Source organism: Scomber scombrus, chromosome 13 (assembly GCF_963691925.1).
Source record: "Scomber scombrus chromosome 13, fScoSco1.1, whole genome shotgun sequence".
NCBI lineage: Eukaryota > Metazoa > Chordata > Actinopteri > Scombriformes > Scombridae > Scomber > Scomber scombrus.
The window spans coordinates 7095008-7239186 of NC_084982.1; the positions used below are offsets into that span (position 1 = coordinate 7095008).

Consider the following 144179-nt stretch of genomic DNA (forward strand, 5'->3'; position numbering starts at 1 on the left):
ACTAGTCATGCCCTTGGTCAATGGATTAAGATGAATTACTTGTTCGTTTGAGCCATTTACAACTTCCGCTACATAGGCTCTGACCTTATGACCTCCCCATACACATTATGTTTGAGTCCAGAGCAAAACTCATTTTACATAGCAGCAGTAGTGCAGTTTTTGATACTACCACAAATACTGATAGAATACAGAAGCATCCCCACAGAGTAACCAGTTTATTAGGTTACACCCAGTAAGACTAATGCAGATAAATCCTACTTTCATGAAGGTTTAATGTTCAGTTTTTGCTGAACCTGATTTAACTTTGTGGTCATTCTGGAGACTGCTGAACTGTATTGCATTATAAAGAAAGGTTATTTGCATTCATTGATATTAATAGGGTGGACAAAATATTAGAAACACTGCAGTATAACATTAACAGTTCAGTTCTTGTGCAACTTCTCTTACCACCTGATAATGTAGTAACTAGTCAAGAGACCCCTCTGAAATACAGGACAAACTGGCCTTGGATGTTATCTTGTAACATTTCATCATCAGTCAAGGCTGTTCACATCACAGCGTCCTGTTTATTTGTGACCAGATTTTAAAACTTGGACTGAAATTCCCTACATTTCCAAGATGCCTTTTACGTTCTCATCAAAGTATTTTATCAGCAAGGCGACACTTTCGGCCTCTGGGTTAAACAGTCACAATGCAAAAGTGCAGTAACCCCACCTATTCTGGCCTGTCAATAAACTAGGACCTGTCCTTCTCCCCGCCCCTCCTCCAACTCCTACCACCTCTTTCCCAGACAACCTTCAACCAAGGTCACTAGAAACACCGTTATCACACTGTCAGCAGCTGGTGTTTTACATCATATGAAGCTGCTTCATTCATGTGCAGCATGTAACTTCAGACATTACCCAAAACTTTGGCCATACTAATAAGGAAAAGTTGACTTTCATTACACTGTGTAGAGCAATAATTGACTTAACAAAGGCTCTCTCTGTGAGGGAGCGTCTGGTTTATTCTCTGGATGCTGTCTTTACTTAATCTCTGTGTAGTCTTACTACACTCCCCCCTCACCTCCTCGTCATGTGTGCTCTCCTCCCCCTCTCTCTACAGAGCAGTACACATGTTGATTAATCATTCCTGTATTTTAACCAGCAGATTTTTTTAATTTAATGACATTTTAACTAAACTAGCTTGTGCATTTTTAAACTGTTGCTGAACAAGAGAAGAGTTTTATTTGTTTGTACTGTTGTGTTGCACCAAGTTTTAATGAGATTATTTTGTATTAGTTTGTGATTGCATATATTAAAAAAAACAAAAAACAAAAAACTAAAAAAAAACCCAGAGTAAAGGTGGTGGGGGTTGGAGTCCACTCACTTTGCTCTTTGTGTAACATAAGCTCTATCTGTGACTCGACACAGCCCCCTTCTGGGCATACTGGGGGTTGCTCGAGCAAATAGCAATGCTTTATTCAGGTGTGTCTCACAAGTCAAATGTTATTTGATAATGATGTTATTGGCTCATTTTCACTCTTTGTGATCACTCACAGGCCTTCAGAAAATTCCTGCCACTGTTTGACCGGGTGCTGGTGGAGCGCTTCACAGCAGAGACGGTGACGAAGGGGGGCATCATGCTGCCAGAGAAGTCTCAAGGCAAGGTGCTGCATGCCACAGTAGTGGCAGTAGGTCCTGGCTCTGTGAATCAGGTAATAATCCAACTTTAGGCCTGTTACTTGTGCATGTTTGGGGGAGGGAAAAGATAACACAAGAAATGTGGTGTTTTGATAGTTGCACTCTGGCTCTCATGGTCGTTGAGTAACGTTTGCCTGGGTTTTGTTTGTTTTTTCCAGAAAGGAGATGTACAGCCTGTCTGCGTGAAGGTTGGAGAGAAGGTCCTCCTACCAGAGTACGGTGGAACTAAAGTCCTGTTGGAAGACAAGGTGTGGTACAGTGTCCTTTCTTTTTTTAAAGTGAAATTTCTGGGATGTTTGCTGTCGCACTTGCTTCAATTTCATGTTTTCTTATTCTCTCCTTTAGGACTATTTCCTGTTCCGTGATGCTGATATCCTTGGAAAATACATCGAATGAGTTATTGTAGTCATTTGTCATTGTAGAAACTGAAGTACTCGTCATACCCAAGAGAAGAAATTAAGTTGCCTCATTCATGTCTGTTTTTCTTTTTTCTATGTTGTTGCAATTGTAAATAATTCTAATCACATTTTGTTACAATAATAAAGGTGAGATGTCGACTTCTTGTCTCAAGATGTACTGTTCTTGAATAGTCAGCAATGAAATTTTTTTCTGTTTTAAGTATGCTTAACTCAGGGTTCACTTACTACATTGGAATGTACAAGATCCATTACACATAGAATAGATTTAATAAATAGAAATTGAAATTAATTTTCAGGTGTAATCAGGCAATTTAGTTTAAGATAAACCCACAATCTTAGTTCATCTTTTTAAGTTAAGGAAAAGGACTTAAGCTATGTCTTATGACTGATATACAAATAAATGTGTACTATAAGATAATTATTTGGTATTTAGTTAAATGTATGAAAATGTAGTTTTTTTAGAAAGCCTTTTCCATAATGTAGTATTACCAATACATTCATGCTATGTTACAGCTGGTGTAGGAGCTAATTTGAACTATTTACTACAGCCCTGGCTTGAGGCAGGAATGTATTTTTGGGTTCCTACTGACCCACACCCAACTACTAATGTGTATACTATGGTCACCTTCCATCAAGTACAATGCACACTGCAGGTTAAACATGGGAGCTTTATTATTTTCCCAGAGACACAGAAACGAACCGGTATCCCCATGCTCTAATTATGCTAGTTTCACGTCATTTTAATTTAGCACATTATATTTAGCACTAATATAAGCTCAATTATTAAAACTAGATTTTGGCACATTCTACAAGTTAAGGGCTTTTAATTAGCTGATAATACAGGACCTACTTTAGTTATCAAAGGGATCAAATGATCAATAATAAGGTAAGCAGGAGATGGAAATTTCAGTTTGCTGAGGTCTTGAGTTGTGTAAATACAGAATTAGTAGGGTTTATGGATTTATTCCAGTCACCCTCATTCAAATGAAATAAGATAATGAATGCAATATTTTTTTTTTACATCATGGTATACTTTTTGCTTAACTACAGGATGTGCATAGAGCTTTTATATTCCCTCTATTGACATTCTGAACATTCATACATTGAGCTGGTGGACATTTTGTGTAATTCAAGATTCCAATGTGTGAAAAAAGTAGATGTCAATCAAATGAAATATGAAAAGGTAAACAAATTACATTAAATATATATATTTTTAAACTTAATCAAACATTATAACTAAATGTTACCGGTCTGTAATAGTTATCAGTAAAAGTCAGTATAGCTTAATCAGTGACCACAGAAAATAATTCTTTACAATATAACAGTGTGCCTTCACTTTTTAAAATTCTTTATGATTTAATACATAGATGTAAAAACTGAATTCAAGTAGAAACATAATAAGATAAATAAATCAAAAAAGGTATAAATAAGATATAATAATTTTAATAGAAATAAATAAATAAAGATAACTAAATAAATAAAAAGTAAAGGTAAAAGTGACAGACATCTTCAGTTAAAACATTCTGAATAGATTTTGATAATAGATCAAGCTTTTCTTAATTTTATATATTGTAGAGACTCAAAATAATATTTTATTTCAATTAAAAATAGCTTAAGTAATGGGAATGTTTTTGATATTTTGGCTTTGTGGATATGAAATTTACCTAACAAAATAAAAAGGTTTACAATGCTACAAATAATGTTATAAAAAAAGAAATAATACTTTTTTTCAATTCAGACCTTGTGTGAATTCTTGATTTAAAAGAAGAAGAAGCAGAAACATGTTAAGTTTATTAACATGTTAAGTTTAATAAGTTTAAGTTTTGAGAAGACTTCATATCCGACTCTGCTGCTACGTCACAGCTGCTGACGAACATCCGGGCATTCTGTCGCGATGGTCATGGCGGAGGGTACTGCAGTGCTCAGGAGGAATCGGCCTGGTACCAAGGCAAAGGTGCGTTTACACCCGGCAGGAGCACAACGATATTACTGGAAATGAACACTCACGGTGTTTCATTTGAACCGTGTCGTTTTACTGCACGTCTTTTGACGATAACTTGGCCGCAGACAACATATAGGAAGGGCCTGACCTGGAAATAGCCAACTAGCTAAACGTTAGCTGCCGCCCCGTCTAGTTCCTGAAGTAACGTTAACTTAAACGCCCCTGAGTGGTGTTGCTTTACATCTGCAAACACCGTTTGACAATAATTACTACTTAAATAATCTTTTGTACAATATCTGATGAATATGGTTCACACACGGTTCTCAAACAAACAACCGTTGAATGTGTTTGCCTCGCAGGAAGCAGTCGCAGCCCGACTGACGTTATCTAACTAACGATAGCGAGTTAGCTCCGCAGCTCTGAGTAATGTAATGTTAGATAGATATAATATAATATATATAATATATAGTCACCAAATATCAAACCAAACATTAATTAGCAGACTCATATGTAATGTTCCTGCATTCATTCAATGAAACTGCATTCATTTTAGTCATGTGTCATATCTAGGTTTGTTTTTCTTGTAAGTTGACGTCAGATTACAGCAATGCAACATTTGTTAAGTTATGTTACAGTGGCAGCTCTGTGGACTTAATGTGTCCCTCCTCCATGTGTAGGATTTCTACAACTGGCCGGATGAATCGTTTGAGGAGATGGACAGCACCCTCGCTGTCCAACAGGTGTGTGTGTGTGTGTGAATGATCCCCACCCTTTTCAGCTGGTCAGAAGTGGCATGGTGGTGGAAGTTTTTCAAGTCAATCTTATAACAAGAGTTAGGTGCCCAAATGAACATTGAAAAAGGTTTTAAGCTTATGGCACTAAAAATCTGTTTAGATTATTTTCAGATTCAGTGTTTCCTGTTTTAATTTTCTTGGATTCTGTGTTTTATGATTTAAACACATTTAACACATTAATCGTGTCACGGTTGAAAAAATGTCAAGAATTCAAATAATAAAATAACTGGCAAATTGGATATTGCTCTGCTCTAATTTAGCTGTCAGTGTTACCTCAGTTTTTTTGAATGACATGGCCATGTCATTGGGCCTCACTAACATGACTGTGTGTTGCAGCTGGTTTGACATTTTTATATGACAAAGGGTGCCATTTAGAGTCATGTCTGACAAATAATAATTAGAAAATAGAAAGGAAACGGCTCTGTCTTGCATTTTTGCATTGTCTGTGTTCATACGGACACCTGACTGTTCTCCTGACTCAAACACAATTTAGTGTCGTAACACAGATCATAAAATCAAGGTGTGCTGGTAGTGAGGCCTACATGTCATGGTATTTTGAAACCCACACACAGTAGAAACGGTAAACTAGTAATTACAATCATCAGAGGCATTGTGGATAAACAGTTAATTGTTGGCCATGTTAAGCTAAGGGAGACTATTACTGTGGCTGAGTGAGCGTCTACTAAAAGTGCATGTGTGATGCTCTGTTATGTTACAGTACATACAGCAGAACATTCGGTCAGATTGCTCCAACATCGACAAAATCCTGGAGCCTCCAGAGGGTCAGGATGAGGGGGTGTGGAAATATGAGCACCTCAGGTATGTGTTAAAAAAACAAAGATCATCTGGTTGCTTAAGTACAAATTGTGGTTAAATCTGTCAAGATTACTCACTTACTGTTTTTTGTTTGTTTTAATTTTTTGACTGTGCTCATGTTCTGTCTTGTTGTAGGCAATTCTGCCTGGAGCTGAATGGACTAGCAGTCAAACTGCAGGTAAGTGTGCTCTGCTTACAGATGTAAAGGTCAAAAATGTTTCAAAACTTAAGATTTGGTAATGCTTTGATTATCACAGTCTCAATATTTTGTGTGTACCAAATGCAAAAAATCGGGGATACATAAAGTTTTAAAGGTTTAAAGGCAGAGTTTCCCCTGTAATTGAGATCGAGAAACCCCCACCAAAAATATCCATTCATTTTGAAATCAGTAGCATTTGGGGGCCTATGTGCAACATGAGTCAACCTCTGTTGTTAGCGTTGCTCTGTTTAAGGCAGTGTGTAATGTGTGTGCGTAACGACTGTGTGGTTGAGCGAGAGAGAGAGAGAGCGAGAGAGAGAGCGACAGAAAAATGACAGTGAATGTGAGCAGAGGAGTGGAGAAGGTTGGCAGTAAATGTACAGTACAGGCGACAGTGTGTCAGTTAATACATGCTGCAGCTTCTCAAGACAGCCTACACCTAACCTGACCAGGCCTACTAAAGGTGGACCCTTAAGGTGGACCAGCTATTGTCATTTTAGTGTCAATCTCAACCACTCTTACACTAAGAATGGAGAAATGTGACACTTTTCGTGAAATTAGCAACATGGCCAATTTCTAATAATGTAACTTATTCAAGATACAGTGGTCAGTTCTTTATTTCAGAGCCAAATAAACCAGGTATCATTGCTGCAGCTTCAAAGTAATAATAGTTGCTATATTTCCTGATCCTGTAAATTTATTTTCACCTGGATCTTATGGAGCCACACATCAAAAGTTGTTCCTGATATTTCCTCCAGCTGTTTACAACAAACAGCCTCCTCCTGGTAGCACAGATAACACCCCCACTAACTGATAGTGAAGAGATGAAAGCACAGGTGGATCTGACCTTGTAAAGAATGGTTTGAAAGGCCCTGTTTACTTAGTATCAGCAGTATTGATGCTGGTCTTTCTTCCTGCAGAGTGAGTGCCATCCAGACACTTGCACCCAGATGACAGCCACAGAGCAGTGGATCTTTTTATGTGCTGCCCACAAGACACCCAAAGAGGTGAGTCCAGGCCGGCATTCACAGTATTAATTAATGAGCTCAATTGTCTGCGTTCACGTGAGGCTAAACATGATTATATTGTATGTGATTTTGTTGATGTTTTGTTGCTGTTTGGTCTGCAGTGCCCTGCCATTGATTACACCAGGCACACGCTGGACGGAGCTGCCTGTCTTCTCAATAGCAACAAATACTTCCCCAGCAGGTCAGTCATCTGTCTGCAGGCATTTAAACAGGATTCAGTATTCAGTAGGAGTCTTTTCACAGCAGGATCTAACAGTGTCTGATTTCTGTCCCCAAGGGTGAGCATCAAGGAGTCATCAGTGGCCAAACTGGGCTCCGTCTGTCGTCGCATCTATAGGATATTCTCTCATGCCTACTTCCATCACCGCCAGATATTTGATAAGTATGAGGTGGGTTTGCAGGCTCTTAAAAAAAATCAACTTCAAGACTGTAGAGCGGTGAAGAAACAGGACGCAGAATTTGATTGTTTTGGTTTGTGTGTGTACAGAATGAAACGTTCCTGTGTCACCGGTTCACGCGCTTCGTAATGAAGTACAACCTGATGTCCAAGGACAACCTGATCGTGCCCATTCTGGAAGAGGAAGTGCAGAACACCTCATCGGCCGGGGAGAGCGAGGCCTAAGATGCAGCTGCTGCCATAAGGGAGACACGTGTGAACACATAATGTACACATTACAGAGGAGACACATTCACGCACCTGCACATACAATACATTCAAACATATACACACACAAACACACACACACACACTACTGTACAGTGTATTAAGGAACCTGTCCAGTAACACTGTCCATGTCCCTCCTCCCTTGTCACCTGTGTGTATCTGGAAAGGAAGTAAGGGTAAAGATTACCGGGAGCAGAGTTCAGCCATGCCTGCAGGATTAGGATTACATCATCTATCTTATTTACATCCTCTCTGTCTGTTCAGATTCACACAGCCACAGACGTGTGTCTCTGCATACAGCTGTGCTCTCACACTACTCCTTTAAGGAATCTTTTTCTTTAATCTTTCGAGCAGCTGGATTTGCAAACCCCTCCCCCCATATGTACTCCTGGTGACCTGTATTGTTGACAAAGGCACACACTGACAGCCACCCCCCCGCCCCCCTCTCTCTCTGTAAATAACCCCCACTCTCTTCTCTATCTCTTTTAATTCACTATCATGTTTTCTGATGGTGCTTCACTATTTTTTTTGTGTCTGCTTCTGTTCTCTATTTGCTTGTGTTGCCTATCAAGTCTGTTTTGGGGGGGTTGTCCCATGTAATGGATCACTCAATTAGCCTGCTGACTTAATAATGCTATTAAAACACAATGTAGGTGTGGCTTGTGTGGTAGTGAACAAAGAACAAACTTAATCTCTAGCTTTAGTGTACTCGCAGTCAGATATTCTTTCTCTTCGGCCTCTGAAATGACGTTTCGGAGTATTTAGGAAGGCTTGTCGGCTAACTCTGATCCTGCTTTGTGACATGCCCCCATTTTAATACTGTGTAATATGTGTCCAATATTCCGCTTTCCTTGAAATAACTAAAAACCATGACTTAATGTATGGAAACCATGCTACTTACAGCCAGATTTTACCGCTCTAATCATTTGATGAGAAAAGTTGACCAAGAAAGATGGAATATTGGCTACATTAAGCTATCTGAGCACAACCTCCCTCCTTTCCCCTCCCTCTCCCTCATTAAGTTATTGTGGGAGGAGTCTTGTCAATCCAACCCACTTTTTTTTTTTTTTAAATGGACTAAAAAAATTTTGTTACTGTTGACATTTTCATGATGTCTGTTAATAAAAAAGACCTATTATTCAGATGCTTGTGTGGGCATGTTATATCTAAATGTATGAGGGCTTGCGATGAGTCATAGCAGTGATGAAATCTGTAGAAGACATGACTCACACCAATGGGAAATAAGTGTTTAATACGATGAAAAACACCAAACCAAACAGCAAATTGTACAAATCTCCAAAAAGGAAAGACTGGAATATTAATACTGATATTTAGAAAAAAACCCTGATGGGATTTCAAAACATGTAGGACTCAGAAACAATGGAATACCTAAATTATATTTGTACATTCGATCCCCCCTCCAGAAAAAAAAGGAATGTTTACATGCATAAAGAGTTGAAATCCAGGTTTTTACAGTTACAAATACTAACCATCTACGACAAAAACAGCACCGTTTCCCTTTCTCTGCATTATAAAATACTGTCGTCATCTTCAAGATAAAACACTGTTCATTACAGGCGGGTTGCCAGTACCTTATATAAGCAATCAAACACTCAGCAGCAATTTGCAGCTTTGACATGTACACTCAAATATTAAATACTGTCAGACATGTGCATGATAAGCTGTAATCATTTCCAGAATGATCGTGATATGGCGCCAATCAGACTAGACAGGCCTGAACTCAGTTGCGTTCATATGTTTTAAAAAGATAATCGAAACTAAATGTTGCAAATGACATCTTCATTTTACAACAATACTGTATGTGGACAAATGTACTCCTCTGGTCAGTCAGCACCTTCACCGAAAACGATGACAGCCTCCCTGATTGATATTCACATCCTACCTCAGTCTATAGACGAGAGGAAGAGCTGTGAGGACAAAGCACCGACTGAAGGCGAGTTAAAAAGACGTAGAGGAACATGTTAAAAGGATCAAGAAAAGGCTTGAGGAGAAGTGAAGGTGGCTTTTCTCAATCTGTGAGGAAATTAAATTTTAGGGTGGGTGTTTCAAAAAATAATTCTATCAACAGTGCAGAAATGTGTGCTTGTGCTTTATATTGCTGTAACCGTTTCCCATGAGCACCTGTTCTGATGAAAAGTTGGTAATCACCTAAAAATATGCATTTAAATATGTGTAAAATGTCCACTGTGGACTTGTTTCTCTCCCCGATACATCTATATAAAAGTTTGAACACAGATCCGCCTGTAAATAATACCTCATTCTCATAATGGCTTCATTAAAAACATGAAAAAGTGCTGAGTTCTTCTACATTAAAGTCTCTGTTAAAAAAAAAGAAAAGAGGTTGTGAACATGATGGCGAATGACAGAGTCTGCCGTCCCGCTGTGAGGAGGAACACGCAGGGCAGGGTCTTCACTCAGATACTCTCCCCCAGTATTCTAACAATGTCTACATCCTGAACTTCAGTCCCGAGAGAAAGCTTGCATCCGTCCGGTTTTCCCTGCTCACATGCACGTGACCTCGGCCTTCCCCTCTTCCTGCTCAAAGCCGCCTTCCTCAAGGTGGGACAGGGTGCTGGGGTAACCCCCTCCGAACACCGGGAAGCCCCCGATGCCTCCGGCAGAGGGAGAGAGCTCCTCTGGAGGGACGGAGCTGCTGACCGCACGGCTCACGGAGCGGCTGGACACGTCGCTGTGCACGGAGTGAGACTGGAGACGAGGAGGGACAGAAGTGAGATTCAAATCATCACATCATGACAGCAGTAAAGGCTTTTATTTATCTCAAACAGGATAGGACCTTGAAACAGGTTACCATGGTTCCAGTGTTTTTTTGTGTTTACCTTCAAATTGAAGTGCAGTTTTAATTTTGTACACCAGGGTGCAGTGTAGACACGTCAAATACAGTAAATAGATTTTCCCCCCCGACTAAATCTGAGGTGCAACTGTTAGTCTCCTCTCGTCTCACCTTGTTCCTCGGTTGAGCCGCTGCCTGATTTCTGACGGGCCTCTGGAGAAACACAACCTGCTTGGTGGCCAGGTTACCATCACTACTCACACACACAAACACGGAAGAATGGTTAGCTTATAGACCACACAAACTAGTCACATACATGTCCATGTGTCATTTTCATGAATACAGAGTGTTTGGCGCCCACCTGTCGTGTCGGATGATGGGCGTGGGCAGCACACAGGTGAGCAGCCATCCAAACTCAGCCAGAGTGTGAAGGAGGGGTCCGTAGTCTGTTTTTACATTGGATCCCTGGATATACACACATTATATGCAAACAGTCATGTATAGATATATCAGCAACAGAAAAACATAACATCAACAACAGTAAATCAACATGCCTAAATTGGGATTCAAGTTTTGGTTTTTGGCCTTTATTTTAGGAGTTGCACTAAACTATTTCCCCACAGTTACCTCTGCAGGTGTGTAATCATGCAGATAGTGTTGAGTTTGGTGAGATTTTCAGATTAATTCCGTCTGCAGTAAAAGTTGATGTCCTTGCAGGATGGGTCACATCAATTTTAATAAACTAAACGACAGTACTTGCATGACTGCACAGCTATACACTATTAGCGGTAATGAGGATGTTTCTGAGATTTGGGTGAACAGACCCATTACAGAAAGGGTTTATTGTTTTCAGAAAACTGGAGCTGTCAAGTCTTCCAACTATGGAAAAACACATCCTCCATCTCTACTTTCTCTCTATAAAGAAAAAGACTTTCATTTAAAAAACCACCCTTGAGGAACCAAAACATCTGCACCTATGGGTAATTGAGAACATACAGTAATTTGATTGAACTAGCCCTTTAATTTATAACAAGCTATCCTTGCACAAATCCCCCTGCCTTGCTCAATTAGGCGCTTTTATGTGGTCGGAATGAGGTCATGCACAAGCGTTATTAAGGAGAATCTCCAGCCGACCTCGATGACCGTCCACTGCTCTACGACGATGGTGTCGTTGGCGGGAGGAGAGGTGCTTCTCTCTTCATAGACAAACAATCCCTCCAGCGACCTTGGCACCGGCTCGCCTGGAAACACACAAGAGGTTGTCATGATTATATAGTTCACAGAAAGGAACACAGGATAATTACTCAACGTTCGTCACACCGAGGTAGTAACTGAGAAATCTTTATTAGGAGCAAGTGAATGAGATAGTGGCCTAGTTATTAGAAATAGGTTACGCTCTGCATGTGTGTGCATGTGTGTGTGTGTGTGTGTGTGTTCCTTTTATTTCCAGGCCTCAGAGGTCTACAGATGATCTAGCAGAGGAACAGGAAGTTAGGTCTCCAAGGTCAGGAAGACAGCTCCAAATATAGACGCAGTGGAAGAGAGGGCGGAGGGTGGAAGTGGGGTGGGGGGCGACAGACATAACAGGAAGCAACTGACTTTTTTTTTTATGAGTGAATCTTTTTTTTTATTTTTATAATAAAAAGATAAAAATAATGCAAAGAGCAGCAGAGGAAGAACGATGAATACCATCAGTAGATTTCCCACAAACATTGTATATACTTGGCCTGGGCTCAGATTACAAGATACTCCAGATAATTGACCTCTGATGTTCCAGATCTTTCCAGACAGGACTGGAGCCACTTTGATCATTTTAAAAGCTGCTGGATTTTGAGAGAATCTGCACCCAACATCGCAACCGTACAAACTGAGAGGAGTGGATTACCGGGTAAGAAATGATTAATAACAAATCAAGGGAACGAGATGTTAAAACTGGAAGTTTAGCGTAGCCTGTGGGGTCTGAAGGAGAGCTAAAAGGGACAGACAGGTGACCAATGAGAGAGAGAGAGACAAATGCAGGTGGTTGTAAGAAAAACTAGGTGATATGTAGTCTGTAGTGTACTGTTATATTCTAATCTTGTTGTTTGAGAGTGTGTTCAGGGATTTTAAACTGTTGCAATATGAGGGTTAGGGTTGTGCTTTCAAACGGTCAGTCCGATGGTAAACCAACCTCTCGGAGTGTCCCAGTACACAAAGGAGTCCACCAGGGACCAGCCTTTGCGGTAGTAAGCGGCAGTCAACTCCAGCCAGTCGGCCTCCAGGGAACTGACCACCTGGCCCTTCCTGGAGACGCGCATGGAGAGTGCCCCCTGATGGTACTGACAGGCCAACGAGTCCAGAGGAGCGCAGCCCGGAGCCCAGGAGTGGAAGAAAACCAGCAACCTCAGATCTGCATGGAGGGAGAGAATAAAGACGGGAGAAAAGAATAAGGTCAGGTTTGACGGACAGGGTCATTCATTACATTAGTCAGTGATAAAGTGCGAGGTCATGAATTAAATTTATATTTGCCCCAAATTGCGTGTCAAAGCAGAGGGCTTTTAATCTCGGGGTAGAAAATGAAATATTTTGGGTAAAAAATTAATCCTGTGTGAGTAGGTGAAGTGACAGCTGGTTGACTGTGGCCTCAAATCTGAGGTATTAACACTGAACTCAGCATGGAGAACTGTGCAGTTCAAAAGGTCAAAAGACAGATGGTGTCATATGTTATCCAGATTGTACAGTACTTTTAGGTATACACAGGTAAATATAATTGACTTGACTACCACAAAACATGGACTTCAGCTGTAGGTGAGAGCAAATAAGAGGGAAAAAAAGCTTCTTCCTAGATTTTCCTACTGTATGGCATATGATGTAAAATGCAGTGGTTGCCAACCTTGATGGCAAATGTTTATTTAGTGTAATTACACTAACATCGCATCATCAAAATAGAAATGACAATCAATGGAAGAGTTTTTTTTAAAGTACATTTGACATCTTCTGGTTTGCTCAGAGTCCGGATGTCTGAAAGTAAACAAGATGATGTCAACTCAAGTTTTATTTGTCAGGACAATGACAGTGAAATGCCCCTCCTTCATTTGTGTACAGAAACAGCGGAAACTACTGTATCTTCATGAACCTCTGCCATTACACAACACAAAACACTGGAGAGTTCAACGTTTTTCTCACCGGGGCTGTAGGTGTTCTCCTCCAGCTCTCTTTCTCCAGGCGGGGTGCGGGGAGGGGTTTGAGGAGGGGAGCGACAGCCCCTCTTCGGACTGTGCACCCTGCCGTTGCTGATCCCGCTCACCTGCTGGAGGACGGAGCCGACGAATCGAACGCCGCCCCGAGCGCTGCTGTTCACCTGTCAAGACGCACGAAACCCAAAGTCAGCCTCCAATGTGAACCTCTAATGTAGCTCAGCATCACAAAACAGCCACGCTCAGCACTTCATTACTTTTTTAACCTGCAATACTTTTTCATAACTTGTCTGTTATGTACAAGAGACATTTTGGTGCAAGCAGCACTTCTTTACTCCTCCACAACAACAACAAACCACATCTTCAACCACAGTGAATGTGCTGGTTTATGCGTTTTATGATACTCCAACTCACAGGTGACACATATACATGATTTATTAACTAAAAATAACATCCCAGATATCCGTTTTAAAACTATGCGACGGATAGAGTCACCAGTTCAAATAGTTCTGGATCTCAGCTGCATGTCACCCCCCTCCCCCATTTCCTGTCATCTCTCTACAGTCTCGCTCTTATAAAGGCATAAGATGCATCATCCACTCTCCCAAAATACATAAACAAACAAAACATCATCAGGTTTACCAAAAGAATGTTTAAAAATGGATGACAGCTTTCAGTTTTTCATATTAAGTTGCAGAATGCTGCTTGTTCTGTTCCAATATTAAAAACTGCTTATCATCATCTTTATCTTTAATCCACTGGATCAAGCTTTTTCAGTGCTGAGAATCACTTTCCAAGGGCTTTACTGAGTAAAAGTCGTAGAGTGTGGTGACATTTTAGATAACACTTTATTTTATGGGTCAAGGAAGTTTTCTGGAAAGAACTATGTCACTCATTGAAAGAAGTGCTACAACATTCACCAGGTTACAGTTGCAGTTCATTGGAATAATTCAAAAGAGAGAACACAGCCTCCGTAATTAGTGAGAGATGACGTAGTCCTTTCCATGATCCAGCTCCGTAATTCAGAGTTATATCAATTCCTTACTAGGAAACGATGTGATTCATGAAATAAGTATTACCAAACTTTCATTTAATTTGCTTAAATATTATCTATTGTCTGACTGATAGCACTAACACTGTGGACTAGAGACCATTTTCAGGATTCATTTATTCATGTATTTGTGGTGGTGCTGCTGCAGGTTGCAGTAAATGTGTGTGTGTGTGTGTGTGCGTGTGTGTGACTGACCCTGTCGATGAGCGCTCTGACAGTGTCACCAGTCAGTGAATCTCCAGGTAACGGCCACTCCTCCACCCTCAACACCGGCACGCTGTGACACATGGACGCCGTCTGCTTACTGAAAACACACAGACACACACACACACACACACACACAAACATCTATTAAATGTGAGGTCCAGCGAGACCTGTTCAACAGTACCAGGGAGGAATTTCTGGGTGAGTGGCACCAAACCTATTGAACCTGTCCAGCTGCAGGGTTCATGGTTCACTGTTAATTGTCACAGAGCTGCAGACACAAACACATAAATCATTCATAGCCTCAGCAGGAGATGGCGACTGTGACTGTAGACGCAATTAAAACTAAGGGTAAACAGCAATTTAGGCAGATCACATGATGATGCTATCAACCTTTTTAATATAAAAGTATGACAAAAGAAAACGGTCATGTATGCAGATAAAATCATTAACATTACAAAATCCCCTCTACTGCTATACTTATCTTATAAATTAAAAAATACTTATCAAACCTCGGAGATTAGAGATACTTCATCTCCATTGGCTGCTGTGGGTACCCTGTTGTTGGGTGGATTTTTAGCCAATAGAAATCCTGCTATTTGCCTTAGACACATAACTGAATCAAACCAAAACACAGTCTACAAGAGTCAACTGCCCCCTCCTCCCCTCCTCCCCCTTCTCCGCCTCCTCCTGAAGGCACGCCAGTCTGACCTCCTACCGGAGCCGTACATGAAATATGCAGCTGACTTCATCCATCATTCATCTATTTACTAGACAGTGTGACAGTGGATGTGTGGCCACAGTGGGAAAGCATGTGTGGCAGAGACAGCTTGTATATACTGTACAGACACTGTTTCAAAAGAGGATTCATTTACCTGGGTCTGGGACGGGCCAGGATGGCACGGTAGAGCAGGCTGAAGGGCAGTGAGCGGGTGCGTCCCACAGACAAGATGATGGGGTGCAGGGCGGTCAGGACGTAGCCTTGTGTGTAGTAGGGCTGCAGGGCTTGGGGCAGCTCAGACAGCGAAGCCACATACTGCACCGTGGGACGGCTACCTGCACGGGTGGAGAGATGGAAAATGAATGAAATGTATAATAGCAGCTTTGTAAAGTCCAACACGTTATTCAGACACTTAGCAGGATCAAAATGATGCATTTGTAGTGCATCATATGCATATGATTTAACATTTACAACCTCTTTACTGTCAACACTAGCATTGATATCCATTCATTGTTATTGCTCAATTCGACAGTACTTTTCGGTTTAGCTTTTTTTTAGATGTAGAAGTAAAATTTTCTCACAAAAACACATCCAGAAGTAACTGTAGCATATAAGTACAATTTTGTTCCTACATCATTTTCCTATACATTGATTAATTGGGGTCTTTAATGGTGGCTCTTTAAAGCCACATGTGCCCCCACCTTCCAATGTGGGTGAGTTTGAAAGTGCCCTCATGTTTCAGTTTCATATCATTTTCTAAAAGCACTCCTGTCCACACTGAGACCCCAAAATGATTCATCCCCCTCCAGACAATGTGTTCAAATATTCTGCTTGGACTTTCCACAAAAAACTCCTCTAGTGTCAAACTCATGCACATGCATCATTCTGCACAGTGAAGCTCAAACAACTGAAGTAACAAGAAGAGAAACACATTTTTTGGGTGAAAAGGGACTTTATGGTTGGAACAAACCACAATCTCACATTACAGTCATCATCTGATGAGTGCAGCTGATGTCAGAGACCTTTATGGTGAGGCTTTATTTTCCACATCTTTCCTGGTTATTTCCAAGGAAGTTTCCCCGGGAAATATTAATTGTGAGTAAAAATAGGCAGTGCTAAATTCTGCCATTTCCAATCATTTCAATGTGACATCTGTCTGCAAACAAGCACACAATTTAACATATAGGAAGAAAAGAGTTTCCAATAATCATTTGGGAATGAATTAATATGGACTCGGCTTTATAAATGGAACAGTTTGTTGAAGAAAAGTTCTAATTTCAAGAAAATGTTTTAGGAAATTATAGACACATAAAACAAAATGTTGATACTGATCTAGGCTCATAATTGCTACGTGACTAACAGTGATCCTTGAGCTGTCTGTGTAACATGGCAGGAGGCCCAAAAGAGCGAGGAAAAAAGCTTTTTGTTTTTTTTAAACATGACCTCAGATACTGTGTGTGCAGTTCAATGAGAACCATAATGAAAACCTACAGACTCTTGTTAATAGGAAATCAGGCACGCAGTCTGGGAAAGTTTCTTTTTCCTTCCTGTATAATGACTTTAACATCACTGTGTGTGTGTGTGTGTGAAATGCACAGGGTCAGCCAGATAGGAATGCAGATGATGATGCCGGCACGTACCATTTATTTTACTTTAAGCTGGGAAAATGTCATCCCAGCATCATAGAAAGTGCTATTTTTAGTGTAATGTCACTTAAGGAACAATTTATTTGAAGCACCCACACATTTACACGCACACACACTATACAAATCCATTAGTGTGTCAAATTGACATGTTGCCATCGACATAACATCAAGCCTCTTTCGATATGAATGTCCGAGTCACTTTAAGTGGTATGAGTTTTCTCATTTCCTGTGTCCAACTGTGTTTCCAAAGCATCGTCTGATGGCTTCAAATGCTGATGTAAGGTCTGTCTGTGCTATGTAAGCCATAAAAACAACCACCAACCCAGGCATGTTGGGGGAAACACCACATCACCACGCCTTTTACGTAAAGGATATATATACACACACACACACACCAGCTACATGTGTATTTTTAAGTGCTGCTTCTCCAGCTGTGGCGCGTGATGCGGTGAGTCAGTTCTCTGCCTTGTTAAAGGTGCAGCTCTGAGACTGGCATCAGTTTCATTATGAGTTTTGTCAACTTCAAATCTCCACCATATGATGCAAATGCAACCACATTTAGATGAAACATGCTTATGTTTACTCCACGTGCTAAATTTAAATTGCTACAACTTGGTAATCGTGAGTCTGACTCACTTGACAAAGTTAGAATATTCTTTGACGGGATATTCTCAAAAAATCACTAGGGCTGCAACTAATGATTGGTGTTATTATAATTAACTGATGCTTTGCCAGTTCAAAACATCCTGCTTGGAACGGGATGACTGCGTATTATTTCTGGAGAACTGCATATATATGTATCAGCTGACAAATGTATTAATTAAAACTTAGAACCTAGAATTAATAAATGAAATGGTTTGAATCCAGACAGAAACTTCACCAGTGAGATCCTCAGCAAAAGTGTCAAGTCAATCAGATGAACGGTTGTTGAGACACATGAAGGACACACAACCATACATGCATACAGACGGACATGCAGAGATCCTTTCCTGTATAGTTAGATATGCTGATTGTTTTCTCCATCAACAAATTATTTGGCAAAAATAGTGAAAAATGCACATGCCAAGTTAAGTATTAACTGACACCTTTAGAGAACTTTCTAATACTTTCTTAAAGCATTAGAAAGTATAGTATTGTTGTTTCTGTTTACGTCATCCACTTCCTCAAAGTGTAATGGCGAGTAACTTAACTTTTTATACCAGTTAAGGAGTTGCTTGTGTGCTGGTTGAGTCTGGTGTTGTTTTTCTAACAACCCTGGCTGGAAATCCCTGTGACCATCGCCATACTTCCTGTGTCCACAAAGAGTGGCTGTTCACAGAGGGGCCTGGCTACACACACACGCGCGCACGCACACACACACACACACACACACACACACACACACACACACACACACACACACACACACACACACACACACACAGAGTACATCTGGTGCATTTAAAGTTTTAAGCACACTAATTTGTGCACTTTGGATGCTGGAAGATTAACAGGAAGAAAATTGGGAGGGAGATGGGGAGTGTGTGACTGTGTGACAGAAAGAGAGAGAGAGAGAGAGAGAGAGAGAGAGAGAGAGAGAGAGAGAGAGAGAGAGAGGGAGAGAGAGAGAGAGAGAGAGGGGGAGCATTCCTTCTACAACCCCCCATATTCTCACAGACAAACACCCCAGCGAACATGGAGACCAGTACACAGCTGAGATGACTGCAGTCTCTGAATGGGTTGTCTGGCTGGCTCCATTATCGGACTAAAGACCACCAGAAACTATTAAAGCAGCGGCCGGACAAACACAACTACAGTTTACTGGCATTCCTGCTGCTCTGAACCCCTCTCCAAACACTTGAGGTGAATTTAAATGCAACACCGGCTTACATGTTGCAACTGGTGGACGTAAAAAAAAAAACACCCCCAAAAACAAACAAAAAACCCCAGCAAAGTTGATGCTCACTGTGGCAAAAACAAAAACCAGCTCTCTACATGTGTTTCACTGTGGACATGCAACTTTAAAGATGACTCTCTTTCCATTAGAGTGCAAAACAAGGCCAGTTAGGTTAAACATGGATCACTAGCAGTGCCTGGTGGGTCACGTCACAAAAAACAGGCAACTACGGCTGCAGCTAATGGCTCCCAGGAGGACCATGATGTCACACACACACACACACACACACACACACACACACACACACACACACACACACACACACACACACACACACACACACACACACACACACCTCTAACCCAGGCTTTTGTTGCAGCCTTTTTGCTCGTCTCCTACCCTGCTTTCAGTCCTCACACCCCCTCCCATCCTGCTGCCACTCGCCCCGTCAACCAGCACACTGAGGCCTCTGTTCATTGCTGTGTGAGAGGAAAAAAAGAGAGGAGTAGGAGGAGAGGAAGAAGGAGGAGGACTAGCAAATGGAATAAATAAAAAGGGGGGAAAAGAAGTAGAGGGGTAACAAGAGGTGGGAATTGGCAGGGTGAAGGGAGGGGGGGTGTTTGGGGGATCAAGAGGGGTTGAGCAACAACTGAGGGCACAGAGAGGGGTGACAGAGCTGAGAAAATGGGGTTACAAGATGGATTTTATGAGCCCATATGTGAATGGGAGAGCTTGAGAAGGTGTGAAAATAGAGTAAGCTGCCCGGCAACAAGGAGTAAAAGGAAACAAGAGTGACAGTATAAAGAAAAAACAAAGACTCTACAGCCATGCTAGCATACTACTACAAATACACAAACCTAAGCTAACAGCTAATTAACCGCTATACAATGGTGACACTGTTTCTAACATGTACACCAATACCAATATATGTGCAATAAAGTAATATTGGCAAGTCAATTTATGGGTGTGGCAACATAATAATTACCATGTTCACCGTCTTAGTTTGCTAACATTTGCTAATTAGCATTAAACACAAAATACGGCTGAAGCTGAAGGGAATGGCATTAGTTTTGCCGGTATTTGGTCATAAATAAAAACATTGGACAAATTTAAATCTTCAACTGGTGTCAACCAAAAAATTCACCAATAGACTATAGAAAAAGTCAGGGGATCATAAGGCAAGGGGGATATTAATATTGGTAACAAACACCATGGAAATCAATCAGTTGTTTACAAATTTCCCTAACATCCGAAGAATGTCAACCTCATGGTTACACTACAGGAAAAGTCAGGGAATCACTAAAGTAATTAATCCATTCAGACCTTGAGATATTTCAGTCTGAACCAAAGTGGAGGAACGATCAACAATCCCATCCATAGAGTAATGCCTTTAGTTTGGCTTGATAAAGTCACACACACAATAAAGTCACAAAAATGCCTGAAAAGAAGTTAAACAGAAGAAGAAGAAAAACTAATCCTAATATGATTAGTCAAGGGATTTACTCTCTAATGTGGCCATCTCGACTCATTATATTACATTAGACACATCATGCCATTCAAGACTCCTCTGAAGTCAGACAGTCACTGAGATCAGCTCCAAGGAAAGCTATTACTCTGAGTTGCCAGGTCTGCTCTGCCCTTCTCTCCTCTCTTTCTCCTCCAAATTTAATAATCAAAATACTGACTTTAATCTGCAATAATCCAGCATGGGCCATTAGATTGCCAGATTAGATAAGAGATTACAGAAAATTGCACTCATCCCTGGAAATAAAAAAGAGGAAGGGCAGACAGATAGATATCCTTTTACAATTGGAACAGAGGCCTTGTTAGGTCAAACAGTCTCAGAACAAATCAATCACTATCTCATCGTGGATTAGGAGATGATTGCAATTCATCCCACAGTTTCTTCAACTGATGTTTCATTCATCTCTCCCATAGTTCACCCAACCAGTGTTGGATACACGTCACTTCAGGTTAAGCCTTCTCTCCAACCGCAAATCCCTTTGTATCCGCCCATCTATTCATCTAGTCATGACCTGCAATCACTGCGCACCCAGCACATCATCATTTCATCTGTGATTCCCGTCATATAGGCCACTTCCAGTCTTTCAACGACTTTGAAATACAGGTCAAAGCAATTTTTCTGTCAGGTCGACTGCTCACATTAGACTAGGTTCATACTGAAAGTCTTTGTCACTTGCTATATTTTCTTCAGAGAAATTTCACTTGTAGAGTGACATGACGTGCAAACTGAGACAAAAACGTCAAGATGGGTCATTTTTAAAATGCCTTTATGTGGTAAAACAACATGAGTCTACTCTACCTAAGATTAAAGGATGGATTGCCACCAAATTTTAGACTGACATTCGTGGTTCGAAGAGGGTAAATACCGATAACTTTGGTGATCCCTTGAGTCGAAAGCCAAAATGAGGTTGACATTTGTGGGTTGAAGTTAAATATTTTGACAACTATTGGATAGATCCTTCAATTTACTTTACTAAAAGACTACAGACATTCCCATCAGCCTCAGCTTTACTTTGGGTTTAGTGCCGCTAAACTAACAAGGTGAACATTACACTGGCTAAACATCACAATATCAGCTTTGTCTATTTGAATATGTTAGCATGTTGATATCTGCATTTGGTTCAAAGGACCGCTGTGTCAAAGTACAGCCTCACAAAGCCTCTAACACGGCCGGAAACTCACTGAGCCTTGTTCAGTTTATGTTGTTGGACAACTACATGAGTGGGTCAAAGAGAATTGTGTGCTGCTTGGCCTGAGATCAAATCACTATTTTATAATCTCGAAGTCATCTGACCGTACAGACAAATAAAGAAAAGACTATATTAAACCGCAAAAAAAGCAAACGCATTTCAAAAATTCCTGGAATAGTGTGGATGTAAGTCTTTTGAAGTGGTCAAATACAGTGGCTGTTTACTGGAGTGAGCTTTTAAAGTGAAGAACACAATGAGCTGTTTGCAATGAAAAGATCAATACCTATAAAAACCCTTTAGAGTCTGCATGCTTTCTTGCTCTAACAGAATCACACACACACACACACACACCCATATACACACATACACAGCTAGCAGTAATCAGCTTGGGGGAAGTATTAGCCATTAGGTACTTTGATGTGCTTGCTGTCCTTGGCTCCAGGCTCCAAGTCCAGTTTCCTCTCAGTTGGAGTAAAATGAGGCCAAGCTGACTGGGAGCATTGCTGCTGCTACTGGGCACAGAGTTGGCTTATACAGAAGGGGGGGGGGGGGGGGGGTATGTGTTTCCACGTTCAAGTGAGTGAGAGGAAGAGAGGCAGATGAAAGTGAGAGTAAAGTATGTGACAGTCACTCTGTGTGTCCTAGAAAAGCTACATTTCAAGGAGATGCAAGGCCAGATCAGGGTGGAGTAGGGTGGTTTGGTGGTGATGATCTCCCAGAACAGTGTAAAGGCTCATTATTTTCTTTTTCTCATAACTATGGTGAAAAGTGTCTTTGCAATGATATAAAGTCTGTGCTAAAATCTGCTCCTTTGACTAAATCTGGGTGTTTTCCAATGACAATCTGTAAAATCTGTGTTATTACTTTATGTGCAGCATCATGCAATGATGACATTATCCAAATCAGTAGTACTGACAGGAAGAAGCCAAACAAACTAAATCAACCAAATATCTTAACTGATCTGCTGTTCAAAGTTGGACAAATTTTCATCTACAATTTTCATTTATCAACCTAAAGGGTCTAATACATCACTAACATAACGTATCCTTAATGAGAATCCCACAGATCTGCTTGATAACTGCTTCTCATTTCATGAAAACATCAAATACGATGATTTGAAGTTTTTTGTGTTATACATTACGGTAAACTGAATATCTTTGTATTAGGGTGTTGATTGGACTATAGAAGACATCAGAGGACATCAACTGAGCTGTAGCGTGAGGACTAGGCTTGCAGGTGGTGGAACTTGCCTAAACCTAAAAACTACAGACAATTCAACAAAGTATGCAACAAGGTCTACAGACCTCTCTGAACTGTAAGGCATCTGCCAGCCAGGTGCTCGTCAGGAATGCGATGTATGTCATTACTGAGGCATGTGGTTATTAACACGCAAAAACATACAAGCCCCAAAACTGAGGACTACTGACTCCTCCTTTAACAAAATGAATCCACCAATCAGGGAGGTATCATAATGAATTTCTCTGATAAACATTCAAGATATCAAGACATACCGGTCCAGTCATGCCTACAAATGTCATCACACGTTTCACTTGAGCCAATCATTTTAACAAATCCTGCAAGGAACACTACCAGTACCATTTGGCTTAGATTTCTTCACTATTAAACCAATTTCAGGAAACTTCAGCACCTTTCTTGTTTGGTTCACTCTTGTTTTCAACCACTCCGGGGCTTTTATTTCTTTGGCCAGGCTCCGTCTGGGAGGTCAATCCCACCTTGAGTGAATTTGGGAGCACATCAAATATCATCATCATCATGTAGATGGTTTCCAACTGGAAAGAAACCCTGCAGAGTCTCTTTTGAAATGAGAATGCAGTTTGGCTTGAATCTGATTAACAGCCAAGGAAACATTTTTGGTGGCACAGATTGGCTCTTTGTGAAAGTTTGGTCCAAAAGTAGTTGGATTCTTTATATAGGTTTAGTCAGTCTAAATGAAAGATAAATTATAAAATAAGGTGATTAACTCAGGCCTTAGTAAACAATTTATAGTCTGATAAAATAAAGACAAAAATGCCTGCGAGAATGCCAGCAATCACCAGACTGCACATGACTACCAGAGATTGGAATCACTGTGGTTGTGTCTTAAGCCGTGCCAGCCATTATTCACACTTAAGAGAGTTGCTCACTCTCATGTTCAATGTCGGTGACGATCACACAGATCCAAGAAGACAGAAAGCCTGCACGTTAAACCAGCATTTTACCATCTAACTCATAGTAAAAAATCAATTTACTGTGTCGGATCTCTCTTCCTTCCCCATCCCATAGTGTGTTTCAGTGGTCCAATCACACATGTAAAGATGTATACTGAGAATGTATCAGTATCTTATGACTTTAGCCACATCTGGAGTTGGTCAAGGATGTGAGTGATCAGATTTAAGCCCAGTGAATGCTGTTTTGGTCATTTGGGGGCGAAAAGTCTCAAATTTGTAGTGCATGCCTGGCACGGGACAAATCTCCCAAACACAGCTGGACACAGTCAATCTGCCAAACAATTGGTGTATAGTGTATAACTATGATCCGAGTTACCCAACAGAGATACGATCTTCATCCTCAGCTGTTCAGCAGCACTCACAGTTTCCCACAGATAAAAATCTAGCATTAGCATGAAAGCAATAAGTAGAAACATTTGAGATGTCTACTGATTACTGGTGCAAACCGCAGTTTGTGTAAGGTGGATTCAGACATAATCTAGACACTGGGTCTTAACAGGGACTATGACTCACGCACACCCAGTTTGAAGTACTATATTTATAAGCCTGTCTGAGAGCAGAACCCATGACTCCCTACTGATGACAGGCGCAAACGAATCAGAGCATTTCAGAAAAAACTTTCCAGTAGAAAAACCGCACGCTGCAGAGAAGCATTACTGTCATGGGTCATGAACTTGTTGCTTGTAGGAGACATGCAGAAAGAATGAATGCTGTCATTCAAAAAGAAAGCTCTCTGTGTTGATATTAAATGTGCACAGTTCAGGCCCAATGTTTCGCATCCCATGTATCAAGCTCACTGTTGTTCACTGATGTGAGCTATAACAGGGTTCACAGGACAGGTTTGATAGCCTATATTTTTAAGGGATTGGGCTAGACGAGATTAATCCACACTAAATACAGTTTCTTTGACAATTTCATTATACAATTCAGAGTTTGGGCTATTAATTACATCCATTAATTTATAGCAGGCAGTCAACTCAGTTCTTAGTGGTGCAGCAATCTCTGGGCTCACGTTACATGAAAATCATATTAGTATTTAGATCTAGAAATTTAAGGCAAAGAGAGCACTAGGATTATGTATTGAGCACAGAAACAGTCGGATCAGTGCATCCCTAGAGTGGACTGCACAGAGCGGCATGCTGGGAAACACCTACACATTTATCATGGCAGAAGGTGGAGAACATTTTGTTGGCAGAGACGGAATAAGAGACAACAAAGCGGCACCTCTATTTAAAAAAAAGGCTGACATTTTCACACAGTTTACATTAAAGTGTTGAAAAGATTTTTTTTTGCCAAGATAGCTGTATTACAAAATCATTATGAAAACATACGGCTGTGTATTTCAAAAGTTAACACCAAGGAACCGGGTTAATTACCTCGTCCGTCTCTGAGGGAAAAATTTCTAAATGCCAGCTGGGAAATCTGGCAAAATAAAATGTTTGGTTCTTGTGACTCTTTGTTTCACAATCTGAGGACACATATTCTGTTCCCGAGTGTAACGAATTAACTTCCAGTGCTGAAATCTGCATGTAATTGGTGCTCATTCAAAACTTCGTAATGATATTTAATCATTTTCAGTGACTATTTTGTCATTTTTCCTGGACAGCTACACACACATGATGCCAGTTATGGCGTTTTGCTTAAATTATATTTTCATGGTCATACTGTAGAATATTATGGGATACCAGGCTGATTGTAAATATGATTCCTGTATTTCAGACAAAAGACATGTCAGGTCAGACACAGTAATGAGACTGACAGTGGGGTTAAAGAGATACAGTGCATCAAGCATATAAAATGGACAGACCTGTATATCCACCACAGGCGAACTAACCTCATTGTCTACATTGAGTCTACATGATGGGATGAGGTACGGGACTGGGTTCATGCTGCATGCTGGACGGCCCTAAAGTCATTAGAAGGCGGTATCCGTGCTTTACTCCCTTACTTCCCTCCTAATTTGGAAAGCAGCACTTTCCCTCCATGATTCATTATTGTGCAAGCCTGCTGTTTACATGCTGGGCTCCCATTCAGAACTTAATCACCATTTCCTTCCAAATAGGTCACAGTCAAAACAGCCAGTCGGAGGACCAGATGAAGGGATTATCCTTGAAAAATGGCAACCCCTCTGCCATCTGAGATTATCACACATGTTCAAATTAGATTCCATATCACAGCAGGTGGGTCTCTCTCTGGAAGGTTACCGCATTTTGCTGCATGCCTCCCACATGGGAAGGGGTGTGTGTGTATGTGTGTGTGTGTGTGTGTGTCCATGTGTGTGCCAAGGGTAGAGGGGCTACTTGCAGAGGCAGGAAAAAAAAAACCCTTGTGTGACCTATTTCTAGATAGGCTGAAAGAACGTCCCTGTTGCTAGGAAAGGTCTGGAGGTCTGGAGATGTGGTAATGTCACACACGTGTGGTGTGTAACAACCTGAAAGAGCAATTTAACTACATTTAAATACACATTACCATTAACATAGTGATGTGGATACTACTATAACTGCACTCTGTCAGTTTTAAAGCACTTTACAAGCATTGCTGGAATATACAGCTCCTGTGGGAATAATAAACGGATACAAGAGGTTGAAATAAAAACTACCATAAACAGGGTGTTTGCTATTTAGGACTGTTTTAAAGCCAAATATAAAGAAGACAGCTTTATAGACAAAACATACAGGAGGCTTTTGGTCAACAGAAGGATTCTTTACAACAGAAAGGGTCCAACTGAATGGCTTATGTCTTTATAATAGTGCATTTTGCTCCATAAAGGTTTAATTTGTGACTAGAGTTGCAATGAAAATGTATCTTTTGAGTGATTTTTCAAGAAAAAAGCTACATGTTCAGGTTGAAGATTCTCAAATGTGCGTATTTTTTAGATTTATTTACTCTTCCATGATAGTAAATTGAATATCTTTGGATTGTGGACTATTGGACAGGACATTTTGGGCTTTGGAAATCAGTGATTGGCGTTTTTTCACCATTTTCTCATATTTTATAAACCAAACAACTAATCAAGAAATGAATCAACAGATTAATTGTTAATGCAGCCATAGTAGTGAGAGTAGTTTCCTGTTGGACAAATGGCAAAGTGAGTGATGACTGCAAACAAGATCTACAACTAATAATTATGTTCATTATTGTTTTATCTGTAAATGTCAGAATATAGGGGAATGTATGTCAATAACAAGTTCCCAGAGTCCAGGGTGGCATCTCCAAAGTGCTTGATTTTAGGAGTGAAACTGACTAGTCATCAATTAATTCATAGTTTTGTCAAATGGAGGAAAATATGAATGAAAATGTCCATAATATTTTCACACAGCCTCACACTCTAAAACCCACAGATATGAAATCCAAACATCCTGGAACCAGAAAATGACATTTCTCCTTGACTATTTTTGTGAAACGATTGACTAGTTATAAGTTTCTAAATCATGATCCACTATCGATTAATCGACACTTGTTACAGTACTGATTAAACTGAAAATTCTGGGATTGGTTTCGTGAATGTGACAGATTAGTATGAAGGGAGTTAATCACAGTTTTCTTGTTAAAGCGTGGTGGCAGCACATTGTCATCACATCTTACCTTCCAAACTGAAGTCGAGCAGCACATACTCGTACACAGTGTCTGTTTTGGTCTCCACTTGTGGTCTCTTCAAGGTGGAGTAGATCTTCCCGGGGCTGCTGTCCTCCGGGTCTTCCAGTTTCCGCAAGCCGCAGCCCATGGCCTCAAAGGCGGGGACAGCCGCTCGCTCAGCACGGTAAGAGCACCGGAGGAGCCCGCAGACACAGAGACAGACACACACTCACACACTCAGCTTCTGTCGTGATTTTAACTTTAACGGGAGGGCTCCATCCCTCCTATGTCCACGTTGTTAATCCTCCTGAGTGCTGCCGGATAATCAGCCCGAAACTGGAACGACAAGAGCCGAACAGTTTGTGAAGAAAAAGTGCGGTGGAGGATTAGTTCATGAGGCGGCTGCTTGTTGAGAAAGTGTCCCGCCAGAGTGGCTGCAGGTCTGCAGCGTGGAGAGGAGGAGCGCTCTCTGGAGAAAAAGTTTCCCCTACAATGAAGCTGGACAGGATCACTCAGCTTCCTGTCCACGTTTCTCAATAAGACTCACAGCCGAATAGTAGCCTATATCTAGTGTGATGATCAAACAGCTTTATGTAGTCTAGTTTAAAATTAGGTTTATATTTTTGAGTGTATTAGCCTATTAATGTATTTATTTGACAGCCTTAGTATTGATCTCATCTGTGGCTGTGACTTGAAGTCTGTGTGGGTTAATGAGGTTAATTAAGTTGATCTAATCAGAAAATTAAACTGCAACAACTGATAGACTAATCCATTGGTTCTCAAACCTTTTCCACATCAAGCACCCCTAAACTGACATAAATTAGACCACGGATTTGATAAGATTTTGTCCCAAGGTCTACCTTCTAATAAGACTTGTGTTTTTAGATGTTTTATTACAGAAAAGTGTATACACCTCTTGACCAAAATAGTTATACACTCTCTCATTGTGTTACATAGTTTATGGATATAATTATAGTGAAAATAAACTGATGTGCTACAACGTGTGGTATCAGACACTTTTCTGCATTTCTTATCCATATTTTATATTTCTTTCTGCTCTATCCCATTATTATTATTAATACAGTTTTCATCCTGCATTGCTTGAGATCAGGGCTGCAACTATATCACTTTTATATAATTCAATACATTTCAAAGATGTAAGACAAATGCCTATCTCTGTTATCTTCTAAGCTGCACTTCAAAGACCTAAATATTGTAGAGTTACATGAAACAGATAAAAGCTGTAAATCTTCAGACTGGGAGACCATGCAGAGTATTTTCACTTGATGAATGACTCAAACAATTACTCAGCTGTGAAGATTACACCCACTGATAAATTGATTAATACACTCATCTTGACTGCTGTACTTCACACTGCTCACTCTAATCATTCTATTGATTTGCATTTTTGTTTTGAAATCACTTATTTGAGTAACAGATACTTGATGTTGTGACATCTAGGGGAAAAAATGCAAACTTGAAGTTTAATTTCTTTTACAGAGAATCCCTAGTAACCATTTCAAAAGCATAGACTACAATTTTTCATGTGTTTATCAGTGTTTCTCTACATTTTAATGACACCACAGTTAGGTCTATTATTAGGGTTGGTCACACAACATGAGTTAAAACCAGTCAAACGTCACATTATGTGTCCAGTACTCCGTGCAAGGATGGATTAACACCCCAAGTGAGCTTTGGGCAATGACTAACCTCCAGTTCATCCCTCTCTCTCTCTGTGTGCTGTTGTCTTTTAAATCTCCATCAGGCACAGTGTACACTGCACACTACAAATAGCAGCTTTGTTATATATTGCCCTGAGGCCCAGTCCCCTACCTATTCTGTAATATAATCCTCCCTCTGGGTTGTGTTTCAGTTTGTGGTAACTTGATTAAATATAAATGGAATTAAAAAATATGCACCAAAATAGAGATTGTACCATATTGCCCCTCTACAAGACAGGGCTTTCAGATTGCTTCAATTGTGGTCTGAACCCTTACTGTGGACAAAGTGATGCACTTCAAACTCAAAATAGTCTTCAACATGCCCCCTACCCTGTTATGTTATCAGCCATCTGCCCCTCTGTGCTCCACTGACATAATTACCAGCGAGTAATTCAATCATTGACCATTCATCAGCAAGTATGCCAGACTGTAAAGGATTTACTTTCTTGATTTGTGGTCTTTGTAACTCAAACTTTGACTGCTGGCTCTTAATGTTCTCATGTTATCTAATGGACCTGTAACAACATCTGGAGTAGTGCTGTTGGGTAACAGAACATGTGGCATCAAACAGTGAGGTTAGACCTGTGACCCTGCACACACACACCTTCATAGCGCTGACCTCTGACCTCTGTCACTCACTGACTTCTGCCTGAGACCATTAAGAGCACAGAGTGGAAACACAGCAGGCTGCAGAGTACACGCTCCATCTGTAGTTCTTCATTAGTGATGGAGAGATGCACGTGAAATTGTGCTCGCTCATAAAAGCGTTGATCCCCTTTGATGTGTTTGTCAGCTAACGCCAGATCACAAGTCTTTACCACCAGATTTTCTCCCTGGTTTCCCACCCAGGTTTTATTTTCATCAACATAGGAACTTAGTACTTAAACCTTTTTTATTCTCTGGTATTAGCACATAATTACCAACGTGTTTGTTGAGGTAAAAACAAATCATAAACCTGAAATGTTTTCAGTCAGGTTTACAGTATTTTTATTTGGCTTAAAATCACAAATTAGTTTTGAAGCATTTTACAATCTGAACAATATATTACAGATTATATATAATAGACTGTGTATCAAGTATATAATTGAAATATAGAATTACAAATCTTTCTATAAGTCATCAGGCCTGCTGTTTTAAATGTTAGTAACTCATTTATTAAAGTGGTTTCTCAGTTTGTATTAATCAATCAATCAATTAATCAATCAATCAATTAATCAACCAATCAATTAATCAACCAATCAATTAATCAACCAATCAATCAATCAATCAATCAATCAATCAATCAATCAAACAAACAAACTTTATTTATAAAGCAGCTTTCATACAGGTTAATGTAATTCAAAGTCATGTTAACAACATGATAAAATATTACACCTTATTAGTAAAAAGGCTAAAATGCTTGCAAGTACTGTTTGTATCTGCACTTATTGGTAGTGTAGAGTTGGATGGAGAGATAATCTGCACACAGTAAAACACAGTAGGTTACATGTGTGTTTCAATGAAGGTTAACCAGAGTGGGCATGCTTGCTTCTTTAACAGCCACAGTTCACAGTTAGTGCTTGGTGATGCATCTTAAAGAGTTTCCATGTCATCTGCCCCCATGGGTTCAGTCCTCGTTCATATGGAATACTGTGGGTGGAGAAATTGCTCATTCAGAGAAACATGGCAACACGTTCAACCTCCAGTTTTATTTTGAACCAAGCCAACAACATTACCAGAGAGAAAGAATACATCAATCTGTAGTTTCACATTTTAGACAGTCAGTCAACAGAGTGTAGATTCGGTACAGTCACTTCTATGGGATTAACTGATTTTCATTAAATATTATATATTTATTTATTTGTGCACACACACACACACACACACACACACACACACACACACACACACACACACACACACACACACACACACACACACACACACACACACACACACAACCACACACACACACACACACACACACACACACACACACACACACACACACACACAGTGGTACAGGAACAAAACTCAAAGTGGCAGCTGAGGCTCTGAGCCAGTTACGCCAGCTGCATATCCTCATGCAAAAACCACTGCGAGGTGCTGCCTGTCACACACACACACACACACACACACACACACACACACACACACACACACACACACACACACACACACACACGCACGCACGCACGCTTGGATCCATTTCAGCTCTCCACTAACTGCTCATCTGATCTCATCGTCGAAGCCTTCAGCAAGATAAATGTGTGTGTGTCCTGAACCCTTGCTTTCATCGTTCACAGAGACACAGACCTGTACACCACATGATGTTATCTTTTATATCCAGGATATGAATTCATGTGGATATGCATAATGATAAAGTTACATTTGAAGGCTTAACAATAAATAAAGCTCCCATCCCCCTTTGGCATTATTCTGTTGTGACTGATTTGAGTCCCACATCATACTTTGAGAGTGCAGTGTGTTTTCCTGTCTGATGGTGTGCAGAATGAATTGAAAGCCACTTCAACAAGTCTTTTGTCTGAACGACTGGAAGGAAGGAGTGGAAGGAAGGATGCAGCTGGCTGGATGAAGGGAATTATTAGTGGAAAGGAAGAAAGCGGTGGAAATCCCATAATATATATTTACTGTGTATAAACTGTGTATTTATATCTCTTTGTTACATACACTAAGTCCACCTACTGTATCCAGATGTTCACCACAAACACCTGTAGCTCTTTTATGTAGTATTCTGACTTCTACAATTAAAAATTCAAACAACAAATAACTTACAAATGGCTCAGCCTTCATGTACAATAACACACAGTGAGAAGTTGAGGGAGTGAATATTAGTTTCTGTACACTTGATTCTTTTGTACCACACAGCCAACACGCAGCCTGATACACATCCAGACAGACACATGCTGGCCATGCACACAACGCTCGCTGGAGATGAAAGATTGCTTCAAAAATAACTCGAAAATAGTTTAACTTGCTTTGCCTCCAACAGGAAACCACTATCATTCAGGAGCTCCACCCGGCTAAGAAGCGCTGGGAAGGAAACCCGGGGCCCTCCTTCACTGTACACAGACCAGTGTGGGAAGGAACTGAACAGTTTATACAGCAGTACATTAAACACTTATGATGACCTATAACAATGAAATGTGTTCCTCTCAGCTTGAATTTATAATATCTCTCACTTTTATTGTGTTCACATATTGTATGTAATTTATTATGTATTTATGTTAATTTTGTAAAGTATTTCACAACTATTTGTATTTTAATTATATTGCCCTCGTCAATTGGGGGCAAATATTGGCTATAGTACTTCATTTACATCAAACTTTGTACTTCATTTTTCATAAATCTACCATAGATAACAAAGTAAGTACAAGGCTTGTGTAAATCTCAATGGATATAACAACAATACATCTAATACTGCCCCCACAGGAAAGGAATTAAAACCATGACAGAGCTTGTACAAACTGGCCTATGGTTGAACTCAATGGCAGACCCCTTGCCTGCATTTTTGGATTAATCTAATAAATAAACAAGCTGTGATCATATTTGGGCACATGTAGTAGGGGTACAAATAGTTGGCCACAAATGGGAAAACATTTTTCAAATATCAGTGAGTAGCTCTCCAGCCAAATATACAAACACCACACCTATAAATGAGGATTCCCATGCTGTCGTCACAGTTATGACATCCACAAGTCATCATGTGGCTTGACAAAAAACAATTAACTAAATGTCCTCTTACCAGCTTTTTTCTCCGGAAGCTTTCAACTGCATCTCACACTCTGATGATTGTCCTTGTGAATCCCATGACCCGAGACCAGACGGTAAAGACCATGAGATGCAGTAAAAGCACTACAAGAAAGCTAGTAAGTGGACCTTGAGTGAAAACTTAATTTCTAATGAAGTACTGTTGTCAATCATCTTTAGAACTATTGGGCTTTTAAGACAGTTTGTTTCTGATTGTTTCTCATAAGAAGCCCCGATGAAGTCTTTTTAAGTGTAGGTTATTAAATATATTAAAGCTATACATTATATATACATCTGACATCATGTATCATACAACATAAATGTACTATGGATGGTCCACTCTGGGTTTGCCTGTGTTGGCTGTGTGGATTTGTTTGTTGATGGCGCCATCTAGTGTTGACTTACATTGCTATTTGTGCTGTGTTTCTGTGTCCTACAGGTGTCAACCTATTTTTATTTTGACACATCAGTGATGGAATTTGAATTTACACAAATACTGTAGTCACTTAGACAATGTGTACTCGTACTATAGTATTTCCATTTCTATCATTTAAAAAAGGAATATTGAACTTTTTACACCACTGCATTTATTTGATAGCTATAGTAATTAAACTAATTAAATGAGCTCCATTACAACAGTAAATTGCTATTTCACACACTAATGCACCATCAATAACGATTGAATAATATATGATAGTACAACACATATGGGGGCTATTTTTCTATATTTAGCAGCCCTATTAGTCATAATATTTAAATATTTTAAGCTGAAAGTACTTCCTTCTTATTGAGTGTCATTTTCAGTGTGGGGAATATAGTCGTATATTTACTTACTTGTATAGGTATTTGTATTTTCTCTTACCTTGCATATTGTTATTGTTATGCATTGCAACACCAAGGCAAATTTCATGCATGTGCAAACCTGCTTGTCAATAAACCGGATTTTGATTCTGTAATGGAGTGTTTTTCATAGTGTGCTGTTGCTGCTTTTACTAAGAATCTGAATACTTCATCCACCACGGAGACACATGTCAGTGAACAATTTTCATCTGAATGAGGAAATGCTCTGTAAATGTTTTTTGACATTGATATGTAGTCTGGCAGCCTGCATTGACTTTGAGGTCCCTTTATCTTTTGTCATACAATATGCAATGGATCCTGTTATCATGCATATTAATATGTTATCTAATGGAAACCATCAGTACGCCTTTTGGATGAATGTCACTCCACCTCTGCTTTGACTGTAAGCAGCTTGTGGCATTATTTAATCTAATTCTGACATTTTTGTTCAAAGTGAGCAAAATGCGTACGTCATTAGATATATTGTAACATTAAAATCAATGAGAAATACCATTAGCTCTGGCCAGAACAATGAAGGATTTATGTTTCATCCTGTGTGTTGTTGAAAGACCAGTTTAGTGAACAAGGAGTGCTTCAGATTGCAGGTGTGAGCTGTTGCTGTCCCTTTGACCCAGGAGGGAGGGAGATTTACAAAACACTTTGGGTTTCGTATAAGATCTGTGCACAAACATGCAAATATTCCCCATGGACTATCCTGTTGACACATAACTGTAGCTACTCCCACTCCTACACCTGGCTCATGCAGTATGCACAGTATGCATGCATATACACACATACACAGTCATATTGTGTGTGTGTGTGTGTGTGTGTGTGTGTGTGTGTTTGTGTGGAGGGAGTGCGATGATCTGCGTAGATATAATAAGAAAATAACCCAATCTGGAGAGATGTTGGCTGCAAATTTCATATGAAACCGACACAAGGATTTTCACTGAGGAAACAAGTGTCGACATTGTTGATAATCACCAGAGTGCTGATTTATAACCATAACAATGTAATGATTGCTTGGCTTAATATTCAGTCAGTTGGTGCAAATGTACGTGGAACAAAGGGATAAGAGTTGATTAGCCACCCAGGTAGTAGATTACTGCGGCCTGTTTTACAACTAAATGTATTTTATAGCTGTCTCCATGAGTAATGGTAGATTAAACAAAGGGAAAGTAGCTACCCCAAATGTGTTTAATATGGTCCAATAAAAGTACAAAAGTAAACAGAGGCACAGGGAGGATAAAAATGTATTTTTAGACAATGTTTACGTGAAGCAGGGAAAGAGTTTGTAGAATAGGATGACCTGTTCTTGTGTATTAGGGTCTTTTTTTTTTCTCAAGGTTCTGAGGAGACTAGCAGACAAGCCCAACTGAGAACAGCATGCACCTGTCTACTGACCACACTGAACATTTGACACACTTGCACACACACACACACACACACACACACACACACACACACACACACACACACACACACACACACACACACACACACACACACACACACACACACGCACACAGTCTTAACTCTGTCACTTTTGGGGTATTTGCATAGACTTACATTCATTTCCACTGACCTAAAAATGGCTTTTGTCCACCAATTGCACAAACTGTCCCCAATCAACTGGTGTTAAGTCTGGTTTGTGTCCCCGAAAGTGTCGTAAGTCCTACCCACACACACACACACACACACACACACACACACACACACACACACACACACACACACACACACACACACACACACACACACACACACACACACACACACACACACACACACACACACACACACACACATTAGACCTCCAAAAGGCCTTTGCTCTGACTTTCTCACACCATGGTGGTAGCATAGCATGAAGGCACGAGTTTCAGCAGAGGGACAATTGGATATGAATTCACATTCCTTTTTCACCCTCTACTGATTTTCAGCAGTGGATAAAAACACCATACAAAATTATTGAAATATTTTGTCCAAGCTCTTATATTTAACTGTCACCTCAACTCAAAACCTTTTGTCATTTCACAGCAAGGCCAAGTAACCTGGCATTTAACTGTCAACAATGAACAAGGAATACATCTCTTTAAGAAATGAATTGTGGAGGCTGAATGTATCTCCACTATGACTTAAGATTAAAATTGGCATTTAGATTTATTTTTGGTCGGCACTCATATACACTGAAAAGAGATTTATTATCTGCATTTGACCCATCCTATACACTAGAAGCAGTGGGTGGCCGCAGGGAGCAACCCCAATTCTTTTTTGACAACACCAAAGGAGTATTAACCATAACATGCATGTCTTACAAACTGCTGTATACTCTCTGTGTAATGCAGCAAGTGGTAAAAACTGTTCTATTCTTGGCTTTGTAACCATTATGAGAAAAGACAAATTCTTTCATTGCACGAATGAATACTGGTTCCACAAATTCTAACACTGAGGTGCGACTGGTAAGCTTCATGCGTTAATAGGCCTCACCAGCTGACCACATTCCACAGCTGTGTGGCTCAAGGTCCAACACACACAACCCCCCCCCCCCACACACACATGCACACACACACACACACACACACACACACACACACACACACACACACACACACACACACAGACACACACACACACACACACACACACACACACACACACACACACACACACACTCATATCTGCTCAGTCTGGAACACCTTCAGAAAATAATTCAGGGGATTCAGGGCAGTCTGCGAGTTAAAGCCGATTCTAAGCTACCTTCAAAGTGATTCTTCTGTATAAATAGGGTGTTCAAAGTTCATCTGGATTCAGGGAAATTATGTTTTATGGACACGTGCTCCGCTTCATCCAGGCCTTGTAGCTTAAAAGTCTTTTATTTCCAAATTCAGTATAAAGAAGTCCAGTCTTTCAGTAGGACTATGATTTTATATTGCATTATGTGTTCTATGTGTTCAGATGTTTTGCATGATGGGGCATTTTTTGTCTGACGTACCCCCAAAGCCCTGTCAGCTGACCTCAACCACTTTGTTTCAATTTTGGTTTTAAACAGTACGTTATTTACTATTTACTAATTTGGTCCAGACGGACAAACTCTACAACTTTTAGATGGATTGCCATGACATTGGGTACAGAAATTCATGCCCCCTAGAGCAGTGGTTCTCAATCTTTTTTGGACCCCTTGCTTACAGAAACTGCATTAGGCTAATTGAAAACCAAGCTTACTTTATTGTAAATCAACATAACCATGATGCAATCCTCTTTATATTGTCTCTTTTTGTTCTCTGTCTCTTCCCCTGTGGACAGAAAGTGTGTTTGACTAGTGTCTGGAACAGGCTGTTTGTTTAGTTTGAGCCATTTTTCATATTGCCAGTACTTAGTATTTTCCCTCAAAACTCATTTTATTGGTGATTTTCTTTTTACAAAAATGAATGGCATATAAACATGCATATGGCAAAAACAGTAATTATGAAACTAATAAACACAAAAGAGGCTTCAGGGTAAATTGCAAAAATATGTGTGCTACAGATCAGTATTCAGTAATCAAAGGAGCAAGATTAAAAGGAAAAATACTAAAAAAAAACGACAACAGCCAGCATCACTGAGGTACAGCCTGGAACTGTTATGATTCCATATGTTCGAAGAGCGGTTGCCATATCTTGAAAAATTCCATCTTTTCTGATTTACTAAAAGTGAAGAATGTCTGATCCAGGCCTCATGGGATGGAGGAGAGGATAACTTGCAACAAAGTAACATCAGTCTTCTCGCCAATAGGATCAAGAAGGCCACAAGGTCCGTTTTAATTTTTGGCAGCACCACTGTATCCGGTATTACCCCAAAGAGCATAATGCAACTGGGTTAAAGGCCACCTGAAGTGACCCTGATAGAGTTTCAATGATTTTGGACCAATAATTATGAAAGAAAAGCAGGACCACAACATGAATCAGTGAGTTAGGAGCCTTCTTCTTCTTTGTGTTTGTGTCTGATGATGAGTTTGTATTGCTGATCAATACGAGGCTTGCTACTGAAAATAACCCATTATACTTACTATATTATTAAACAGAGGTAATTAGAAATACAGACCTGCTTCAGATAAAGGCCTGGTACCGTTTGCAGCTGAGGTAGATAAGAGTCCTGGTCACTATTTGAGGGAATACAGTATGTCTGTTAAGGCCATGGGATTTTTTAAAACCATATTGTATTATTTCATGGACCCCTTGCAGTTCCATCATGGACCATTAGGGGAATGCAGACCGCCAGTTCAGAAACAATACCCTTTAGGATGAATCCTAATGACTTTGGTGATTTGTGGTTTTGAAGGAAATGTCCCGACAACTATTACCATGAAAGTATGTAAACACATTCATGTTCCCCTCAGTATGAATTGTGATCATTTTGGTTATTATTCATCAACAGGTGAACATTTTAATTTGCCCAAGACCAAATATCTGTAAAGCACATGACATTCCCATCAGCCTCAGTTAGTTTGTACGTATTGTTCCTTCATTGTGTACCTTGTGTGTCATGTATAAAAGAATTTAGCTGTATGATATATGACAGCACTGTGGTTAAGGTCTGGCTAGGTGCAGGCACAAAAACATTTGGTTAGGGTAAGGAGAGAACATGGTTTGGGTTAAAATGATAATCTTCTTCTTTCGCAAATCCAGGGGATACCATCTAGACACGGCCCTCAGTTGCAGAAAGGAGTGTGCCGGTTGTTACAGTTGACTCTGGGAGGCATGTCATTTGTAAATAAACAAATAAATCAACATTTATTAGATTAAGATTATAATTTCTATATTTTTCAATTTAGTTGAGCTGGACACTGCAGAAGCACTCCCTGGGGTATAAGTGTCCCTGACTGGGAGTCAGTGTAATAGAAAGCCTGTACTACATTATCCAGACAACAACATGCGTGCGTAAGAATCCACTCTGCTGATGTGTCCTTGAGCAAGACACTAAATCCCCGCCAGCTTCAGGGGTGCTGCTGTCTCCTTGACCCTGATCTCTGACCTCCCTGCAAGAGGCCCAAGAGAGAAAAGGCAATTTTGCAACAGCAATAAATAATTGATCGCACTTTTATTATACCTCCACGCTGCTTACCAATCCTTAGTGGTCGGTCTGCGCTGTGAACCAGCTCCAGCTGGACAATAATGACAGGTCAGGGATCAGGTGTGCAGCTCAGATATCTAAATTCACATGGATCCTATTGATACAAAGACAGTCTTTGGGCTTTGTGGTATTTCTTTAAAGCCACATGTTTCAGACCTGTCCTTGGAAAGTTTGATGCTTTCTGTAAATCTGTGTGTATTTAATGAATTGCAGATAAAGTTTGGTTTAAATAACAACATGGAGAGAAAACTGTAGATCGTTTTTTAAGGAAACAATGCTGTGTTTATCTAATCATCTTGGAAATCAATGTGTGTTTTCTTAAGTACCAGCAGCAAGTAAGACACTGCTGGGACTTTTTTTCATTTTAGAAAGGGCTTTTAAATGTAGGCCAAAGCTTTGCCTCATACCATCTAAGTAATGATGAAAACAGAAGGAGAAAAAAAACTGTTTATGTTGTGAATCTGCCCCGCCTGTGCCCCTACTGCCTGGATTGTGCTCCTTAAAAAGTGATAATGAGCCTGTCTCGCGCCCTGGTACTCGACCCTCCACCAATCGGCAGCTTCGCCTGCTTCCAAATCTCCGAGCCGTCTGCGCATTGGCCGCTGCGTGCGTCACTCATGATTTGGGGGCAGCCTGTAGGAGGAGCCGGGTGGAGGGATTGAAGGGAGGGGTGGCGGGTTAGAGGCGGTGCGACTGTCAATTGTGTTCCCTATCCTCGTCAAAAGTCGTCTGTTGTTGCCCTGAGTACAAGCGGGACCATCACAGCAGCTGTGTTTAGTCCGAGAGATGCGCCCCGAGGTGCCAGATGTGCGCTCCTTTTGTACAGCTGAAGCCGAACTGCAGCGCAAGTTCCCCACCTCTCTGCACTTTGACATCGATGTGTTTTTGGGGGAGAATGGAGTAGGTTTCGGTCAGCCTTGTAACCAACGCTGGATTGTTTTATGCCCCTTTTCTCACTAACAACGCCACGTTTTCATGATTTCTCGTCATGCACTGAGGCTTTAAATGTTTTTTCTTTGATTTTTTTGGATGCACAAACTGTGCCTTGAACCCTTCGAAGATCAACAAGACTGAATGGTGAAGACTTGTTGCGCGTCTCCGGGGAGCACCACCGCACCATTCCAGCTTTTTCTCCAAGTGTGTGCTGTACCTGCGTGTGATGCTTTGATTTCCACAGAGCTGCGTTTTCAGTGTCTTGGGGATGGACTGTCAGCTCAGATAAACAACCTGAAGTCAACACAGTGTGGTTCACTGACTCTGAGCATTGGTTCATAATTTAGGAAATTAAAGGGGGGGATCAGTTTCCTCTAGTGTGACAGAGACCGCGGCTGAAGCGCGTATCCCTTCCTCCTTTTAAATGGCATCCACGCACAGCAGAGTCAAACTTTATTCGGGTCAGAAACGACGAGTTGATTAATTTTTCCCTCCACCTGTGTGTTTTTAAATCGACCCTTCATCATCATCCTTCTCGTCGACATGTCTGAGCGCGATGGATTTGGAGACGGGCTGTGCAGCGACGGAGCGCCGGACTGCATGCCGCCCAGAGTGTCCCGTGGCCGGCGGAGTGGTGTCATCCTCCCCGGTGGCGGCCAGGACACCGACACCATCCTCCTGGAGTCGGTGAAAGCAGCACCGCGCCGGAGCAGCATCATTAAGGTAAATGACTGTGATCACTGTGGTGTTTTGACCAGTTGTTTTGGCTCCAATTGACCTGTGAACCCCCACCTCAAGGTAGTGAAAATAGCAAAACATTGGGTCTATTGTTTATTCAATAAGTCATGGTGTGAAATAACACCCAATGAGCTGTGAAAACTAAGTGCAAGAGACATAATATACCTGGTCATGGAGTAAAATGTTTCAACAAGTGAAAAAAAAGTCTTAGGTAGGGTACTGCATTGAAAAGTAACAGGTCTCATTTTTAAGAGCCAGTCAGAGGCCAGACGTGTTTTGACGTGCATATGACAGGAGATAAAGGATCATGTTGTCTGCTTGTAATCTTAAATTCGTGTCCTGTAGGCGTGTCATACGTTTCAACTTCCACAGTCTCCTTCTTTGACCTTTTAACTGGGTTTCAAAGTGGCCATGCCACATTCTCAGATGATAAGGATAACTGCTGAAGGTGAAAAAATACCTGACTTCCGAGTCGTTGCTTCTGTGTGACACTAAATTCCCAGCGACTAAAAGCTGCTTAAGCATTCATTTATCCTCATAAGAATCCTGAAATACATTCTTCTGAGGATTAAACACCATGGCAAGAAAGTGTCTAGGAACAATGATTTTATAGAAGTAGTATTATGAGCCTATAGTGCAGATAATCACACACACACACACACACACACACACACACACACACACACACACACACACACACACACACACACACACACACACACACACACACACACATTGTAGGTGTATATCATTAGTGTTGGTCTACAGGCTATGAGACCCATCACCTATAAATCAACACACGTCGTGGTGACATCATGCTTTTCCGATACCACCTGTGCTCAGGTTGCAGGTCACCGGACCTGTAGATGGAGCAGGGTGTAGAAGTGAGGATCGTGTTTGGGGATCATCACCTTTCATGTCAAACCTCTCCCCTCAGTTGGAAGTTCTGCACCTCAGGTGATGCATCACCTGTCTGCGTGAGGTCATTTAGCCTGAAGAGATATGAGGCACGAGGAGGATTTCTGTGGTGTTAAAGACAGCTGAAGCAGTTGAGTCTATTTATCTGCAGTAGAGGCTTATGACCTTCTCATGATGAATCTGACCAGGCTCTTGCACGTACAGTATTATGGGACGTTTCTGCATATGAGCCCAGCGAGCCCCATCTGGAAGACCCAGCTGAACAGAGTGTCCTTTGACTGCTGCTGGGGGGGGAGGAAGGACATGAAAGGATGGGCAGATGAGAGAAGTGATGTCAGTGACAGGCACGGTCAGCCGTGACAACAAAAGCTCACCATTGAACCTTTTAGTATCGGCTAAAAGGTAGTTGGATTATCACCAACTGTCAACAAAAGTCTTTCTCAGTCTCTTAAAATAAGTCGGTGTATACTGGGTGGGAGCATTACGAGGAGAAAAGGACTGAATGTAGACAGTTCTTGCTCCTTGACTTTATACAACTTTTTTTTTTTTTTCCCCAAGACCTGTAAACAGACTTAGATGTGTAAAATTGGTGGAGTTCCCCTTTAAAGGAAGTCTATTGAGTTGAGGGGGACCAGTTGAAAGGAAGTGAAAGGGCGAGGCTGGCTTCTCATTACTACCACAACACATACTCACATGTGTCTGAGATGCCCACACAGACCATGTTACCTTCTATATACATGCACGCACACACTTCTGTTTGTTCAGCCCTCCTCCTCATCGAAACACACACACACACACACACACACACACACACACACACACACACACACACACACACACACACACACACACACACACACACACACACACACACACATGAAGTCAATTAAGGCAGTCCTTGTTCAGTCGGCAAGCTCTAAACTGTTACATGGATGCAGTAATTGCATGTTCAGCTAAAGAGCCAGCATGTAGCTAATGGTTAAGATAATTGTCCTCCTCTTCCTCCTCCTCCTCCTCCTCCTCCTCCTCCTCCTCCTCCTCCTCCTCCTCCTCATCATCATTATCATCATCATCATCATCGGCTACAGAGAGACGCTTGCCTGTTCTGGTTCATCCACTTAACATTCAGTTATCTCTTTTTAGTTTCGCCTGAAATGATCTTATTCCATTCATCCTGTTCTCAGTCATGTTTTTTTATTCATTCATGGTCATTCTGTCGTAACAGTATCATATATATTTGAATCAGCTTGTTCCAGTTTCACAGTGAAACTGTATAATGTTTAATCCCCAAGTGGTAATATTCTGGTTGTCTGGTGCATCATTTTAAATAGACTTTCCCCCCAAATTGCCCCTGAGATGTTCTGCATCTTTGGAAATGCTGTTTTTGTGGGTTTGACAATGTTTGTCTCTCGAGGGACGAATGAAATGGGACGTGGAACAGTTTCAACATTTATCGATGTGGTTAAATAGCTAAACTGGCATGCATATACGGTGCTATCCGTGCACACCCCAGCAGATGTGTCATTGTCAGTGTGTTTTCGTCATGTTTAAAGCAGGCAAAGTGCCCACATACTCGGTTTGGACCTTACAGATCACAGTGTAGTGAAGTGGATGGAGCTGCTGATTCCAGATTATCTTTCCTCACTGTAAATGAGCGCTTGAGAGTTGTTGTTTTTTTAACATTATGTGACTGTCCTGTCAAAACCATGCATGTCCAAAGTTGGTGATTTTTAACATTTCAGCGGAATTGAAGGATCAAATGTTTCTTCTTCTTCTTCTGGGGTTAAATAAATCATTACAAACCCCTCCTCTGGATTATCTGAAAAAAGGCTGTTTTTCTTTGCTCATGGAAAATTGATGCTTTGGAGATACATGCTTTTCACAGGATATTGGTCCCTAACCCTGAGCACAGACACACATGAGTCTCATAGCTGTTTCAACAAAACTATAGACTTATGTTGTGTAGATATAATATAAATGTGTCTCCTTTTTTAGCTTTTGAGTGTTGATATGTCAACTATTTCAGTTTTCTATCAGTTTGATATGGTGATTAATCACAACAATACCCATGGAGCACTGGGGCAAATGCTGTGTAGAAGAATTCAACCAGTGAGGCAAATGTGAACTGTAGCAAAAGGTTTGTTGATGCAGGAACAAAACCCTGAAACACAGTTGCTAATTTCACTAAAAAACGGAGTGAAATGTGATCAGATTTTTACTGCTGAATGAATTGACATGTCTTTTAAGCACAATGATCATGTGTTTCTTACCACAAAAGCTCCTCGAGAGTTGTGATTGACTTCATTGTGTCTCTGACTATTGAATCTTTGACCTTTCTTTTTTTATCAAAGACCTGATTTTTTTTCAAACACGGTTGCTCTTTTCTTCTTCTTTTTTTTCTCACTGATGATTCATCTTTGAGAGCGACAAGTCTTAAAGGTGCTCCAAAAACACGTCACCTCTTGACCCTTGATGCCAGAAATAACTCTTCCCACCTCTTCCTTTATTAAGAAAATAATTATGTGCTTGTCTGTAGAGAAAAGCCCTTTATTACTCCTTAAGGAAGTAGGGCTACAGAGAGGATTGAGCAAGACTAGGGGAAAGCAGAATGGCGCACATTAAAATTCAAGGACCATCTTATCATACGTTTCTGTTCAAACTTTCATTTTCTCTTGTAGATAATAGAAATGAAGCTGTGAAAGTGGGTGACACCCAGGGGCTTGTTGGGTTGTGTGTGTGTGTGTGTGTGTTTGACAGGAAGATAGAAAGACAAAGACCCCCCCCCCCCCCCCCCACCCGCTCTATGCGACTTGTTTTTTTACAGGAATACCCTGAACGCTTCAAGTTGAAAACATTTCAACTCAGAGCAAAAAATTGCCTGATGTTGTTTATGTTTTTTCCCATTATCCAGTTTGATGAATTGGGAGGCGGGCCTTTTGTAGTGGTGATGACAACAAGTGGCAATAACAGTCACGGAGGACAAACAAGTTCGTGGCTGTTGTTGGATACATGGAGCGATATGACTTTACCATCTGTAGTTGAACAGAAAAAGGCTGGAGCGAGTTTACTTCACAGCAAAATAATGGTTAGTCTGAGGACAGGTGATTCGTTGGTTGCCAAGCAACAATAATAAAACAAAGATGCAGCAAACTGCTCTTTGTAAAAAAAAAATTGTAGGCTTCAACAACAAACAAAAAAAAAAGCAGTGCAGTATTCTTTGTAACCTGTAAAAAGCACTCAGTCTGTTCAGGTCCTTCCATTTTAATGCAATAACATTTCACTCAGAAATATCCCATAACAAAATCAAAAATCTGTAACTGTTTGATTGTCCATCCCTCATCATTCCAGCTCATCTTCACTCATTCATGCATTGTTATTAAGCCTATAGTCATCCCTGTACGGATGAGCTGGAACTACAGCCAGATCGCCGCTTCATCACATATTAAGAGTGAGTTAAAGGGACGTTAATCTCAATCAAGTTAAACACATTAGGCTCGGGCTGTTATATCAATTTTCTCCAGCAAACCATCAGTAATTAGCTTACAGCATTACTGTGTTAGAGGCCAGAAGGCAAGCACTGTGCATAGTGGTAGGCATGCCAGTAGGGCCTGGGAGAGTGGTGTGGGATTAACAGTTGAGCTTTATGCACACACATGAGCGAAAACACACATACGCACACACACACACACACACACACACACACACACACACACACACACACACAGGATCCAGGGATGGGGGGCTCAAGGGAAGGCATGGTTGGATGTCTCCCTGACAGGCCGGTGTGTTGCCTGACTGCTTGCTGTTACCGCGCTGAAGGACAGTGTCTCTCCACATCTCTCTTGTGATTTTGTTTGCAGTGCAGAGCCTTGATGTCTCAAAGTTTGACCGCCAGACTGTGCCCAGTATTACAGCAGGGATTGATTCAGTTGGTTGAATATTATTGATTTTTAAGAAGTGAAATGGGAGCGCATTATTTTTGGTCATCTAAATCTTTGTCATTAGTCACTTGACAAGAATATCGTAACGTGACTAAGGCGGTGTTCAGACTGACTCCAGCCCTGTGTGAAAAAAAACAATCCTCTTGTTGCCGACATCAACACACAACCCAGAATTTGTGACTGTGTGGACTCTCTGAGCACGTGCCAGAAAAACAAACCGGTGACTTGTTTCATGCAATGTTTGTATGTATGTTGTATGTACTGTGTTCCCCATCATTGGCTCTATTCTCATTAAACAGTCACACACACCATTTGTTGCAATAGGAAAGTTCAGGGAATCATCAAAGTCAGTATGTTTCATCCTCTGGGGACACAATTACACAACAATCCATCTAAAAGTTGTCGAGATATTTCAATCAGAACCAACTGAAATGTGTTACTGTGGTTAAAAATGTGGTTATTTTAGAGCTTTTGGGTTTTTTTTCTTGTATTTTTAAATCAGGCCAGTTATCACATGGTTGTCTGAGCTGAGAAACAACATTAACAGACCATAAATGACTTATTGTGAGTGCACAGATGTGCCTTCACTCCATAAAGGGGAAAGTCATGGAAAAGTCATGGAATTTCATATCAAGGCCACAGTGGGAGCCCTGCTCATGTCTGATATGAGTCGCTGAGTTTATTTTTGTCCTTTCTCAGACAAAGTGCCATGTGCGCTTCTTATCCCACTCTGCTTCCTTCTCCTCTCCCATCTGCACTTCCTATTCCCCCCGTCTGAAATGCTGCATTGTGTCTTTCTCTTTTCCAATCCCAGTTTTTCCCTCACATTGTCATTCAGCATCACTCTGATGCTTTCTGTTGTCTTCCTTGGCATTATTGTTCTCGACGTGGCCCATTCGCTCTAACTCTCTGTTCCACTCCTGCTGTGTCGAGAAGTTAACAATGATTTGTTTGCAACGCACTCCTGGAAACCGGTCAAGAGTAATGACAATGTATCCCCTGTGATTGTGTGTTTGTGTGTGTTTGTGTGTGTGTGCCCATGCAAAGCAATTAGAGCCACTGAGGACCCTCTGTCTCCCAGTATCATTCTGCTACTGGTGCCACCTCTCTCCGGGAACACACACCACCTCATCACAGCTGCTGGTCAGGAGTTTGTGGGTGTGAGAGCAAGAGACACACACACACACACACACACACACACACACACACACACACACACACACACACACACACACACACACACACACACACAGACATACACACACACACACACACACACACACAGACATACACACACACACACACACACACACTTGTTATTTTTGTTAGTCTCTCGGCCTTGAAGAGGTCCACAAATGTGAAGTGCCAGCAAAAAATTATACAAAAATTAAACTCCTCGCTACATAACAATCCAGGAGGAAAACACCAGAAGAGAGCGGCCTCGACATATTGACACCTCTCGACTTCAACGCTACAATACAGGCAGCTTTACAAGGGCAGCATTCATGAGGATGTGTGTATTGGATTGCAGCAGTTGTAATGTTTGCCCGCCGCCTCCCATTTAGTGTCAGACACACAAAGTAAGACCCTTTGGGACATTTACCTATCTCATTACACACATGTCAGTGTAACATTTGAGTCATTTGGCCGCCAAAGTTGCCATCATGGAAAATGTAAGACTTCAGCATAATTTTCGTAACCTTTTCTTGCAGGATCCTAAACTTGATAAAGAGTGTAAACTTTAAATTGACATGTTTCTTATCCTAACACCGACTCAAAGCAAAAAAAAAGGGTTTATAAATCAACTGCCCCTTGTGAAAAATTATGTCACATGATCCAAAAACTTGCAAGTAAACAACTACCTGGTAATTGCAATTTTGATGTATTTCCAAGTACAGCAACACACATAGAAAAATGTAATTGTGATCAAAATAATATTTGAAGTAAAGATGCTAATATCAAGAAATATTTACATATTAATAACAATAAATATTCATCAGTAAAATAGGAATTTGGAAGTAGACAAAGTCATGCTGGAGTCATGTTAGATCCTTATAAGGGAAAACACAAGCTTTCATGGCCGTATGCTATATTTCCATTATATGAATTGGTGTGTTGGAGTGTGTTGAAACACCTGCAAGTGATGCATTTAGTGTTGTCTGGGCTGTTTTATTCTCCATGGTGTTGAGATGTTGATGGGTTTATTGGGTCACACGCATCCTGGTTGATGATGATTATAACAAGATCATACACATGTGTTTATCTCACTTGGTTGATTTATGGTATTTTCCCTGCAGAATATTGAAGTAAAACAGCTTTATAAAGGCACAGCTGCAGTGTTGTGTTGTGTTATCATTTGGTCAAAGATTTGGGCATCCTACAGCAGAAAACATAGTATTTTCTTCACCTCATGGCATGCACCAACTATGACATTGACTACCCTAAGGTTCATTAAAAGTGCGAAAAAACAACTGGCATTTGCCTGAAGGGATATTGTGTTATGTAAGCGTTTGAGCCTCCTTTGGCTTTGCACCTGCACAGAAATAGAGTCCAATGTGTGAACCATTTGTACAGTGTGATTGACTGATTGCACATATCAGCTGGCTTTAATGTTAAAGAACAAACCATGCAATGTAAGAAAGCTTATCAGCACCTCATTATTTAGCGATTATAGCTGGACTTAAAATGAATGAGAACCAGGGATTTGGTTTGTTTATTTGTTTGAAGTCACTATAAGCAAATGGATGCTGATGTTAGGTGATGTGCTTTTTAACCATTAGACCACCAGGGCTAATGATTAAGCCCACTTTGTGTAAATTTAACCAATAAAGTTTTTAACCACAAATTGGATTTATAATATTTAGAGCACCATTTCTCATTTCCTCACTTGTGAACTAATGATGTTCACTAACATACAGTGAATATTAAAGTGTTAGCATGGAGCACCGGAGCAAGGGATTGTCAAGTAATGCAGTAATGCTCCAGCAAAGGCAGTGAAGAAGACTGCAAACTAGTAAACATGGATGTAAACAATGCAGGTTTTAAATGATCTTTTATAATCTACTTTAAAAATGTTTTATGTGGCAGGATAATGCATTCAACACATTTGTTGAGAAGAATGTTTTTGAGTAACATGACTTTAGTCAAAACTCAACAGGGCACCTTTAAAGTCATCCTTTTTTTTTGCTGTAAAAATGGCAACAATATGATTTTCACTTTTGTTGTTGTTGTCGTTAAGGGTTTTTTATTTTTTAAAAAGAAGGTGGAGTTGTGGTGCATCAGAACTTCTGCTTTTTATGTGTTTTTGTGAAGATGGAGCGAGTGGTGTGTGTGTGTGTGTGTGGGGGGGGGGGGGGGGGTTGGAGACACAATGTAAACACCACTGCAGTTTACAGGCTAAAGATAGACAATGTTTGTCGCTTTGTTTGGTTGTTTGCAGTGGTTTTAAAGAAAAAGGACCAAAATACTTAGCGTGTGAACTGACTGGTGTTAACCGATGTTAACGATGTAGTTTGATTTTCTAGGTATTCAATATAACACCCAAAAAACATCCCCAAAATTATGAATAAAAATTTCACCCTTTTAAGAACTGACTTCTTTCTCTCAAAGTCATTTAAAAAGCGGACCTGAAGGTTGCCGCACGACAATAAAAAATAAAGATAAACATATTTAAACATTTAAATTTTAGGTGGACTTTAACAGATTTAGCAGATGGCAAACAGGCCATCTGTATTACTGGCAGTGTGTATGTAGGGAACAAGGATGACTGACAGAATGAGAGAGAGAGAGAGAGAGAGAGACACTCACTTAAAATGTGTGAGAGTGTTCATGTCTGTTATTAGAGTTAATACGAATTATGTAGGATTTAAAAAATGACCTTCACTTCACACTGTAAGGTTTCCAGTGCTGGAATTAAAATACCCAAGCATAAAGAGGATTTTTAGATTCGAATAACTGAAAACACAAACTAGTTCAAAGTTGAGGGACTGCCAGGGTGACTGTGGCAAGGACAGAAGAGAGAGAGAGAGAGGTTGAAAGGAGGAGTGCAAGCCGTTTATCACTTCCTGTTCAAACCCCTCTCCCTCCCTCTCGCTCTGTATACCCACACATAAACACATCTCTCGGTTGCACAGCTGTCTTTCCTTTCTGCCGCTATCAGTCTTTCAAAGTTTTCAGGTTTTGAAAGTAGGGAGGGAACATCTCCAGAGCAGAGGGCAAGGAGGTAGATGAAGAGCAACACTGATATTGTGAAGAGAATAAAAAAGAACAGGACTAAACGTGAGCGGAAATATTGGGGGAAAGGAAGAGAGGGAGAGAATTTGGGAGTTATCCAGGCACATGCAGTTTGCTCTGTGTGTGTGTTGTGTTAACCTCGGGGTGCATAGATGGGAGAAAACTCTAGAGACTTCACGTCGGGTTGTTTTGCTGTTTTGGGCTTCAGCCTAGAGGGATGCACAAATACCCAACACACAACACACAAATCCTGGGTGATGTAACAGAGGCTGTTTTTCACGCTGCGTTTGCTGGTTCGAATACTCCATCACGGCAAAGGTCTCCTTTCACGTCTTTACAAATGTTGCCAGGAAACCACGTCGGTGTGTTTTACACCGCAATCACAACTCACAACAGAAAGTCACACGGTGAAGTTTAACCATGTGGCTTTGTTACAATTAAGCAATGATGTGGGATTAAAGTCGTGTCATGATAATGGAACAAAATCTCCCAGGAATCAAATAAATAAATGTCAGAAATCTCAATCGGTGGATGAAAAGAGAGATTATTGTTCACTCTTTTAGTTTTGTTTAGTTTCAATTTGTTTTCACCTTCAAATTCATTTTTTGATTTTGATTCTTGTGAGATTTTGTTGAACTATTATGACACAAATTTAATCCGATACAACGATAGAGGCTTGGTGATGTACTACTCACAAGTCTAGTGGGTGAGCTACTTTCAGTATCGTATGTCTTTCCATTCAATAACGGTTTATTTGAAAGGGTAAGAAAACTTGCAGAGCTTGCTACTGTAGCATGCTAACTGTCGGTTAGGAAGCTAGTCTGGTGGTGGTTGAACAGAACAGGACAGCAAGTTCACACTGATTTCTCGAGACGTATTTGTACCATTTGTTTCAAAACTGTCTGCAAACCATTTCAATAAAGAGGAGCAGTTTACACTTTTGACAGAGGAGGTTAAATAAATGTGCAAAACAGCTAATCAACTACGATAGCGTCCTCCATTTTGGACTGTTTGGCTCCTCAAAAGTCAGCAGTGTCAAGATGTTTAAGGGCATTCACCAAAGTTGAACTCAACATCAATTCCCCTGGTCCAAGCAAATCCACTGGACTGACTAAACAGGTTTTGAAGCAAAGTTTCACCATTTTCAGCCAGTGCTGGTGTGACTTGGCTTGTCTAACATGGGTGGGGCCAGGTGAACAGGCCACCAGAATGGATCATTAAGAAATAAAAAAAAAACAAAAACAAAAAGAAGGCGTCTTCTATGATCTCAATGGAGAGAAAAATGTTGTGTATCAGTGAGGTATTTTATCTCCCCTGTTTTCTTTTGTCAGCAGTGCAGGAATGTCACTCATGATGTTATCATGACGCGCTCGCATGAATTTTCTTCCCTTCAACCACAGCTCGACTTAAACTGACCAGCTCTTTCAGGTGAACTCCTTTTAAGGTTTCTAGGAAAGACATTTGAAATGAGCAAACTTTCAGGAAAACCACTCCTGTATTCACACTAAGCTGCCACTTTGAATCACCTTTAGTTACTCCCAAAGCTTCAGTATGCCCTTCTCTAACATTTTCTGCAGCAGTGCTACATCATCACACTGTTATGAGTGTGTCCACTTCAGCTGACTTGTGGGTTTTTAAAGCCAATGGGTGTGTCCAGATTTACCAGAAAGTTGAACCGAGCTGTGTGTCTGTGTGTGTGTGTGTGTGTGTGTGTGTGTGTGTGTGTACTTATGTACTTGAGAAATGTTTGTTGTTCACTATTGAAATTAAACAGACTTAAGGTAGTTATAAGCTTGTGCGTGTTTGACTCTGAGTGGGTTTCTTCTTGGTTAGTGAGTCACTAAACATGTGCATGTGTGTTTCTCAGTGTGCGTGTGTGAGTGTGTGCAGAGGACATGTTTCAGCTCTTTTAGAGCACAGGAATGCAGTGTGGCTGCCAGAGTCTGCTGCTGTGACATCACTGGGACCAGCGGAGATCCCTGGCACCACACTCACCTGCTACCATGGCAACTACAGGACCCATGACAAAACCCCATAATCCCAACCCAACTCCCTCTCCACACCCAAAAACTATGTGTGTGTGTTCGAACATCCCTCTGTACCTTTTGAATAGCTTGTCAAATGTGTGCATGGGTGACTGCAAAGGTCCTGAAGATATTATTCCTGTGTGTGTGTGTGTGTGTGTGTGTGTGTGTGTGTGTGTGTGTGTGTGTGTGTGTGTGTGTGTGTGTGTGTGTGTGTGTGTGTGTGTGTGTGTGTGTGTGTGTGTGTGTGTGTGTGTGTGTGTGTGTGTGTGTGTGTGTGTGTGTGTCCAGAGGAGTGCGTCCTCTACTCATGACTGTAATTGTGTTCGGTATGCAATACTTTTTTCATCCTTTTTGGTTCTTAAACCTGCTGATTTCTTGGCCACTTGGGGGCAGCTTAGTACTTATCAAAAACAACTCCACTCTCGCGAGTTTTCAGAAACATACTTCTCCTTGAGTGAGACCTGGTTAGACACAATAACAAACAGACTGGATCAAGCCAGAACAATGTTTTATTTCTCAGTATGTTTCTTTCCATAATGTTGTCAGACATTTAGTAATAACTCACTATTGACAATCTGAGCCTGGCAGTGGGAAAAACAAGCACCGATTACATCTCAGCCTGGTTTGCAGCTGCTGGCTGGAGTGCTCTGGCTCAATACTGGACCAATTTCAGAAATTGTTGACCCCATCAATCATTTAGACAGAAAATAGGGTCCAGGTTGAAAAAAAACAAGCATTTCCTTTGAGTCTCCTTTAATTCTTTAGCATCTCTTATGAATTCACCGTGGGCAAATCTCCCAACACAAATAAAACAATTATCTGGTCATATTTCTGATAGTTCATCAATAGTTGAAGCTTTTAATCATCATCTAATCCACCATTTCTTTCCGTCAATCATAAAATCCTACTCCACAAATTACAGTCTATAGGTTAAAATGAAGCCATGCTTAATTGGTTCCACTGTTACCTTACAGAGAGAACTCAGACTATTGCTGATGGTTCTCAGTCAAGCCTTCTTACCATCAGAAATGGTATGCCACAGGGGTCTATGCATGGTCCACTGCTGTTTACTTTATACGTAAATGACATCCTCTATTAATACTTCATTGTCTATTTTTTTTGCAGATGATACAATCTTATACACCCCAGGCTGCACCCCAGTCTTTAGTCTGCATTTGATGCTTTGCAATTATTACTCCTTAATCACAGACTAGTTTTAAATACAGAAAAGACCAAGTACATGGTATTCTCAACCTCCACCAGTGGCTCTGACTGGTGTTGCAACTTTAAATAGCACCAATATCACTCCTGTTGAGTCATACAAATACTTATTCATATTCAACATTTGACTCAAAAATGAAAAATCAAACTTGGCTTCTTCTATAGAATCAAAGGATGTTTCTTTCAAACTGTAAGACCTTCATGTCTGTCCTTGACTACAGAGAAATTCAGTATTGCCATGCTGCCACATCAACCCTTCAGTTATTAAACCCTGTGTGTTATAGTGTATTACACTTTATCACAAATGACACATTTTGTGCTCATCATTGTTCTCTGTATCTTGAGGCTAGATGGACTACAGTCAAGAAGAAAAAACATCTTGTTATTCATCTATACAGCTCTACTGTTGAAAGCTAACAAACTGCTTCACATCTCTTCTTTCTTTTAAATCAAGGAACTGCAGTACGCAATCTAGTAAGTACCTCACCTTAGATATCCCACATGCACACTGTAATGTTGGCTGTTTTTGCTCTCAGGTCTCTCATGGAAAATAGATTTTAATCTCAGTGAGACTGCCTGATTTAAAAAAGATTTGAAACTACAAACTACAAACTTAACAATTATTACTGCTTTATATGACTATTTATGCTTTCACCAAATGTAATCATTAAGAACACACAGGTACAAAGGCTAAAAAGCAAAGTGACTGTGACTGTAAATTAACCATTTGCAATATAATTATTTGATTCAACCCTATCAGCCTGAGGCTTCATGCTTAATAAACACTGAGTGTGTTGAAAACACTATGAAGTACTGATGCACACGTTACCATGGTTACCAAGTGATCACATATTATTATATAGATTGCTTGAGAGATTGCCTCCTTGGCAAGAGCATAATCAACTCATGATTGCAGAAATGTAAGTAGTAGTAGTACTGGTAGTTGTAGTTATAGTTGCTGAAATCACAAATCTGCTCTTACACAATCCTGTATTGGGTCCATGTTGTGTTTGCATCACCTATGTTCACCAAACAAAGAGTCCAACATAAGATCTGACAGTGTCCCAATTAATCTCGTATCTAGAAAAGTAAGAATGAAAGTCATGCCAAAAGGAATTTTCATCATGAACATCACACGCCTGATCTGTTCCTCCTGCCTGTCAGTCTCACTTTCCTACTGCACACACACACACACACACACACACACACACACACACACACACACACACACACACACACACACACACACACACACACACACACACACACACACACACACACACACACACACACACACACACACACACACACACACACAGCGAAGTGAGAAGTGTGAGCGTGGGTTGTTGTTCTTGGAAGCAGCCATCAGTGGTCGCTAACAGGATTACCTCACTAATCATCTTTCTCTATATCCTTAAGGGACAAACCACTTTTACATCCGTCCAACATCTGCTTCTCTTCTGTGTGTTTTTGTCTCTCAGATACAGCGCCGTTGGCTGGACTGTTAACCATCAACCGCTGAGCCCAAATTATTCTCCATCCATCTCCATCTAACTTTTAAAAACATACTTCTAAATAGATGGTTTCTATGCATTTATCTCCTGAATGTGAAGGATAGACATTTCTTAGAAAATTGGAGAATGAAGGAGGGGTTTGGATTTGATTTACTGTATAATCTGCAGTCAGCTACTTGAATCAGCTACGCAAATGTCTCAGACCAAAATGAGCATCATATCAAATACCTACCACCATTATTACTATAAGCCTACATGATGGAAAATCCTCAAAACCCATAATACAATGGTCATTTCACAAATGATCGTTGAAAACGGCTAACTATTGAGTAAACTTTCACAATTTGATTGCAGGATCATTGCTGATTGACCTAGATTATATGAACCACAAAAAATGGAAACATGACAAAGTCTGTCTTTTTTTAAATTATATGATCTGGTTAAACTTCCCCTACTTCAGTATTGTTATGACCCAACTGGTCCACTGGCTGCAATATGAGAATGGAAACAGACATAAGGTTAAGATTAAATGAAATGACTGGATTTGCAATTACAAAGAAAGGAAGAAATAGAGCTCTGTTCTCTGAAGCTAATAAACAGTGCTTGCAAGGAAAAACAGTCTTTAAATCTTTGAATGATTAATATTACTTAGCAAGTTTGCCAGTGTGCCAGTAAAACAAACACATTTTTATAATTATAATCACTACAGATTGATTCTATAATCAAATCAAAGACATTTTAAATGCCCATTATCCAACTTAACCATTTCTCTTCCATCAAGCTTTGGTTCAGCTAAGCTTATAGGACTTCTATTTGTGCAGACAGTCAGCTCTCACAAAAAGCTCCTGAGCTTTATCATTATTATTATTCCATTCCCCTGCAAACTAGAAACAGTACATGAACACCAAATTCATTTCTTGCTCTAACTAATAAGGCTTCCAAGTGCCCCTTGGCTTAAAGTTAGGTGCTTCTGTCCAAGAGAGAACACCATGAAATCATGCTGTAACTGCATCTCTTCATTTCCCACATGCAAATTTTAACATTCCTGTGCACAGCCCCCCCCCCAACAAAAAACCAAAAAAAAAACCAAAACACAACAACATACAGTTCTATTATTACAATTCAGGAATCATATATATATATTTACACACACACACAGTAAGTGCATTCTGGGATGATTACATTTAATTATTAATCCAAGAAATGTGACAGTGTTTTGAAGATGACTCACAACAAAAAAGTCAATTTGCTTTTACGGCATATGAAAATAAGTTGTGTTTAGTTTTAGAAAATTGTGATTACTGAAATCCAGTCATGTCTCGAACAATAAATATGCCCTAAAAACCAAAGTGCTGCCTAAAAAGGATACAGAGATATTTTGTGTCCAGCTTATATTAAACCTGAATAAACAAGTAACGAGTAAGATGTTATTCTACTAATTTTCTGCTTATATCCAACATTTGTCATCTCATTATTTGGACAGTCCTTCTCTGAAATGATTGCATTTATAACTTGAGTGCTCTCTCGCTGTTTCATCCTTGCGGTTGGTCTCTCCTTCACCAGCTTTATTCAGCCTTGCAGAACGAATTGTGAGAGAGCGAGAGAAGAGAGAGGGAAATGAAAAAGACATGGGAGGGTGGAAGATTTGGTGTATGTGAGACACAAGTGGAGAGGGACAGTCGGCTGCTTTTGAACACACACATTTCTGTGAATCATCATGTGGAGGCTGCAAGTGAAAAAAGGCAGAAGCGGAAGAGAGAGAGAGAGAGAGAGAGAGAGAGGGAAAGAGAGAAATAAAAGGTAGACTGGAAATAGACAAACAAAAGAAGCTATTCAGGACCTGTGCACCCTCCCACAGCAATATTGACACTTTATTGCTGTATTCCAATATAATATCCTGCTCATTTTGAAGGGCTTCTCTCTGACTAACCTCTAGTATATAAATTCTCATCCCTCTGTGATATTCATGTTTCAAGCTGTTTGGGAAATCATTCCCTCTTTGCTACCTGGCACATTATATTTACTTTCTACTGTTTTATGTGTCCAGTTTCTCAGTGTGAAATCTGAACTATGTGAGCTGTCCTCAAAAACAGAGCAGACTAAACAGTTATGTGACACAACATCTGCAGCTGATGGCAGAAAATTATAATAATTTATGAATGTTAGAAATCTCATTTCACTGCTCCCCATAGCGTAAACGACTTGAGTGTTTATTATGTAGAAAATAGCAGATGGAAGAACATGAAGAGGCATCAGTCTGACTGTGCTTCGGTGTTATCTTAAAAGATAACGCGGGCAATAATCTGTCATTTTTTTTATTGTCAACAAAGCTGTTAAAAGATGAAAAACTAAGAGCGATCCTGCAACAAGTCGGCGAAACCTGCTCCAGCTTACCCTTCTGTGCTGTAGACCTCCACTGTTGTTTAAAAAAATATCACAAACACATCAATCAGACACACAGCTGCACTGACTGACATGTTCCCTTATTACCATGAACATTGGCACTGTAATTTGAGTCAATCAACTACACGTGCAGCTGAAAATAGTCCCCAACAAATGCACTGTTCATTCTTCTCTCTGTTTGATGGAAGGTGAGTACTAATATTGCAACAGTAGAAACAGATTTAAGATGACTTGTACTACATTGAGCGTGTATTTAATCCAGTTTGTTGTACATTTGATAGATCGTGAGTGATAAAAGTAACGATGTGAACTTGAGTACTCAGCCAGATAAGGCAGGGAACATTCTGCTGATCTCTTATCTTTCTAAATCACACACTTGTGACGTCCTGTACAAGAATTCTCCATTTCCACCCAAGCTTATGCTGCATGATTTATAGTTTTCTATATCAAGTAAAACCTCAACTGAATTGCTTATAAAACCTTCCCTGCATGGTATGGCAGCTGGGTGGCATTATGTACAGTATGTGGAAAGTTCACACACGGCCACGCTCTGCATTTTGTGTGTGTGTGTTTGTGTGTGTGTGTTTGTGTGTGTGTGGCAGGGTGCACCACAAAGAGAGTTGAAACCGAGAGGTGACAGCGTAAGTGTGAAGAGGCTACAGGAGCTGCTGCATGCACTTCGCAAACAAGACCAAAACCCTTTTTTTACACGTTCAGTTTTCCCCCAGAATGCTTTTGAGTCGGGGGTCGTGTGAACAGAAGCAGTACCGCGCTCGCTGTTCTGGCAAAGTTGATCTGAGGTTTCTCCCCTCCTGACCCTAATGAAATTCCTGGGAGTCTTCCTTTGTGAGAGCATAAACAAAATCAGTAAGAGTTAGCTGACCAAACAGTCACACGCTGTGGAGGACCGCTTCATTCAGCAGCTGAGTTATAGCAACCACGCATATAGGATGAGAGATGAATGTTGGAAAAGAAGGAAGGTAATGGATGTTTGCTTTTTGTCAGCCAAGACTGAGGGGACATGGGAACAAATGTCATCCCACTGGAGGACGAGATGAATGGAGGTCTTAAAAATAGTTGAGAAAAAACAACTCCACCTGTTTCTTTTCTTAAACAATTGCATGCACATTAAATTCAACATTAGACACTACACCCACCATGTAGGAGCATCACTTTTGGATCAGTGTTAACAGTGAGAGCAGGATAAGAGGTCATTTAAATGAATCAATCCTGAGGTCAGTCACAGTGATATCTAGCCAAGGCAAGACAGATAAATGTGCTATCTATTGCATAATGAATAAATGAGGCGGTTAAGAAGTGCTTCATGTTGATTTAAACTGAAATGAAGACAAACAAACTTGAATCCAACAGAGAGTGTAAAAGAAAGTAAAACCATATGTACAAAATGAGAGCCAATCATGGAGAAGATAATCAGATAAATACAGGCCATAAACGCAACATTAGAAGGCAGCAGAGAATAATTTAAGCCTGCTTTTAAAGGTCAGAGTTTAGGCACGCTATTCCCTGCAGATATATATTTCTCCTTCTATTGTTTTGAGATATCTGCGTCTTTAGCCATTACCTCAGTGCATTTGAAAAAGTTGACAGAAACATGTATTTCTTGAGGGAATGTCCCAGTAACTCAGGATAATCCACCAACCTCGCTTTGAAGACTTTTAATTGGCACTACCTTTCTGGTAGAAAAGTAGTTTTAATGATTGCGATCCACAGTGAGGTAACCAGGAGATTGTTCGTGATGAGGAGACTTTGCTGTTTTGAAGCTTTGAGCACCCAGAAGCCACACTTTTCCAAAAGAGTTATATAGCACTGAAACTTAGAAATATTGTCTGGATTCATATAGTCTGAGGTGATGTCAGTGTCTCAGATATTCAGTTTATAATGATAAAAAACAGAGAAAAGTCCCATATTTTTGATCAATACATTACTATTAATCTATTATCTAAATACTTGCTGATTAGTTTTTGGTCAATAATTGTCAGCTCTAGATACAACAATAAGATACAACCAGGGGTTAGAAGTGTTTTTTATGAATTGACCCTTTACAGCTGAGTCGAGTCAGACCTGGATGCAGATGAGGTTTAAAAAGACACATTATGGTGCTTTGTCTGAGGAGTATGACTTCAGTTCAGTTGCAGTGTATGAGCCACTTTACTCACTGCTGTTCTTATTGTCCTGTGAATGTAGATGGTGAGATCATTGTGCTCCCAGACACGCCGAACGGACTGATCACATCTCGCATAAGCCATAAAAACCTCCTCATTAAGACCATTCAGCCACTCCTCTTTGTGTCTGTCACACTCTGTTGTATCACTTGAGCTTAAATGGTAAAGTCCAATCTCTCTCCATCAGCTTCTCTCTCCTCGAGCAGCCATTCCCTGTACGTCACCCGTGACCTGTAACCTTGAATGAGGACATCTTTGGTTGGTTTCCTTGGCTACCAAGAGGGGGGAAAAAATACAGGCTTCTCCATCTGGCTCTCTTTTTTCACACACACACCCATTTTTCTCTCAGCAGATTTTTTGGATGGGCTCAGCTGTGTGTACAGCTCTCAAAGTTGAAACTGTTGGATGTAGAAGGCTGAGAGTATCAGTGAAGACAACCGTGGATTAGTACAAGCTAAAAACTGATGATCCATAATGGCAACCTTCTCATGCCTCTGGTTATTCTCCAAATAATATAATGCAGCTCGGATTCGCTTGTGGCAGTTTTGCTGTGATGGACAGAGGAGCTGATAAGCTGGCATGTTTGTTAATGAGCAGGTAGGGAGATAGGGAATCCAGCTGGTACATAGACAGCCAGGCGTAAACAGAAATTTGCAAAGCAGTGATTCCACTTGAGGATTGTAAGACACATGGGCCACATCCATAGCTGGCACACACTGATAGAAAAGCGCGCACACACACACAAATCTGATGAACCCACGTATGTGCTCCAAACCCCAGCTTTGGGCCTCTATTCAGAATTAAACAAGGGCTAATTAAAATAATTACCTCATTTCTAGCATGAAGAGATGTTCTCTCACCACTTTTCCCCCTCTGCTTTTTTGTTTTTGTAGCATCATTAGGAATCTATTGGCTCCCAAAATAGTCTTCTCCTCTCTGTGTGAACATCTCTCTTTCTCTCTCTCTCTCTCTCTCTCTCCATCTTGCTCCTCTTGCAGCCTTTAATTTCTCCCATTAAGTCATAATTGCTAATAGTGCTTCTGTGGTCATTTCTTTTTCTCATACAACTAGTCTGTCTGTATTATTTTAAGGTGTCAAAAGTGAAATGAAAGATTTGTTTTTTTCTCGAGGAGGTCATTGGGTCCAACAAAAAGCTTAATTTAAATAAATTACATTAGTTATGTAACCACACTGACAACCTGAAATATCACATCTTTGTCATTTATTACATTTTCTGATGTTACAGAAATGAATTCTCTTGAAAGGAAAATGATCTGAGGGTGACGTTAAACTCTTGACCAGTTAGCCTTGGTCTGTCCTTGGAGAGATATAAACTTTAATTAAGGATGTCTTCAATTCTTGTCTACATGATCCCTTTAGATGTATTATCCAAAAAGTCTCTACATATACACGAAGGTGGCTCAAAGTATAAATAACATTCAGATTAACTGATAAGGAAAATAAGTGAAGGTTACAACCCTATTTTAGTTTTTCTCCTCAAAAACACACCTACTTAGTAAGATAAAGGCTCATGTGACTTTATAAGTGAACTCAGACTGAGAAAATGTCAGTTATAGGTTTCATTTTCATATAACGTGACAGCATGGCCACTACACGGCACAGTCCAGGACTGCCTGTGGTTGTCTCTCTCTAACACGCACTCACACATACACACACACACTCATGCAGCTTCCAGGTTTCATACCAGCTGATCCAGTATGTTTGCCAGTGTACAGAATGGTTATCCTCTGTATGTTGTTTAGATCAGCTGGTTATTGATAACTGTGAGATATCACCTACAGCTACACTACTCAAAAATATGCATTGCGTGTGTACATGCTGCTATGACAGATTGATAGACACAAACATGCATCCAGCAACCTACTTTAAACCCGATGGGATTAGAGATTTGCTTCCCAGTGTCTGGGAACATGAAAACATGAAGTGGTTTCGGATGCAAATAGGAACACACTGTTTCATTGTAATAGGCTCTGTCATTAGTCCTTCTATATTAGTGAGCGGTGGGCTAAACAAAGCAGCAGTCTGGGACTTTTCAATCCTATTAGTCTTTCCCTTCTGAAACTTGTCCTGAGGAGTAGTAAGCACATTATTGATGATTTGCCATGCTATTGCTTCTTCTAGCTTTGACAGGATTATTGGAGACAGGGTTAAGTCGTCCACTCATTCAATTTGTATACCTGTTTATTCCTAGAACAGGAGGTCATCACTGTTCAAGGATTGCATACGTGAGGAAAGAGGTCCCTAGTCTATCAGGCAGTTAATACATGCTTGTTATTTTTAGATTGGAACTGTTCACAGAATAATTTTAAGACAAGATTAAGTGTAGGTTTTTAACAGGCAAAGGTTTCTGCTGTAAGGTTACTGCTGTAAGAGGTAACATGCCACAAGCACAGCTCCTTAAATGCTTCTGGTAATAGATAGTGAAGAGATAAATGGAAAGAAACCACCATAAAAGTTGTTGATGAGTCCCTCAAAGTAATTGAGTAATTGATTTCTTCTATTGGATTTTCACTCAGCTTTTAATATTCAACTCAACCACATAAATTCAAACAGCAAAATAGCTCAGCACATAAACCACCAAGATTCTTGCAAAGCTCTAACTCTAACCAATGTGTTGCTTCCACTGTGTGGTTCTTCTGTAACTGTGAATTGTGCAATTTGTGGGTTATTCAGTGGATTACTGTTACATATTAGACCTAGAAGAAACAGTTACATAATCCATCAGGGTGAACAACACATTTCACTGTGTTGTCCTGTTTTATGGAAGACCACCTACAGTATAAGTAATCCTTTGATAATTTGCTATATTGACTGATTGATAACATTAATAATAATGAATCTGAATTATATTGAAACTCATAGTGCTACATTAGTAACACACAACACAAATAAAATATTAATAAGAGTTAAGATGAAAAAGCCTTCCTGAATAGAAAAGTGTTTAGGCCTGTTTTAAAACAAAGAGTATAGGGTCTGTGCTGGTTAGGAAGCCTGGTGCAACAGAGCAGAAGACTTGATCCCCCATGGTGCAGAGCTTACTATGCGGGCCCAGAGGAGCAAGCTATTGGCAGATCTGTGTGTGCAGGTTTGTGGAATGATTAGTTCCTGTAGGTAGGAGGTGCATGTCCATGCATGCCCTTATGCAAGTAGCAGGACTTTGTATTCAATCATAAAGAGGACAGGGAGCCAGTGTGATGAAAACTGAATTGGTGTTATGTGTTGTGTTTTCACACTCTCATCAGGATCCTGGCAGCACTGTTCTGAATGTACTGGAGGTGCTGGACGCTCCTGCCAGGGTTCCCTGTGAAGAGCACACTGCAGTAGCCCAGTCTTGAGCAGATAAAGGCTCGGACAAGTTTATTTGCATCTGACAGGGTTTTTGCATTGATGACTTATAGTCATAGTTATAGTAAAAGCAGCTGGGGGTCACATCTAACACTCAGATTAATGACTGAGCAGAAAAGGGGTATGGCCTGGCTGTCGAAGGTGAGATGAGGTATGTGGGATGACTGAATCTGGTGTGGAGTGCAAATAAGGAGAATTTCAGTTTTGCTGCTATTTAACTGATGGAAATGTGTGCTTATCTAGTCGTTTATCTACTGAGGTGTGACATGACTCTAGAAGGGCTGGAGGCAGTTTTGATGTAGAGCTGGGTATCATCAGCATAGCAATGAAAAGACATCCACCGTCTGTTGATGACATGTCCAAGGTGGAGCATAGAGGGTAAACAGGATGGCCTAAGAACTGATCCTTGCGGAACACCACAGGTGACTGGGAGTGATCTAGACCTGCATCCTCCCAGTGATACATACTCTGAAACCACATAGCAGCAGAGTGAGTCTGACCGTCCAATGGTGATTAAAAGGCACTATAAGAGGTGTCAAATGCAGCACTCAGGTTAAGGAGAATCATTAAGCACTAATTAAGAATAATTTAAACAGGAACGACACAGAGTTAGTAAGGTCACTAGTCAAAGATTAAACACAACTATAAATGGCATAATGTCACCAATTAGTTTGATAGCTCCACCTTCACGCTTAAGGGCAACACACTCATGCTGTATTACATTGTGTCATCTGACACTCATATAGTGGCATACACCCGACACAACATAAAGACAGAAGAAGCAGTCATGGTAGATGGGATTTGCCAATCATGGGAATTAACGTTAACATGCTTTTCTGGAGTGCAGGCGTGGCTAATCATTTTACCCTGCTTCATGTAGTCACTGCAACTATGCCTGTTGAGATTTTCATATTTCAACTCATAGTCATTTTTCAAACAATGGACTCTTGAAGTCAGACAGAGGTACACAAAAGCAGGCTTCTCTCTTCTACCTGACAACGTTTGATTGTGCCGGCTGGAGCTAACGTTTGCTCTATGAGTTGGTCGCTAGCTGAGTCTGACTTGTTTCAACATGAGAACCTGGTGAATTTGATGCATGATATACTGTTAAGTTTCAAGCTAAAGCTGCATGTCTCAGGTAAAAAGTCATCATCCTCACAGGCTGAAATGGAAATAAAGAAACTGTATTGTTCTGATTATGTTTCTCAATAAGTTTAACTGCTTAGTTTACTCGTTCATGTTTTCGATCAAGATGTTTCTGTTATTTTTTAAGAGAAAATACATTTAGGTTGATTAGTTAGTGTATTTGCAAAACGTGATGTCACCTTTGAAAACTTTGTGTTTGCTGGAGTGTAAATGTCTACAAATCCAACATGGAGCCGGACAGGGAAATACTTAACAGTTGATGTGCTAAAGTTTAACAAGGGTCTTGTAATCTAATTTTTAACCTCACAAACTAATGAAATGTCCCCTACCCTTGGAAGTAAAACTCTGTTAGGTACTAAACTAGTTAGCCAAACATTCTAATTATATCAGTTTATGCTAGATCAAAGAAACATTGGTCTAATCCATACACTTGTGATCTTGTGTTTTTTCGGTTTTAAGGCTAAAATAAATGCCTTTAAATGGTGAGTGTAGCTGATATCTGATACACTGACTTCACCGGTTAACATCTCAACGCTGCCAGTGTGTGGGTTTACAGTTTATGAAAAATAATAGCTGTGGGTGATTTAACTAGCGCCTTTTAGACATACAAGCACTTAAATCAGTCAGACTGCTTCACCTATTAAAGAGCCACCTACACCCTATTCTTTTTCTTTTTCTTGTTCTTCTCTCTCTCTCTCTCTCTCTCTCTCTCTCTCTCTCTCTCTCTCTCTCTCTCTCTCTCTCTCTCTCTCTCTCTCTCTGTCTGTCTCTCTGATGACAGGCAGGCGGGCTTCCCCTCGCTCTTTCCCTCTATCTCTCTCTTGCCCCGTCTGTCTCTCCATTATGCTGGCGTATCGTAAACATTTCAGTCACACTTAGTTGCAGCGCTGGTTGATTTATTTAGCGCTGCTCCATGTCTGCCTGCGCACAAAGCTGTCCTCTCCATCTCTGTCTCCGCCTGTCACTCCTCCTCGCTTAAAGCGCCCTCCGCCAGCACGCACGCACGCACACACACAGACATGTAAACGCACACTTCCCTGTCTCTTCCCTTCCATCTTCACTTCATCTCTCTTCCTGTTTCCATTGTGTCCCACCTCCCTCTTATAGCCACAGTGCTTTATCTTATCAGTGGGCTCTGTTTAATTCCACCTCTCTCTGCTCTTTCTCCTGTGCCCCTCTGTCTATCATACTTTCTGCCCAGCTATTAAAACCTAGAATGATGGATGGTTTGCTCTTTAGAGCTTATTTGATATTCCCATGTTGGTATCAAGAACTGGTTCTGCATTCAAACTGGTTTCAAATTTATGAGGATTGAGGATTAGTCAAGAAATGTGAGTTTTGGTCTACTTTTATTATAGTGTATAGTCACTAATGTTTGCAACAAAGCTGTTAAGTAGGAGGATTTATTTTTTTAAAATTTGTGTCACCGCAATTACCATCCTTTGAAGGCTTGGATGGGCATGAAACTCTCCCAGTTGAGTAAAGAAGATTACCAAATGCATTAAATAATACCTAGGTCTTTCATTAAAACAAAACAAACAAAACGAAACAAAACAAAAACATCAGCAGTACAAACTTAAAAATATTACAGTGTTGCTACTTTATGACTCCGGGGTTAATTTTGGGCACATTTAGTCATCATGGTGTTTTGTTCTATTTGCAACTGCATAGGATTCTGAATTTGGTTTCGGTTTCGTCTTCGCCACAGAAATGTTGGCCGACACCTCATCACGCCGTTAGTGTAGTTATGCTCATAATCAACTTGTATGAAACCCCCGCGCTTTCCATAAAAGCTGAAATGGTAAAAACCCTTGGTGACGTGAATGTTTGATGTTGTTATCACTGCAATAACTGCACCCCACCTCATACTGTTTATGTACCTGCCTGATTGTTCATGGAGGTTAGCGGTAGGTAAAACATTGAGATGCATATGATCACAATAAACAAAAGAGAATGGCACAATGCCTCATCAAATGACTGTTTCTGGGAACAGTGGTCTTGTAATGATACAGATGGTGTTTGCTTTTAATGTATTTTGGATATTGTATTTTTACATAAATAATCGAGTCGACATGTGTGTTGTCGCCTGGGAAACTCTTGGTGGCGCAAGTTGTCAGTCTGGCAGTACATGTACAGCACAGACCACAATGTGTAAGTCACATCTGTTTCGCCAATTGATGGAAATGTGAAGAGTTAGCAACAATGGAATAGCCTAGCCTGATGACACTAAACAGAGAAACGAAGAATGGAGAATTGTGTGGCCCCCACCCTGATGCGTCTGCCACCGCCACTCCAAAGCAAATCTAGCCTATACATAAGCCTCTTCTTTTTATTGCCCTGTTCCGCTGTTCAACACTGTCCCGGCCCACCCCTGTCCCACTGTCTCCATATTTCCTTCCTTTCTTGCTTGAGGATATCTTGTCTAGACGTCTTATTAAAGTCAATAACATGGAGCGACCAGGAGAGACCGTCCAACAGAGATGGCTTGAGGTGACTTCTTTCTCTTTCACCTCGCTGCGCCTTGTGTCTATGTGCATGCAAATGTGTGAGTGTGCAAGATGTCGTGTATTCATGTGTTTATTTATGAAGAAGTGTGTGTCTGTGCGTAATTTGTTTGGAGAAATTACCTTTCCATTGAGCCAAGTCAGGTCTTATCTGAGCGCTGTATTTAAGAGCTACTTTCATCTTGTCAGTGAAGCATGAAACTGGAGTGAACACAAATACCCTTATTGCACACCTGAGAGCAACATGAGGCAGATAGAGTGTGTCTGCTTGTGTGCTCTGGTGTGTTTGCAGCCAATGCTCAGTAATTGAAATTTGGAATGGCATGACCCACAACATTGTCATACCAGACCATTAGCTGTGCAGCAGTGTGTGTCAGCCTCATATTCTCTCACTGCAGTTTATCTCTGTCTGTCTCTCAGAAATTTCAATACATTTTCAATAAACTGCAACAACGGATCTTTATGTTTCTTTTTTTTATTACTTCTCCTTTCTCCTCCTCAAAATTACATCTCACCCCCAACCTTCATACCTGCTGAACCTCTCAGGCAGTTTGACGTGTCTTTTGAACCATTGTGTGCTGTCATTGCGTATGCATGTGGTTTCAGCAGATTGGTATTTTTGTCCTTTTGGCTTTTGGTTTCCTTGATCTCAGTGAGGTCATGTTTGACCAAAGTTGCGGAGACATTTTTTTTTCTTCTTTTTTTTCTCTCTTAGTCTAAGGGTTGTGGATGTATTCCAAGCACATCCATCTGGGCGGAGATCCTGGGGCGGGCACAGAACACATTGAAGGGATTATAAATCCCATCTGTCCTAGGAATACCTCAAGATCCCCCAGGAGGAGCTGGAGGTTGTGGCTGGAGAGAACAACATCTGGGCTACCGTATTTAGCTTGCTGCTGCTGCAACCTGAAACTTAAGACAGTGAACGAGAGGATGGGTTATATCCGCCATGTTGAAAGTGGGATAGAATTATAAATTGGTTTACCTTTTGTTTCTGCTGTTTATTCCATGCAGCTGAGTAGGCTAGTTGGGTACTGGCTCAGTTGTGTTTACTGTTGCCATATTTAATCCCATGGTTTCTCATTTGTTTTTCTGTTTTTTCATTGTTCCAACCAGGATTTATTTTCATTATTGATTCATTTAAAATAATTGTTAATAATTGTTACAAAACATCTGAAAACTGTGTGAAAATGCTATCTTAGAGTATAAGACGATGTCATTAAATGTCTTGTTGTGTCAGACCAAAAGTCCGAAATTCCCAAATATGAAATTTACTACAATGGACAACAACAAAAAAAGAAACCAACTCTCATATTTAAGAGCCTGGAGCCAACAAAAAGACTTTTCATTATCAAAATAGTTGCTTACTAATTGATTAATTGACTAATTCTTGCAGCTCTCATCCTAACCCTTGCGCACACATCTTAACCATAATTTTCCAGTTTGGCATCCTTGAGGTAAAGCAGTGTTGGATTAAAATCAATTCTAAGCAATGGAACTGCTACAGTTGGTACATTTAGTGTGGAGGTTTTGCATAAAGTTAACTTTGCTGAAGCTTAACACACAGATTTGGGTTGTTGACCAATTGCAAACCGTCCTATCAGTGCAGACATGTCGAGTATGTCACACCATTCAATTTTATTCAATCTTCAAGAGGCATGGTTTGCCTCTAATTCACAGGGGTGAATGGTACAAATATGTCTCTTGGGTAAATTGTTTGGTTTAGAGTTTAGTTTGCCAACAAAAATGAATGTCACATTGCCATATTATTGTATATTTAGCCTTAGTTTACGCATTCTGTGTGTGAACTTTTGCTCATGTTTATTTATGCAATATATATTGTGTTATTTTTACACATAGAACTTAAGTGTTTGTCATTTTGTACATGATGATGTTTTTGTCACTGTGTAAGATGATGATCATATCTGCATGTTGGCTGGAAGGTATTGTTGGCATTTTGTCCTGCTGTAGAGTAGTGTGGTGACAAATTGCAAAGTAGAGTAAAAATCTTTCAGAATGAATGCATCAGTCAAGAGCACCACATCTGTGTGTGTGTGTGTCTCTGTGACACCATAGTGGTACTTATTTCCATGGTTACGGTGATCCAGGATGGCCTCTGAAAGCGTGCCTCCTGCAGACATCGTTGTGTGCTCTCATTATTGCCCTGTATGTGTCCTATCAAGCTGTGAGAGGGAAATAGGGACAGAGTGAGATGACAATACAGAGCTTGTTGGAGAAAAGATGCATGTATAGGAGTAAAAATACAGCAAAAAGTAGAGCACAGGGGAATGAATAAGTGGAAAGCGGTTGGTAGACTGCTGTAGGGCCTCTCATGAGAGACCCACTCAACAAGACAATGGAGACACACTGATGAAACCACAGCAGAGAAGCAGATTGATGCTGACAGATGAAGAAAGGCGGATAACACAAGACACCTAAGCTGTGATAGGGGGAGTGGAGATGAGAATAGACACAGAACACACAAAAAGTACTACATTTATTTTTAATGTGGGATTTAAGCGCATTTAAGCATTAACCAAACTTTGAATATTGTGACACACTATGTAGAAGTGTTGATTTGATTTTATTCATTTATTTTTAAAATATTGCATTTTACATGACAAAATGTCACTATTTGTATAAGGAATGGTTGCTGTCATCATTCTATATTTCAGCTTTAAAACAAAAATCCTGCATACTTCCACACGTTTCTTTGTGAGTGTTTCAGTCAAACAGTGACTTTGATCAATACCACTTACAGCTTAACTGCTATTTGTTTCATATGGCAGTGGACTAAAAACAGGACTAAATCCTCTCTGTTGTCAGTGCTCAGCACACTGCTCTAACAGCTTGAGAATAACGCCATTAAAAGCTGCTCCTGTCAAGCTCCCAGGAGATTATTTAATCCTAAATGAACCCAAACCATTGCCTTCACTGAAGATCGGTATGGTTGAATTCATTTTTCCTCTTCAGTGTCATTAAAATTAGCCACCACACATGACTGCACTGTGTGCTTGTGGCTCAGAGTCCTGTGCTTTTTGTTCCATGTCATGGTACATTATGGGAGGATAAACCAAAACTATTTATTGTGGTACTGACTTTTGGAATTTTCTGGATTGGTTCAGATTTGTATAAATAGATATTGTATTTTTAAAATTGTTTTCCCCTTTAGGCATTCTGTTGGTAGGTGAAGCAACAGGTTCGGGTTTTAAAACGGTCACTTTCCAGGAACATATTCGTCTTTCTGTGTGATTCATCAGGATTTCTCACCTAAAATAAAGTTTGATATTGAAAACAAAACTATATTTAATTAATCATAAAATGATGTTTAACCTCTGTTTATGGGAAAAGATGATGATTTCCATTGCATGCAGCCATCTCAGCAAGTTTTGTCAGTGGTTTAAGGAACTAAATCATTGTTTTGGACATTGAGTTGTATGATTAAAACAATGTTTTGTATGTGGTGTTCCACCTGTTGAATGCTGTGCTGCAACTAGTCCTACTGCTCTGATAAATCTCTCGTTGAAACATTTACATATTTAACATTTAGACCAACAGATTTGGAGCTTTGCTTTGTTCGCTCAGTGTGGCCATGCAGCTGAACTGTAAATCACCTGAGCATGAAAGGTAAGTGGAACAAACTGCTGCAGGTGACATTTTCGTGGAAGCATTAACCAGATTTGAATAATGCATCTTTGTTCCAGTATTTTGCAATACTCTTCAGTATGTGAATACGCTGGCACACTCAGACACACAAGTACATGCATGCTATAAATACTGGGATCCCACGGATATTCATTTGGGAACTGGAGCAGATTTTGCTGTCAATTCCTTGGAAATACCAGTATGTAAGTCCCATACAGATTGATAAAACAGCTTATATCAGTCATATCAAGCTTTGGTTGATGTTTGCAGTACAACATACAATTAGAATTTTATAACTAGATGTTAGTGGGTCTATAATTATCTTCTGTTTTAGTTTGAACCTCCTCATAAGGAAACTGAATGTGTTGTTAAGGCTCCGCACTTTGAGACTCGTTTCACCCTGGTGATAAAACAAGTCGGAGAAAACAATAACATTCAATCAGAAATATTGACTCTGGAGTCATTACGTTCATACGAAACTGTCAAATAGAGACTCATGGTCTCCATGGAGACTGTTATGCGAACACGAGATGCATGCTGTTAGATAATGACACCTGGCCTACGATCCTGACATTAAATCAGCTTATTATGCTGTATTATTATTAGGCTGTTTGTCTTAATATCCATGTGTGTGTGTGTGTGTACAAAATTTAAATTGAGCACAATATGAGTGTGTGGGAGAGGGAGAGCAATGGAGTATGCCATATAGGACTTCCTGTGAGACTGGGCTGTGTTGAAGAAACATTATAATCTCTATATATAGCATTATCTATGAAGGCGCATGTAAGTGTATATGTGTGTTCTGTATGTGAGACACAGGCGATGTAAATGTCAGTACATAAATAAAGACAGTATGTGTTGCATAGGGATAGAAGTGTGTGTGTGTGTGTGTGTGTGTGTGTGTGAAAAAATGCAACATGCAGCTAATGGGTCTGTAGCTGATAGAGGGTCATTGCAGTGACAAAGAGCACTGATGTGTGAACAGCTCATATGTTGGACACCATGAAAAGTGGTCTGCATCTTAGACTGATATCAAGTGTGCGCGCTCTTAGTTCCACACACACATGTTTGTGTTGTGTTACTGAACTTTTATCAGCTGTAATAGCACCATGGGCTGTGAGAACCGGAAGCTTTAATTTGTCTCAGACTTTAGATTGTTCTGCCTCTATCTGTGAAATGTGTGTCGAACGGTACTGTGGTGAGTTTTCTGTTTTTTATGTGGGTTTTTGTTTCGTCTGTGGAAGCGTATTGGTTACGGTTGAGTACTGCAATGTGTGAATCAAGATTTGAGAGTGTTAACAGTTGTGATTTTAATTGATTTCTTGAGCCCACGAGGGACGGTGTCACTAGATTTGTGCAATCTGCTACCTGCTGTTTACAAAATTGTACTTCTGTGCATTTGGCAGTTTGCATCCCTTCATGTAAACTTGAACTTACTGAACGATTTGACGCAGAAGTGAAGCAGGATGCTGTTACTTCCCAGTGTGGTCAGTTGCCTCTCTCCTGTGTTTGTTGGCACGACTGTAAAATGGAGAGCCAAACCTAAGTTTCTTTAACCCTGTGGGTTTTCTCAATGAGGGTTTCCAGAAAGTGGAATCATGTTCCAATGACTGACAGTAAAGTTTAAACACCACTTTTATCAAATGTAAAACAATTATTAGAATAGTTAAAAAAAAAAAAATCAATCTTGGTTTTGGAAAATGCACATTCAGGAGCTGAGCAGACAAAACAATTGAACAGCACATAGGCTTAGTGAATGGTTTCTGTCTGGTAACATCTTTTAAGAATGGAGCATACTTCCCAAAGTCTCTGATAAATTCATTATTTATCTTGACAATAGTATAATATTTTTCTTAGCAGTAGTTCATATTAGGCTTCATGATCACCATCAGTGGAGACTCTGTGGTAACTTAGTGTTTAGATATTAATATTACTGTAATATTTAAGATTAACCCAACTTTCACAAACTTCAACTTCTTCTGGTCTGTAGATTATTGTCAGTTCTAAAACCAACCAACCAACTGGCGCAACTATGCCAACAACTTGACTGGTGTTGCGCAATATACTGTGGTGAATTGTGGGATACACTTGGCTCTGAATATCACTTTAAAGTGGTATTACGAGAAGTGCGCATCCAGTGTGGGTTAAGTGCAGTGTGTGTTTTTCCAGATGTGGGACACACTCGTCTACTACCTGAGTCAGAGTGACCCTCACAGGGGGCAACAGAGAGCTAATTCCCACTTTGTGCACCAAAATGAGGCAAGGAAAAAGCTGTGCTGGAAAACATACTTGAGCAAGCCAAACAACAATGAGATCTATGCTTCACTGGTCTGAAACTGGTACTTTCAAACACCCTGTTTCACTGTTTATATTGAAAAGGGTTCAAAGATGCATAACTGACTCGCTTGGTGAGTGTGTTCTGGGTTAAACTCTCCATTACCAATAAGGAGCAGTACACGGCCGATTCACGAAGCTTTCAGCACTGTCCTCCATGCAGTGGATTAGACTGTCCCAAAGGGAGTTAGTGGAACAGAGCCGAGTTAGAAGAGTGGGTGTGATTTTGCCTTTTTGTACTATAAATATGATGCTTTTGATGAACCCTCATGTTGCACTGAGCTTGCTCAAAATCAAGATTTAGGCCCAAAAAGTGTTTCACAGTTCTGACTCTGGTGATGATTTATTGATTAGTTTAATTCTCACAGAATACTTTTGTCATCAATTAACTCCCCCAGTTTGTGGGAATTAGACTAACCAAACAATGTTCCCATGTTGCCGTCCAAAGCACACACACAGACATCCGGTAGGGTCACTGCGCTGTGTGTGCGTGCGTGCAGGCCTGTTGCTTATTGTGTAAATTACATAAATGAATGAATAAAGTCAATGTTTAGGAAACGCAATTGTTCTGCACATAGCGGAGCAGCTGTTTATTTTTTAATGTCCGTGTTTACGCGTTAGTGCATGTGTTTGTGTATACATCTGCTTTACATGGGTCTGACCTTGTATCCTCTTCTCTCATGTGTATTTTGCCTTAGCAATTGTGCGTCTGTGTGCGTGAGCATACACGTACAGACTTCTGTTCGTTACATAAGGAGATTATGTTATGTAATGCTTTGTTTTTTCAAGGAGACCAAACAAGAGTAGTGTTCTATAGTGTGTTGGTGAATATGTCTATCTGTGTATGTGTGTGTGTGTGTGTGTGTGTGTGTTTGTTAGTATAGCATTAGTATAGACTCTGTAGCTGGCAACCCGTGGCATCCACCCACAACCCCTGGGCGTTTTTTCCATTGCCTCTGTATCCCAGTTTACACCCAAGCACACACAGCCATACCTACACACACAGACACACACACACACACACACACACACACACGCACACGCACACGCACACCAGCCTGCAGTTGGCACATGCTGGGAGCAGGGTGAGGCACTCACAGCTGGAAACTACTTCTGTCTTTCTCTGCTCTTTTCACTCTTATGTTCACTCTTTCCCTCTATTTTTAACACACACGCACACACTTTAAATCCCAATCAGCGTGCATAGTTCCTCTTTTCAATCATATTTGCATCACTGCTCAATCAAGGTGAAACAGCCGCAGATGGCCTCATGCGTTTTCAGTCAGTAGCGTAGGCAGAAATCACTGTGTGGGTGGGCACAGAGAAAATCAGGTGAGCCTAGCCCGTCCAACACCAATCATGCTTGATAGGTTCTGAAAAGCATATGTTAAATGAAAATAGGCCATTACAATTATACTTGCCTCAATGCATCACAGTTTAATCATACAAGCCTTATACGTTATCAGAGGCAATGTTACAGGCACCAAGATGAACATTATCAGCCATGCATAGCCTGGCACAACGGCCACACACACACACACACACACACACACACACACACACACACACACACACACACACACACACACACACACACACACAACGCGCACAGCTGACAGACGCAACAGCATCATTAATCAAGCATATGGATAGAGGTACACAAGCACCAACATACTCAATTGTGTTACAAATGACACTTGAAGATAGCCCAGTGGGCATGTCTGTGCCCCCTCCCTTCCAACCCCCCCCCCCCCCCCCCCCCACACACACACATATTGGCAGATGCAGCAACATGAGCATAAAATTCAATTGTACACCCAACAACAAAATTTATACCCAATAAACAATAATGTTGAAATTGCTAATAGGCTACTACAGTCAGAAAATGATTACAGCAGTTCTCTTTCAAAGGAGAGCAGGGAGAAAGATTTCATTCTGTAAGTCATCATTGATGCCCTGATGCCAGTTTTTATCTGACTGACAGTTGAAAAGAGTCTTTCAACAGCACAGCTTGTTGCTGTTGAATTAGCAGCCACGTACATGTTGTTACTACTTGGCACTTGTTGAATAGAAACTAACACAGGAGGAGATGTCTGGATTGAGAATGATGACTGAACTTGAGACGAATTCTCTTCCTCTTGCTCATCACAACTCCTATTTGTGGCAAACCTAAGCAAACTGCCTTATTTCCCCATGATTTTTTATTTTTATCTAACCTAACATCAAAAGTAGCTAGCACACATTGGGCTTCTGCTTTTCTGTGCATTGCATAGGCTGTACACTGAGAGAAAGAGAAGCAGCTGCTCAAAATCTGACATTTGTGAAATTCATTGCCAATCAATAAATCTGACCTGTCAACATGGTAAGCAAGAAAAAAAGTTTTATTTTTACTGGTCCTGTAGTCAGATAATTAAAACTGTATTCATTGACTGCTTTTCACTGGATGATCCAGCAAAGAAAAGGAAGCCTTCTGATTGGTGGGCCTGAGTACCATGTGGATGACAGCTATACTTTCAGTGAGAACATTCATTACGATGGAAAAAGTAAAAAAAAAATGTCAACAAAATTTGGAACCGTGGTCTTTAGATCCAATTCCATGACTTTTAAATAAGTCAGAATAATGAGCATGTATTCAATGTTCCACTGCAACACAAACACGTTCAATAACAGATTACTTCAATCTGCAGCTTCACCTGCTTGAAATGACATCTTTAATTACATCTTTTTATTTACATGTATACTGATAATGAGTGATTTCACTGAAAATGATGATATTAGTGCTGCGACTTTAAGATAACTGCATTTATTTGTTGTTTATGTTTTCAATAGAAAAACCAAACTGACAAATGCTGCTTGTGAGCACTTTAACATTTAATATGTGTCTATCCAAGCTATTCATTGAATAAAAAAGAAGAAAAATAGCAAATCTTGACATTTGTGAAGCTGTAATTTTTAATCAGTTATCAGTTAATTAAAACTGCCATTGTTGGTGCTGCTGTTGTTTTTTCAAATTAAAATTAACACCACAGCTTGCAGCAACACTGTCGCCGCTTGTAAAAAAGATTTAGTTTCTTTGGTTGTATGTTTGGCTTGAAGATTAGACAGGCCTTTTTTTTGTCCACTTGTCGAGCTGGAAAAGGTTTTTAATATTGGACAGAAAACTCCCGACTCCTTTGCAATTGGAACAAAATCAGAATATATTAGCATTTTATTATTCCATGTCAGCCCAGACTTCTACTTCAGTTTTAGCTGGCTGGACACGATCTGAATGTGCACCATATACTAATCCTCATATTATGGTTTAAGCTGTGAGTAAAAGAAACAAATGAATGTTATCAAGAGCGATATTAGATGTTCACAGAGGGATGCCAGTGAAACTATGACTTTGGAAAGCCAGACATGCTTTCAGAACAAAAAACAAAGCCAAAGCTCAAAGTTCATACAGTTATTTTAGCATTTTTATTTTCCAAGATATTCATGGAATTGTTTCACCGTTGACCAAAACTACAATTATTAGTAGCTCCTCAATTTCCTACCCTTGCTGTGTTGTGGTACCGTAGTGTCCATCTAAAAACACTAAGAAATAAGGCTAATATAGTATGCATCCTTAATTTTGTCAGTTTCCAAGTGTGAAGTCATTACATACTCAAAACCCTGATAGAATTAGTATGAACTGGCTCCAACACACATTCTTGGAAATCATCAGAGGCGACAAATACATACAAATTCATCATCTGTTACAACAAAGCCACCAGACATACAAGAGTATTATCTCATGTAATGTGCGATGTAACATTAAATGTCTGAAAATACAGCCAATTTAAGATGATTATACTTTACATCACAGTTCTTGTTAACTCAGAGCGATGATGAAAAAACTCCTGACAGGGAGCGAGCAGAACATAAAGCTTTTCAGTGTTCTCAGTGAACGCTGCTTTGTTTTCTGTAATAACGTGTCAAAACGGATGTAATGTAGTATGTAGTTATGATTCGTTGACATCAAAATCCTTCGTGTAGCTTCTACAGCAGAGAAGTAATGAAGCCATTTTTTACGTGACCCGGCAGACAACCTGCTGAGGCGACACAACATGCCGTGACCGCCGCTGACCAGGCTGTCTGTGTCACTCGGGGACCACAGCAGAGTGTGTGTTTGTGCGTCTCTGTGTTTGCCGAGCGTGAGTTTCAGTATTTAATGACACACTTCTGAACTTACCACTCTACTAACCTCCAGCCCACCACCTCTCCTCTCAGTTTTTCTCCCTCTGTCTCCCCATCCTCTTCCATCCTTTTGCTGCCCTAAATTCTACTCGGGCAATAATAGAATGACATTTATCATAATCTGTTTGTTGCTCACTGTATCGCTCCCTCCCGCTTTCTTGCCTCGGTTTTACCACCCATCTATTCTCCGCCGTCATTGTCCATTGCCACCTTCTCCCCTGCCTCCCTTCTCCTCCTTTCTTTCTCATCACTCCATCCATCTCTCCATCACTGTATCCATCGCTCCATGCGTCATTTTGACTCTTCACTTGTCAGACACTGTGGTAGTTTGAGGTGCAGATCCCTGCGGCTTGCATCCAGGGAGATTAACTGAAAAGATGATTAACTCAAATCTGCTTGATTAGCATTGCCTCTCTATAATGAAATCCAGTGGAGCACAAATTGCACTGTCATGCTCCAGATCCTGAAAGGAAAGGCCTACATAACTCGGAACAAACCAAGCTTCCCGGACCACTTATTGATTGATAAGACACGACAGTTATACATCTTATTACCATTTTAGACTGCTCCGGTCCCCCTAACCCAAGGTGGAAAAGTAATTTCCTCAAGTACTTAAGTATAACTATATTGAGTACATATCCAAGGTTTCTCCCTGGAAAATGTTTAGCTTAGGTGGTTGGCAACCCAGATTTTGATGCTTGTCTCACTTAAATACAGAATAAATTTCACAATTTAACTTTAATAGCTATGTTTTATATTAATGTTTCAAGGTTCACCTAAGTAAAAATTAAAATGAAGACCTTTTAACTTATAAAGCAATAGTCTATTTCCATTCATTTTTAAAATTTAAACCAGCTATAATTGATAATAATATATCAAACTAAAATTAGTTATGTCAGAGGCGTCGCTTGTAGTGATGAACCTACAAATAATTATCAGTGAATTGGCAGCTATGCTCGACTTTACAGAGCTTCACAGCGAATTTCAGTTCATTGTTTAGCTGTCCGGCTCTTACAATACTGTTTTGGCTCACTCCCAGTGCTATCATAGTGTTGTTTTTGGCCACAGCAGGGAGCGTTTTCCAGAAAAAAAGCTCTAAAAACCCTCTCTATGCTACCTGCTAAGTGCCAAACAGCAAACAGACACAGTTAGCAAACACATTGGAGCATTAGAAGCTAAGCTGGCTAAAGAGCCAGATATTTCCCTCAGGAGTTGGTGGAAACCAAAACAGAGCTAATAGAGTGAATATTGGACTTACATTGACCAGGTGGACAGAAACACAACTCAAAATGAATGATAATGTTCCCTAATTGCTGGATGTGGAAGTAAACATTTGGTTGCTATCACAGAAAGAGCTAAGAAAGAGTTAAATACTTTGCCCGCTATTTTCTTTAACTTAAGCAAGATTGACTTGCCTGTTGTGTTTGTGTGGGGGAGGTTCAAGGTTTCTTTCTCTACTAGTCATACTGGTAGAAACCTCTAATACAAGTGAATATGAGTTTTGCTGCCAGCAGGACATTTTCCTGTGGTTCATATGTTCAAGCACGAGGAGCTACTGCCTAGTAGGTATCAGCATCTTACTTCTTATACCCATAAAACAAGGTTTTATGGGTACATGCCCCTTAGTCAGTTGGTTTGGATTATATTGTTTCTTGCCATTAGCACTGCACACTTTTCTTGCTACAAGACCAAAATCTACAGTTCTACAGGCATCTCTGTGTAGTTCTCTGTGTCACCTGGCAGTGACCTCACCTCCGCAATATGAATCAAATTAATGGAAAAAATGTGTGGGTTATGTGAGTTCAAATAAACTGCTGCAAACATGGTTAGTTTCAGGGTTCTCTTACGGTTCATCAACAGAAAAACCCAAGCAGAAAAACATTTTAGCGCTGCACCATTTGATCTGTGGTTAATGAAAAAAACACAGCTTACAATGACAGCTTTGTAAAGATGTTTTCTGAAGTCAGAAGAAAGATTTTTTATCTGTGTATTATGTCCTTTTAAAAATGACCCTTTTATTGTTATAAATGACCCTTTTTATTCTGTGCTTTTGTTGCTTCTTCTTCTTGGATTTTCAATATTATTTTAGAAACTGGGTTTCTTTGAGAACTTAGAAATGGATGACAAATTAAAGAAAAAAACTTGAAAAGACCTTGTACAGGTCTGAATCTGGTGGCCCTGTAATGGCGTGGCGGGAATTTTGCTGACATTATTTAGGTCCCCTTAGAGGGAAGAGTCACTGCAAATCAATATAAAGATTTTCTAGTGATCACCTTTATCCTATGATGAAACATGTCGCTGAATGCTTTGATGAGTATAAAAATGATGTGAATCAGATATTATGGCCTTCACAGTCAGTAGATCTCAACCCAATTAAACACCTATGGGATATTTTGGACCAACGTGTTAGACAGTGCTCTTCACCACCATCATCAAAACACCAAATGAGGGAATATTTTTTGGATGAATGGTGTTCATCCCTCCAGTAGAGTTCAGAGACTGTACAGTCACTGCTATGGTGTATGGAAACTGTTCTGGTGGCATGTGGTGGCCTAACGCCTTACTAAGACACTTTATGTTGGTTTCTCCTTTAATTTGTTGCCCATCTGTATATATTTCTTTAAGTCGGGTGCTAAAAGTGTAGGCGTGTGAATGGCAGTAGGAGTGTGATTTTCAGATTCACGATTTGTTGGCAGCTGGCACATGACTGAATAAATTAACATCAAAATACAATGTCATTTCAAATGTTTGAAGAGCTTGAGGGCCTCTTACTGCAAGTTTTAAACAGACAGTGTCCCATGAAAAGAGTAAATGTACTGGCACTGTCTGGTGTCTGACCTCTCCCTTTTAAAGTTGTGTAACTTAAGAATTAAATATTGGTTTGATTTAACTTTGTGTCGTCCTCAGGCCTTAATCCCAATCTTACTCATGTTATATTATTGTTTTTCAGTCCAGCTGCTCACTGTTTCTCTGCCCACCTCCCTTACTATCTCTACTATCTCTCCGACAAAAACATGATAGGTCCTCTTTAATCCACTTTTTACGGTGGCCGAGACCAGCCAACGCTGCAAATAAAAGTAACGCTGCAAACAAAAACAAACGCCGCTGCAAATAAAAAGAAAGGCTGCTGCAAATAAAAGAAACGCTGCAAATAAAAAGAAACGCTGCTGCAAATAAATGAAACACAGCTGCAAATAAAAGAAACACGCTGCAAATAAATATTTATTTGGATGAATGTGAAGTTTAAGCTGTGTGGGGTGGCCAGGGGCTTTTGAGAAAGTACGATGACCATAATGTCAGATTGAGGTACTAGGCCGTAAGGTGAACCACGAAAAGTGTTTCAGAAATTGGATTCCGCTCCGACGTCTGCGAACTACACGATCTTTAGTTGATAAAAAAGATAGTTATTTTAAGCTCACAGCAAAAAGTTCGTCGCAAAAAATCCTGCCCGATCTTTACGGCGAGGCATTTTACACAGGACTAGTTTCTACCTGGGCGTAGTAACATTTTGGTCCGCGAGAGGTGGCTCGGTTGACACCTGACCGCGATAGCCCAATAGGCTTGCTCCATTTGATAAACAGAAAAGCAAGGTGGTTGGCCTCCGGTGTTTTATCCAACTTACCTTTATAGACATAACTCGAAAAGTTATGGACGGATTTGGATGAAATTTTCAGGAAATGTCCGTGATGGGACCAGGAACAACTGATTAAAATTTTGGGGGACGGATCACCGTGCAATAGTTATGCCATATTCGCGACTGTAATAACAAGACAATAACACTCGCGCCGTCCGAGTTGTGTGGTGTTGCATCTGTATATATTTCACTACGTGGCTATTGTGTATGAAATTATTATGTGATTAATTGCTCAGTGTCTACTGCCCTGGGCACCAGTGCTGCTCAACACTCAAATATACAAATCAATCCATCCATCAATCAGTCATTTATTCACTCATAACAAAAAACACTAATCAACCATAAAAACAATCTTTATGAGCAGCAGCAGCGTTTCTTTTTATTTGCAGCATTTCTTTTATTTGCAGCAGCGTTTCTTTTTATTTGCAGCATTTCTTTTATTTGCAGCAGCGTTTCTTTTTATTTGCAGCGGCGTTTGTTTTTGTTTGCAGCGTTTGCGGGTCTCGGCCACCGTAACTTTTCACCCTCCTGCACCTTTTCCCATTCTTGTTTTTCTGTTCATGGTTTAGTTTCTTTTTCTCTTCAAGAAAGTAACACTTTGGATTAATAAATGGATATGTAAACTCAACTTTGAGGATGTTTCAGTAATAATAATAATTAAAAAATATCTCCTCTGTCTGTCTTCTCCTTATAGTTGGTTCGATATATGGCTGTATAACACAGTGTTTACACAGTGCGACTGCCCTTTATTTATGGAGGCTCCTAATGTCTCAAATGTTTAGAAATCCTGTCATTTAATGTTAGCTTCACCGACTTCGAACATCATTTCTCTCCCTTCCATCTGTCACACTTGGCTCTAATTCTCTTTCAATCCTTTGATATAAAGAATAAAAACAGTACAGCAACTATTTCAACATTGATTCTACTTGAAAACTCTGCATGTACAAAGATTTATCTGATGATCAATCTTTAATAGAATTTGTGAACATTGTTGTCTTGTCAGTATACTGTTTTAAAAGAATCAAAAGAACTGTTGTTCATTTTCAGTTGGTTCACATCAGATACTGAAGGATGAAACTACATCTGTGCAGAGGGCAGCTGGCTTGGTATTTGACCTTGTGTGTTTTTTTTTTCTTCCCCCTGGTTTCACGTGACCATAAATCCCCGAGCTGTTTGTGTCAGTGCCCTGGTGAACTGCACACCGCACACCTGGCACCATGATTATTATAGCTCTGCAATTTAAATTGGATGTTGTTTGGTTTAATTCAGATTTTCAGACCCTTTACCCTTTTATTTCTGTTCTGTTTTTCTATTTTTTTTGTTTCCCCAAGAGGCGTTTCATATTTAGCATTTTAAAGTAAAACAGTTTCCACGGTCCAGCTAAAAAGTTGTTTGGTAACCTAATTTTTGCCATAACCCCAAGATTAAATCTAGAGGGGACCTCGTGCCTAATTGAAACATCAGAGATGATTTTTAACCCTTTGTGATCACTGATTTATGAAGATACACTTAGATTTTTACTCATTGTACTGCTGACACAGCTGCAACTGTGACAAGACTTCCCTGCAGATGACTTTTACCTGATTTGATGAATTCTCTATTTGACCAGCATGTGTTATGTAATGTTATACTGGAGAACATGCACAACTAAATATTTCAAAAATATGTTGACCTTTAGATTGACTGAGTTATGTTCAACAACAAAAACGTACTCTGATATTGTGTCTGTGGTTTGATATCAATGTACTATCTTGTATCAACTGATGTTCAATCCAGACAGGCTTACAAGGCAGACTATCTGTTTCCACGTACACCAGTTTAAAGGGTCACGCCAGTGTTTAATCAGATCATGTATCTTTTAAATAAAACAGACGCAAAGCTGCATGAAGATGTAACATTCTCAACTCTGGGAATCCATGTAAATATGACGGAAAAAAAATCAGACAGCAGTTGTGAAGAAGAGATTGGGCGTTAAGAAGCTTGATAGAGTGAATGTATGATAACTATTATTTCAGTATCTAAGTACTGATTACTTTTGCACAAATTAGCAGAGTTCACATTCACATGTTTGTTTGCGGAAATCACTTCAGTCCGCGGCGCTCACACAGGAAATGGGTGTGACGCTGTGTTGTACAATTTAGAAACACACACACACACACACACACACACACACACACACACACACACACACACACACACACACACACACACACACACACACACACACAGACACACAGACACACACGTGCTTCATAATTAAGTTCTCTTTTCTTCTCTGTTGTTTTGTCTCTTCTCTCCTCTCCTCTCCTCTTTGTTTGTTCAGGATTTAAAAAAAACAAAGATTGATACTATTACATTTTCATTACCCCAACTTATGTCCTTCACCTGGGGTTGCTAGGCTACATCTGAAATCATATTAAGAATAGGAGTGTAATATCAACAATGTGCAAATAGAGTTATTGTGTTTGTGTGTGTGTGTGTGTGTGTGTGTGTGTGTGTGTGTGTGTGTACACGTTTTTGTTACCTCGTTGGGCCCTGTTCTGGTAAACACCGACCTTGTCGGGACCTGTAGTCCTCTTTGGGAACAAAGCTCATTCCTAATGAGGCAAAATGTCATTTCTGAGGTCCTGGTAAAGGTTATGGGTGAAGTGTGAAGGTGTGGTCGGGTTAGGCATGAATTGATTAGGGTTTGGGTTAGGCTTTCCACAATGAATGTGAGTCAATGCAATGTCCTAACAAGGATAGCTGTGCAAACTTGTGTGTGTATGTGTGTGTGCAGGCCAGACAGTGCTCTGACATGTCTCTGTGGGTACGTTGGTTTTTGGAGGGGGGTTATGTAACTGCTGTCTTGGCCAGTGCTGGGCTTGTCTGACAGGCCCACCATTTGATGGGCTGCTCCGAAGCCTTCTGTCGACATTTCTGCTGCTTTAAGAGGACTCTCAAGCACACACACACAAACACGCGCACGCAAGCACACGAGCAAACTCAGCCACACATTTCTCCATTAATCATACGTAGCAGAACAAGCCCACGTTGTATTGTTCAAATTTCTTATGTATCAGGATAAACCACCTGAAAACTATCTGGGTTCAATTGTTTTATAGTCAATTATTCAAAATGATCTCTTTATTCTCCTCCTGCTCCTCCTCCTACTCCTCATTCTCATCCTGTTCTTCGTTTTTCTCCTCCTACTCCCGCTGCTTTCTTTCTCCTCCCCCATCTTTCCTTCCACTTCTCTGAAAGATTCATCAAGCCACTTACTAAACATCTCCTTTTCAGAAGCATACAGGGCTGCCATCCAACTGTCTCCCTCCTTTCCCTCCCCTTTCCTCATCTTTGTTTTTATGTCTCCTTCCCACAGTGTGAGCAGGAATAGCACTTAGATGTCAGTCTGCTCTTTTTTTTTGTGTGTAGAAGCTGATTGGTTCTCAGCGTTTTTGAGATACCTACCTCATCTCCTCTCTACTCTTGCTCATCTCCCTTCTTTTTTTTCTCACTTTTTGCTCCTCCATTCATTAATTTTTCCACAATAAGTCTTAACTTCGGCTTCTCTGACAGTTTGCTTTACCAGCTTTCTTTCTTTCTTTATTGCTTTTTTGCTCATCTCTCCTCTTCTCCTCTTTCACAATCTTCTTTTTTCCTCATAACTCTCTGCCTTCTCCTTTCTTAATCTGTCACTTTGCCCCCCCCCCCTTACTTTTTCCTTCTGTCACTTCTCCTGCTTTCTCTCCCCTTGATCTCAGTTCCAGCTTAATCTTTTCTCCCTCTCTCTCTCTCTCTCTCTCTGTCTCTGTCTCTCTCTCTCTCTCTCTGTCTCTGTCTCCCTGTTTCCCTCTGTCTCTCCCATCCCTGAGTGTGTGTGTTTGTCTGTTTGTGTTTATCTGTGCGCGTGTGCACATTTGTAGATATCAGCCGAGTCAGAGGCCCACCAGAGAAGCCGGGAAGCTTTAAGCTGTTACATAACAAATGTCCTCTTGACTTGGAAGTGTGTCATTGCTTTGGATAAGGGCCCCTTGTGGCCACTGCCTAAAGACCCCTCTAGGCCTCCCTTGATAGCACTAATGCTCGGATGGAGGGATGGAGCAGGAGAAAAGGAGGGAGGAGATAAAGGGCAAAGAAAACAGAGGGATAGGAGAGATGGAAAAGGGCAAGGAAGACGGACAGAGGGGGGGGGGGGGGGGGGGGGGGAAGAAGGAGATAGAAGTCAGACAAGAGGCAGAGGAAGGGAGGTGCACCATTTACCGTAGGGGGTCTGGGGGACAATCATTGGTGGGACTCAGGAGAACTGGATGGAGCAATAGAATGGAGAAACACAGACAGACAGGCAGAAAGAGAGAAAAGGCAGATGGAGAACGAGGTAGATTAAGACTGGGATATTGTCTAGACATGAAGGAGATGCTGCTGTCCTGTCTGCCTGACTATGTTTGGTATGTCCTCTGGTGTCACAATAGGTTTAATCTATGTGCAGTATGTTGTGCAGTATGTTGCAGACGGCAGTAGGCATTACTGGCTGCCATAGAGACAGGAAAATGTGTCGGCACAGGCTACTTTGATTGTTGGGGAAACAATTATGCGTATACATGTGTTCATGCTCAGACTCATTTCAGGCGTCCGAGGAACTCACATCTTATTGTTGGCCTTGTTTTTTAGGTGTGTGTGTGTCTGTGTTTGTGAGAGAGAGCTTGTTTGTGTGCAAGGAATTAGCCAAGGTGAAGCAGAAAGCCTTGTTGAAATCCATCAGAGATTCTCTTCATTATATGAGGGCAGACGGGCAGGGAGCCAGAGCCAGAGCCTGTTAACTGTGTGTGTGTGTGTGTGTGTGTGTGTTTGTGCGTGCTTGGAAGCCTGTAGTGCAAATGGCTTTGATTGAAATGTCCCCAACACCTCTGCTGCCCCTCACAATCATCTGCACAGTGTGAGGCCAAAGCTTCAACAATACTCAAGATACACAAGAATCCAGGTCACTGTAATCAGATTTTCCCCCTAACCCAGCCATTAATTAAAGTGTTTTACAGTCCAGTATCAAAATATCAGGAGTACACAATTTCATGTCTTCATTTTATTTGATTAGATGAAATAATATGTTTCAAAGGTGAAGTCATATTAGATAAATCCAGATTTTTTCCCACTCTTAATAAATGGTTGTGTGTGTGTGTGTGTGTGTGTGTGTGTGTGTGTGTGTGTGTGTTAAGAGGATATGCTTAATTTATTGTTCCACCAATTTTTTTTAACTTAAATGTGGGTTTCACTGTTGTATAAAGACATTAGAGTTTAACTGTATTAGAGTCTATTACAACATGGATCTTGGACTCCCTTTGAGATGAAGAGGAAAACTTGTCGTTCTGACCATTTTCCATTTTATGCCCACAAAAAAACCCCCTAAAATCTTTCTTTTTGTTTTTTCCCCCCAGATTGAAAAGGATAATTTGTCTAATGATAATTGCACATTGTGAATACACATCCAACACATTATTCATGCTCCAATTGGGGTTCAGGTCACTGATGTGAAGCTTTGTAAAAGGTTACAGGCCTCATGGATTTGGTTTATTGGACTTGTTGTGATTCTAATTGGATTGAGATAACTGTGGAGCATTTATAATGATCTGAATTGAGCTGACTGTGTTGTTAACAGTGGTTTGCTCACCAGCACAGAATCCATACTGCGCAGGAAGCAGCAACAATACCTTTCAGAGGTGCTATAGGGATCTGTTATTTATTGCACTTTTTATCGGATGACTCACCCAAATACAATCAGTAGGCATGTACTGAAATATCTGCATAGATGCTGCCACCCACAGACTCATACAATGACACTTCTGGGCACGAATATCAATTAATCATTCCCGATTTGCACAACTCCCTCAATGTGTTTATCAGATTTTTATCCTGCACCAATATTTTCTGCTCCTTCACAGTGACTCCTTTTGTTCCTCAGCACACTCTTCCCATCTCATTTCTCAATAAGCTCCATCAGTGAACAGTGTCTGTGTTCAATTTGCCATAAGAAAAGGCAAATCAAGCTTAAAGAGCCCCAGACACACACACACACATATACAGTATAGATTCAGGGCAAAAGGGCTGCAGCATCTTCCAACTATTCTGATGGGCTCACTATTTTCAACTCTAAGACTGGAATCACTGTGGTTGGTCTCTCGTTTCATCCTAATCCTTAACTATACAGTAAACACAGATCCGTGACAACACCTGTATTGTGTGTGATCAACTGTATTAAAGTACAAATTGAGTAATCACAGAGAGGGCAACAGAAAGGTAGCTTCGTAACTTCTCTGCTACTTATTACCAAGCGGCATCTGCACAGCTTGAGGCTGTGTGGAGGAAACTTAAAGTGCAATGCCACAGATGGCTGCTAGATGCTGGCTGGCTAATCACTGGCTCCAAACTCTAACTTCTCTCTGGAAATACTCAATCAAAGTCAATCAATTTTCATTGTGGTCTCAATCACTAAATTCGGGCCCTCTTATAAGTGTGCTGTTGGTCATTTTAGAAATTATTGATCTGAAGATTTGAAGATGTATAATAGCTTTGATGTCTGCCGTGTCAGAGTTGATTGACAGCTGTGATTGACAGTTCATTCACCTGCTGCTCTTCCTGAGTTCGAGTCGGACTATTGTTGCAATTTTTCGGTACGTTTTATGTGTTCTCTTCCCTGTGAGAACAATTTAGCTAAAGTAGCCCAGTAAGCTAGCGTTCACTTTGGTCTGAGGTAGCGAGGAATGTATCCAGGCAACCTCCCGCACTCCTTATTTTGGAAGGTCCTGGCTCCAAATGGAAAAGATGGTGCTAACAATAAGTTGCCACTGTTGGCATATTTATATACAGTCTATGTTTATTACCTAGACATTTCTGTGATGCTATATGCTTTTCTTAAGTGATTTTGAAAGTGGAAAATGCAGATTTAATACGAATCAGTTTTAGTACTACTGATGCTAAAGGTTGTATGATAAACACTACCTGCCAAACCTTGACCTTTACTCCTCAACCATACTGGTCACCACTAAGGCTAGGTTGAACCAGAGTTTAAAATGGTGTAGTTTCACAAGAAAATCAATGAATTTAATAGAGATTGCAGCGATCAGTGGATCAGCACCATCCTTTTTTAATGAACCCTACTGCTCCATAAAAGTGAAATAGTTTGCAGTCGATTATGAGGCAGGAGTCGATGCTGCATATTTTGAATGAAGTATGTGAATTTATTGACCCGTTAGTGATAAAGATCATGATTCACTATTGAAGGAAATGCACAATCCTGACAAAATGCCAGGGTGGAATAAACAGCACTGCGCAGATAAAATAGATCAATTGGACATTTGGATAGCTATTGTGACCAGTTTGCTAACAGGTTAGCTGTTAATTTGCCAGATATAGTAGGCCCTGCGGGTAGTCATTATGCCACCAAGCTTCTAGCATTGTCTATTTTGCAAAGACGCATGGATCATAACAAAATTTTGGGCTTAAGAAATACTCAAGAGGGGGTTTGCAGAATCACATAGTCTCCTCATGGGCAGGTTGCAAATGTTCTGAAGCCCGGTATAGTGGCCCGAGGGTTCGGGATCCTTGTGCTAGAAGAAAAGTCAAAGGATCACCACAGTCATTACGATGCTTGTTGTTAGTATTCATGTCTTTACAAAATTTCATGACAATCCATTCAGTAGTTGTTGACATATTTCAGTCTACACCAACAAACTGACCATGCCATCCCCAGAGCAATGGCACTAGCATGGCTAAAAAAGGCTGTTTTCCATTTAACTGTGCCATTTCCGGGGCACTGGTTATGTTTATTTTGGCTTACAGACATGGCCTATGGGACTCTTTGATGCAGCAGGACCGTTGTTAATGTTATTATTTCCACCTGTGCTTTTCCTTTTCATTTCAGTATGACTAAAGCAAAAATGTCTGGTGTGAACAAAGTATTTCCTTTTTCAGCCTTCTACAGCCTTTCTGCCATTAGCATGTACCAACCCCAGATCGTTTGTTTGTGTGTGTGTGTGTGTGTGTGTGTGTGTGTGTGTGGTCTGCCCAGTTCTGGGACTTTGATACACAGTGGCCTGTCCTTTGCTGTGGATTAGTGGCTGTAAGGCTGCGGATGCCTGCAGCAGGGCAGTAATCTATTGTGGTAATCTACTGCCAATGTGCTGAGGGATCATTAGCTAGATCATGAGATCAGATTGGGACTGGATTTATGCAATTGCCAGGTGTTTGGAGGTTGTAACAGCTATGTGTGTGTGTGAGTGTGTGTGTGAATTACGCACAAGGTTAGCAAGTTTATTCAATGGATGGAAACATCTAGGCATAGTACAGGCACAGTATAGGGGCTGATGAATGACTTTCTGTGTGTGTGTGTGTGTGTGTGTGTGTGTGTGTGTGTGTACAGTATGTGCATGTGAGAGTGTGAGCTTTGTCACAGTTGTAAAATGGATTTTCACATTAATGTTCCATTGCCTCTCTCAGTTTATGTTGTCCGATATGTGTGAAGTGTTTAGCGAGTGCCTGTTGAAGGTTACAGTGCTGGACAGGGTGATGTAATACAAGCTGCTGTCTGTTTTGCTGGATTGTAGCTTAAGTAAGTGATCACCTACAGGAATGAACTGCTCAGATTTACCATAGAAATTACACTGGAGGTATTGAAACCTGCATGATTTTGTGGTGGGCACCCTGCAGACACCCATGACCACTTTACATTGGTGAACTTTTGGTTGCAGCCACTTTCCATGCTTTCGTCATTGAGCTCCAGTTAAGGGACACGCTTAATGCTACAGCATAAAATTATATTTTAGACAATAGTGAGCTTCCAACTTTGTGGCCACAGTTTGGGGAAGTACCTTTCCTTTTCCAGCATATTACTGAGTGCAGTCCAGTGCACAAAGCCAGGTCCATAAAGAAATGGTTTTCCCAGTTGGGTTTGAAAGAACTCAACTGGCCTGCACAGAATCCTGACCTCAATCCCATCCAACACCTTTGGAATGAACTGTAACACTGACTGCCAGTCAGACCTTATTGCCAGCATCAGCAGCAGGCTCCAAAATCTTGTGGAAAGCCTCACAGATGAGTGGATGCTGTTACAGCTGCATATTAATGTACAGTTTGGAATGACATGTTGACATTATTCCACTCAAGCGTGAAATGCTTCATAAAGGCTTAATCAAGCCTTAATCAAGCCTTAATCAAGGCTCTCATGTTCATCTACTAGTTTAATGCCACCAAGAAAATGTTTTACCATAGACAATGAAGGGAAAAAGAGATACTTAGTTGCAGACCTACAGCCACATTATATACTGTACAATAATGGCATGTATAACCCATGCTTATATTTAGCCCATTACAGAACAGTATTGGAAATTTCTTTCTTCATCTTCTCAGTTGATGAATTGTTTGCCATGTAAAAAATGACCTCTGTAGCCTCGTCAAATGCCTCCCACACCTGGGCTTTTATTTTTTCAACTCAAACAGCTGCAGTCTGTCGAGCCCAAGACAGCTGAGTCTAAAGTTCTGTTGTGACAACCTGACTCTGAATCACCATTTCTTCTTAGGCTTGACAGCCCCCGTTACTGCTGGCATTTGTGGGCTTTTAGGTTATTGTGATGACCAGCATTGACTAAAAAAAACCTATGAAGGTTTTGAACAGGGTTTTGGTAGAGGACTCTGCTATGATGCACCACTACTCTTGTGGGTCTAGTTTAACCATGTTTCTATGATAACATCCTGTAGTTATATAGGACAATGATATTCAGCTGTATAGTGTGGCTCTGTTTAGCCTTATCTGACATTTGACACAATAGGTTGTACTGAGTGAAGAACCACTTCATCTGCAATCAATGCCTGTTCAATAATTAAGATTAAGAGATTAACACCCCAGTTATTGTCATTTCTCAGTACTCACATACATTGAAAAGTATGACCTCTGCGTGTGACTCATCCTATACTTTAGGAGCAGCAGGGAGCAACTCCAATTATTTTAGCCAGTGCAAGTGGTCAGGGGTCACTTACAGAAATATTAACCCTAGCGTACATATCTTTGACGGTGAAAGGAAACTGGAGCGCCCAGCGGACACACACACAAACACACATAGACAACATGCAAACTACACTCACAGAAAGGACCAGGGATGGCCAGGTTTAAACCCTAGACCTTGCTGTGAGGCAACAGTGCTTACCACTGAGCCTCCGTGACACAGAACAATGACCTATTGTTCTGTATCCATTTAATCTACTTCTGCTCCTTTCTCCTCTCTGCTCTCTCTATGTCCACTTGTTGCATCTCCATCCTCTTTTCATCTCCCTCATTCTTTCATTCAATTTGCTCCTACTCACTGTTTTTTTCTGTCTCTGCGTGCACAATTGTCAAGCCATTTGCTCTGTTCCTTTCTGACTGCCCCCCCATATCCCTTCTCCTCCCCAACAATCTTCTTCCATCTCCACTTAAGGACATCCTTTCATTTTTAATCCATCCTCTTAATTTGTCTTGTCTGACCTTTCTCTCTTTTCCCTCCAGCTTTTGGTCCCATTTCTCTTCACCATTTCTCCATCTGTGCTGAGATTTTTTTCCCCTGGCAGCAACTCAGCGACGGAGAGAATGATCAAATCTGAGCTAAAGAGAGCGTAGAAGTAAAACAAACTGCAGAGAGGGAGATGGAGCTTAATGCAGGCTGTGGATTATAACTGATAGATGCCCTTTTAGGCCAAACAGAGCACTGCATTAAAGGCTTTATAAGGACGTGGCCATAGTTTCCTGGACGGCATCATGTCATGCACCGAGATGTCAAAGTGTCAGTGGAAACATACACATACGTAACGCACACGCATACACATACTGGATTAGTAACAACTGCCACAACAACGTCAATGTTCCCAAACGTCCATGCCCCAAAGCATCACAGCCAGAGAGAGAGAGACACATGAGTCTATGGTCGCCCCCGTCCTGCTCTGTCCACCTAAATACCCGCTGACCTGCTTTCACTAAGCTCGTCTGTCCGGCCTCCTCGCTGACCAACTTAATAAAAAAGACATTTTGTGGGACAGTTACGTGAATAAAGACAAACAAGCAAACAGCCTTTATTGGAAACTCTGACCTCGCCACCTCTCTGTGTCTCTCTCTCTCCGGGGCTGGGAGGTGTGGGAATATTGGAATTGGAAATCAATACATGTTTGTGTAGTGAATGGGACAAGGCAACGATTTTCAGCTTTCTGTTTCTCAACCTCTCTGCCTCACCCCCCCCCCCCCCCCCCCCCCCCCATCTTCTGTCTGTCTCTGATGTAATCACTATTGTGATTGTCGAAATACAATGTGTGTTTTTTGAAGCTTTTCAACCACATCTCCTGGTCTTCTTCAATAGATAACTTCCAAGGTCAAGAATGAACTTCTTCCAGTCAGGCTCCTCTGGCTCATTTTCTCCTGACTTTTATGTTCTCACATAACCGAAACTTGTTTTTCTTGCTTGTCATTAAATAACAGGAGTAAAAAAAAAATCGAATTAGTTGATGATCAAGTGCCAGAGCCTCGAGTGATGATAAAAACAATAAAACATTAAATAAACTACATAAAATTGTTCAAAGTAGTGATTAATGTCCAATTTTTGAGTATAATAATTAGCCTGTCAGGTGTTGTTTCTCCATAATGAATGGTGTGTGTGCATTGTAGGTTAACAGTGTGTCTAGCATACTAGTAAGGAGCATAGGAAGCATAGGAAGTAAGGTGTTTGGTTCAAGCATTAGGCTTCTTTTCCATTTTGGTTTAAAAGATAAGGTTCAAATATCATTCTTCACCTTGGAAGCAAAAGTCAAAAGCTCCAGAACAGCTTCTAAATTGACCTCTTGATGAGACTGTGTTTGCAACTAGTGGTGGTGAATGGTGGCTCACCTCCATGTACCAGGAGAGCCCACCAAAATCTGGCCGCTGTCCTCTTTTCCCGCTCCATTGAAGCAGATGACCCACCACTCACCCACCCCGTTTATCATGATCCAGAGCTCATTCGGATTCTCCACACGCAGTATTTGGAGGAAGTAATCTAGGAGTCTGAATGAGACTTTGTATCTGTGTCGACCCTCTGTGGTTTCCTCTGCAGTGGATGAGTGCCTAAGGTGCCTTATGAACTTCTTCCGCTCTGCTCATGTGTAACAGCAAGAGCTCTGTAGGAGACGTGCATGCTGTATTGTTGTTCTAACACATTTCATGCTTCTTCTGGTCATTTTAGCATTTTTAAAGATCCCCCCCCCCCCCCCCCCCCCCACACACACACACACACACTCAAAAATGCATATTGCTTATTGTTACTTCAGTTGTTTGTTTGAGCTGATGTATGTGAAGAGTTTTACACCAGAAAGCTGTTTTCTATGGATTAAAACAAAGTTAAATTAAATTACATCCATGTCACCTCCTGGGTGCTGTAGTTTTCACATTCATCTGCTGGAGCAGGGAAGTTTCTTTGTGTTCAGCGAAAATCGGAGTTTAAGCCGTGTACTGTGCCTACGAGCACACTGAGAGTGGACTTTTCAGTGAAACCTTTGAAATGAAAAATATGTTTATAATCATGGATTCTGGATTTTTCATTGAGGAAGAATGGGAAAATGTCATTTTAAGGATTTTAATGAGGTAATTGTACATTTTTAAAATGGAAAAACCAAATCATATTCAATTGCTGCAACATTCGTATAAGCTCAATTTCAATTAATAACAGTTTTCCTCTTTATATGCCAATGTTGGTTTCTCGGTCTGGTCTGGAGTGAAATATCTTGACAGATTTATATAAACTATTTGACAGATTTGCATAAAATTGGCCCAGGGTTTAAGTCTTGACCATGAGCCGCAACATCCTTTTCCTGTCGTCTCTCTACTATGGCTGTCTAATAAAGGTATTAAATTCCCTCCCGAAATGTTTTCAGTTTATTGGAACTGTCAATCGACTGCTCCACTGTTTGCTATCACACTTCAGCAGATCCCTGCACTGTCAACTTTGAACAAAACACAGGGATATCTTTTTAGTCATGTCAATCCCATAGCCTCGATTTTTCTTTGCTTCAGGAAGAAGTAAACACTCTTAAAGAGATCATTTCCCCTTCATCTTATATCTGCTTCCACTGTATATTCCTCCTGTGACTCCAGACCTACCAGAGCCCCTGCCTGTTCCTTAAAGTCTCACCTACAACCAGACCCCCCCCCCCCAGGCCTGTTCGGTGCAGGAAGCAGAACGCAGGCCTGTGAGGGCTCAAACCCACTATGCATGTTTACAGGACATTTTTCATGACGACATTCCAGGCCTGAAATTCAGCTCCCTCATAATCAGTTAATCATTGGACCTTATGTCACAACAACATTGGCTCCAGCTGAAAGTACTGTACGCCAAGGTTTATGGGACTTTTTAAAGGAGGGGATAAAGAGTCACGAACAACACCCTCATGCAGGCCCACCGGATGTGCGACAAGTTGAATGTTGTTTTGCGACTAAATTACAGCTTCTGCGAATTACTGAACAATGTGTGTTGGTGTGTACGAAGTCGTCACATTTAAGCGCAGTGTAGACTTTGTTTATTCATATTCTGTGGACAATAGATCAGCTGTGAGCAATAGGAGGTTTTCACACAGATCTCTGAGGAGCCAGCAGCCTGCCACAGCTTGTTAAAGTATGAATCAGTGGTGTGTTTGCCTGTCACATAAAAAAGATATCAACATTGGATTAAATGTGAAACAAATGAGTACAGTTTGCTAGTTTTGAAGCCAAAAGAGGCACTGAGACAGATGCACCTGGGGTCTGTAAACTCAAGTTCAAGCTCAGGTTGCCCTCGATGACTTTGTATTCATTATTTATGATGATGATGATGATGGGCGGTTACTGGCATGTCTGTTAATGACACAGCTCTTCACACGCTCAAAAGATCCAGTCACACAAACATGCAATATTTAGTTTCACAAGAGTTCACAAACTGTTTCCCTGATTCACTGCAATTCGTATCTTTTTTTAACCAGTTTTGTAGCCAACAGAAGAAATAGTTTACAGTTAGGTTTTCAACAGTGTCTGTTTCCGCAAGGCTTATAGTATAATCATGTTAAAGGAAAAATATGTCAGTTCACATACATGAGCACAATATGAGATTAAAATGAGTGCCGTGTTTTAAGAGTTTTGCCCTCATTCAAAAATGAGATGCGATGTGTGTTTGTGTGTTTTCTTTTTTTTATACTAGTGTTCTGGGTATTAGGACACAAAGCTGAAAAAACACAGCTGTTCAAAAATCTGGACTGATTTTCATCACATCTGTGATTGGTAGTGGAGATTTAGCATGGGTGGATCCTCTGTGCACTCCAGAGGACGTGGACAGCTCTGAAACCTATTACCACAGAGTAGTGAGAGAAAAACAGAATAAAAAAGAACAGAGTGGAGCTGAGTTTCTGTATTTTTCTGTATCTTTTTTTCTCCACCTTCATCAAATGTTCAAGCCCAGTTTGTGACACAAAGAAGGTTTTTTATAAGGTCAGAAGGAATGAAAAGAAGTATTTTTGGGTTGATTTTGCAATTATTATCATTATTTTACACATACAGCATTGTGGTCCGTATGACTCCAAACAATGAGGAAGTCAAGTCAGTGTCAACAAAACATGAGGGATGAATTAGCAAATTAGAAAAAGCAAAAGATTGACGACATTCTGCTTTATCCAGCGCTCACAATGCATTTCTGTGGTTGGTTGGTATGCTGTGTTATGAAGGTGTTTTTTTTGTTTTATCACCTCTGAATGCTTCCCACTTTATCTCCAGTGTTTTTCTTCCATGTTCAAGGCCATTTAACCCTGAAGCCATTTCAGATACCGGAGGGAAACAGCAGTTGCTGCAAATGCATCTATGTCTATCAGTACAGTATATCAAACCACAGACTTCTGGCTGATTTAGGTAGAGGGGGTAAAAGAGTGTCCACAGCCGGCTCTCTGCTCTCAGCAGCACATGTAATTACTGCTGCCATTTCTGCAATGAGCGTCACAGCTCATTATGGATCGGTAAAAGCGCTACTATTGGCGCCTGAAAATTCATGCTGGAACGCTAATGAGATTTAGCTTAGCATTGACATTTGCTCACCGATCAGAGACGATGCTGCCAATCAATCTTGATGGAGATAAGCAGAGGCAGGAGATCTTAGCAGCATTGCTTGATAAGTATGTGTGTATGCACTGTAAGGAAGGACTGACTTTTACAGAGAAACAACAGCACTGGTTTTCTGTACAAACAGCTTAAAATGACCTGTGTTTATGTTCAGGGACACATTGAAGGGTTGTTTAATGGTCTTTTAGCTCACTGAAAAATTACAAGGAGGTCAGGGTGGATGGACCTTTGGCACTTACTATGGTTTATGTCCCTTCTCCTACCAGCAGTCCATGTTTGTCTCTTTTTAGCATGAAGGCAGCCTATCTCAGTCTAACCAAAAATAAATCCAAATGGAATATTTTCAGTAATTCTCTAAAACATTCTGTAAGTTAAAATGTGTGATTTTACAGCCTGTCATTATATAAAGATGAGTTATGGCATGAGTGTGACTGTGCTGCAGACATAGCAACCAAAACCATCCACATGTTTTCATGAAAGTTTGACACTAGTTTCCTTTTTTTAATGTGTGATTAACATCTCTAAACATTTGTAAGTGCTAAAATGTGCAGGCTTTAGGTTCACACTGTGAGATTTTGGGGAAGTAAATGTTCTTAAGCTACACCAAACAAAAACGTTCCTGGCCCCCATTCTCCTTAAATCTTGTAAGGCTACAGCTATAAACACACTTCTGAATGTTTCAGAGCTCTCAACTTGTCGGGCTAAATAAGGATGTGATGAACAGGAAGACTTAGAGAAAATAAAAGAGATTCTGTCCAAATTTAGAGAAGGGGATTACATAGTGGACTGGCTCCTCTGTGCAGGAACCATAGTGAAAGAAAATGCTGTGAAACCAACCTGCAAGCTCCAATAATTTCGGAATCATTGTCCTTTTGCCCTGAAGACCGCGAGTATTACGGATGTGATATTAAATCATCGGCTTAGTCTGCAGATTGTTCCTTTTGTTATACATTTAAAGAACATCCACATGGTAGTTTCAAGTGTTGATATGAAATATACTCTCTCTATATGTTAAAATAGGAAGTCTATAAATAGCTATAACTGACCCTTTTTAATAACACAGCCAGAAGGACGGAAATCTCATTTTCTAATATTTACAGAAATGAAGAAAGAAGCCAGCGCATGAATAAGCACTTAAACAATGAGGGTTGATACTGCCCTTTAACAGTGTAATTAATGAGTTATATGCTCAGGTTCTCAGTTGATTAGCAATGTGATGGAAAAGACCCCTCCCTCCTTATATTATTACAGTCCAACAGCAGCAGTTTGATTGGTCTAAAATTACATGACCACCACCACACTGCAAAATACCAATATTTTCGTACATGGTTGCATTTCTGTATCTCTGTTTTTTTAAATACATTGACCAAGGGCTGCTGAGTAATATTTTTAGATGTACATCTGAGTGTATTGTGGTTCCTCTTAACATGTAGAAACACTTCCTCTCATTTTAACCTTCTGGCCATCTGTTTTTTCCCCAGGATCCCTCAGTGCAGAAGATGGGCGGAGGCAGAAAGAAGACTGTGTCCTTTAGCAGCATGCCCTCAGAGAAAAAGGTACAGAAGATAAGTGTATCTTGGAAATAAAATTGTATTGTTGTACTTTCACAATTGAATGTATAGATGATAACGTTGATTTTGTGTTCTAGGTAAGCAGTGCAGCAGACTGTTTGGCGTTCATGCAAGGTGGATGTGAACTGAAGAAGATCAGACCCAACTCCAGGGTCTACTGTCGTTTCTATACCCTGGAACATGACCTGAGCTGCTTACGCTGGGAGCCGTCTAAGAAGGATGCGGACCGGGCTCGACTGGATGTCTCTAGCATCCGGGAGGTCCGCACAGGGAAGAGCACTGAGACCTTCCTCCATAATGGTCCCCTCTCTGAACACCTGGCTGAGGAGGCAGCTTTCTCTATCATACATGGGGATGATTACCAGGTAAGAAGAAAAAACATAATATACATGGATTTACAGTTACATTTATTTTTAAATGAGTGTAAAAAAAAATCATAACTCACAATTCATTCATCCAGTAATCTTTATGTTCTGTCCCTCCTTACAGACTCTGGACTTGGTAGCCTTGTCCGCAGATGTGGCCAACATTTGGGTGACAGGCCTTCGTTACTTGCTGGCTCACCCCTCTATCATTGGTGGGGCTGCAGGATTTGGTGGAGGCGGAGGGCTGGGTGAAGGAGGGGGCGTGTCAGTAGAAGGAAGCCTGGGAAGCAAAATGAGGAGTGAGTGGCTGATAGCGGAGTTCGCTCAAGTTGATGAAGACGGCTACGGCATTGTGTCAGAGGATGTGGCAGTTGCCACCATCTGTAAACTGTGCCCTGGTATCAAGGAAACCAAGGTGAGCAGGCCTGGATCTTCTGAATTATATAAATACATTATAATCTTACACTTTGATTCATATGCTTCATGCAGACATGAATGCTGTGCATGGGCAAATGTATGCAGTTGTGATAATAAGACTGGGGTTGGTGGTTGCATTTCAGAATTGGATGGACCATCAGTCTATCACTGTCTTACCTTTGTGAGATCAGGCAAGAATCTTCATAGGAGGCTTATTGGTCCAAACAACCAGTGGTTTGGACACTGAGGCCTGACAAGATTGATTTTTGTGTGATCTGGTTTTCTTGTGATGTCATGATATCGGGATCAGCTGTTTTACAAGGTAACCCTCCCCTTACACAGCTCAGAAATGGTTCTAGCTATAGGAAGTGAAGAGAAAAATGGGGGAAATGTAAATGAGCTGCTGATTTTGAACCATAAAATCCTTGAAAGTAAGTTACACTATAGTGTTTGTGCTATCCACGGTACTTTTAAAATCAGATCAGCAGTCGTGCATTAGCAAAGCGTAGATAGACATCATGTTCTGGACTTTTGAGCACCATAACATTTAATCTGTCATGACAAGGGATTTTTCTAACGATTACTTCTCCCACTACAAACTCCTGTATCATCTGCTGTCTGAAGAGCAGACAGACACAAAGAGACAAAATTACCCTGGAAACAAGGGGAGCATTGAAAACTCTATTGCTTCAGACAGGTGAAATGTCTGCTGACAACTTGCAAGTACTCAGACACATTTTACCAAGATGATATCAGAGAGGGTAGCTTCTTTTGGATGAGCACAGAATATGATAAAACGTTACAGAGAAGTGGAAGCTGATCGAAAGAAAGGAAGGAAGGAAGATGGAGAATGAACACATTAACACTACACTGTGTTGTATGATGTGGGTCACTTTAATATCCTCATTGAAACAAGATAACCAAAGATTAATCAAATTTGCCAGCTTCCCCTAATGAACGAGGTACAATGTTGGCGAGCTAATTAACTCACTTCCTTTCCTCTCTAGCGCAGTGAACTCGCCCCCACAATGGTCCACTTTTTGTCCTACCTGACTCTCTTCTCTTTTATTCAATGTCTCTTTCCTTTCCAACAGGTACGTCTGCGTTTCAAGGAGATCCAGCGCAGCAAGGAGAAGTTGACCTCCCATGTGACATGCGAGGAGTTCCAGGAGGCGTACTGCGAGCTTTGCACCCGGCCTGATGTGTACTTCTTATTGGTGCAACTGTCGAAGGACAGGGAGTGCCTGGACCCTCATGACCTACGCCTCTTCTTGGAGACAGAGCAGGGTTTGTCTCTGGCTACAACCGAGGGCTGCTGGGAGCTCCTGAGGCGCTATGAGCCCTCAGCCCAGGGAAAGGAGAGGGGGCTGTTGGGTCTGGATGGATTTGCCAGGTACCTGCAGTCCCCTGAGTGCCAACTACTTGACCCAGAGCACCTGGGGGTTTGCCAGGACATGAACCTGCCTCTATCTCACTATTACATCAGGTGTGTTTGGCATTACAGTCTAACTGATGGTTAGGGTTAGGGTTTGTCTCTTACGTAACATTCTGTTAAAGATAAATAAAATAAAGATTATTTAGAAGCAGGACATTCTTAATTTTTTGACTCCTGAAAAGAATCCTGTCGATTGTTCCCTCAGCACCTCGTACCGGTCCTACTTGCTGGATGACCAGGTCCACGGGAGAGCAGACATAGGAGGACTGATCAAGGCCCTGCAGTCCGGCTGTCGATGCCTGGAGCTGGGAGTGACTGATGGCCCAGAGGGAGAACCTCTTCTTGGGGTTGACTATGGTCCTGAAATCCCTCGTCACCATCATCACCACCACCATCACCACCATCATGCACCTGTCACTGTTCGCTCTGCTTTGGAGGTGGTCAATAAGTACGCCTTCCTGACCTCTCAGTACCCACTCTTGGTGTACTTATGCCAGCGTTGCTCCCCTGCCCAGCAGCACACCATGGCACAACACCTAAAGAAGGTTTTTGGCTCCCGTCTTTACACTCCAGAGGCCCTACCTGTCAGCTTGGGAGGACGAGCCACAACCTTACCTTCCCCTGAACAGTTGAAGGGACGCGTCCTTATAGTGGCGAAGAAGCTCCCTCCAGAGTATGAAGGCTCTGATGGGGAGATATCTGAGGAGGACGAGGAGATAGGAGGAGGAGGGCCTTTGGCAGGACGTCGAATGACCATCCCGGGTGAGGAGGAACTGGGTGTGGTCTTGGTGGTGCCTCCACCCTCCCAACCCAGGAAGCTCCGCCTTCACAAAGAGCTGTCAGACCTGGTTGCCATCGCTCGGACAGGCAGCCGCAGCTTCTACGCCCAAAGAGCGACTTACAAACAGGCTCAGCAGCAGTCACCACCGAGTAGTCCCTGCTCTCCCAGCACACCCATGCCTCCCGAACTGCCCTATTGGACACTGTGCTCCCTGGGTGAGGGAGAGGCAGGGCGGCTGACCAGTGAGAGCCCAGAGGACCTTGTTATGTTCACCAAGCGCACCCTAACCAGGGTGCGGCCCAGCTCAGTGCGCCTGGACTCCAGTAACCCCAACCCACAAGGTTACTGGAAAGGAGGGGTCCAGCTCGTGGCCTTAAACCAGCAGACCCCTGGTGCCATGCTGGACCTTCACAGAGGTCGCTTCTCACAGAACGGGGGGTGTGGTTATGTTGTCCGACCTGCTGTAATGAGGGATGAGGTGTCGTATTTCAGTGCCCACACACAGGGTTGCGTGCCAGGCGTGCCACCTCAGACTCTACGGATTAAGGTTAGTTCTGTTTTCGGTCTTTTATTTAGGTTAATTGGCATTTCCCAGCAGCGTATGGAGGGAATTTATGATTTTTAACTGAAATGTCAAGTAAGCAATTATCTTATTACCTTTGTGTTCAACTGTACAGGTTATCAGTGCCCATAACCTGCCTAAGCCTCAGGGATCGGGGGCTAAGGGAGAGGTTATTGACCCATATGTTGTTCTGGAGCTACATGGTGTACCGGCTGACTGTGCTGAGCAGCGGACTCGCACTGCTGCACAGAACCAGGATGATCCACTGTTCGATGAGACCTTCGAGTTTCAAGTAAGGCATTTTAACACTGTATACATTAGAGTCCCTGTTCAGTGGAACATGTGGCGGCCTGTCTATGTGCTGCTCTTTATTTATTTGAGAGATTTTAGGTTTTTTGTCCTATATGACAAATATACAGATCCTCCAAATTTTAATATACATTACATAACAAAAAAGTACGAGGGTACAGCACTCCTTTTCACCACAATTCAAACAAAATCAAATCTTTGCAGGTAGGTTAAATGTTTAAAAGGTTACATTCATTTGGATACGTTTCCATGCACATTATAATGTCCATAGAGCAAACACTAAGAAAACAAATAGCCTGTTTTAAGCCATTTACATAACTGCATGACAGCTCCTTATGATAATCCTGTTTGCATTACAAAAAATATTTTAATTTTCTAAAAGAAATTGTTTGGTATTTTTCTTAAAAAAAAAAAAAAAAAAAAGAGCTTTGATGGAGCTCAGGATGCCTTCTAATATCCCCTCCAATACCTCTGATTTCAATGAAAAAAGTAGTTGCAGTTAATGCACTTCGCTACAGCTTGCTGACGTCTTTGAAGCATATTGTGGATGACGTTATTGTTATGAATCATCCATTAATCTAACCCAGTGCAGATTCTGCTTTTTATTGCGTAAAACTGTATTTTGATGTGCAACATTTATATGAGCGTGAAAAAGTGGAAAAAGACAACTAGATAAAAGAGGTTTTAGTGGTTTTGGAAAGTACTAAAATGAAGGGGGGTTAAGACCATACAGGTTTGAATAAGGTGCTTCCATGAATACACTTATGAATGCAGTGAATCATTATATGAGACAGGACTTGATGACTGCGGTGCTGATTTGGCTTTTTTATCCGTCACTGACACAGTCCTGTATTAGTGCAGCTGAGCTGTAATGACAAGCTGTCACAACTGATATGGCATGTACTCTGTGGCTGTGTCATGTGTGTGTGTGTGTGTGTGTGTGTGTGTGTGTGTGTGTGTTTGTGTTCAGCTTCTTGCCTTAGAGCAGACATAATGTACCTCCACAAACACTACAAAGGGCATGCACACTACCAGCAATTCTAAAGAATAGTTAACTGTAATTACTTTAGCCCTTTTGCAGGTGACAGACGTAAAGTACAGCCGGAAAGCATGTAATCACAAGTCTAAATATTACATTTAAACAGGTTGTCGTGGACCTTTATTTTAATCCTCCTCGTCCAAACCAAAGAATAAATGTGAACCAGCTTCAGTACTAATCCATTTTCGGTTCACTCTGATGTACAAACAACTGACTTTGACAAAAACAAGATTTGAGATTAAAGATTTAGTTTGTCATTTTCTGTACTTGCACACATACACAAAAATGAAAAGCTGTTCCCCTTAGCCCACATAAGTGCTACAACAGAAAGGATAAAGATACAAATCTGAAAATTCTCTTAAAAAGTATTAGAGCAGTTAAATCCCAAGAGAGAAAAAAGAATAAACAGTTAGCAACACAGTGCATTAAAGTGCATTTGGAGCAAAGGGCATGTCTCAGTTTGATGTTGACATCTGGTGCATGTCAGCGAGTGAACAGCACTGATGGCCACCCATATGTAAATCCCGAGAGAAATATCACAAACAAACTTTCAACATACATACAAAGTCAAACATAAAGTTACATAGACTGATAGGGAACTCATTTATTGGTCATCTATACTGTACATGTAATTCGACATGTGGCGTAAAATCTGTACAAAATTCATGTTTGTGTTGACTGACAGGATATCATACACTACTCCTAATGGCTTATTTATCATCTGTGGCGCTCACAAAGTCCTCATGAATAAATAGTTGGTATGCCAAGATTTATCAAGGCTGCCTCTTGACCTCATCTATCATAAACATTGTTGGACAGCTAAAAAGAGGACATAAACAAGTTTTCCTGCAGTATATGATGTGGAAAATGTTGTAGTCACACAGCTTCAGTCTTTTTAAAAAAAAAATGTACATAACATTCAGGTACCAGCAGCTTCTTATTTTTTTTTGTCAGTTTGTCTGGTTAATGTGCTCTCTGCAGCTGGTGCCTGTATTCAGCCAAAGACACATCACATCACTCCCACCAGTGTATAATCGCAAGTGGACCGTGTGATTTTGTAGTTCAGCGGGGACCAACAGAGTGTCGACTCCTCTTAAGAGAAATGATCTAAGAGAGTTTATCACGTCACATCACTTTAAGAATATACCGGTTAAAGTTTGATTCATGTCAACATTTTAATCTGATGAGCTTCGTAGCTCTGAACAGGACCTTTAGTGTTTGCCTTCAGTGTTTGATGGAAGTAGCTGTTGAAGTGTAGCAGGTTACAGCATTTAATTAACATTTCATTATGCTGCTCATGTCATTTTCAGGTTGTAGGGACAGATTATGAGCATTAATTAGGCAGCCACTATGCATCTAATATTTATTATATGATACATTTTGATAAGGGGTTTGGATTCAGTAAAGTGCTACTGAACCCCATCCCTACTTTTGAATAAGAACCTGCCAAAATACACAAAGCCGACACAACACAAAATATCGATTGCTTGATAGATTGAGCCCTTCTTTACTTCATCTGTTTCGGGGAAAATTGCAGGAATCATGCTCTGACATACTTATGTGTTGCCACTGTTACCAATTGATTATAGATAATTATAGATTGCTGAGAGTTTCCAAACACAGAAGTGTCACATCCATTATCACGCAGTTCTGAGGTTGGTTTGCTTTGTATCGCATCACAAACAAACTGCACCAGAGTTTACTTTTAACGGTGGACACACACTCATCCTCTAAAGTGGATGAACCAAATGAAACAATTAAACACACAAGGATATACTCTAAATAAACCAAACTGGCCTGTTGTGAAAGCATCCTTATTAATAACAACAAATGATGATGATGATCTCTTTTGGATAAAAATCTTTGTGAATTATGGTTTGTTATGGGAAGAAGCAGAGGAATAAGAAAAGGAGAGACAGGAGAGAGAGGAGCTCTGCTTGTTTCAGTAGCCTTCTGGATTGTGACCCAAGGCTGAGTGGGGGACTGGAGGACAGTGCGCCATGACTCATACACACAGACAGAAAGACAAGAAAAGACACACACCAAGGAACACACAATCAGACGTATTAGCACACATTCGAGGTCATGCTGTTTGCCTAAGTGTGCGTAACAGCCTCTTGAAGCTTGCTTTCACACAGTACATGTATGTCTTCATCAATTTGTCCTGCAGGCTTTGACACTGTGCAGACACATAGGCACACACTTTCACAACGTAACACTCATACACACTCATACACACTCACAGTGCAAACTAACAGCACTTATTTTCCTAAGCCCCAATGAGAAACGCTGTGTCATCTATCTGCACTCATAATACACATATCAATTCTATGCAGTATGAGTGTGACAATTTATTATGGTGCAGTATTGTGCGATATGAAAATGTGATGAAATGCATCATGGAAGTGAATTGCTATGGGTAAACTATTTCTTATCAATTATGTCTTCCAAAGCACACTATTTGTTTTGGTTTATACACAGAACATTTAATGAGAGATGCACTGAAATTACAATACATTAACATTTTGAACTAAAAAAATGGAGGTTTTTTTTGGGCCAACTGAGGTGAAATGAATTCCAGTTCAGACATTTGCTCTTTATCTTTATTTGGACAGTCTAGACATTTTCCACTCAAGCTTGTATTATATAAAAAATCATCCACTTGCAAAAAGCAGGTTTTTTTTGTTTTTTTTAAGAGACTTTGCTATTCGCATTTGCATAAAACTCTATTAGGAGACACTATTTGGTCAAGTTTGAAAATACAGTATGCACAAGAGGATTTCAATGAGGAATTATCCACAGCTTCTTTTCGTCAGTGCATGAAACTGAGAACTCTCCAGACAGCCAACAACTCCAACAACTCCAGATGTAAGGATGAAGTAAGAATGGAGATTCAGCCTCAGATACTGTCTTGTGTCTCACATCATCTGTCCTTACAGAAGAGCATTTGGTTATTGAATAGCATGCAGTGATTGAATTAACTGTCACAGAGATTTTCAGCTCAGCCACAGGCTTGTTGCTGAAAAATTGAGAACGAGAGAAGAGACCAGAGAGAAAAGGATCGGAGTCATCATTGGACACACACGCACACACATTCATGTTTGTCTTTATATCCTTTTGAGGACACTTATTGACATGATGCATTCCCTAGCACCTTACCCTAACTTTAACAATCACAGCTAAATGCCATAACCCAGCCTTTACTCTTAACTGAATCTTAACCCAATTCTAACCTTCAGCTTAAAATCAAGTCTTAACCATTAAATTGCCCTTTGAAGTTATGAAGACTGACCAAAATGTCCTCACAACACAGAAATGTCCTCACAATGCTGGTTTTCAACTGAAATTGGTTCTGTAGAAGATAAAAAGACACACACACACACACACACACACACACACACACACACACACACACACACACACACACACACACACACACACACACACACACACACACACACACACACACACACACACACACACACTTAAGTCTGGTTTGTGTTCCTGAAGTGACTTAAGTCATACAGACACACATACACTTATCAGATTATGCTCACTTTTGGGGACATTATAGACTTACATTCATTTCCTGGAGACTTATCCTAACCCTAACCATCACCACTACTTGCCTAACGCTAATCCTTACCTTAATCTTAACCACTGACCCAAAATTCAGCTTTTTCCCTATTGGGGACATGGCTCTTGTCCCTATTTGTATAAGCCGTCCCCAATTAACTGTTCATAAGTCTGAAATTTGTCCCCAAAAGTAGCCTATGACAGACCACACACACAGACACACAGGCTGTATATTCTTTCTAACAGTGCAGTTAAAGCCTAAGGGGCAACCCGGTCCTCGTTCAGTCAATGTGACATGTGTTCTGTTCCTCCATCCATCACCAGCCTCTCCCTATTACTACATAAGACACAGATGTTTGTGAAACACGAACATTGACATGGTTCTTCATGTCAGTGTATGTGTGTTGTGACCGTGAGTTAAAGTTTTGCATATTTCTAGATTTTTCCATTTTTTAAATTATTTTTTAAAACAAAATCATGTGAGAAGGCATTGCACTGGTTGAATGTCCCTACCCTGTTTGTGGCACTCAGCCCCCAAGTCCATTCATTCCCATTGAAGGTATATGTGTTTGTGTGTCTGTGTGATTTTGATAAAATGACAAATACTGTACCTGAGTGTCAGACCCTCAGTTCCTCTGGCTAAAATGTGACAAATGTGAAATGTGATATTTACCACATATTTACTTTTAGGTAGTTGTTGGTTACTGGTAAACACATCACATAAACTGAACCAATAGAAAAGGACACATGAGGGCAGAGCTGTTTTTAAGTCTTTTGGTCCAAAAGTCTCCAGCTCTGCTGGTGGGTGTAAATAATAGAAGCCAAGAATAAACTCTACTGTTTTTTCTTGTGAGCAGCTATTTCAGTTATATTTACTCTAATCAGGTCTGAATAGACTCCTTCTGTTACGCTTGGAGGTGACGGTCCCTGAATGAAGTCACAGTCACTGAGTTTCAGGGATGTAAATATTTAACTAAATGAATAACTGTTCAGCTGTCTTTGTTTTGTGGTTCAACTAGTGAGCTTTTATCAAATAGTGGAACAAATAATGTGTCTTTACTGCTACGCTTACCTCTTGGTCTCCAGAACATTTATAACATCAGACTTTTAAATTTAAACAGATTTGACAGAACACACGCACAGACACAAGTTCAGACACATGCAAACTCATCTCAAAATTCATGAAGGGATCAGTGTCTCACTGTGCCTGGGTTTGTTTACCTCTGAGCCTGAAGACTTCATATGGTTTTATTGTTGTAGGTACATGCATACAAATGCCCCCCCCCCCCCCGACACACACACACACACATACTGTATACATAAGTTTGCATAGCTATCCTTGTTAGGACTATGTACTGACTTCCATTGATCTTGGACAGCCTAACCCAAACCCTGACCCTAACCTAACCTCAATTCACACCCCAAACCATAACGAGGACCTCAGAAATGACATTTTACCTCATTAAGACCAGGCTTTGGTCCCCATGAGGACTACTGGTCCCGACATAGTCAGTGTTTACACTGGAAAAGGTCCCTAACACACACACACACACACACACACACACACACACACACACACACACACACACACACACACACACACACACACACACACACACACACACACACACACACACACACACACACACACACACACACATACTCTGGCTTGGGGCAAGTTTATCCACATTCTCAGTGGGAAATGATAGATTGATGCTATAAACATCCGGTTTGTGTGTGTGTGCGTGCGTGTGTGTGTGTGTGTGTGTGCGTGTGTGTGCAGGCACGTGCGTGGGATTGTATCAGGTTTTGTGAAGAGAAAAACAGAGACATTAGCTGATAACGTTTTATTGTGAAATTTGTTCACGCTCTGTTCCTCCGCACGCATTAATATGCAGAGACACACTCCCAGCATCATCTGTCCTCTCACTAACACTAATGTGTGTGTGACTGTCTGTACTTATATGTGGGGGTGTTCATAGCCTTATTTGCCAAGAGGAAGGTAAAGTCCTCTGAAGATAGTAAACTGAAATGTAATACTTCAACCAGCATCCCCACCTCCTTTTATAGTAGCATGTGATTAACATCAACACCATGCCTCAATAGCTTCATGAGTGACACTTAATAACAGCAAATGATTTTTGAATTCTCAGCTGAATATTGTGACTAAATGATCACCCTTTGCTCTTGTAAACATTTAATGAAGTGCATATTTTTGCACTTAATAAGAGCGGACATGATGATTCCTTCTCTGTTGACAGAAAATGAACTTTTAGAAGTCTAGATAATCAAACAAATGAGGCTGCTCTTTCTAGTGAATGCAATTTAACACTGTGCGATCTGAGATGTAAATAACAGGTTTGATTTTCCAAGTACTTAGTAATTAGAAAGGAAAGCACTGTATCTTTCAGCTCTTAAATGTATTGTACTGCTGAGCTGCAAACAAATGGGTTTATTTTGCACAGCATTGAAATGATAAAAAAGAAAGAATTTAAAGCTGCACCCATCAATTTTTTATATTAGAAATGGAAAAAATGAGTGTGTGAACCGTCCACACCTTTACTGTTTACTGTTATGGCTCATTTTAACAGCTCTAATGTACCCTGTTTTCAGCAACAGCGGGCAGCTGTTTTCTGTGGAAAAACCCTGATAAACCACTTTACACTACCCGCCTACCACCACATGGCAGACATGCAAGGTAGTGGCGAACATAGTAGAACATTTAGCAGCTACAGAGCCAGAAATTTATCACAGGAGGTGGTGCAACAACACAGTTAAAAGGAGAGTGAATATTGGATTTAAGTTTGTCAGGTGCTTATGTAAAAAAGAACAGCTTTCAGTATGTGTTTACAGCTTGTTGCACTGCTACCACAGGGCCAAAAAAAATGTCATTAATATATGTTTAAGTCAAGATCTTCATTTAAAGACCTTGTTATATCTTTGTATATCAGGAACTTGTTCTAAATGTATAAGAAACCGCTTCAGCCTATTGATTTCTGAATGTGAAATAAGATGTAATGACCTGGACACATGCATGGCTATTGGATTAAAAAGATGATCTTTGGCACAAAGTTACGTTCTGTGTTACAACTAGCTCAAGTACTGTAGCTTATTTTGTGTTGCAACTGAAGGATGATGTTTTTATGGTCAAAATTTCAAGAGCTCTGAAATTGTCAGTATGATGATTCAGGTTATTGAGACAGAAAGACAAACGTTATGGTCCAGGGAAACATACAGATATCCAAATAGCCACACAAACAATGACTGAATCAGTCACTGAGACGATTTTAACAGTAACATGAGCAGCTGATCCCAGCACTGTGCATGAAAACTGATCTAATTAGCACCGTTATATAAATAACAGTTAGTTTGACTGCTGTAAAGTCTTTCATTTTATTCCAGCTTGGTCAATCCTTCACACTGTACACTGCATTGTGAAACTGATCAGATATTTGTTTAAATGCAGTTGGTAAAAGGTAATTATAAGCAGTATAAGCCAATCTACATAATGCAACACATTCCCATTCAAGCTGTAGACAGGAAGTTAAAAGACAAAACAACAGAGACAGAGCCTTTCTTTGATGCTGAAACACATATGGTCAACTTTTGTGTTTAATGGGAGCTAGTGTTTAAAGTGCAGCTAATCTTTACTAATGACAGTAGTGATACAGAAGGGAAAAAAAGGTGAAATTAATGTGCAAAAACATGTTTGTACAAGGGACAGGAGTATCTAGTAGCTCTTCTGGGCCTTTCAATCATGATCTTCATCAGCAGATTGTTTGCCTAGTTTCTTTTGACTTGGAAATGAGGCTAAAAAATCTCAACTTTAACCCAACATGTGTGAGAAGTGCTTGGAAAAATGTAAGTATATATAAGTCCGTGGCAACTACGCAAACTCCATCCTCTTATGAAGATCTTGTGATATGACTGAAAGCTCCCTAACAGCTGCTAAATGGCCTGTATGTGAGATTGTTTTGTGAACTATTTTAATCTTTTAAATATTGTTCTTGTTTTACTCAGGTGACAAAAGCCAGAATCAGCTTTCAATAAGAACCACAAAATCCTTCAAATTTTAACACAATATATTAATAAAAGCTTATTGGGAAGCTGTGACAGAGTAGGTCAGAAAAATGAAATAGTGTTTGGTTGGCCATGGTTTCATTTCTACACTGAACACAGCGCCTTGAATGGATTTCAATTTCTTTGTCTATTTTTCGTCTCCAGGTAAACATGCCAGAGCTGGCCTTGCTGCGCTTTGTGGTATTAGATGACGACTACATCGGAGATGATTTCATTGGCCAGTACAGCGTGGCCTTTGAGTGCCTTCAGCCTGGCTACCGCAATGTCCCCCTGCTGGGCATGGCAGGAGACCCCTTACCCCACACCAGCCTGTTTGTCCATGTGGCGGTCACCAACCGGCGAGGAGGAGGGAAGGCCCAGCGTCGAGGTCTGTCAGTGAGGAGGGTGGGGCGGCGGGGGAGAGAGTACGTCACGCTGAGGCACACGGGCATCAAGGTGGTGGATGAGACTTTCAAACAGGCTAGTGCCCCTCTCAAGGAAGTGACGGACCTGCGGGAGGAAGCTCAGGTGAGAAAATGGGTAAAAAAAGTATGAAGACAATAATAAAAGACAGTGTTTACTCCTTTTGGTTTTCTGTGTGAAGGTTGGCTGATAAATTGGAGGTGAAAGGAATTTTGTCTGTGTGTTTTTTCTCAGAATCAAATTGAATTGAATTTGAATATCTCAGCAGCAGTGTGAAATAACATCCCATCTGCGCTGGATCATCCACAAACCACCCTCTAACAGTTTTCATTTGAACTGTTTTGTTAAATATTAAATGAAAATGAAAGATGCTCACCGGAGGATTGTGGATTATGCAGAATAACCAGGACATTGGCTGCTGTTGAGTATTTTCCAAATGTTTTCAATTTAAATTTGCGAATGAGGCCTAGGCGCATACGACTCAATCTATCGTTTGAAATAGCCAGAGAGGTTAATGAACATTGACGGGGGGTTTTTGTTGTTATTTTGGTGAACTTACCCTTAAAGAGTTAACAAAGCAATGAAAACACTTTCTTCAGCCACTTTGTGGTTTCTTGGCTTATGTGGCAAATTTCTGCCAGGCAGGTTAAAAGGAATGCAAACAGCTGACTCACCGCAGATCAGATGTCACTCAGCTTTGTATTTTTAGGCTGTGTTCATACGATGTCTGGTTATGAGTTTGAACTGGAGTAGCCTATATGACTGTGCTGAAATCAGACCCTACCTGAGACTTCTCTGGAGAGTGAATGAGAGAGAGAGAGAGAGAGAGAGAGAGAGAGAGAGAGAGAGAGAGAGAGAGAGAGAGAGAGAGAGAGAGAGAGAGAGAGAGAGAGAGAGAGAGAGAGAGAGAGAGAGAGAGAGAGAGAGAGAGAGAGAGAGAGAGAGAGAGAGAGAGAGACAAAAGAAAAGTGGAGGAGGATTATGAAGAATTTATAAATTACAGCAAAAATAGAACCTGGTGGCACAACATTTGGTACTTGGCGTGCATAGAGCAGTAACCTCAACCCAACTCAACCTCTTTTGGATGAATTGAAATGCTGACAGTGAGCCAGACCTTATTGCCCAGCATCAGTGGTTGACCTCACTAAAACTGTTGTGGCTGAATGGGAGCAACATCCTGCAGCCAGGTTGGAAAATTGAAGAGTAATCTTTTCTGCTTTCTTGCTGAAAGTTAGATGCCATGACTGGAAACTTTGTCTAGTTCAAGTTCAAAACAACACTGTCCAGCACCTCAGGAGCTCACTAATTAAAATGACATATCTTATTTGTTTAATCTGTACACAAACTGTGATATAAAATGGACAGTGTGTGGCTTCAGAGGGAATTTCCCACCATAACAGTTTTCTTGATGAACAGTTAATCCACCCACCAAGCATATCTGTTATGTGTCTCTGCTGGTTACCTGGCAACCTCACGTTTCCTGTGGTTGTCCATCAAGAAATAGTCAGCATCACATAACTTCCTGTCAGATGAATATTTTTTTCTATTTGTGTTATCATGAAACAAACAAGATAACATGTTGATTAGTTGTTTTTAGAGGTGCTGTTAGCCATTTTGCATTTTCCCCATGCTTCCAGTTTTTATGCAAAGCTTTGTTAAGTTATTCAGCTACTGGCTGTAGCACTTACTTCACAGACATGTGAGTGGTGTTGGTCGTCTTATCTAACCTGTGTCAAGAGCAAATAAAAGTATTTTCCTACAAGTCAAACTATTTCTTTAATGATAATGGTTATGTAATGTTTGATGTTCAGGTGTCCATGCATTTCCGGCCATGTTGTGTAAATTTATAGATACAATAACCAAAATTAAACATCATAATAAGCTAATTTATTCACCTGAGAAATCCAGTAGTCCAACACATTGATGGAAAAATCCTATAAATCCAGTATTGTCATATAGCAGTCCTGCTGACTGATTTGCAGTGTTGCACACAATTGCTAAATAGCTTCCTCAGTGTAAATGGTATAACAAAACCAATACCTAGATAAATCCCTATGGTCTCACATATTGCCCAATCCTAACACAATAGCTTGACCAGTCAGTTGGACACCGTCACACACAAATCCAGGCTTACGCACACACACAGACTTAGTCTTACGCAGAGACATATTTTGCTCATTCACAAACAGCCTTTAATCCGCCAATGTCGTGGTCGTTAGCCGAGGACATGAACTATCCTTCTCACTATCTCTATCTCCCTGCCATGAGTCCAGCTGTGGGCTCATCTGCCACAATCTGTTATTATTCATCATGCTTCTATTGCTCTATGTCTGTCACACACATGCAGACATGCTCACACGTCCACACAGGTGTGGCGTGATAATCGCTAGTCCAGTTGGGGCTCTGCCAGGTGGCAAATAGTGTTGACGTAGAGAGCAGTGGTTTCTATTCTAGTGATTGCCTGTTAAAAAAAAATCTTTAATCTTTTGTCTTCATCACGTCATCTTCATGGCATGAAAATGGAATTTCAACAGATAAACATACTGTATGGCAGCTATTTTTTGTCCCTATCAGATCTGATAACTTGCCGAGTTTTGCACCATGACACACCTACAGCAGTTAAAAAACAGTCAAAATGCTCTGATTTTCTGTTCCACATTTATGCCATATTGTCTTCTCTATTGCCAAATGCGCTTAAGCAAAGGCTGATTTTAATGGATTAAAAGGGGCAATGACTGCCATATTGATTTAATTCACAAGAGAGACAGCAGATGATAGGGGAGAGGAGGGGAAGTGTGTCACCCTTTTTGACCTTTCCCTGCTTAGCTTTACAGCTGGAACTGTACATCTGATCTAATAGTATTTTCCCTCTCCTCTTCTTCCTGCTCGTCTCTCTCTGTCTTTTGCCATCACAGAGCACCACCGCCAGTTTCAAAGAGCAGTGTGGGCTCCCCACGGTGGCTAAACTGAAGCAGTGCATCCAGAGCCTGGCCACAAGGCTGCAGAGCCCTGAGGGCACCATGGGTGCCACCATGGTGCTGAAGGAGGGCTACCCATGTCTGGAGCCCCTGGTCAACCCGTCAGAGCCAACACGCAAACTGCTTTCTGCCTACGACATGGTCAGTAAAAGGAAGGAAGACAATGAAAACAGTATAATACAGTAACACAGACCTACTACAGCTTCTGCTTTCACACCTTTTTATTTGCATGACCTGAACATCTATCTTTCACAAGATTATTGACAAGACTTAAAGGGGACATGAAATGCTTTTTGTGATTTTCTGTCATTTATATGTATATTGTTTTAATTTTAGATGTTTGAGTTGTATAAAATTTCCCGAAACTTGGGGTGAACGTTTGCAAAACTTCCACTTTCAGGTCTGTTTGCAAAGTAAATTCTCCTTCCCCAACAAAATGATGTCATATTTTTCGCATATACCCACATATTCTGTTGTCTTTGTTGCTAAGGTTGTTCCACAGGTTGCTTGCATTGTTCACTCACATATTTTGGATCAGATTTGGGCTTGAACATGTCGAATGTGTTAGAGTAGTTTATATTTCTTGTAAAGAACGAAAGAAAGAGGCAGAATCAACTTTGACTACTGTTGTGTGTTTACGTAGCTTTCGAAGCTGGATAAAAATATAGACCTGGGGATGTAAATGATATTTCCCTTTTAAGAGTATACAGCTAGAGGTGTTATGAAATGATTAAGCTAAAAGCTAAAAGTAAGCATGCTGGGATTCTCACAACGATAATGTTAACATGATGCTGTTTTCAGAAGATGCAGCTAATGTTTTTGATTGTCACCATCTTAGTTTAGGGTGTTAGATGCTAATATTTGCTATTAACACTATAAACAAAGTACTGGCAGTACAAACTTTTATAACAATTCCTCCAGCTGTTGGGATTTTTCACACCAAAGTGCTGACAGTAACATAATTGACAGGTTAATTGATCATTAAAATAATTGTTAGTCGCAGCCCTTTTTTTTTAAATTGGTCAACATGTATTCAGTCAGAGAGTTTTAGTTAGAAAGAAGTTTTAAATTTTGTTTTCTGATACCTAACACTGCATCACTGAGTGCATACACACAAACACATACCCACATGCAATTACACAGTGGCATTAAATATGCAGAAAGACACTGAGGTGACATGCATGAAACAGTCACCCACACTCCTCCACAAGTACATACACACACACACACACACTCTGATTGACAGATACACACACACACATACACCAATGCGTACACACACACACACACACACACACACACACACACACACACACACACACACACACACCCTGACTGCCAGCTGCGTCTCCTCCCACCCTATCTCCTCTTGCATCAAATCAGGATGAATCTATTCCCACCTGTTTCAGCACTCTACTATTACACCTACACACACACACATGCACACACACCTTTGTGCAGAGTGGGTGCTTCTATTTCTTCTAACCGTCATGTTTATGCATGTCAGTGGAGTTGATGATGTTTGAGTGAACCCAGCAAATGTGAGCCCAGCAGGTCAGCACCATGAAGCCACAGTTGGTGTGATCTCCAGTCGTACATCACACCTCTTCAGTCTTTCTGGGCATACACACAAACACACAAGGCTTAGTCATCACACATTCATCCTTCCCTCTCTCTCTTTCTGTCTTTCTCTCCTTCTCTTTCTCTCTGCTAGCCCGAAGCCAGTCTTCCGTCCTTTGATTCTTTTCCTTCATGTCTTTCCACAAACTCTTTTTTACGTAAAACAAACAGTACACTGAGTTGAAAAAAGTACACTTCAAACCTTCAGGTTATTCAAACTTATCTGTAATAAAAAAAAATTAAAAATTCATCTCACGGTTGTTAATATTACCCAATTACTAGCCTTAAGTAGCTTCATATACTATTTGCCATATGGTGAGTAAAATAATCAAAAGGAACATGCCATGTTAAATGGATGCACCACTACATCAAAAAGTAACACATTTCTCTAAAATTGAGCCTCATATATTTGTTATATTAGCACCTTCACTACCATATATGAAATACAGTTCTGTGTATTTGAACAATGCCTGGTTGCCTGACATTGCGTTCCCAATGAGCTGAAGAGGTTAAACACACATTTCTCTTCCCGTCTGTCCAGATGATTGCCGCCCAGAAACAGCTGATTGAGAACGCAGACGGTGTTCAGGAGAGGATTGCGCAGGTGCAGAGAGAAGGTAATAATCACAGACCAGTGAGACGTGTGATGAATGGCTGCCCAGGCTGACATGAGGTGATAATGAACTGAGTGAAAATAGTTTTCATGAGTGCTCACAAATAAAATGAATGCAGTACAAGATGTACCCAGATCCTAAAAAATCACTAAATGAACAAGTCTGACTTGAACATCAAACAGATGAAATGAATGAGGGCAACACCTCAGAGAATGAGTCTGCAGTAAACAACACTAAAAGTGAAAATAAAGCACATGTGGTGATTTTGATTATCCCATAAGATGCCAGCATGGATTTCTTATTAAGAGAAAAGCAGTGTCCATCTCATCTGTACTTTTTGAAATGAGGATCTGTGGAAACGCATAGTTTAAAAAAAAACAATCCTCCAGCAGGTATCTGTGCTCTAAATGTTTAATCTGCACATAAAAGCACTTCTGTCCACATTTTCTCAGGTGCAGCACACCAGTATGAGCATTTACAGTGAACACAGCAGAACCAATATATTTTTAGACCCTCTCCCAGCCTTAGATAACTCCTGACCTTTAAGTGCCAATGTAAATGTCACAAGGGATGGCACATTGGTTTTGCGTAAATATGTAAATCCAGTATCTGGCAACAAACCTATCAAACCATGTTCATGACACTTGCCCCTTGACATTTTTGTTAGCCACAAAGACAAATTGAGAAAATCACCTTACATCTCACCTAGACTTGGGTTGTTGATGCCCACCCACTCACCTGTAATGATATACTCTTGTGTTTTGCAGGCATGGTCTTCCATGAGGAGCTTCCTCGGCTCGGGGAGAAGGAGGGATTGAAAGGACGCAAGCAAAATAAAGCAGTGGAGAGTTTTACCTGGAACATCACTGTGCTGAAGGTACTGGAAAGCAAAAAAGAGTATATATCGACCCTCTACACCCCTATTTATTGAGTTATTGGAACAGATAAGTACCGTTTTTTATTTATTTTTCATCCTTTTTATTTTAATTGCCACGTCTCATTTGTGATGGTGAAGCTGAAATGTTCAGTCATGCACAGATTGACTCTCTGTACCGTAGCGGTCCTTACAAAGGTGAATGCAATAAAGAGGAACTCGGCTCAATCAAGGCAAGAAAGCGCTCAATGGTTCAGCCAACCATATCAGCCTAATTCATTCATTCATGGTGAATACGAAATGGTTTGCAATCGTAATACCTCATCATGGCAATGAAACGCCCCACTGACTTTTAAACTGACCATTTCAGTTTGACCGGAAAGACCTCTGCTTTGGCTGAGTTGATTTTCTGCTTTGAATTAAGACTGTAGAATTGTCCTTATTATCAACATTACGGTAAAGATGGAGAAATGACAGACGAGTGCGAAAATGAAACCAAACTGTGTACTTACTGTTCCTCAGCACAGAAAACATTTGGACATGTTAACAAAAACATTGCAGTTCCCCTCAGCTCTTTGACTTCTTTAGCCTCTTTTAGCTAATTGTTTTGCAGCTAGCTGTGTTAGCGACCAGCTGGTGAACATAGTTGAGCATTTAGAAGCTAAAAATCTGGATATTTCCTTCAGGAGTTGGTTGACTTCAAAAGAGAGTTGAAAGGAGAGTGAATATAGGACTAATGTTTGTCAGTTAGTCCCCTGGTGACAACAAAATCTATCAATGCAGCTTTAAATCAATTGCTAATGATTCCTGCAGTTGTTAAGGACTAGTCTCCTGCCAATCACACTGCAAGGGCACCTCAGCTTACAACAGTTTGTAAGACTGAATTAAACACTGGATTCATTAAGTCAAAGCATTAGATTTCCAGCTTCTACTTAACTTACAGTTTATTGTAATGTGTGTGTGAATCTGACTCATGTGTCTTCCTCTGTGCCGCAGGGTCAGGGCGATCTGTTGCGGGGAGCCAAGATGGATTCTCTGGATGCTCTGAGGCAGCTAGCTCTGGCCTGTGAAGCCTCCGGACTTACCTCCCCCTCCTCTTCCTCCAACTCATCATCCTCCACTTTCTCCACGGCCGAGCTGCACTACTCCTCCCACCCACTGGCTGCCCGCCGAAGCAGCACACATGGCAACGGACGCATCTGACAGCCCCCTGGGTCCAGCACGCTGCAAGATTAAAAGGGAGTGGACAGAGTAATTACAGAGGATAACAGAGACGAGGAGATATGACAGAGAGAAAGACAGAGAGAAAAAAGGAAAAAGCTGGGTGTAAAAAGCCCCAGAGGAGACAGAGGATTTTCTTTCTGGCAGAGTGTATCCCTTTATTCAGTGCAGTGAGCGTCTAGACTAGGCAAGACCAGAGCAGTATATCTGTTAAAGCCTTACAGTGAGTTCATCAATTTGTCAGTGAAGGTCCAGCCTGCAGAGAGGCCTTTCATGAATGTTGTAACTCCGTGGGTGGGAAGGCAAAGAAAGACACTCCACACGGGGACTTGAACTATTGATGATTTCCCCCCCCCAACCCTAGAGAACACATTGCAACCCAGCGACTTTCCCTCTTTAGAGAGGAAATCGTTGACACCTGAATAATTTGTGACGACGGGGCTGTCGTGAAGCAGATGATTACGGCCCTGCTGGAGTTTTCTTTTAGAAGTGCAACAGAATGCAGAATGGGGGGAATGTAGAGTTGATGGGACAAAGTGGTGTATCAGCTCGTCTCTTAAGTAGGCTTCAAGACTGCCTGTGTGTATGTGTATGTGTGTGTGCGTGCGTGCGTGTCTGTCTGTGTGTGTTTACAGTGTTGTGAATGGAGAAATACGAGATTGATCGACAGGATGTTACTCATAAAAAAACAAAAAACAAAACAAAACACACAGGCAGAGAGTAATTAATACCAGTAGCCTCAAATTTTAGTGTACTACTTTTTAAAAAACAAAAAAAAGTTTTAAGGTACTCAAAACATTTGTTTTTACATGTTACTGCAGTAGCTTAATGTAGAAAACCCACAGTCCTCCTCTACCTAAAAGAGCAGACACAGGTTTTGATCTACTTATCAAGTTTGGTTTTGGATGGTTAGCTTGAGACAGGCACAAATTAGGCTCTACGGGCTACAGTTCTTTCCTTCAATCAGACATCAACATCCCCTCGCTGGACTGTCTTTCAATTGGAAGCAACATAGGGCAAACAGGATGGCTCTTCTGGTGACGTCAAATTTCTCCAACTCCGTCCACCAAAATTAGTTTCTGAATGAATTTTAGGAAAGAAATACACCATATCTACAATATCACCGATTGTTAACGAGGTCTGGGAGTTTGGAGAGGTGGAAAGTCAGATTCATGTAAGCATTTCCTGATTTATCTAATTGACTGAGCCTTTTTGAATATCTCCAGACTTAATCTTATAGACTGTGCTCTGGATCCTGTTATCTGGCAGTATGAGGTCTGGACCCAGAAATAACGCAGATACACATTCTTAGAGTAGTACCGACATTACCTAAATTATACAGATCCCATTGCATCTCTGAGCACACACACACACACACACACACACACACACACACACACACACACACACACACACACACACACACACACACACACACACACACACACACACACACACACACACACACACACACACACACAACTACTATACTTTAGTACTGTATTGTGTCAAATAACCAGCAGAAGCACACAACCGAGAGGTCTTGTTATCGCCTCCCTGATGGCGTTTGGTCCTGTCATGTTAACTTAGAAAAGGGACGATTGAAACACGAGGAATGAGGTGGAGAGGAAGGGCGACACAGTAATTGGAGAGGTTGTGTGTGATGTTTGTGATACTGCAGGAATCCAGGTCTGCTATAGTACATGTGTGGATCACATAACCTACTCAGTATATTAACATTTGGGGTAATGGATGCTTAGAGTCTGTACATGTGTGTGTTTGCGTGTAGGAAGAGCGACGTTAACCAGTTGATGAAGTTCACTGTATTGATGTAGCAATAATAATTATAGTGGTATGTTGTGAGAAAGTCCATGAGGCTGTATAACTCGACGTGTGCTAACTGAAGGATTGAAAACAATATAACTAACTTTATATCTCAGTGATGCTTCTAAATGTGTATGAAAACTACAAAAATGGTGTACAGCAGGTGCTACTGATCATAGTTTTGCTTAGCTGTCAGTGATGGCGTTCTTCTTGGCCTTTGAGTGTAAATGTGTGTTTCTTTTTCACACGTTCTTTTAACCCAGCATTTGTACTCTTATTCTTTTATCTTGCAATGCTGCATTTGAACCGAATTTAACAGAAGTGATACCACAGCAGCTAAGACACAAAACTAAGTTCATTTGATTAGAAATACTTCCTTGAATGTCACACACATAAAAAAAAAAACCTTTGGATAATGCCAAAAATGCATCATCACCCAGCCGAAAAAAAGATACGAGAGGAGATCCCATTGTTTCACCTGACAAAGTTGACATTTATCCTTTAAAACGACGAAGTGAGGCAGGCGTGTTTGAAAAGGTTCACAGCACCTTTTAACATTTCCTTTGAACAAATGTATTCCTTCACAAATCTGAAATGAATAGTCTGTGAAATGAATATGACAATGTAAAGTCTGTGAGACTGACAGGCGACTTATTGAAAATAAGACATTTTGAATGTTTAAACAACGGAGGCGGGAAGGCGGCTCGATGAGAGATGAGGAATGCAGCTAAACATTGTAACATGACATTTTGCAGCTGACAGGGCCGAAACATAATGAGAAACAATGAAACATGATGACGACAGTCGGGCGTACTAACTTGTTTAGCCCCTCTGACGTGCCTGTGCAGGACTATTGTACATTCTGAATGATGTCCAAAATTGCCACGCACTGTATCCTTTCATCGATCGACACATTCCTTTCCTTTTTGTAATAACATTAACCTCCACTTTTCCCCATCGTCTTGTTCCTGCTGCTCACAGAGTGGCTCTACGTGGGGAGTGACAGAGCTGATACACTGAGTCATAGCCACAGGAGGAGGTTGACCTAATAACATTTCCATTTGAGTGTGTGCGTGTGTGTGTGTCTGAGAGAAAGCACACACTTCTAAAAGTAGAAGACATATATTGGAAAGAGAGCAAAGGTAGAAGGGTAGAGGAAAAAGGGACTGATAATGGATTAACTGTTGGTTGCTTGTGTGGTTGGGCTGGCACACCTGCAGAGCATCATAATTGGCTGTGAGCAATAGACTCAGTGACAACACCTGCTGTTGTGGTCTATTAATAACACTCTCACTGGAGGCCTTGGGGGGTGTGTGTGTGTATATGTTGGTGTGCTTATATCTGTCATGATATCATCAGTGCCCTAATCCCTGGCCCGATGATGCAAACTGGTTCCTCTACATACACAGTCATTGCCAAACTATTCACCACATTTACTTTCAAATGCACCGAAGCAGGAAGCAGCTTCAGGAACTAGTTTAGAGGATCTCCACTGCCCCTCAGAGGCACGCTCATGTATCTGAAAAACTGCAGATTTCAAAAGATCATAGGAGCATCCTCTCCCAGAGATCTGCTTACTGTACCTGCGAGGAGGGTGCCTCTGCATTAATGATACATCAGCTCCAGTAAGAAGAGTAACAAACCACAGTATTAGCTTTCTGTGTTCCGGTTTACAAGCCTGCTGACACGAGGAATACAAAGTGGGTCACAGAGTAAACAGGTAATGGGATTTACCTTACTTACGGAGATGGGGCAAGGTTGGAGGTCAAGGGTTTAGAGGTTGCTGGGTCAGGTTTCAGTAATTAGGTCTTTTCTAGTTAAGTTAAGCCTCAAATTCAGAATAATTCATTAGGTACTGTACTGTATTTACAAAGATCTTGACAGTGATGACTGTGCTGCTGCATACAACACAGGCAACATGAAATAACACAGGAAAATGGCAGCTTGTTATTTCAGTGATAGATCATTGCAGTCACTATCAAATAACACCTGAGCTGTATAATCCAAGATGGCCATACCTGTGTTTTTGCATGTTGTAGCCTGCTTACATTTCCTTGCAATAGCAAAACCTGTTACAGTATTTAGGGTGTATACTCTAGATTGAATGTGCTTTAATCACTCCAGGCATATATTGATTTCAGTTTTGTCTGTATGATGTGAAAATGAGCTTGCAGAGACTTGCTTGAGGCAGATTCATTTCAGTGAACATCCTGCCTGGGTTTATTTTTGTCAGGAAGTTACAATATCATATTGTGGTGATGCAAATGAAGTTGTATGGATCTGCAACTGCATTTGTGTGATATGCGCTGAAAAACAGTCTCCTTTATTTAGAGTTTTAATGCCAGAAGTGAACAACTTTACATTATCCGTCTGACAAAGTGCAGTTTTCCTTAGCGTTTGTTGAATTACTGACAATTGAGCTCATCAATGCAAAGCTGTGCAGAAGCAAACTCTTAACAGTTGAATGTCTGACCTTCTCAGCTGCACACAGTTGTACCACAGCAGCAGATTTTTCTTATCAAATCAATGCTTTTTGTTGTATCAGCGCACCATGATAATGTAAGTTTTATATTAAATGAAACAGAGCACTACATTCGCTGTGATGCATCACTTATCTCAAGCAAGTTTCAAGTCCCTACAGGCTATTTTGCAAGTTTTGGAAAGTGGACAGCAGTGAGGTTAAGGGTACTTTTTTTGTTTTTGTTTTTTTTGTTGTAAAAATCATACATTACACTGCAGCAACATGATCCTTTAAACATTCAGATGTATGGTTTTCGGTACACAGTGTTTTCCTACTCTCCTCATGCCGCTCACGCGCTCTCAACTGCTTCATGTGTCACTGCACTTTGCTTTTTCACTTTACACTTTACCAGACATGTTCATTTTGCAGTATTGAAAAATGAGTGTTTACCTCTTCAAAAGGCACTGCAGTCAGACGCTCACTGCAGTGCTTTACTATGATGTATATTGTATCTCATGTGTAACCACTGCTGCACCCTGATCCTTGAAGTGCGGCCCTACTACCCTGCATTCTGCCAACAGAGGAACGGGTTTATGTAAAGTTCGGTCTCTCATTTTGTCATTGAATTGGAGTTTCCAGGATGAGAGTTGCAGACCGATCCGTGTTCAGGAGCAGGGTGCTGCACTGGGATGTACTGTAATCTCTGTTACCCATGTGTCTTAACCTGCAGCTAACTCTCTCTGTGCTCTTCAGTGTGTGTAATGCTACCTATCTTTGCATATCTGTGGTCAAATAGCGCTTATTAACATTCGTTTGAATAATTGGAGAGTCGTTTATACCTGCCATGGTGATGTGGACAAAGTTGTGTAAAACACTTGGAAATATGTGAAGGTATTTTAGGTTCTATATTACAGCGTCTGCAGTGTCTGTGTTGGCCTGTGTCTACACCGCTGACCTTTAATCCAGTATTGTTCCTTCAACTGTTCTTACAGTCACTGTATGTTTTGTAAAATAGAAAAGAAGACCAAAAGAAGAAAAATATTTATTGAAGTGTGTTTTAAAAACCATAATTAATTAAATGGACATTGCTTTTATTTTGAAAAGCTACTGTGTTTTCTATCTGACAAGTAATCAAATATAACAAGAATATGTATCCCAGACTAAATAAAGTTATCTTTTCCTGACCAAGTCCTCTTGTTGCCTCCACTTTATCTTACACTGACTGTTTATTCCAATTCTGTGGGAAAAGTACAGGTGTTAGTAATAACATTAATGATGACCCAAGTGTGATAATGAGCCAGCAGACACAATACCAGGACCCTAAAACTGAAGCAGCTATGTAGCATTTAGCCATCATTAAGTCATATGAACAGTGAAAGAGGTTTTCCTTGCTGTAATCATTCATCCTGTTCATACTGACTGTTAAAAGATCCCCTTCAAATGTGCTTTCATTTTAAGTGATCAGTGCCAAAATCTACAGTGTGTCCACACAGTCATTTTGTGAAAAAGTACATAGTATAGTATAGTAACAAAATTATGGACTTTGAAACTAAAAAGACTGTAATGTTTAAACATATCTGGTTGATTTGACTCATTTCAACAAAAGTTTCATATTAGCTTCAGATTAACTTTTAAACACATTTTTGCACAGAGCGGGGGCTGTGGATTTTGATCATCACTTACATTGCAAGTGCATTATGAAGGGATTTTCTAATGGTCAGTATGAACAGGAGGGATGCTTCCAGCAGGAAAAAACTATTTCAGTTAAGTTCATCTGAGCACCTAACTATTGTTTTAAGACAGTATTTAAAACTTGTGAACCTGTCCTTTTAATTTGATCGTTTACATGTGTTTTTCCTACTGTATACACACACAGTGCAGTGAAAAGTGCATTGACTAACCTGCTAACCAGGAATATAATGCAGGAGCAAATCTTGAGATTGACAGGTGAATGTGACTTTTTTTTCTATTCCTCAGCATCATTGTGTGACAAATGGAGAAGTGCTTTGTTTTGCCATTATATAAATTTGAGGCTAACTAAAAGCAGCGTCACCAGCATGAGCTGCTGCCACTCACAACCAAAGTGGTGAATAAGACCCATACACAATACATGTTTAATCTCAATGGTCACATAATCTAGAGGACATTAAAAAAGATATTGACTTGTATCAACCTTGTTACAAGGTCTGTGATTGGATGGGGCTTGCATATTAGCCTATAAGGCATATCAAAAACAGCAACAGTCAACACTGTATGCAAATGAGAAGCCTGCTACCTAAATGTTTAGTAACCTTCAAAAAATCGATCTAGTCTATTGTATATATTCATCATGATTCAAATCAAAAGCAGACTTCTTGGTTCAACTTGTTGTGCACAGAAATAGTGTGTTTGCACCACCTTCCCTGCTGCTGTTTTCTTCTGGTATTCTGACCTCTCTGACCTCTGTTTATCATATCAGCTGTAGGCCTGCGGTTGCAGTTTTGCACAACAGGAACCCTCCTTATCAGGTTTACTTTCCTCTGTGATGCTGGGGATAAGTTCTCTGCAGCTTACATCAATAGGTTCAGTTGCTGTTTATGTGCTTGGTGATATCATTTAAGTATTGTGAAAAACCAACATTGCTGCCTTGTGAGTCTTCGTGAGGCTTCTACTGGATTCCAACTCCAGCTATCATGCCGTTGCCAGCCTCCTACAGTATATGCAACATTTTTTGTTATAAATTGTGAATTTCTTTCTTCTGACTGAACTGGTTTTGCACAATTCTCCTACAGTATATAAGTCGTTGCCATTGTTTCGTGGTTTTCTAATTGACCTAATGTAACCAAATAGATGGCACTGTTGTATATTGGCTTTACAGATGTAAACTTGGCAGTTGCTCTTCATAGCCCATTCAAATAACTTTTTTTCCGCAATATTGGCTTCATAGGAAAATTCACATTTTTGACATTTATTGAATGGTCACATTGCACATTTCCCTTTCATGCATCAAAGCACCGCAGAAACAATGGCTTTGAGTGACAGCTTATTATTGCTCTTATCAGAATTACAGCTAAACTGAGCTAAAATATAGGACTTTAAAGTGCTGTAGTTGATATGTACTGCAAAACTAATATCTTAGCACGCTGATGCATATCAGGTGGATTGATGGGTTTAGATCTAGCTATCTCAGATTCCTCAACTCAAGACGTCAGCTGATATCATCTCAGATGCATCAGTATTGGAATATCCGTATGTTGGCAGATAAGTAACAAGAAATGACATCACAAAAATGCAGAAAGTATGTTTGAAGTGATTGAGAACTGGTGTCGCTGTTCCTTACATTACGCATTATGCATGGACTTTAAAAGACCTCTGAAGGTCTCTGGCATCTGGCACACTGTAAAACACTGTGTTTTCTGACAGCTGTCTAGCAATTTAAGCTACAATAGCTCTTCAGTGGGATTGGACCATATCTGTTAGCCTTTGCTTACCACTTTTGGTAAGTATTGACCACTGCATACTTGGAAGACCCCACAAGAACTGCTGTTTTGGAGATACTCTGACTCAGTTGTCTAGCCTTTACAATTTGGTCCGAGTTGATCACATCCTTATGTTTGCCCATTTGTCCTGCTTCCAACACTTCAATAACAGACTGTCCATGTTCTGCCTAATATATCTCAACCATTAACAGATGCCATTTTAACAACATTTTTGTTCACTTTGCCTGTCAGTGGTTTCCATGGTTTGGCTGATCAGTGTATATCTTGGTCATAACTCCAATAATGAAAAGTAATAATGAATGTAATAAAAATTAAGCACTAGTACTACTACTAGTACTTCAGTAAACTTGTCTCATGAACAATGTATTCTGTAAACTTTGTTTGATACTATCTTCCCTGTGTAAATCCACAAAGGTGAGAGTACAGGGTTTTTAACAACATTCAGAAAACTAGATATGGAAATGAAGTGCATAAATAAAATAATCCCACACCACTACTAGCTACTTAGCTGTGATCCCTGGAGCGATGAGACATAACCCCCTTAACATCTGTTTTTACTTGGTAGGTCTGAGATGGTTCACATATTGAACATGATATTACTCAGTTCTGCCAGCAGGTAGAGCCAAACATCAAGCTACTTTCTTTTTGGGTCCATCCCAAGAGCATCTGATAGGGACTGAAAGTCAGCGCAAATTATCCATTGTTTCATTGTATCCATGTCAAATGTTCATTCGGGCATACTTATTTATTATACAAGAGTATATTTTGTATACAGTCTGTGTCTATGTAACATATTTATTTAAATCATCCTGAATTCTGAGAATGTTTGCCTGACTCCAGAAACACATTTTGAAATTACTTCAAAAATTGACCTGAAAAAATGAGAATGCTTTTTTCTTGTTTCAGTTTGTGCAGAAATGTTTTTTTTTTTATTTATTTTTTTATATTTAGTTTTAATACCAATGTGTGTTGATCATGAAGGAATTGCTTCAGCCAGTCCTGTTCTTAAGAGGAAGACAACACCAACAGAAAGTTGAATGTCTTGCAGTTTGTTTTATTGCTTATGAATTGAAAGTATAAGGCTTATATGGCATGTTGCTTTACAGATAATCTTTTTCTTCTGAATATCTCACCTGCCCAAAAGTTTAAAAAAGAAAAAGTATTTGTACTGGATTATAGAAAGTGGAAATATTTGATGACTGTCTGCCTGTAGATGGAGATATTCCAGTTCAAATGGTTTGTCACGTATGTAAACATGTATCCTGCTGTTCACATGTCATCAAATGAAAACTTTCCAAACCTGGTCCGCTATGACACATCTGTTAATGTATGTAGTATTGTCTCTTATCTGAGATGAAGGACGGTAATGTCTCTTAGTAGCTGTATCTGCCCTCATCGTTCTCTCCCTCAGGAGGTGTTGGGCAGCAGATGGGAGGTGATGGAACTGTGTGGTAGTGTAGGCGGTGACATGACAGGCTGTCAGGCCCTAATGCAGGCTAACATCTGGAGGTTGTTGGCCACGTCACTTCTTGCCTGTCGGCAGGGTCCTCTAGCCTGGGGCCAGAAGCCACCCTGAGGGACATACACCCAGGGCTAAACCTGGGCCCCTGAGACAGGAAGCAGCAGCAGCAATAATGTTGTACGTACAGCAGGAGTCACTTTAGTTTCTATGGTAAAGTAAAAATGGAAAATCAAGCTTGTGTTGGGCTGGTTGAGCTACAGTACATAACAAGCATAGTGTCTATGTATAAACTGGTCACCAGAAACTGCAAAGCGGATCATCAATGTGCATACAATGGGCCAGAAAACGAGCAGGGAAATTAATTTACTTTGAAAATAACTACGTGGCTTTGCAGTTAAGGAAGGCTTCATCAACCATCTTTCTTAGTGTATTTATCAAAGTAAACATCTGTGACAAACTACAAATAGACAGTCATAAGACATCATCTGTGAGTGGGTGGTGTAGACACGACTACATGCACAGCAGGAAAATACAGGGCCAGTTAAAACTGTTAGTGCCATTGAAGCACTGTGCTATTAGCGCTTCATGCTCGCCTTGAGCATCCAAGAAGCAAGTGCCTCTTCTATTTTAATGACAGCCCTCACCCAGAGGTAATTTCACTGTGATTAAGGCGAGAGAAAAAAAAATCTCTTAAAAGTCTCTAAATTGCATCTTATTTATCCACCTTTTAACTAACTACAAAAGACAGACAGACAATGGCACTGCATGTTTCTACCTCTTTTGGTGAACAATTATACTTAAGACATTATCTGTTCCATCGTTACATAGGTATTAAATATGGCACCCAGGAGATAACAGAGGGAAGCTTTGATGGAAAAGTTTAAATGAAAGAAATTAGTAAAAAAAAAAGAAAAAACTTCTTTCAATTTATTATATTTTTCACAGACCACCTTTAACCTGCCTGATGCAGGTGGGCCTTGTGGTTTTGTTTTAATGCCTTGTGTCTGGGTGGGGCATTTTCTCAGTTCAAATTTTTACACATAAGCTACTTTATATCAGATGCAGACCTTTTTGCCATTGCCTTGAAATTTTGTCATAGTGTCCTGAGAATACACTAATAGCTTATAAATACAAGTGCAATTATTTGTACCAACACAAACTGAGTCAATATGACATACGACAACATTTTATTTGGATAAACAACACAGAAGAAAATGATCAGCAAAACAGATAATATATAGAATTCTATATTAACTCTTTTAATTCAATCTAACACACCTTGCTGCTGTTTCCACTGTGGCGCTGCAGGATGCTATCACTAGCCTTTGTAAAATAGACGGAACTTTTTATCAACATGAGCGTTATAGAACAAACACAATAACATAAAAGCAAACTCTAGAAGCAAACTTACTCAAAAAATCCCAAAAATCTTTTTTCGTGGATCTGGCACGTGAGGAACGAGATCCCATCAGGGAGGCTTGTCTCTATCAAATCACACTCTATTGTGTGAAGTGGAGAGAATCGTACATAGGTAATTACACTCACCAGAATGACTGTTGCACCTTTCTGAGCTCTTGGGGTTCCTGTGGGCCTGAGGAGATCCCCCCCCCCCCCCCCCCCCCACCTCCCCCCACCCCTACCTGAGCAATCACGCACCATCTTCAGACACATTGTATTATAATCACAGCCATTCACAACTTGCTAAAGTTCAAATTTATCATCCTGAATCATCCACACTATCTTTTCATTTATTTTCTCACTTGATTGCACGCTCATGTGCTCAGTGAGTTAGTCACAAAGTCAGTCCATGAGTCAGACTCACTTTAGGTCCTGAAGGCACTGCTTTGCAAATGATTGAAACATTTGTATAGTGAATTGTAGTGCCTCATCTTTCCATACACACACACACACACACACACACACACACACACACACACACACACACACACACACACACACACACACACACACACACACACACACACACACACACACACACACACACACACACACACACACACACACAAACACACACATACCTCCTCTACCTAATGTTGCTGATGTTAATAGCCTGTGCTGCTTTAATTGGTTCCTAAACGCTGTAAGCAGGGTTCCCACTGTGTGTTTAATGAACAGGTAGCACTCCATGATTACAGCAATCTCAACCCACCACCCCGCTGCTACAGACTCCCTTCACACACACACATGAACAGACACCACACACACTGTCCCCAGCCTCGTACGCAAATGGACAAAGGCAATTTGAGAGGCTCCTGCGCACTGCAGGATGCTGGGTAAATTAGAGATGAGGATGAGAGGGAGAGAGGGACCAGGCAAGGGAGACAACAAAAGAAAATGAGGGGAGATGAGCGCAAAAAAAATGATTACTGGTTTATGAAGGGAAGAAGAGGTGGAATCATTTCATAGCGCAAGGCTGTGTGTGAACAGTAAGTGATTGGCTCCTGTGTGAGCTTGAATGTGTGTGCGGAGAAGAAGCTTTGCTGATTATAAATATGTGTCTTCTTTGTCTCTCGTTTTGTTGTAATTGTATTTGGCATCCATAAAGCATCCTTGTGTTCTTTTTTTTCTTTCTTTAACATAAATTTCCCCTGCGATTCATCAAATTATTCAAACATTTCTCAAGAGTCACTTGAGAGACAAACTTATTTTGGCTTCCATTCCAATGCTGGCCTCTCCTCTCCTTTCCTCTCCTCTCTTCTTCTCCATCTGTTAGTCCTTGTCTATCCTGAGGCACAGAGTCAGAAGCTCCTCTGATGATGATGCGAGCTGACAGGCACCTCTCCCTTTTTTTTTGACAAACCCGCTCACACTGAATGAGTAGAAACAGAGGTGGGTCTCGTTGGAGGCCTGTATATATGTACGGCTGGGTGGCAAACCTCATGTTGTATACATATTTGTTCAAACATGTGCAAGTTGCTCAGTAATCCTCCCCACTCTGTTCCCCCCCTCCCACACGTGTATATAAACAGGCAGGCTTTTGCCCATCTCAGCTACCATGGGGGAGATGCTATGGGTGAGTTTAGCGAGAAGGGGGGATGGTGAGTGTAGGGTGCATGCGCAGCCTCTGCCAGATGCCCTCTGTAAATAAGCAGGGAGCCCATAGAGGGGCGCCGTCGGGTGTCTTGACTCACCCGTCCCGACGGACGCAATCAGAGTGTCCCCCCCTCCCTCCACCTAGAGTAAAGGGTGAGGCGGAGTGGAGAAAGGAGAGGGTCTGGTCTGTATGTGCCTGGTGCTGACACGGAGGAGCTGTGGGTCTAATTCATTAAACCAGCCTTCTAATATAAACAGCCATTCATTTCGCTGCCTGACACCGGGCCGTCTGGACAATGTGAAGAGCTCCATAGAACTGCCATACACTGCTGTTTGTGTGTGTGTGTGTGTGTGTGTGTGTGTGTGTGTGTGTGTGTGTGTGTGTGTGTGTGTGTGTGTGTGTGTGTGTGTGAGAAAGAGAAGGAGAGAGTGGTGGGGCCTGGCTGTTTGTGTGCATGAAGTCTCAGAGAGCCTGTTGGTCCCCAGCAGGTACAGTGAAGCTAACCAGAGGTTCTCATGAGCTTCCACACAGTTCAGAGAAACTGGAACACACATCTAATGTTTTCAAAATTCCACCTAAATGCAACTGCAGTTAAATAATGTAGCCTGTGCAGATTTTATAATAAAGGGAGGACGTTCACATGCTGCTGAATATATCAGTTTAACTACTGTGGTAGTGATTTGCAACGAGCAACTCCTGTAATGTCATGAGAGTAAACACTGACATGTAAAGACAAACTTCTGAAAAGATAGAGTACAGTCTACCTTACAAAAAGTTTGAAATGGAAGAATGTGCATGTAGGATTTGAAAAGAAAAGAAATTACATGTGAATAAATAAAATGAAGACAAGCAAGAGTTTAAATATAAAGCCACAGTACATAACAGAACGTGTGAGCAATAAAACGCCTTAGAGAAACAGTAGACCTTAAGATATATTTAAAAAGTGTATCAGAGTTTATTTATCTAAACCTCAGTGTCAGTATGCTTTAACAGAGATTACCTGAGAATTTACAGTTGAAAGAAAAATGCTGATACTGCATATTCAGATTTTATTCAAAGTAACCAGATCATCAGGTAAAAGAAATCAAATTAATTAGTGAACTTCAGTAAAATAAGTTTTTAACAAGCAGTAAATATTACTTGCAAGGTTGAATTCATAACTTTGAAATCATCCTTTGCAAACATAAGATGTAACATGAAGACAAAAAGCTTAATTTTTTAAAATTTAAAAAAACAAACTCTGGTTAACTTAGAAATAAAACTGAATGCATACACACAAAGTGCTGAGCACACACACACACACACACACACAGCCTTCCAGACTCCTGCAGGGCCAAATTGGCCAGATCAGACCCCCTGTTGCATACACTTAGGTCCATGTCTTCTCTTGTGCTTTTCCTATAGTGAAGTGAAGTGTTCTCCTTTGTTAATTTGAGAGAAAAGAATGGTAGAAAAAGACTCAAAAGACCCAAAGTGCTGATAGTGACAAGACGCTTGTCAAAAAATAGGACTGTGGACGATGTATTTCACGGTAATGATGAGTAATCATAAAAAATAAGATGCTTTTTCATTTGGATTTTTATCATCTTTGAAAAGCGAGACAAGAGGTGGTTTTTTGTTAAGGTTTTGACGCAAAGCATTTCTGAATCTAAAATCCCTCAAACCATCACAGCTTCACCATAATGGAATATGACAATTATAAAGGAAAAAAAAATGTGGCAAAGGGAAAAATAAAAACAGAAAATTCATGGTTGATATTATTTCGACCATATAATGTTACATCTTTAGGTGGCAGATAGATTTCCACTGACCAGGAGTCTGGTCAGCTGTTATTTAAGGACACGTTGACAGTAGACACTGTCGTCGACAACAGACAGACAGGCTGTACACACCCACTGACACTGATACTGAATGTGGAATGTGGGTTTTATGGGCTTACAAATACAAACACACACACACAAATACACATACACATACACATACACATACACACACACACACACACACACACACACTATGCATACATGTAAGTGCACGCACACAGACACACACATACATGCATACACGCCCATCCGTCCAAGCATGCAAGCATCCACCCACCCACACATGCAAACACACACACAAACACACACGCACCTAGGTATCTGTGACCACTAATTGTGTCTGGCCAGTGCCGTCCCTAGCAGCCAGGGTCATGGGAGTGCTGTGGTGCAGGACAGGGTAGCCATTGCGGTAGCCTCTTAAACATAGCTTATCCTGAGGCCTGTTATTACCCTGAGAAACTATCATCTTTTTTTCCTCAAAACCGTCCTGCTCAGTCAATTTAATGAAGCAGGCATTCCAGCAGAGGGAAATGAGCAACAACTCCCACAGTCCCACGCAGCACCAGCAATTAATGGTTCTAGACAACAACCTCCGGGAAGGAGACTGGGATTTTCTTCTTACTGCAAATGGGTTCACAATGTTATTATCAGTTTGTTCTCTGTCGTGTGTCTTTGTTGAGCCTTTGTTGACCTTTTCACTTCTTCGCTCAGGTAAAAGCTGAATTTAGGCTATGATCTGCACTTACTGACTACACTTTAACTTTAAAGGACAAACATTTTTGCTTTCCTGTAGCACTAAGTGACTCTAATATACAGTATGTGGGTGGTTGATAAGTGACAATGACTTAATGTCTTGGCACTGAGAACTGAGTGTCTGGCCTCAACCACTCTTTTGTGGTTTTACAACAGATATTTCTTATAATTTCAGTCACGTTTTCTACCACAAGACATTTAATTCTGAAGGCAGCCAACAACAGAGCCATATACTGATAAGAGATATTTTATAGGGTGATGCAGATATCAATATGAAAGAAAAAAAACTGATGATAGATATATTATATATTGGGTTTTTTGTGGCTTTGAACACTGTTAAAATTTGAAACAGCAACTGTACCAGGAAATCTTGAGCAGTAAATTTAAGGCAAATCATAAAAACAAAGATACAACAAAAGATTGATCAATTTATCAATAAGGGATTCATATTCAAATATTTTAACTTACAAAAAAGAGCAAAAATGAGATCAAAACTGCAACCTCTTACATAGAGCAATATCTATTTGTGTACTGCCAACATGCTGACACTGATGATCTTTGGTAAAAATCATATAGGGCAGTATCGGTAGTGGTCAACAAAGCATTAATAAAGCACTATTACAGGTTTCCTGCTTGTTGTCTCTCATGTGGAAATGTGTGTGTGCTGCAGAGTTTATAAAAACTACCTGTATATGCAGCTGAATGCAACACAAAGGATCCCAACTGAGGCTTATAAAAGTAATTGATTAGACTGCTGCTCCTTTAAAGGAAGAAGCACTCGACCTCGTTTTTTCTTTAAATATTATGAGATTTTAGAAATATGGAGAATTCAGAAACTATCAACATACAAATATCAGCGGCTATTCATCACACTCACAGAACATGATGGCATCTCTGGTGCAGTTGTCCTGTTGGAATTGATTTCCTGTTTCACTTTCAGCACAGTATCAGTTGTTTAAAGAAGGCAGAGCTGGTAGCTGAGTGACAGGATAGCCTTTAACTTTTCTTCTCCTCTCAAGGACTCCCCTTCAACTGTTGACTTGAATTAGTCTCCTGCTGCCTTTATTAGCAGCAGCGGTGGAATCAGAGAAGGCTGTCTGCGTGAATCGTGGAGGAAGGAAGGAGGGAGGGGGGGGGGGGGGGGGGGGGGGGGTCGACCGCTAAGTGCTTCACTTCTGATCTCTGATGGGGGTCATGGGGTCGCCGCTCAGCCTCACCCTGATGACTTCTGACACCGCATGAGCAACTCAAACCACACGCAAGCGCACACACATACACACATAGGATTTGGATTTAAGAACACACAAAGCCACATCCTTAGAGACTGTTGGAGCGCTGATACTATTAACTCAAGCACAGCTACTCTTACGCAAGTATCGCTCAAATATTTATTCTCATTTGAGTAAAAGAGAAGAGTCTAAACAAAGCACTTGTATATTCACTTCACGTTCTATTAAGAACACAATCCTGGATGCTACATCTACAGTCATTTTAAAATAATATAAAATGTGAATATGTAGCTGTTACAAATAGTTAATGGGTCAACATCAGATATGTGTTTACAGGAAGGTTTCTCTCTAATCATATCACCAAATTAGCAGTAATTTGGGGCTCTGTATGAGACTAGTCTCATTTTACACACCAGTTTAGTCTAACAGCACCAGCCACAGACAAGTTGTAATTAAAAATGAAATGTAATCATGTATAATACATGTTTTTAACATTACCCCAGACTTTTTGAAAGTGTGATATTTACAGTAGCAGCAAAACATAGTGGCAATCAAAGTAGTTGGAGCGGCTACAACTTCAGGAAATACTGGAAAGATTGAGAGAAGTTGCTCAACTTACAATATCTATTAAATTATTTCAGAACTTTTAGCTGCAAAATTTTAGTATTAAGTATTTTAAAATGAAGTATTTTAAAAGCTACAAGGCTAAGAAACGTCCTGATCACTTTCTTATCTTCTGGAAACTAGCAAAGTTTAAAATAATATTGTATCTGTGGCTACAAATCATGACAACTTAAGATCCAGCTTTCCATATTATTTCCCCTTTCTAACAGGTTAGTCTAATCTTATTCCACACTCATGGTACAATACATACAGTCCAACTCTTCATTTAAACTTCATTGCTGTAAAATATTCAAACCAAACTGAATTAGACTGCATATGTTTTTTATGGCTTCACCAGTCCATCAATTACTGGTAAATATAACTGTAAAATATATTCTCCATGTCTTGAGCATCATTTTATACTAATTATTAATGTTTGTTATTTTTGGGCTCTCCATCTAGAAAATAAATCTCGATGGGTTTGAGCAATGTTTGGATGCTCATCATGAGTTTATAGCACACCAGCCAATCTGTGAAGTAAAGCCAATTAATATGTGATTGTTCACCAGAGATAAGACCACAAGTCAACATGGTTGCATCAGCTAAGATAAGTTAATTATATATATATTTTAAAGCTGCATTAATTGGTTTTTGGCCACAAGGGGAGCAGCGGATCAAGCTGTGAAAAACTCACAAAGAGAGGTTAGCAAACAATTCAGATACAGAGCAACATTATCATCATTCATTTTGAGTCACGTTTCAGGCAACCTGACAAATGAAAGTCCAACATTCGCTCTCCTTCTAATCCGACTCTTTTACAACTAAACACTCAACTACGTTCACCAGCTAGTCACTAACTCTGTCTGTCTGTCATTTGGTGCTGGGCAGGTAGTGTACAGTGGGTTTTATCACAGCTGCCTGTTTGCTGCTGGGAATAATGATGAGTGAACCGAACAGTAAAGTTGTGGGGCATAAAACAGAGCGGAGTGTGATGATAATTCTCTGTGAGTGACATGACACAGCCATTTGAGCCGTGATTAACACAAAAATCCTGTTTAATGAAGCTTTAAGTTTATAAATCTTTTGGGTAGGTAATAAACACACTCAGCCATTTGAATCAATGTGTGTTTATATGTTCATCGCCTATTACTCAACATACAGCCTGCATGAAACGCTTGTGTAAATGATTTGGGGATTTATGCTCTACTTTTTCATCAACAGCATTCTGAAAACAATCTTCCAAACTCTCAACCTTCACACCTTTTTTCCCTCTCCTCTTCTCACTACTGCTTATTTATTGCTGGAACCAAGTGGAGGATAAAAGCTCAAATCCCCTTCTCTCCTTTCCACCTCCCTCTCTCCTTCCTCCCTCCTTCTGCCCAGACTGTCTCCTGTGTGTTTATCTTCTCATCAGGGCTCTTTATTGGTAAATAAGGGTGGCCCGCCCAGCCTGGCCCCTTCTTTCTCTCTTACATCTCTCTTTACTCCATCTATCCGTCCCTTTCTCCCCCTCCTCGGCAGACCCTCCCTCCTTGTCTCTGTGTGTGGAGTCTAAGTGCTGCTGATGTGTGTGTGTGTGTGTATGTGTGTGTGAGTGTAACTATAGCGGCCAGTGTTTAGGCTATTAGAGCCGTCTATTTACAATCTGGAGTTTCCTATTGATTATGTCTGCCTTCTCTTTCTGTTTACATGGGGGAAATAAATAACACATGTCGCCGACTCGCTCTGACTCGACATCTTCTTTCTCCTGTAGCTCTGTCTCTCTCCTCTTTCTCTCTCTCTCTCCTTTTCTTTTAAACTGTCAACTGCTTCTTTCTTTTCTTCTTTGATGGTTTTCTCACAACTTCCCGCAGTTAATGTGGCTTTGAGTTCAAATGCAGATTTTAGCACAGTCTGCACAATTTGTAACTAGAGATGCAAAAAAGTAAGTGACACACAAACGGGAGACTTACATTCTTGGACTCCCATCGGCTAAAATACATCAATCAAAACAGCCAGAGTCTAAATACACACACATTACATGTATGTGTATCCACATACGATGCATGCAAACAGGCACTCACTGTGTCAGCCACAAACCAGAAAGACAGACAAGGACTCCAGTGAAATGACAGAGATAGACACCAACAAAAAAAAGAACCAGTGTGTGAAATACAGACCATCTCATGGGGTCTGGGGCCCCTTAATTGACAGCTATGACCCCCTCAAAATCTCCAAAAATGTTATGAGCGTAAATACTTTTGAATTTATCTACACAGTAAGCTTTATTTTTACATAACTATACAAATCTTTGATCATTTTGTACAGTAACACATTAGGAATACTGTATGTTACAATCAAATTATTGACGGTATTTGAATGCAATTTGATCCACCTCTGCATGAAATGTGAATTTGAACTAATTCATATAAAAAATAGAAGTCCTTTATTTGACAAAAAGTCCTTCTATCACAGAACTAACAAATAAATAGACCAATAAACATAGTAGCTGCTTGGATCTAGCGGCCGATGCATGCCTGTTCTGTCTTGGAGGTACAGCTCATGGGACGGGTATCTCCCGATTATCACAGGGTGTTTTTACACACTGGAGAGAACCCTGCTAACTGTGCAGAGAGAGAGAGAGATCCTCCACAAACCTGCAGCACATGTACACAAAGGCCTACAGCTCGTACTCCCATTTTCCCGCCCGCCAACACCATTGTGCTCTCTCTTCATGCTTCTCTCATTGGTAACAAGAGCTGGGTGTCTGGGCTTCAGACCAGGCAGTGTGTCATACCTTCCACCCCCGCCTCCCCGCCTCTTCTCTTGGGCACGAAGTGCTCAGATAGCCCCTCTGATAAGACCGGAGTTCCTTATGAACAACAGGCAGGAGCGGAATCACACTGTTGGTGGGAGATGTATGCAAATCCTTTGAAACTCACTGTATAGGTGAATGTAGCAATACCACTAGAATTATATACCACGGCACAGGTGCACGCAATGTCATTTATTCAAGTAGAGTCTTTCAGGGGTTAAAACTGTGATATATTCCATGTTGCCATTGAGATGGAGCTGATAGTGACATCTTGATGGGTAGTTGAATATGTAACATGCACATTTGATAAAATAATCATATATTTTGTGTGTAAATTCTGACTCTGCAAAATATGTAATTACTACTGAATTGAGGGTTTGGTCCGCTCCACATGTTGAAGGATCCTTCAACATGTGGAGGCAAGACACTGAACCCTAAATTGCTTATAATGGTCAGACCAGCACCGTGCTTGCTATTTTACTGCCATTGGTGTGTGAATGGGAGAATGAATGGAAAATTGTAAAGCACTTTGGATAAAAGCACTAAATGAATGCAGTCCACTTATGGACGTGAAATAAATGTGATGGGGTAAAATGTACAGTGTTTCCCTTTCAACTGTAGTGTACAAAGTAGCTAACAGTGGTTAATGAAGTATTTAGATACTTGACTTAAAGATCCCACCCACCCGTGTTTTAAGACATAGAAAAATACTCCACTTTGAATGATGATTTAAGTCTGATATGGTTTTTTCCACATAAAAGTTAAATTGCCTACTTAGAAATTCGTACAACATCTACTCCTTCTTCCTCATTGAAAAATCCAGAATCTGAATCATAAATATGTAATTATTTCTCATTTTGAATGTTTAACTGCTCGCCCATTCTCAGCGTATGTGCACTTGGAGGCTTCAAGTTTCCACAAGTTTTCCGCACTTGTGCAAGCTGCAAAACTGGCTCCAAACTAATTGTGATGTCACAAATCATTTTTGTAAGTAAAGTTAAACTCAGATTTCCAGCGAGCACAGAGAAACTTTCCACATTCAGCAGATGAATATGAAAACATACATCATACACATACACGTATCATTCTGCACAGTGAAGCTAAAACATCCAACTGAAGTCACAATGAGCAAAACACACAATTGAGTTGAGGGGGACTTTAAATACCCCTCTATGAAATTACTCCATTACAAGTCCTTCATTCAGTCATTAAAAATGTATTCTTGAGCCAAATGTACTTTAAGTTTCAGGAGGAAAAACCCATTCTGAATAGAGTGTTATATGTATTATTTCATATATTGTTTAATTATTATAACTGATGATTTCTAAGCAGCATTTTAATGCTGTGGCTGGACAGCTAATTGGATCAACTTTATATTCTATCTGAGAGTTTAATCTTTAACAGTTTATATTTTATAAACAGATCATATGTGTTGCATGTAAATTCATAAATAGCAAAAAGCCCTTTGTTATTAAATAGAAAATAAAGGTGTAAAAAGACATTTCCTTCTAAATGTAGCGTAGTAGCAGTATAAACTAAATGCTCAAGCAAAGTACTTTTAAACTGTATTTACTGTAAGTGCACTGAGTGTGTAAATGTACGTAGTTGGTTTAAATGAACTGACTGTGGTGGGATTGATACACATGTTGGAAAAAATATATTTCCTAAATGAAATCTTCATTTTTCTTTTCTTCAAGCATATTTACAAGGATGATCTCATTAAATTCCAGTGGGAATGAAGTGCCATTTTTCTGATACTGCTATAAATATCTGCCTATAATATCTAGATAAAGACTCTTTTCCTAATGTTTTTTTCCATTCTTGTAAAAAAACTGAATTTAACTCATCTGTGTATTTTACTTGTTTAAAGAAAAAATGAGATTTTACTTTAAGACTGTGAGAAATAAATAACTTGTTAACATGCTGTGGACCCACATGAGTACGCAAACGCACGCACACACACACACACACACACACACACACACACACACACACACACACACACACACACACACACACACACACACACACACACACATTCATTGGTCAGCGTCTTGTGTACAACGCATGCTTGTGTTTTTGTGTCTTCTGCTTATATTTGTACTGGACATGATTGCATGCTTGCAAGTGTATATATTTGTGTACTTCTCCTTACAAACTCTCACTGTGTGTGTATGTGTGTGTGTGTGTGTTGGAGGGGTGTGGAGTGTGGGGGGGGGGTTAATCTCTCAAGAGCACCTCTCCACAACAATCAGAAGGGGGATGAGATGAAAGAGAGCAATGCCGAGGAGACGCAGCATGTTTATAGGAGAGAAGCTTGAATAACAGGTTGCGGCGGTCAGTGGCTGTAACTCTAGCCGCTTGTGTGGATACATATGGAGTGTTATGCTGTTCTCTGTAATGCAGGAGGGTTACAGGCTTTGTTATCCCATAGTGACACCACATATTTTGACCAGCAATCAAATAAACTCCATTGTGGGTTTTATGGGGGCCTTTGAAGCGAAAGCGTTGCAGTTTTTTTCTTTAGTTAGAAGACATTTGAGTGAGCATACTTGCTGTACATAAGAGCAAAAAACACTTAGAAAAACCTCCCAACACATACAGAGCATACACAAGGATGACACGACTGGATGATGTGAGGTGGGAGGTTTCCTAAGTGGCCAACAGAGAGCAGTAGAGGCCTAATAAAGCTTGTGGCTCCAACAGCACGACTCCAGCTGTTCTCCTTCAGTGTTGACCCAACGCTCCACATAAAACTCTCTTCTTCTCACCTCTACTGGCCCTCTACGTTTGGCCCCGTCTCTCACCCTGCCTACCCAGCAACCTGCAATCAGGCTGACGTGTGTGTGTTGAGAGAAAGAAAAGGCTGCTGTCAAATTTCTCTCAGCTATACAGCTTTGGATCTGCGTGAATGTGTGTGTGTATATGTGTGTGTGTGTGTGTGTGTGTGACAGAGACAGAAAGTGAGTGACAGTCAGCATATCTGAAGTTCTGCATATATGTTGTTTTTCAGTTGTTGTTTTGTTGTTGTTGTTGTTGTTTTCCATGTGAACTGTATCCAGTGGCCTTGTGGCCGCCGCAGACATCCCTCCAAATGACAGCTTAATCAGAATACATGTCCATGTAAGACGGCACCAGTCATTACTTTGCTAAGTATAGGATTGCCGCTGTCCTCCGCCAAATGTTTTATGATAACCAGTCTATGTTCAAATATGTGTCCTGTGAGAATTTATCTGCTGAGGAGTGAGTCACTGTGGATTGCTCGGCATGCCAAAGTTTCAGAAACAATCCTAATTGGGGTTTTTTAAATTCAAGTATTTACTTCTTTTTGTAATAATCACCTATATTAGCAAACGTTTCAATTTACAACTACATATTAGTGACATATTAGACAATTTCAATCCAAAATCTTTGACATCTGTATGTTTGAGATTATTTAATATGATCAATATTCAATAATGCTGATTTGTGTTGCAACTATTCATGAATCAGTTGATGGATTGACTATGATTGACAGCATTTTGACAACTAGTCAATGAAGTCAGTATCAAGCAAAATTCCCTAACCAATTTCTGGCTTCTCAAATGTGAAGGTTTTATGCTTCATATTATTGTAAATTAAAAATAGGACATTTTTCATTTTGTTATGTCATAAATTAAATTAATAGATTAATAAAAATGATAGTTATAATGATAAGTAAAATTTTACTCCAAACCAAATGAATGTTTCCAAGCAAAGTGTTATTCAAAATTACAAAAACATTCTTCAAGTTTTTTGTTTTCTCAACCTGTGTGAAGAGTTTTAAGATTTTATTGCACTTATTTGATCACTTATTTGATGTCATTTTGCATATATTTGCCGTGTGATGATTTATGTTTACATCAGTTAAATATATCTATTTTAATCATGTTGTACAGTCTAAGTGTGTGGGTGCAATGATATTTTCTGACAGTGTGTGTGGTGCTGTTGGGATGGGCAGGCTGCCAGTTTAAGTAGGAAGTTTATGCTCCACAGAAACACTGTGTGTACTTTTACGTTGACTGAGAACCAGGTTGATGTACTCATATCTCACTGTCCTCACCTTTCACTTGTCTGTCTTTACCTACTCCAGAAATCTCTCACATCATCCTGTCCTCTGGCTCTTACCTCATCAGCTCTCTGTCAACGCACTGACCAGCTGAGTTTTGTTCCCAGGCTTCACCCCGACAGGCTCTGGTCACTGTGTCCTGTGGCTGAGGCCAGGCTGGTCTGGGCAGGGCTTGAGGCTGTGGTCAAGACGATGAAGGGGAGGCAGGAACCAGAGCTGACCCACATAGGCGCCTTTACTCCGGGCCAGCCGAGGGCCTTTTCTGGCCCGCTGCAGCCCACGGACTGTAAACACACTGGACAACAACACAGAGAGGGAGAGGGGGACTAACCACAGCGCTGCTTGGCATCTACTCACACCCAGACAGAAACGAGCTGTGAGGCTGTTCTACTACGCAAGAACACACGGATCACCAATGTGCCGTGAAACCCTCACATCTTCATCCTTGATCATTTTCGTATTTTAACCTCAGCTTTAGCATCACGGGCTTCTCTCTGCCATGAGAAAAACCTTCCCAACCAGTTTTCAGATCCGGTTGGAAAAACTCTTAAACACACAGTGGTCACACTGAAAAACCTTTTTTTTATTTTTAGTACCTCAGAAGATGACATTTACACAAATTTCACTGGAAGCAATGATGTGCTCAAGCACACATAATAATTATTGCTATGATTTACTCATATGACACACACAATGTATTAACAATTGCTTTTAACAAAACAATAATTTAGTTACCAAATGTTGTTCTTTTAAAAAAGGCAAGATAACTATTAGTAGCCTATAAGAAGAAACATTAAAAGTCAGCACTCACTTCCCTTTGCTTAGGATTAAAGACAAAGTCATAAAACTTTATGGACTAAAAACTAAATTTTATAGACATGTCAGGTCATTGCTATCACTTTAATCCGTAATGTTAAATCATGTCTATGATCAGTGTTATTTAACCCTGCAGATCTCTGGGACTGATGGTTTTTTCACTGTTCTAAGGGTTTTAAAAAAATACCCCCAAATAAACATCTATTTTAACTTTAGTTTAAAGTTAAGTCAGCTCAGTTCTGAAACTACGCTGATTTCCATCCATCCATCTCTCATTTCTAATGAATACTGTAACTGTCGATCAGATTTTTTTTTAAAACAGCTAATGATAGACATTCATAATCATCTATTGGTTTTCTACATTTTAAATGAGTATGAATTAAATAATAGTGATTAATGCATTCCCTTTGAATTTGACTTTAGATCGTTGATGCTTGTCATTAATTCATGCAGAGTCAGAGCCACTTATTTATACAGTTATTTAAATACTGTATGTTCTTTGTAAAATATACATACAGGCATTAATAGAGGCATTAGGGGCTCCTTCATTCCTTTGAAATTGCTCGCCTAGCCACTGGAGTTATTGACATGCTCATTTCTCACTGGTACAATAGCAAACATCAAAAGGGAACTCATTTACACCAATAGATACCTGTAAAATGGACAGTACAGCTCTAATGTGGCTGATACAGTTTGCATGCTGTCCACATTCAGATCAAAGACCTCAGTGAACTTTATCCAATCCCTGGTTTATAAAAATTGATAGTTGCCTCAAAAATACTGACATTTTATTCCATCAAAATTGAAATAGTAGAATCAGTGGGGGATTAATTAAGATATTGATTAAGAGGCCAACAGCCATAGAGACTTGATTTTACAATGAGTTAAAAGTTTGTCCTCAATTTTAATCAATAAAACACATTTCTAACTTTCTGGCCCACCCAAAGGTCGCATCAGGTCAGGACATAGCGTGAGAATCAGTCCCTGTTTTATATTGGTAACCACCCGATTCTCCATAAAAAAAGACCCTCATAAAATCTCCATAAAATACCTCCTCATCTCTATCATTACCTACTGCCTGAAAACAATAACGCTGTAAAACACTTTTTATTTTTACTGGAGTTGTAAAAAAGTACCTGCTGAACATGTATTTCATTTTAATGGTGATGCTGCTTTATAGAGAGTGGTCATATGAGAGCAATCAATAGGATGAGGTGAGAGTTCACAGGATATAGATGTGCAAATACATGCACACACATGCGCGCACATACGCGCGCACACACACACACACACACACACACACACACACACACACACACACACACACATAACCTGCACATCATTGAGGATTGATGGGGTCCAGTACACACAGAGAACAGACCTCTGTGTTTGGAACATGACCCAATAGATTCGTATTGCCTTGCTTGCTACTTAACCTGCTGCAATTAGCAGACAGGAAAAGGTCTGGTCACTGAAAATGTAATTACGAAATTAGCTGCGTGATACATCAACTGAACATACGTCTATTAAGTCCAGGTTATGGATACAGCATTTGTTCATATCAACGTTGAGGATGGCAGATAATTGGGCACACTAATCCGGTAATCCTTACAAATGGTCAAATTACATTGAGCAACGTTGATTAAGGCCCAGTGTCGAAACATTATGGGCACACATGCACAGTGATGCACGCAGTCTGTTATCCATGCATGCTTACACACACACACACACTAACGCACACGCACGCAAGCACGCGCACACACACAAAAATACACACAATTTCACATTGAACATTTGTTTAACACCATCAGGGGTCAAAGTGTGGGTTAGGCTGTACAGGGCATTGACAAGTGACACCACTCATAAAACAGCGCTGTCATTAACTACAACGTCGTTTGCCAATACATCACACTCAACTGTCATAAAAACATGGAAAACACATTGCTGAAGTGGTTATTATGCACTTTAAACCTTGACCAGCCTATAAAAATGGATGAAATTACAAGAAGAGAATCAGCCCAGTAATTGTTTATGAGACTTTTTTTTGCCAGCCTTCACTAATAAAATTGAGAATCTATTCTCTACTAACCACCGATTCTGCAACACATGTCAAGTCAATTATACATTTTATAATCACACATGGACATCTCAAGGACAACTGCTTCCCTTTCAAGATTAGAGATAAAGATAGATGAGGAGAGATAAAAACAAAGTGCTTAAAAAGGCCTGATAAAAAGATTCACAGAGAAATTGTTATTAGATAAATAATGTGATCAAATGAAAAAAACATCTCCCAGTGCATTTCTTGTAAAATGCCTATACTACCTGCTGCACTGCATTCACCGCACTGTGCTTTTAATAAGTATCCCACACAGCCACTGCAACACACCAATCTAATAAAACATGGCAGATCAATTTATGACTGAATACGAAATGTTTCATGCACATGACCTTATGGCTGCCTATTTAACCTAATATAACTAATACGAGACCCATATATCACTTATTACTGATATGGAATCGATACTGGATTCAATTAGCTAATGATGCTGAAAGGTACTTCCTGGATCCATTCAGATCACGGAGCTTTGTTGGAGGACGCACCTTTGATTGAACGTGGCATTGAATGTTTTATATTTGAATCCTTTTTTTTCTTTTCTTCACCGTATTTACTTTTTCCTGCAGACTGTTTGATGCTGCCTAACCAAACAAAACCTGAACATTTTTACCTTTCAAATATTTTCTTTACCTGTATATTAGTGATGATGAATGCGACAGTGTCCCAATATAAGAAAATAACAGAAAATGTCACATTTTCTCTACTGCACACTAGGTGGTCGAACTGAAGATCATAACTATATCTGAGATGTTATGATGATTTTAAAGCATGAGGCTGTATTCTATAGTTTTTTTATTGTCTGCA

At 40.4% G+C, this 144179-nt stretch overlaps 3 protein-coding genes across 6 annotated transcripts in view; 2 read left to right on the forward strand and 1 right to left on the reverse strand.

Moving 5' to 3' along the window:
- LOC133993386 (MOB-like protein phocein) overlaps nucleotides 1-8686 on the forward strand; it is a 9461-nt gene extending 775 nt beyond the window's left edge. The window contains exons 2-9 of one of the 3 annotated variants that reach the window (XM_062432313.1): nucleotides 1541-1696; nucleotides 4721-4783; nucleotides 5556-5656; nucleotides 5789-5831; nucleotides 6773-6859; nucleotides 6982-7061; nucleotides 7158-7269; nucleotides 7368-8686. In XM_062432313.1, coding sequence (XP_062288297.1) covers nucleotides 1541-1696; nucleotides 4721-4783; nucleotides 5556-5656; nucleotides 5789-5831; nucleotides 6773-6859; nucleotides 6982-7061; nucleotides 7158-7269; nucleotides 7368-7502 — 777 coding nt within the window. In that variant the 3' untranslated portion in view covers nucleotides 7503-8686. Of the gene's footprint in view, nucleotides 1-1540; nucleotides 1697-1840; nucleotides 1931-2027; nucleotides 2240-3988; nucleotides 4056-4720; nucleotides 4784-5555; nucleotides 5657-5788; nucleotides 5832-6772; nucleotides 6860-6981; nucleotides 7062-7157; nucleotides 7270-7367 lie in introns of those variants that run through there. The other 2 variants (XM_062432311.1, XM_062432312.1) reach the window with 2 other exon arrangements.
- Nucleotides 8687-8815: 129 nt separating this feature from the next.
- On the reverse strand, nucleotides 8816-27954 carry rftn2 (raftlin family member 2). Its single transcript, XM_062431978.1, has 9 exons — nucleotides 27558-27954; nucleotides 15663-15843; nucleotides 14779-14887; nucleotides 13522-13696; nucleotides 12527-12745; nucleotides 11491-11597; nucleotides 10718-10821; nucleotides 10528-10609; nucleotides 8816-10271 (listed from the first exon to the last, which is right to left on the reverse strand). The coding sequence occupies exons 1-9, from the start codon at nucleotides 27694-27696 to the stop codon at nucleotides 10068-10070; spliced, it is 1320 nt and encodes a 439-aa protein (XP_062287962.1). The 5' UTR covers nucleotides 27697-27954; the 3' UTR covers nucleotides 8816-10067.
- Nucleotides 27955-40444: 12490 nt separating this feature from the next.
- On the forward strand, nucleotides 40445-117392 carry plcl1 (phospholipase C like 1). Of its 2 annotated transcripts, none has more exons than XM_062431726.1 (12): nucleotides 40445-40624; nucleotides 96508-96582; nucleotides 96675-96962; nucleotides 97087-97377; nucleotides 98474-98865; nucleotides 99020-100142; nucleotides 100273-100449; nucleotides 109306-109668; nucleotides 112479-112682; nucleotides 114703-114778; nucleotides 115543-115652; nucleotides 116646-117392. In XM_062431726.1, the coding sequence occupies exons 1-12, from the start codon at nucleotides 40445-40447 to the stop codon at nucleotides 116850-116852; spliced, it is 3486 nt and encodes a 1161-aa protein (XP_062287710.1). In that variant the 3' UTR covers nucleotides 116853-117392. The 2 variants fall into 2 exon arrangements, with proteins under 2 accessions (XP_062287710.1, XP_062287711.1); XM_062431727.1 differs by lacking the exon at nucleotides 40445-40624 and having other exon boundaries at nucleotides 96511-96582; nucleotides 97087-97174; nucleotides 97232-97377.
- The last annotated feature ends 26787 nt before the right edge of the window (nucleotides 117393-144179 follow it).

Coding starts and splice junctions, on each gene's coding strand:
- plcl1 (XM_062431726.1), top strand. CDS start 40,445: ATGTCTGAGCGCGATGGATTTGGAGACGGGCTGTGCAGCGACGGAGCG. Junction 96,963..97,086: donor TACATGGGGATGATTACCAG/GTAAGAAGAAAA, acceptor CCCTCCTTACAG/ACTCTGGACTTGGTAGCCTT. Junction 112,683..114,702: donor TGCTTTCTGCCTACGACATG/GTCAGTAAAAGG, acceptor CCGTCTGTCCAG/ATGATTGCCGCCCAGAAACA.
- rftn2 (XM_062431978.1), bottom strand. CDS start 27,696: ATGGGCTGCGGCTTGCGGAAACTGGAAGACCCGGAGGACAGCAGCCCC. Junction 13,697..14,778: donor TCAGAGCGCTCATCGACAGG/GTCAGTCACACA, acceptor GCGTCTTGACAG/GTGAACAGCAGCGCTCGGGG. Junction 10,610..10,717: donor CCCATCATCCGACACGACAG/GTGGGCGCCAAA, acceptor GTGTGTGAGTAG/TGATGGTAACCTGGCCACCA.